Here is a 144,179-nt window from a genome sequence, read left to right on the forward strand (position 1 = left end):
TAAACTCTCTGCCATAAATGTGACCTGTAAATATTTAAACTAATGCAAACAAAAGAACTCGGTTTTATAATTTTGATATGTAGCATGTCTCTCTCCCACCACCCCTTTGTCTGGTGTTATCAGAAATACAGTTTGATAACATGAATCCAGCTAATAACATTAGCTTATGACTGATTACCTGTCCAGTTTGGCCTGATGCAAAAATTCTTTGTAATTAATTTTAATCTTACAATAACACTGGTGGGACTGTAGACCATTTCCCTTAATTTAAATACATAATTTCCAACTTTAATACATCTGCAATAATGAAAAGTCAAAATCGTTTACTCTGAAAAGAGCATAACTACAAATACTACAACTAAAATTTTATATAAATAACATTAACTTTTTAAATTAATTGTATTGCCCCTTTTGAATTAAGAAAAAGAATGCAATGATTCTTTAATTTTCAACTCATATTATTCTTAATGTCTCTAAATGGGTATTTCCAAAAAGCTGCATTGTTTAAGGCTAATTGAAGATTCTGCAAAAGATACATTATGAAACTCATTTAAGATAACTAAAAATTTTAAGCAGTACAAATACATATAAGGTAATATATAAAATCTACTTCAATCACCCCTTACCTCCCAATCCTACTCCCCTGAGGTAACCAATCTTAAGTGTTTGGTATCAGTCTTTTTAGACATTTTCTATAATATTAAAAACTTATGTGTATTTACATATATGTGTAGGGGCCAAAGGCTCTTGGAAGATTCTCTGAAAAATCAGCTCAGAAAAGAGAGATTTATAGAAGAAAAGGCATACAAATTTATTTAACATGTATACATGGGAGCTTTCAGAAGACTCAAGGATACAGAAGAAATTGTCCATGTTTATTTTTACATTATGGATAGTCATGTAGAAACATGATTGGACAAAAAGGGCAAGATGTAATGATAACGGGCTAAGTGGGGAAACTGGCTGTCTAGATTCTTCTGAGCATGCATTCCTTCCTTTGTGTGAGGAAGAGCCCTCTCTAGAATGGGGGTCTCATGATCTACAGTCAAACAAGGTGTGTCAGATAATTTCTTTATGGCCAGTTTTTACACAGAAAGGCCAGGGAAAATTAGAATAATATTATGAGGTTTTATGACTGGCTTTGGAGAAAGGGGGCTCTGGTTTCTGTGACCTGCCTTGGGGAAGAGGGTTTCTAGTTTTTATGGCTATCCTCCAGGGAGAACAGGAGTGAGAGACAGGGGAACAGGAAAAGGTCAGGAAAAAACTGCTCTGAGGCTGCTGTGGAGGTCTTCATTTTAAGATACTCTTTTCTGAGCCCCATCATATGCAAACATATGCATTTTTAAATTAGAGTATACTATATTTATTGTCTGAAATATTTCTCGAATCTTTTCCTCTAACAAAGTCATTTTCATACAATGTAACTCTACATTAATGATTGCTTTATTGGCTATATAGAAATCTCATGACTTGAAATATAATGATGTAACTATTTTCCTATTAATAGTCACTTAATATTTAATTATTTTATAATTGTTATAATTTATCACATTCTATAATTTTATTTATTAATTTTTACATTTTAGTATTAAAAACCATGCTACAATAAATGCTTTTGGTGATACAATTTTGCTCTAATTAAGCATTGTCTCTCTTAAATGGCTATTTCTAAATTTCCACTGATTGGTCTCCTTTTATAGCACTGCTCTTAAAGGGGAAATAACTCTAAGTTTGGTCCTCAATGAAAGGTTACACATCTTGATTTTAATTTGCATTTGTTAATCTAATTAAGTAAATAATTAAATTATTGTTAAATATTAGCTGAAGTATTCAGGACAACTTCAGCTCAAATAAGCAGCTTAAAAATAAGAAAAACACTAAGAAGGTGGATGTTATGTGTTCTCACCATAAATACAACTATATGAACTAATGCATTCACCAGCTAGATTTAACCATTTCACAATGTATGTATACTACAAATCGTGTTGTACACGGCAAATACGTATACTTTTATGAAAAAATAAATTTGAGAAAAAAGAAAGTTGATCGTGTAGTTTATCTATTTCAGCACAAAAACTGTAATATGGGAGTTTAAGCATGTCTACTTTCTGTGACAGTTTGGTATAATAAAAAACGTACCTTGTTTTTTTAAAAAATGAGTAGCAGTCATTTTAATTAATTGCAATGTGGCTTTTAAAAAGAGCTTGAGGCCTAATTAGTTAAAATCTTACATGTGTATTTTCAGTATGAATTCTATTAGAAGCTAAAAACCGGTTACTCATTTATTTTTCAACCATGCTCATCATTTTAGTATTCCCTGATGGTGGGGAAATCTAACATTCTTTTTCCAGCAAGTTGTCTTACTGCTGCTTACTAATAGGTACTGGCAGAGCCTGTAATCTGCTTGCCCACAAAGGTTAGAAATGAATTTTGAAAATCACAAGCATTCTTATACATCAGTAACAGACAAGCAGAGAGCCAAATCAGGAATGAACTTCCATTCACAATTGCTTCAAAGAGAATAAAATACCTAGGAATCCAACTTACAAGGGATGTAAAGGACCTCTTCAAGGAGGACTACAAACCACTGCTCAGTGAAATCAAAGAGGACACAAACAAATGGAAGAACATACCATGCTCATGGATAGGAAGAATCAATATCGTGAAAATGGCCATACTGCCCAAGGTTATTTATAGATTCAATGCCATCCCCATCAAGCTACCAATGAGTTTCTTCACAGAATTGGAAAAAACTGCTTTAAAGTTCATATGGAACCAAAAAAGAGCCCGCATTGCCAAGACAATCCTAAGTCAAAAGGACAAAGCTGGAGGCGTCACGCTACCTGACTTCAAACTATACTACAAGGCTACAGTAACCAAAACAGCATGGTACTGGTACCAAAACAGAGATATAGACCAATGGAACAGAACAGAGTCCTCAGAAATAATACCACACATCTACAGCCATCTGATCTTTGACAAACCTGAGAGAAACAAGAAATGGGGAAAGGAATCCCTATTTAATAAATGGTGCTGGGAAAATTGGCTAGCCATAAGTAGAAAGCTGAAACTGGATCCTTTCCTTACCCCTTATACGAAGATTAATTCAAGATGGATTAGAGACTTAAATGTTAGACCTAATACCATAAAAACCCTAGAAGAAAATCTAGGTAGTACCATTCAGGACATAGGCATGGGCAAGGACTTCATGTCTAAAACACCAAAAGCAACGGCAGCAAAAGCAAAAATTGACAAATGGGATCTAATTAAACTAAAGAGCTTTTGCACAGCAAAAGAAACTACCATCAGAGTGAACAGGCAACCTACAGAATGGGAGAAAATTTTTGCAACCTACTCATCTGACAAAGGGCTAATATCCAGAATCTACAAAGAACTCAACCAAATATACAAGAAAAAAACAAACAACCCCATCAAAAAGTGGGGAAAGGATATGAACAGACATTTCTCAAAAGAAGACATTCATACAGCCAACAGACACATGAAAAAATGCTCATCATCACTCGCCATCAGAGAAATGCAAATCAAAACCACAATGAGATACCATCTCACACCAGTTAGAATGGCAATCATTAAGAAGTCAGGAAACAACAGGTGTTGGAGAGGATGTGGAGAAATAGGAACACTTTTACACTCTTGGTGGGATTGTAAACTAGTTCAACCATTATGGAAAACAGTATGGCAATTCCTCAAGGATCTAGAACTAGATGTACCATATGACCCAGCCATCCCACTACTGGGTATATACCCAAAGGATTATAAATTATTCTACTACAAAGACACATGCACATGTATGTTTATTGCGGCACTATTCACAATAGCAAAGACTTGGAATCAACCCAAATGTCCATCAGTGACAGTCTGGATTAAGAAAATGTGGCACATATACACCATGGAATACTATGCAGCCATAAAAAAGGATGAGTTTGCGTCCTTTGTAGGGACATGGATGCAGCTGGAAACCATCATTCTTAGCAAACTATCACAAGAACAGAAAACCAAACACCGCATGTTCTCACTCATAGGTGGGAACTGAACAATGAGATCACTTGGACTCGGGAAGGGGAACATCACACACTGGGGCCTATCATGGGGAGGGGGGAGGAGGGAGGGATTGCATTGGGGAGTTATACCTGATATGAATGATGAATTGATGGGTGCTGACGAGTTGATGGGTGCAGCACACCAACATGGCATAAGTATACATATGTAACAAACCTGCATGTTATGCACATGTACCCTAGAACTTAAAGTATAATAAAAAAAAAAAAAAAGAAATGAATTTTGGCATTTTGGTGGAATTTTGGCATTTCCATTTGGTTACCCACTTGGAAGACAATAATAGTGCTCAAAACAATGAGATATATAAATTTCCTCTTAATTGTCTGATAGTGGTTGGAAGATAAGTCACCTAAGCAGTGCTGACAGGCATTACTCTGAGATCTCTGTTCTCTCATCTGAGAAGAAAAAAACAAATTCCTTGGCACCCTCTCCCTTTCTAGTGCAAATCTAAGATTGGAAGCTTTTTTTGAGCATATTATGCATCAGGACTTGATCATTAACTGGAAACTACCTTCTGTCCTCTCTAGCCCATTGCCCCTCTTGAATCTAGAAAAATCCCACCCTTGCTCTACACACAGAGCAAGGCAGACAGCCCAGTGACGACCCTCAAAGTGGGCAAATTAGGTTTTGTTCTGGTAATACAAAATTCCATTTCCTCTAGTTATTTTTTTATGGAAATAAAAATAAAACAAAAGTATATTTTTCAAAATATTTGCCTGTAATTTATGTAAGTTTCTTTGTGAAAGTACCCACATGTTACACCAAACTCTATTGTTGACTTGTGATATTTTCTTGGATTGAACCAGCCGGTCTCCTTCAAGTCTTCTGTGTAGGCCACTATTAGAAATGAGTGGTCAAAATATATTTGTCTGTAATGTTTAATTTATTCCATCTGTAATGCTGCAGCCGGAGTATTTTATGGCATTAAACTGGAAATGGCTTGACTCCTTGATATGGGGAGATAGATCTCAGGTCAAAACCCAAGAAATAATTGACTATTTTCACAAGAAGAGGGTTGAAAAATTATATCCTCACCCTCCTACAGTCCTCAGAAAATATTAGCCAGCAATGAGAATGCATCATCAGAGAATGCTGATGTAATAGGCAGACAGATTAGGGGCATGAAGTATCACGCAGTCACCATCTCCATTAACATAGGAGGAAGCATCAAAGTTGTCCACAAAAAATAATTGACAGGTCTTGGTGCCTAAAGATACAACTGTAGGCCATGAAATAAGCAAGCCCTAACAATTTCCCTTCATTTAGTAATCGGAGTCCTCAACTAAGAAAGGAACCTCTTAGCTCGGGTAGCATTAAAACAAAACAGTAAAGAAAGTACAGATGATTATCTTGAGATCTTAGAAGAAGAAACCAAACTAAACCCTAACAATATCACTTGACCATGTTAACAAGGATTATAACCAATTCGTTGGTGAGGAAGAATAAAGTTTGATAATAGAATCTACTTTATATACATTGCATCTATATCTTTGTCTGATCTATCATCACCTGTATATCTAATCTATCATCACCTATATATCATCTATCTATGGAATTAGAAAATAAATTTGGATAATTCTCACTATAATGTGTATGTCGGTTAAGTTTTATTATTGTTCTCAAGCTCATAGTGCCTCAAATCAAAGACTAGATATAGTCATGTACAGATATATAGTTGAGAGAAACCCACTTACTTCAGACAAAATTATGGTGTCAAGAAGAAGCATATTTAAGAAAACATTATTCCTTAAAAAGACTTTATTTTCTGTCAGGGTGTGCTACATATTGACTTATTATTTCTCAGCAACAGTGGAAAAGGTATAATCTTAAAATATTTGAAAGTGCTAGCTATCTTCACAGTTTGACTTTTCCATGTTCAGTGTATACGGGAAGTAAAAAATGTTTTCTGCCCAACCTAATACTACTCAGAAAAATTTTAATCTCAGACGAATTCAGAAAGTCACCGAATCTTCGAAGGAAAGTAGTATCTTTTACAAGCACAATGAGAATTTTTAACTGCTCTCAGACAAGTGGCTATAATTATTGGAGATTATCAGGTATAACTAAGACTCTAGGCTCATAGGAAAAACTGATATCATGTTAATTATGAAGAATTTTTTGAAAAATGTCACGTTTGCCTTAAATATTTAATACGTTCTCTTATCAAAATGAGTTACCTAGGAACTGAGGATGTAGCACCATCTGCAGGCAAAATAAGCTAATTTCACCTGGCAGTAGAAACAATTTTACGGAAGTTTAAAACAGGTTAAAATTCTTTCAACAATGGTGTGTAAGTCTGTCCTTACAATAAAAAAACAAATTGGAATGCTAACTGCTTTGTCCTCCCTTTCTTTTATTCTCTCAAAGCATCTGCGGTGGCCATTGATAAAGTACTGTAGTCTCTGAACTGGTACGCATAAGACTACAATACTCTTGCCAGGAAGAGCCCCATTTTGGTCAGTGAGGGAGGTACATCAGCTATGGCCCACGGTATTTTTAGAGACCCACAAAAATGTTTCCTGTCTTTTAAAATCAGTATTAAAAAACTTTTAGGTCAAATAAACTATTTTAATATATGATATTAACATATTCATCTTTAAATCAGCCCAGTTATAAAATATACTTTTTGATATTTTTAAATGGAAAGAGGGATCTGTGAAGACAAAAGTGCCTAGGGCCCACTAAGGTCAAAAGGGGTTTTTTTGGAGGCTGATTGCTAGAGTCTAAAGAACTACACAGGTGAATATGGAGGGTAATCAACTTAACCCTGATAAACTACTTAGAACACAGGTTGGTACACATTCAACTCTCAATTTTAGTCATTATATGCCAGCTGTCTTTAGCCTTCTTAGTCTGGTTCTTACTACTTATATGCCAGAGTTGATTTAAAGTTTATGTTTGCATATTTTATTTTGTTTTTAATCTCACATCTTGTTTAATTAGTGCTTTTTAAAGTTAATCAGTGAACAAAATTACCAATATATAGTAATCATTGGAAAACTCTAAAATCCAAACAGAGGAGTCTTCCTGTCATTTCTTCAGCTGGTATGACTGATTCATTTTTAGCAACAACAAAAAATAATAAAACACATGTGTTAGGGATTTAGATAACAACCATTGTGAAAAATTATTTACAATTGTATTAGTCCATTTTCACACCACTCTAAAGAACTACCTGAGATGCTAATTTATAAAGAAAAGAGGTTTAATTGACTCACAGTTCCATATGGCTGGGAGGCCTCAGGAAACTTACAATCATGATGAAAGGCGGAGGAAAAGCAAGCACGTTCTCCACAAGGCAGCAGGAGAGGGTGGGGTGGGGGGAAGTACCACACTTTTAAACCATTAGATCTCGTGAGAACTCACTCACTATCACGAGAACATCATGGGGGAAACCACCTTCATGATCCAAGCACCCCCTACCAAGTCCCTCCCTCGACACATGGGGATTATAATTTGAGATGAGATTTGGGTAGGGACACACACAGAGCCACAGCATATCAATAATAATCTCATTTTAAATTTAAAATTACACAGTATTCTTATGACATAAATATTTTTATCCCTATTTTACAAATGAGGGAATTCATGTATAGAAGGTGGTAAAGTTCTCTGTGCAAGTCCACAACTGTGGTGAGGTAGAGCCAAGATTTGGGATTTAATTAAAGTCCAGGTGCACCTGACTCTGAAGCCTCAGAGCAATGTGTCCTGCTGCTCTTCCGCCTCCAGTTCTGTTTCTACATGGTGCTCTTAGCAGACACCTCTCCACAGACAAATGTATATCCACAGCTAGAACAAAACGAACTGGTAATTCACAAATTCTTCTTGAAGTGTATTTTTTTCAAAATATTTTTGTCCAATAAATTAATAAATACCTCATTTTAACAGTCATATTTTTATCAATCCATAATGTGAATTGAAATGTGGAAATATCTTTAATAAATTATCAAGTGATCTTGAGTCATTAAACATTCTTGGCTTTTCCTAAAAATAGATGATATTATGTAGTTAATAGGACTTGGTGTCAGATATGCATTCAAATACAATCACGGCAAAGTGTAAGCAGCAGGGTATTTAAGAAACAATTGGAGTTCTCTAGGCTTTGGTGTTGTCATTTGTAAAATAGAGAGAAATCTTTTCTCTCAAAAACTTGAGTGTCTGAAAGATTAATATTAATTAAAATCCCTAGCATCATGCTCAATACATTTTGGTTTTCTTTCTTCTAATTATCCCCACTTAATTTATTTAATTGATAATCACATAATTGGTCTACTTCCACTCAGGAAAGCATTTCTGATTTTTATGGTGTGCTATTGAATAATTAAGAAAATAAAGTGGATGGTGAGTGAAGAGGTTATCATACCTAGCAGTCTTTTGACAGAAATATTTGTCCACAGTAGTTTTAGTTTACCTGCCTTCGATAAATAAAATAAAGCAAAAATTGAAAATCTTTGACAACCAAGCTCTGAGAACTTTCTGAATTTATAACTGCTGCCTGCCCAATTCAGAACATGAATGATATGGTTTGGCTGTGTCCCCACCCAAATCTCATCTTGAATTGTAGCTCCCATAATTCCTTTGTGTTGTGGGAGGGACCCAGTGGGAGATAACTGAATCATGGGGACTGTTTCCCCATACTGTTCTCGTGGTAGTGAATAAATCTCAAGAGATCTGGTGGTTTTATAAGGGGAAACCCCTTTCACTTGGCTCTCATGCTCTTGTCTCCCACCATGTGAGACACCTTCTGTCATGATTGTGAGATCTACTCAGCCACGTGGAACTGAGTCCATTAAACCTCTTTCTTTTGTAAATTGCCCAGTCACAGGTGTGTCTTTATCAGCTGGGTGAAAATGAACTAATACAATGAACTTCCCCACAACTTAGCAAACAACCAATTCCATCTTCCATGACTCTGCTGGCCCTGATCTGGGCTGATTACCTAGGGATGGTCACTGGTTCACGCCCATCCAGTGCTACCAATTTCTCTGAGATTTTTCTCATTCAAGACTTTTGAACTAAATGACATATTTTCTAGTCAATAGGTGGCAGTAATTGGAACAGAAAGATCATCACATTGATCTGGTGGCCACATTGAATCCTGAGGAAAATCAATAAAGAACAGCAATGGGCAAAGAAAATTAAAGATTTACAGGGAAGCCAACAAGAGACAATCCATGCAGCTCCAGAAGAGAAAAGAATGAGTCTTTTGATTGCTTCCTGGCTCCCATGAAACCCAGCCTCACTTCTTGTCTTGAATGCTGTATCTTTTTAATAAACTACCATGTTTATTGAGTTGAATCAAAGAAAAAAAAACCTTAACTCGATGGCTCCCACCTGGAAAAGGGAAGGCAGTTTCCATTAAAGTGGGGCTGTTAGGAAAAAGATAGAAAATTAGGAAAACTGAGGGTAGTTTCCTACTCTTCATTGCCAGGGATAGGTAGCAATCCAACATATCTGTCTGCTGCAAACTTGTCCTGGCCATTACAAGAATGACCGTTTAAAGGAAACAGAGTGTCAAGGATGCTGCCCATAGTTTTCAACATCATCAAAGGTTTAAGTGTTACGTGATAAGGTCCTTGTGAGGCAAATTGAAAACTGGAGGAAATAAACTTGACAAGAATTGTCAACAGGTCAGTTTGTGCAGCCTGTTTTCTGAAATTAAGGGCTGAGTTAGGTGAAAAATATAAGTCACCTGGGAATAAGTCCTCTTATTCAACATTAAATATTAGTGATTTTAGCACACTTGCTTTACTGCTGTTTACAAATATCTACTTCATCAGAGAAGAAAAATGTATTAAGACTTAAGCAATTTTTTTAAGAGATGGGGTCCACGTTGCCCAGGCTAGAATGCAGTAGCGATTCACAGTATTCACAGACTCAAGTGATCCTCTTGCCTCAGCCTCCCAAGTAGCTGAGATTACAGGTACAGAAAACTGCAACCACCTGACTTATGCAATCTTTAGGAATTTTGCCAGACTTTTTTTTCTACAAACAAGAATTGAGTTGATATTTTCAGTATCTTTTGCAAACGGTGATCGAGGAAGCATCAGCGGCAGTGCTACCCAATATCCACTATATAAACATCGATTAACAAGCTCCACTTAGATTCCCTACTTTGCTTTCTGTGAACAAATAGCCATTCTCCTCTTTTTAAAAAAACAGAATCTTATAATGTTGTTTATTATTTACTTCTTATTTATAGTTAATAACATTTTAGATATGCAGTACAGTATATCTTCTTTCAGGTTTTCTGTATTGTATTTCTCCCCCTATTTAACATGTAGTTTAATATTTAGGCCACTGCAGCTCATTTTAGAAGTAACTGGTATGCATATTATAAGTCATAAACAAATTATTAAGTGGTATAAAGGCAAAATACTATATTAATTTGATGAATATAAATATGCTTGGTTTAAACTCCAGCATGTAAGTCCATCAAAAATTACATAATTGTGATGGATTTTTTATAAAATTGAAAAAATATATACAATATATCTATGTTGTCATTACGAGTTCCAAATATCCCCAAATAGTTTTAACCTGAAATTTTAAATTTTATCATGTATTTCATTTCAATGTTATCAAGAATAAGCACAAAACAGTCAAACATATTAACTAAGCAAAGTCTATAGTCTGAATTCTTTATAAGAATTCAGCATGAATAAACACTACACTCTAGCCCGGGCAACATAGCAAGACCTATTCCTAATAAATAAATAAAATTATAAGATAAATATTGAAAGTTACGTATTTTCAATTACTTTTGCTTAATTTTTAAACACTCACTATTTTCAAAGTATTTTCCAAATAAACTGTGAATAAAATACGTTGAAATTAATTGATGCAAAATATCATCAAGATATAAGCCAAAAATTAAATCTCTTGCGATAAATTTATCAAATTTCTTGCTTTTCTAAACTCGCATTATATTCTAAACATTACTTTCATTTCCATGAGTCATTAGCTTTCATAAGGATGATTTTACATAAAATTTGTAAACCACAGCATTTCCTCATTATTAACATAAGCAGGTCCATTAAATCTATTATAAATGGATGGTGTATTGATTAATATTTTAATTTTATTGAGATTCTTGATGTAGATCTAAACAATGTTTATGAAAAATGTAATGTACATTCACGCGTCACTTAATGAAGGGTATATGTTCTGAGAAATGCATGATTAGGTAATTCTGTCTTTATACTAACACCATAGAATGTACTTACACAAACTTAGGTGGTTTAGCCTACTACACACACGCTCTATGGGATAGCCTACTGCTCCTAGGCTACAAATCTTTACAACATGTTATTGTATTTGAATACTGTAGGTTATTGTAGCGCAATGGTAAGTATTTGTAGATCTAAACATAGAAAAGGTACAGAAAAATATGGTAATACAGTCTCAGGGGACCACCATCACATATACATTCTGTGATTAGCTGAAACGTCGTTCATTATGTGGTGCATGACTGCATTAGTTTAGGTATCTCAGAATAAGTCTTTAAGCAATTATAACTTTTAAACCATAAAAAGTTTACCTTGAAAATCAATTTAATAAGACTATTGATAAAATTGCTATGTGGTTGTGACATTGTGAAATATATATTTGATCTTCATCCCATTCCTGATATATAGCTCCTAAAATCCTTATAATCTCCAAAGTGATAAGTATCTTTTTGTATGCTAATGAGTTGACTGATAGCTGGGGACTCCTGGATAGCCAGGTCATATGAGGCTGGTCATAGGAAAGACCAAGACACCTTTAGGCATTTCAGCCCAGCCCTCCAGGGAGGGGAGAGAGGCTGAAGGTTAAGTCAATCACCAATGGACAATGGTTCAATCACTCATGCCTATGTAATGAAGTCACCATAAAAGTCCAAGGACAAAGTTCAGATGAGCTTTCAGATAGCTGAATACACAGAGGTTCCTGGAGGAGCCCAGAGAGGGCGTGGAAGCTCTGCACCCCTTCCTACATGCTTTGCCCAACACATCTCTTCACCTGTGTCCTTTGTAACATCCTTTATAATAAAGCAGTAAATGTGTTTCACTGTGTTCTGTGAGCCATTCTAGCAAACTAATCAAACCTGAGAGGAGGAGATTGTGGGAACTCTATAACTGGCAGTCAGAAGCACAGGTAAAACAACCTCGGGCATGTGACTGGCATCTGAAGGTAGGAAGTCTGAGGAATTGGGGACGGAGCCCTCAACCTGTGGCATCTGATGCTACTACAGGTAGATAGCGTCAGAATTGCATTGAATTAAGAGGACATCCAGCTGGTGTCTGCTGCAGAATTGGTTAATTATTGGGGAGAACTCCCCCACAAACTTCTTGCTGACCAGCGGTCACAGAAGCCTTCTGTGTTGATTGTTGTGTTGTGAGAGTACACTAGGAAGAAACTGAATTTGTTTTCTACTCATACAATTATATCCTGAGCAAAGTTGTCAAATTGATATAAAAATGTATCTATTTTCATAGTATTTTAATTCCAATTACTAAATTTAAAAAGCATTCACTTTTATCTACAATACTCCTATTTTCACAAAAGCTGAAGAATATTAGTACCATACTCTTATTTTCACAAAAGCTGAAGAATTAACACTAAGTGTTAACATTTATTTTGCATTTGTATTTCTGAATTTCTGGTAATATAAAACATAGTGAAGTATGTTATTGTTGATGAAAAGAATCAAACTGTGTAAAATATTTGAAGACATTTATTCAGAGCAAAATATGAGTCATCATGGCCTGTGACATGGCCCCAGGAGATGCTGAGAACATGTGCCCAAGGAGGTCAGGCTACAGCTGGGTTTTATATATTTTAGGGACACATAATAGGTGGATTCAAGAATTTTCTGATTGACAATTGGTTGAAAGAGTTTATCTAAAGATCCAGAATCAACAGAAGGGGGTGTCTGGGTTAAAATAAGGGGTTGTGGAGACCAAGGGGTTCTTGTTATGCAGATGAGGCTTCCAGGTAGGAGGCTTCAGAGAGATGAGATTGCAAATGGTTGTTATCAGGCTTAAAAAGGTGTCAAACTCTTAGTTTATTCTCTTCTGGATCAAGAAAAAAACTCAGAAAGGGGTGGGATTCTCTATAGAATGTAGATTTTCCCCAAAAGAGATAGCTTTTCAGGGACATTTCAAAATATGTCAAAAAATACATTTTAGGGTAAAATACTTTATTTCAGGGCCTGTTATCTGTCATGTTGGTATCTTATTGCTACAAAAAGTCTGCTTTGTGACTTTTAAGGTCTCTGTTTTGATGTTAACGCTGGTGGGTTGTGCCTGAATTCCAAAGGGATGAGGGTATAATGAGGCACGTCTGACCATCCATTCCCATGACGTCCTGAACCAATGTTTCAGGTTTACTTTGGAATTCCATTACTTGAGAAGAGTTCTTTCCACTGGTTGGGAGGCTTTGAATTTTATTTTTGGTTTATATTATGGTCCCCTAAGCAATCTATTAAAACTGCCTTTTAGTAAATACAAAATGATAAATTAAAAACTCTTTAATTCTGACATTGGATGTTAATACTTAAAGGGTCCTTAGCAAATGTAGCAGTACTTTTATTCTGATCATGTCTTACTTTATCTTACAGGTTAGATATGGCTTAGGAATGCTCAAACTTTCTACTTAAAAGAAAAGAAAAATGAGCCTTTGTAAATGTATATGATTTAAGATGGTCATGTTCAAATTAAAATAACATGTTTTCTGAAAGTCAAATGAATGTTTGAGGTAAAATATGAGATAGCAGGAAAAAGGAAACTTTATAACCCCAGGTAACTTGCAATTATTTGCATCTCTGAGGCAAATCCTTTAATTATATGTGTATTCCCTGTTGTTGTTACCCACTTCCCCAACTATTCATGTATTGTAATTTAACTTTGCTTTTATTAAGCATCCACATACACTTTTCTTGTGATATCTGTAGAAGGATTTGGTTTTGTGATCATCTCTCTCGATTCATATACCAAAATGGATCATGCTACAGAAAAAAATTGAAAGATGAAAGAGCAATCAGATGCAAGACACCTTTTAGCATGTCTGGTGTCTTGTTTTCTCACTTTTGGGCCCAGGACAACACTGCCACTTTTTTGTAAGGCTGGGAATTACATTTTTCAGAATCCATTTATCCGTGTGGTTCTGGGTCAGAGTTTGCCAATGAGAAAAATTTGCTGGAGAGTAGGAAGATGGAAATGAAGAGGAAGTTGTTAGTCTTTTCAGAGGTGTTTGCAGCTTGATGCTTGGAAAGATGAAATTCACAGTGGCTTTCTAGCAAAAATTTGAGAATAATCTACTTTGCCTAAGACAGTTGGTGGTAGTTTTTAAAGATTCTCAAGTATTGTAGCAGCTCCAGGAAAGTCTCTGAAAAGAACCTGCTTGGAGCTTTGGGCTAACGTCTTCATTATTACCCACTCTGATCAGCGGTGGCTTTCCTAATCTCTAGCTCCCAACCCTCATTCCCCATCCTTCAAATAGTCCTGTGAGCCCCTTGTTCTGAATTAAATATCGTCTATCAGGATGATATCAAGTGGTTTCCATTAGGTTGACTGACTACTAATGATGCAGACATAGTCACAGTTAGGGCTGAGAAAATACTCAGTTTATTAAATATTGTGAATGGATGGAATATCAGATACATCATCTCAATATGTAAATATCCTATCCCATCTCAACATCAAATTTAGATTACCTGGATTTCTTCTTTCCTTTTCTCTAATGATTACAACTAAGATCATTATGTATTTTATTAGTTTCTTCAGTCTTTAAGATATTTTTTGAATGATGTTCAAATAAACTTCAAGTTATCTCCAACTTTTTCTGAACAAAACATTTCCATTCTTAAGATACAGGCTTGTAATTCATATACTTGATGCTACTCAATGGTGTCTTATCTGTAGTAGGAAGAAGGAAATTGTGTTTCAATGAATAGTATAAAATCATTTAACCCATACTCATTATTTGTTGCCTCCTTCCCTCTGACATGATACATAAAGCTCTTTTGGTTCTGTTTGCCACTAGGCTCAATACTGTTTTCATAAAATTGAAATCTAATCAAGATTATATTTAAGGTCCAAGCAGTCATAATCAAATGGAGCTTGCATACTAGGTGACTCCACCTTGGCAAAATGTTACACTTTAGAAACATCCATGCCCAATAAAACAAATTAATGTTTTAATATTCCTCGGGAAAAAACCACTGATACTCATAATGCATTGCCCATCCTTTTCCTTCTCCACTTCTTTCTATTCCTCTATTCGATGTAATTAGTTACAAACTCTTACATAGTGCTTGTTATGTCCCAGGTGCCATTCTAAGTATTTCACATATATTAACATATTTAATCCTTACAATAAGCCTATTATTAGGTGCTACTATTAATGCCATACTGCAGATGAGAAAACTGAGACTCAGGGGATTAAACTTGACTGAAATCACAGAGCAAATTAAGTGGTAGGGTCAGAGTGAGTGCACTGAGCCACAAGCAGGAGGTTATGATGCTTCCCAAAGCCTTTTATCAACCCACCCTCTTTAGCACCTTTTTCTTCCTTTGCTTATTTTCCCTTTCTCTGTGTTTCTTGTCTCTAGCCAGTAATTCTTTTTCATTGAAATTCTAGCAATCCTATCAGTAAGCTCCATTTCTTTTTTTTTATCCACTATCTCAGGTTGCCTGAGGAAGAGCCAGGAGGTAGTTAGCCAGCCGGAACCCTCCTTTGGGGAAGGTAGGGAAGACGGGAGCAAAGGATGGAGTTGGAGGTTCTGTGGATACCCGTGGATGGTGGTTGCTTTTTTCCCACTAAAGAGAAATTTATGTTTTAACCTATGTGTGGGAGCCAAAGAAATATCGAGAGCAAGTGAAAAAAAAGAATGACACCAGTGATCAACAGAATAAAGCCAGAATGAGATTGAAGTTAGAAGCTTGGGAGAGCAGGTTACAGTAGAAACCTGCTCATGCTTAGCCTTTTCTCCTCTTTTCCTTCCCCATGGCCTTCTGGCATTTTTCCCCCTTAGTGTGATTTCAAATGTATTCTCAGAAGCAACATTAATGGGGATAAAGATGATTCGCTATTGATCATATAAGGAAGGATTCAGATGGCAAATACATACATAAAATAGAATATAGAGCAGCCACTAGTTTAGTACTGTCAAAGTGGAGTTAAAAAGCTTTAGAGGTCCTAGGGTTTTCTGTGCCATAAAAATCTCACATCAGATCAAATCAAATAATATATATTTAGGCTGCCTTCAAAACCAAGGAAGCTGAGGCTTTTATTTTTATTTTTCTCAAACAATATTTAATCAAATAAGTACTCAATAACTTTTGCTTTCCAGTTTTCAGACCATAGCCCTGTTATGAGCTGGTTATTTTCATAATGGGAGCCAATCCTACAGGATGACACCAGTGCTCGGAGAAAACTATACATATATCCATATTGTCTCCAAGCCAGATTGATCCATATCAAGCTTCAAGAAGAAAATTTCTAATCAGTTGTCAAATTGTAGTACTCCAGCATACTTTTATATTCATGACCCTGGGGCATTTTGAAGTACTAAATAGCATATAATGACTTTTTGAATTACAACTCCTACAGATTAACTTTAAGACATTTTTGAGAGATTTGCTGCATTTGTGTGTCTGTGTGTTTGTATGAGAGGGAGAGAGATTATTAGAGCTACCCTTGTGTGTATAGGAATTAGGACTGAAATAATATTTCGGCTGTTGATATTTGGAAATCTAAGATTAGAGACCAAACAAAATGCAGTTTAATCCTCTGTGAAGAAATAGGATCGCAGAAACTTTTTAAATATATGTTTTATAGCAATGGCTCTACAAATAAGTGTCTTGAATCTATTTTGTGGAATATTTGCTGTCTCAACTACAGTGTCATGAAATACTGCATTACATTGGACAGTTGTATCTATACATTGAAATTCCTTAAAAACACATCAAAGTTTTATATAATAACTCTACCATAACACAAAAATGATATAATTTTTAATTTTAGAGGCAAATAAATGCTTTTATTTTTTATTTTGAAAATAAGAGAAAATAAAACATTGATTAGTAGCAATTTCTAAGTAGAAGAGATATGCAAATGTCAATGTCTAAAATTTATTTTTTCTTTAAACTTTGAAATACCTGTATTTTCTTCTCACATGTGACTCCCGAGTATTCAGTGCGGCAGGAACACACATTGGGAAATATGCATCTGCCCCCATAAAGACATTTTGGATTGCAAATTGCTGCAATACACAAATTTTTAGAATGATCATCTTTTAACATGAAATGTTTGTGACATATTCTATCCTAGTGGTCTGAGGCTATATGGTGATTGGACACTAATGCAATCATAAGAATCTATTAATGAACCATCAATGAATGGATCTGTTCTGTGCACTCCCATCTTTCAGAGCACACGTACACATCAAAAACAAAGCACCCAAAACTCAAACAACACTTTTGGAATTCTATAAAGATATTATTAAAAGAAACAAAAATTTCATTGACTACATTTTAAAATATTTGAAATATATCTTTTTTTTTTTCTAGAGGAGCTCAAGTCATTAACAGAAGATAGCATCTATAATTTGTTTTTTAACATTAAGCAAAAATTTAAAAGAGACAATCCAGTACCGGGTAGTGTATGGAAAATTTGACAATTTTTATACTATCATTGGAAGTTTAATGTGAAATAACTCGTCTGAAAATTTCTGAAAGATACTCATACTGTCTATATCATACATTTCTTCTTTGAAGTCTTTCCCAAGGCAATTGAAAATACCTACATCTATCTCAATTATCTCAATATCTCAATCTAGTTATCATCTACCGGTAGAAAGAAAATACTTATAATACTTAATAATAACTTGTAAATAACTAAAATGTTAAACATAAGGGGGGAGGTAAAAGGAATTTTTCTAGTATTTAAATTATGGAACTTAATATATTGCTTCAAATTTTGTTTTTAAACGACATAAATTCTTTCAAGTAATATTGAGTGAAAATGAGCATACCATAAAATTGTAAATAATAGTTATTTTTATAGGAGAAATACTGCTTCAATATCACATACTTGAAGCTTACACATTCAAGAATAATATGTCCTTTAAGATAAATGCAACATTGACAGGGTATCTTTTCATCAGGACTGCTGTATACAATTGGGCAGGTTGTATAATCCATGAGGGCTCCACAGCTAAGAAAACAGCATTCACATGATAGATATCATAGATTTGAATTTTTATTACAACAATTTTCCAACAGATGGTACTAACATATTTTGTTTAAGAAATATCAATATATTAAGACAGTTTCTCAATAGTTTGAAATAAAGAATTTGAAGTAGGATGACTTTTAAATTCACATAAAAATGCTGCAGGATGCAGAAACAGAGTGCACAGCTTCAGGCTGTGCTCAGACAATCTCAATCTGCAACCACTGAAGCGTATTTCCTCATTAATGTGCTTTTAACATCTTCTCATCCTTCTCTCTTATGGTCCATATAGAGCTGACTCCAGAACAAGCAGCCCAAGTCAGGGTTGCTAACTCTTTTTTTCTAGCATTTTATCACATCTAAATTCCAATTGGAATTATCAATATTTGAGCATACATTTCTTTTGTAAATACCAGCACTTAATAGTACTTTGAGCTATTTTTCTAGGATAAGAAATGTATAAATTACAATAGCAATTACTAATAAAATAGGGTCTAAGAGTCACAAAAATTACATGCAAAATTTCTGGTGCATGGAAACAAGGGTGTGGTTCATAAGACACTGAAATGGAGGGTACGTTATTTCTAGGAAAAAGGCATATCATAATAAAACTGTGTAATTTCAGTTTACAATACACGTGGCCATCAATTTTTTAATTATATAATTATTAACCATTTGGAAATATTTTGGGGAATTTCAAGTTTTTCCCATTAAGTTAATAATTGGTAATATTTTAACATGTTATTGCAAGTTTCCACAAAAACTTTCAAAATTGCATAAAATTTGATCTTCCTCTATGTCTTAAGATTTCATCTAGGTAGAAATTCATGACTAATATTGGATGGAAATATGCTAAAACTCTAAAAAAGAAACCGAAAGTAATTCTGGATGGTGAAATTTAGAGTGATTTTTTAAAAATTATTATTTATTAATTTATTTATTTTTGAGACAGAGTCTCGCTCTGTTGCCCAGGCTGGAGTGCAGTGGCGCAATCTCAGCTCACTGCCAGCTCCGCCTCCTGGGTTCACGCCATTCTCCTGCCTCAGCCTCCCGAGTAGCTGGGACTACAGGCGCCCGCCACCATGCCTGGCTAATTTTTGCCTGGCTAATTTTTTGTATTTTTAGTAGAGATGGGGTTTCACCGTGTTAGCCAGGATGGTCTCAATCTCCTGACCTCGTGATCTGCCTGCCTCGGCCTCCCAAAATGTTGGGATTACAGGTATGAGCCACCGCGCCTGGCCTAGAGTGATTAATTTTTAATACATTTCCATATTTTCTAAGGTATCTATGATAAATATGTATTTATCTTATAATATGAAATAATATTTAAACTTCTATATATCAACGCCTTCTTTGACCCACCTGGGGAAACTATTGGTAACGCACAGACCACAATTTGAAATTATCTCTGCCACACAAACTATTAATATGTCATACTACACTTTTTTCTTTTAAATGGATATAAAATTTAGTAAGTTTTTGTTTTATTTCTAAAATCATTTTTTAAAAAGGATCAGCATGTTGGAGTTTTTTTCCCCCTACGGATTTGTCCTATGGCTATACTTTAATTATTATAACAGATTCCAATCCAGAACATACAGTAGGAAAAACATCCTGTGGGCTTACGTATTTGACACTGCACTCCTTCCCAGGAGGAAGGACAATGGCATATGCTGGGAGCAATGCATTCACCACCGTTTTTACATTTCTGCAAGCAGATAGCTGCCAATCGAAATATAAACAAGTTAAAATTTTAAATGACTAGTCAAATCCTATCCATAACCCACGAAACTTTTCATTAGAGGAAAAAAAAAAAAGAAACAGTTACAAGTAAGTGATTAAAGAATTTTTTTCCCTAATATTTTATCAAGAACACTTTTGAATGTCACTACATATTCTTGGAAAATGTGACCTTAACAATTGCAAAATGTTCCACTGTTTCAATGTGTCGTGATTTAACTTTTCTCCAATTGCTGGACATCTATGTTGCTTCTCATTTTTTCACTTTGATCGAAACACTCTAGTAGTGGCTAATTTAAAATAATTTATACAAAGGAAAAAAATGAAACATTTGAATAAAGACAGCCACCCTCAGGAGCTAACCAGTCTGAATGGCACTGTTACCTCCTCTTGGAAAATTCAGAACTGGATGGTTTGAGGTGGGGCCAAGAAGTCAGTAATTTTTTAAAACCTTTCCCTGACCCCGACTTCAGGACTTAAGGACTTGTTATTTACCTTGGCAAGTGCAGTAGAAAAACTGAAAAATACAATATATCCTCTTCTGCTAACCTGAAAGAATGAGTTCAGAAGAGTAAAAACTCTTTCTGTTTCAAAAAGGTATCTCCTAAAGCAGGAATAAATATGCAAAAATTTTAAAAAGACCAAGCAAGCAAAAGTGAAAAAAAAATGCTCTTTGTTTTAAATTCTATTTTACATTCCCACGAAGGACGAAAGTTTCAACGTTTTAAGAGTATTCCTCTTACGTGTGTTGCATCGTTTCCCACTCCAACCAGAAGGACAAGAGCAAGTGTTCGGTCCCACACATTTTCCTCCATTCATGCACATAGGATCACAGATGCCTTAAGGTAAAAGCATGAAAAATCAGCCCTTAAATTCAATAGTTTTGTCTTTGCTTTACCTGTAGTTGACAAATATATTTAATGATGTCTTACTTTTTTGGCATCTCCTACCAGTGTATCCTTTACGACAGATGCACACATTATTTCTCATGCAGTGGCCACCATTCTTACAGGGAGGGTGACAGAAAGCTAAAAGAACACATGGCAGCAATCTGTGAATATTACATATTCCATTATTACATATGATACATTGCATCATGTGCTTTTCATCAATGTGGCCATAAGGCAGAGAAATGTGCTATTAAAATAAAAGATCACTCATTAAACCTGTCCTTTCTAAATCATGAAATGCAATGCTTATATCTATAAGCTGCTATTGGGTTAGCACAGTTTGAAATATATATAAGTGCTCATAACAAATTGAGTCTTTCATATAACAATGAATACATTATAAACTTTAACTTATGTTTCACTATACAACAAAGTAAAGCATGGAATGATCTGGACAAAACCCAGAAAATAAGTCAAAACTTAGCTCAAAATAAGAATGTGCCTGTTCTTGTGGAAAATAGACAAATCTCAACACTTTTCCACACACTGAGAAAGCACTTTTAAACTAACTTTTGAGTATTTACTGAGATTATGAAGGCAGAGCTTTATATGTGACTTATTCCTGTGAATGCTTGGTAAAAGTCTTTTTAACAATAAATCCTTGGCTTTATTCAGAATATTTGTTAGATAATTTTGAATATATCTTACTGGTAGCTCCTATGTGTTCAATTCTGTTTTATGAAATGCAGAGGTTAATATGTATTAATTTTATGAGAGGGTTATGATTACTTCATGTTTCTTCCAGGTATGAAAATTAAAGGCAGGCATTTCTTTTAAGTAATACACAGGAAAACCTGTCTAGAAAATTTAAAATTTAATTTCTTCCTAAACAATAAGTAAATAAATGTTAGTTTGTATTTTAAAAATAAATTTCATATTAACTGGTATTAATAAGACTAGTGTGGACTGACTCCCAGTTTGAATTAATAGTTGCTTTCTTTATTTTCAAAAACTGTAAGAAAAATTCTACTGTTTTCAAATAGATTTTTGAATGGAAATAATATAGAACTTCATAGTAACAATATAAATGCAAGTTTTTAGCAAACAGTTTCCAGTATTTTAGGTTGAACTTTTTTTTGGCTCATGTTTGAGTCTACTGTTATTTCTCTGACATTTTATTGATACTTTTTATTGGTGGAGAAATGTTCTTACATTTTCCGCACCCTATCCTTCACACAATTTAAGATTATTATTTATTAGAAAACGTATATTCTTTCTACTATGAAAACTCCATAGGAAATGCCTGTGGTTAGGAATTTAAAAGTTAAAAAAGCTCCACAAATTGTTTATGATGGGTAATCTTGCTATAAGTAATTATCCACAAAAACTTGAGTGTAGAAATACATTATTTATGCAAAAAAGCATATATAATTAAAATAATATATACAAAGGGCATACAATTTAAGCTTGGCCATGTCTACCCATAATCCCACATTAGGAAAAGGAGGTTTATGAGAAAATCCACCCTCCACATATATTTATGAGATCTATAGGCCTCATTCTGTCACCAAACCCTAAAGTGGGCTAAGTAATTGGATTCACTCGCCATGTGAAATCCAAGAGGTGAAGCAAATTGGAAGGTGTATTTAAACATCTCTCCGGCCATACATCCTAAGCCTTGCTTACTAGTTTAGTAGTTTAACTGTTTTGTGATGTTTCTAGCTCATTTTTTATCTTCCTTTTTAAAAATTCTACAGTGCACACAGTATATGTTTTTTATATGACTTTATATTCCACCTAATTTTATTCAATCACTTTCAATGTGTGTGCCATCTTCCCTTCCCACCATTTAGGCTCACAAGAAGATGAGATCTAATAAGAATCACATGTCATAGCAACTGTCTAGATCATACTTGAAAGCCAGGAAGTCTGAGGCATGGAGCCTTTAAGTAAATTTCCATACCAGCAAGAAAGTTGTGGAGGCAAGCTAATTGTAAAACCTACTCTCTTCCCACAATGATAATCTGTTTTCTGGCCCTTATATCATGGAATATGTTCAACAGATAATTTTTAATTCAGTTTAATAATTGAGAGATTTCTTCTTTTATCCACTTATACAACTGGCATATACATTTTAGACAACTTTTCTTACTATAGCTTACATCTACTTCAAGTAGCATGAAAGATGTAACTTTTTCATTTCTTTCCTTACATTCTCCATTCAAAACTACATATATAACTCTTTAGCATGGATTTAGCCATAGTCTTCTAGTTTTCAAGATTTCCCTTAACTTAATCTTCACTTCTTTCTGTTTCTCCAACTGCTTCTTCAAAGGAATATGAATTACAGGAACTCATTTGCTACGCCCGTATATCCTGTGTTAGCGTGATGGCTTCTTTTCTGCTTTATTTCCATCCTAAGAATCCTAGCCAACATCCAAAATAAAATAAATAGAATTGCAAATCAAAGTGCATTGTGGCAAGGAAAATCTGAATTTTAGGAATTACATTATGGAAATACTCTGACATGTTCTATAGTAAAAATCTACTCTACATTTTTTATAAACGCAAAAATATGAAGATGCAGAAAATATATGTTACATATTATTGGTTGACATTAATTCATACCCTAAAAACATCCCCATTATTCTGAAAATAACCTGTAACATTATCTATATGAGGGAAAGTGTTAAAATAATAAGTCGTGAAAGAGAAAAACAATGCATTTTTATGTCTCTGTATCTTCTTGCATAGTGCTGTGCACAGGTGATTCTTCATAAATGTTTAATGAAACTAAGGTGAAAAGAGATTATGGGATAATAGTGGACAGTAGATTGACCATAAATCAAACATTTTTGCTGTGTCACAGAAATGACACAATTTCATTATAATAGACTACAAGAGAAGTTTGCTTATTTGTTTCACACCTTGGTCCTACAAAACTGCACAGAGAGGTGCCAAGGTATGAGCTTCAATATATGGAGTAAATATAACCATTTTACATAATAACTTTGATATATTTTTGTAAGCTAGTAATTTGGTGGGCATACTTGAAACATTACAAGAAATCTGGGGGAAAATTGCATCTTTCCCTTTGAAACTTGTCTCATGTTTACTCAGAGCTCTGTTGATGTCTAACTTTCCATTTGCCCTTTTTACATACAAAGAAAGATTAATTACCATTCTGACACTGTTCACCAAAGAATCCATTTGGACAGAGGCAAGTGTTTGGCTTATTACACGAACCACCATTGAGGCAAACAGGGTCACACAAAGCTAATAAACAGCAAGAGGAAAAGAGACCATAAAAGTTTTATTATTTATAAAATGAAAGCTGCACAGAAGTACAAAATGGTGCATAATGAAATATTTTATTTTTACTGCAAGTAAAACCCATAATGTATAATTAATTAGACTTTGCCAAACATAAGAGGAATGAAATTACTGGATAATCGCTTTGAAAGTATGTTCATTAAGTTTACAAATAACACTAAGCTTAGAAAAGCTCGAAAGGGAGCTGGAATTTAAAGTGTCGGTGTTTGTCCAAGATGACAGTGCTCCTGCTCTATCAAGAATGTAGAGGCTATGATTAGAATTCAGAATGCCATCAGCAAGCTAGAAGAAATGATTGCAAGTTAAGAGAGGACAATTCAACAGTGTTAACAGTTTGTAATGGTTTGTAATCTGCTCAAATACATGTAGCCATGCACACCTCTTTATCGCCTTCCCAATTAAAATGGGGACACGGCACTCAAGTCCTAGCACACTCAAAAACATTCTTTGTTTTGCTTTGAAAGACATCCCCAATTTTATTTTTCACACTAGATCCTACCCATTCACCAGCATCTACTGTAAATACTATTTTCTTCCTCACTCCACTTGCCAAAATTAATTTCTTCCTTCTCTGCTTCTAAGGAACTGTGTTTCAATAACATTACTTATCATAACTCAACTTGTATCATAGTTTTTTTCATAATTGTATCCCACGTCTCTGTCACTAACAGTATGTGACTTGATATCAGGGCAAAAATCGAATGGATGCTTGTTTCCATTTGAATCATGCTTCACAGATAATTGCCCAGCTATAAACATTGAATTACACTTTCATTGAGAAAAAGTCATTAGATTATAATGAATTAGATCAAACATAGGTAATTGCAAACATTGCTGCCAAAGAAACAAGCTTAGGCTGGGCACAGTGGCTCACGCCTATAATCCCAGTACTTTGGGAGGCTGAGGTGGGCGGATCACAAAGTCAGGAGTTCGAGACCAGCCTGACCAACATGGTGAAACCCCATCTCTACTAAAATTACGAAAATTAGCTAGGCATGGTGGCACACTCCTGTAATACCAGCTACTCGGGAGATTGAGGCAGGAGAATCGCTTGAACCTGGGAGGCAGAGGTTACAGTGAGCCAAGATCACACCACTGCACTCCAGCCTGGGTGACAGAGCAAGACTCTGTCTCAAAAAAAAAAACAAGTCTGATACTGTGATACATAAATAGAATAACATGAAAGGTATGCACTTAATTCAGAATTGCTTAGATATTTAATGAAATAGGATGTTTGTATTGTGATGAAAAACTTAAAAGAGATCTAGATGGTTCAACATGTTTCTCTTCACCACAAGGTAGGCGAATGAGGGAAATACAAAAGCAAAAACAGTATTGGTTGGATAAGATAACAGTAAAGCTGTGAGACACCACATGGTTCAACACAAAAACAAAGGGAATGAAGATGAAAGAGTTTTAAAAATCTGTCTGAAATAGCAACTTCATTCTTGTCTTGTCAGGTCAGTTTTACGTTTCTTAGGTGCATGTCTTCAGGACACTGGCATATTTTAACTTTTAATTGACATGTTCATTGAAAATATTTCCCATTTTACCTGTACTACAGGTGGGTCCATACCAGCCAGGTTTGCACTGGCAAATATCTGGTGTAAGACACTGGCCTCCATTTTCACAGTGCCTGTTACAAACCACTGAGATCACAGAATAAAAGAAAAGAAAGATTAGGCTTGGAGTAGTCATATTGTTGGTTTTTATCTAGCTAGCTCTTAACTGCCAATCACATCTGCTAATTAATAAGATCACAGAGAAAGATAAAATATAATTTATATTTGGGTTTAAAATGCTTTCTGATTCTCACATTCAGTTATTTTATTTTATTTCATTTTTGGTTAATAGAGATGGAAAAAATAGAAAACCATTGAGCCAAGTGGTAAACAAGACTTGGCTATTTGGGAAAAGTATTAGTTATTGATGAAAGCAATCATAGACATAAATTTAAAAAGAAATTTACATGCAATTTAACAAATTTGAGTTCCTGTTTTCTCAAAGAAAGGTCATGAAGAGCATCAGAGTGACGTTACTTCCCAAAACAAACTTATTTATCTTAGTAATGGCCACTGTGGTTGATCCCAGTGCTATGCAGGATGGTATCTGTTGTCATCAATCATCAATGTGTGTTCTTTACTTAGAATTTGGGTTCATTTCATGTAGCATTAAGGCCACCAACTATTCAAAGAAGCAGTTTCATTATATCAGACAGCAGGAGAGTTTTGCTTACTTGTTTCACACCTTGGTCCTACAAAACCATAAGGACAAGTGCAGAGATTCCCAGCCAAGCATGTGCCACCATGTTGACAAGGTGGGTTACAATGTTCTGCAGAAATGGATTATGTTATTAAGTCAGTTCTTAATTTTTAAAAAGTCAGTTTATATTTATAAAGCACTGTCACAATAAAATCTTGCTGTAAGAGCAATTTATAATACATTAAGTCCTCTTTTACTACAAAATTTAGTTCTGTGGGACTGGCCATATTAATTCATACTGGAAACACTTACAAATCAGCAGCATGCTTTGATTAATAAAAATTTGTGTTAACTGGAAGGAAATACAGGACCTTAGCCTTCTTCTGAAAAGTGAGAGAACTTACGTATTCCTGCCTTACAAATAGAGCTTTCCTATAGTTCTATAGTTATTTTCGTATGCTATTTATATTGACTGTTTCTGTTATTTCACCCTAAATTTACTTTAATTTGTTAATTTGTAGCTTGCCTTGCCATAAAAACATTTAACATGGCTCTCAGCTTCTTCATAATTATATGCACCATCTACCAAACTATTTTTTCACATATTATTTTAAAATAAACAACTTATTTCTTTAAAGTATCATCCACTTTAGGAATGCTATTTCATACATTTTCCACTTAAGATTTAAACCAAAGCAATGCAATTATATGACTATAGATGCATTTTTAAAAATTCACATTTTAGATTTCTTCTTACTACTTTACATTTTCTAGTTGTTTGGCATTTAACACTTTCTTTGAACCATATTTGGTAGGTCACTCCACAGCTGTCTTTTGCTTGAAGCTAAAATATTTGTAGATATATAGTACCTTATAACTAAACCTCAAATCGTTTCAGAGGATAATTTTACCAATCACAAATAAGCTATTGCTCCTTCAATCTCTGATTTAAGAAATTTAATTCTTTAGAATCTTTGAATAAATTATGTTTAATAAATATTTTAAAATGTAGAGTCCTATACCAGCTTTGATAAGAATATTTTAGTATATACACAGTAAAACTGAATTGTCTTGTAAAATGATTTTTAAAGAAAATTATGCTATATTTTAGGCTTATATTTGATTTTTAATTTGAATTATCACCTTCATCACAGGTTGCTCCACCATGTCCTGGAAGACACTGACAAATGTTAGGCTTAATACATTTTCCATGATTTTTGCAATCAGGGTCACAAAGAGCTGTATAAAATAAAGCCCAGGTTTTAGACATATCAATTACCAAATAAAATTTATCATGCAAACTAATGAATGATGTTACCTACCAGTTTGGCAGTTAGAACCAATGTAACCAGGTTTACATTTGCAGATGTTTGGGGCAACACACTCCCTACTTTTTCCACATGGATATCTACAAATGGCTAAAAAAAATCAAAGCAGAAAAGGTTGATTACTAAAACAGGACATACATGTTGCCACAGACTTAGTTATAATAGAAGCAAAAGTCTCTGAAATTTGAATAGTTAACTAATAGTCCCTCTAGATAATACTGAGAACACAAGAACACAAGAACACAATAACTCTCTTGCTTAAGTTTAGTCTCAAACAAGCCAAAACACAAAGAAAAACAATAACACACGACAGCTTTTATGTTGTCAAACCCAAAAAGTTGATTTTCATCAGAGAAAGCAATGTTAATAATTGTGAGAAGATAGAAACAATGCCTTTAAAATTAAAGTGATATATGACTTGCTGTAATCTCAAAAGAGCTGGAAAGATTACAGAGAAAACTAGTTCATGCAAATAAGCAAATATACCAGAATTAGAATTTGAAGTGCTAAATGCCCACTGTGAGCTGAAAAGAACACAGACCACAGTGTTAATCAGATCTATATTAACATCTTTTATCTGTTTAGCTGGTTAATGCTGGGAAATTCAGTGGGCACTCCAAAGCTCTGTTTCCTCATCTGTGTAATGGGAAAAATAATACCCAATATGTGGGTTCATGTGGATTACATGACACAGTTGATACAAAATGTTTCCACAGACCCTGGAACACAGGAAGTACTCCAATATATTTGTAATATATATTATATAGTTGTAATACTCTATAATATTAACATGATTTTAATAAATAACTCAGAAAACCCAGCTTTGTTCTTTCAAAATGTGGTAAGAATACAGTATAAATGATTAATAAATAAAATAAATGGAAACAAATGAACAAAGCGGAATAAATAGAAATTAGTAAATAGAAAAGCATATCTTTGTAATAACTTAAACTTGAATTAGATACTTTTCTTTGCATCTTCTGAAGAGTTTCATACTACCTCTGCAATTGACACCGTCTCCATAATACCCAAAGGGGCAGCGTCCACATTTGAAGAGACCATCTGAGCTTGGCACACAGGAAACACCAAGAAAACAAGGCGAGTCAGCACAAGGTGATATTTTGGTTGATCCAAACTTTTCTGGCAAAATAGTGATTGCTTTTGTAATAGATGACACAAACTCATCTTCATACTGTGTGTAATCTTGGGAAGACCTGCTAATTTGAGAGTTATACCCTCCCATCTCTGTTTGGATGTTGTTCTGGATATCGTCCTTCACTTTGCCATGGGTGCTGTTTGGGTTCATGCTTAAAAAGCTGCTTTTCCTCATAGAAACTTCCAACTCACCCAGACTGAGATTTGTACTAAGACTACGATCCACATGCTCAAAATCTGATATCTGATGGGAAATGGCCTTTACTGAATTATCCATTTGGGCTGTAATTAATTTTAGTGATGAGCGGGAGATGTTGTTAGTCGTGCTCAATAACTTCTTGATAGTAGCGGGAGTGGGAGTAAATCTTGTACCAATTAGTGAATATTCTGTTGATGGTGGCTGAAAATTTATACCTACACAACCAAAAAATTAAAAACTGTGAGTCAATAGCATTTATAAATAGTCTTTGCTACATGAAATATTTTACATTAATTAATTCATTCATTCATTTAGTATCTACACTGTTGAACACTGTAGTAGGAGCTGTGTACTAATAAGAAATCATGACACTGTTTCTGCCTTCAAGGAGCTTATAATCTTTTGGGGTACACAAAATAACCCAGCATGTTAAATAGTATAAAAGTCAAAGTACGATAATTTATTTTATTAAGATTTTGAAATGGCTAACAAACACCTGTTTGATCACCTCATACACATGAGCCTCAAAATAAAAGAAAGTACAGCCCCTATCCCTGAGCAATTTAGAATTCACTACGAAACAATCATTGAGAACTACTACAGGAGTGACAAAAATAAAATGAAACCTACAGAAACACAGAATAGTAAGTAATTTTGCCTGTAAATAAGACAGGAGCTAAATGTATAAGTAAAAAATGGAAATTTATATAAATGCTATTATATATGAGAGGCAAAGAACCACGGTTCTAATAATGTTCCCAATGTGATAAAATGAGATTTTATGCCCCCATTTTTCTCGATTGCTCAACTAGAAATTAAAACATTTTTACAGGTCCTTTTTGGGGGGGGGGGGGGCGGTGTCATTGTTTATTTCTCCCTGCTAAAATACTTCATTTCCTTATAACGCATTTTTACTTATTTGGTATGGAAAAATCTAATGAGTTTTAGAGTAAGGACACATTTTAAGCAGTGATTAGATATGTTTTTCTAGTTAAACTTTCTACTGCAAATTTAGGGTTTGATTTTGCACTGTTTTCACAAAAAGCAATTCTCAAAAGTGTTAAAATATAAAAACAGAGAAAGCCAAGCCAAATCAAATCAAAATCAGAAAAAGATAGAAGAAAATGAACCAAAAACAACAAAAATAATCCTTAACATAGTTGGCAACAAGTGCAATGAAAGATTTTTGAAAAATGTGAGGACTTCCTGAAACATAAAAAGTATGTAGGTTCAGACTAATAGAAACAGGAGTGCACCAAATATAGCCCCAAAAATAAATAAGGGCAATAAGGTAAGCACAATTAAGTGTCAAAAAAAAAAAAAAAAAAAATACAGAAAAGGTCCTGGACTAGCACTCCCCAGAAGACCTGCTTTAAATGACTGGGCCAAGTCAGTGTCCCCTTCCCTCAGCCTCTGTACACAGAAGGGACTCCTTCTAGAACCAAATTGCTTCATGTAAACCTTCTCCTTAGGTGAGCTTTTATTGTCTGTTTATTGTGAGAATTGGACAAAGAAGCAGAGAAGAATTGAAACTCCAGATTGCGAAAATTATCATTGAAGAAAGTAAGAAAAGAGCATATGTTAGCAAATGCCTGTTAGTAAAGCACACTTTTTCTTTTGAAATGTAATGATTTGATGTTCTTATGAAGGTACATATCAGAGAGAGAAAAAAAATTACAGAATACAGAATCATAAGAAGATATTGGCCTTACAGATATTAAAACATAGTATAAAGCCACACTAATCAAAACAATGTATTATTGTCATAGAAAAAGACTATTAGAAAATAACTATAGAAAACTCAGAAATACATCTCAACATATAAGGGACTTTAAATAAAAATATGATATTTAAATTCAATGTGGCTTATTTTATAAATGGTACTACATAATTGTTATTCGCCTGGAAGAAAAAAAAGTATTGGACCTCTACTTCATATCATAAAGTAACAAATTTCAAATGAATTAAAAACTAAATGTAAAATATAAAATAATAAATGCTCTAAAAGATAATTTAAGAGTTCATATTTATAACTTAAACTTTGAGAGATCCTTAATATATTTGTGACATCATATAAAAAATTTAAATGAAATACCAGCAAATCAAAAGTAGCAGTACATTTATGGAAAAATATATCAGAATTAGACTTGTATCTATTTAAAAAGCTATAAATAAAATATTTAAAAATATATTTACTTGATTACATAAAATTTAATGCTTTCATGAAAAACAGAACACAGATAAAGGCAAACCACAGAGATAAACACAATAATTTCAAGTACAGATTATGTATGGGATCTGAATATATGAGGTGGCCAGGATATATGAAGTAACCCTACAAATCAATAAAAAAGGAGAGTAAAAGGATAGCAATCAGCAGAAAGTCAAATCTAAATGATTATTTGAAAAAATTAATCCCAATTAAATAGATAACGTTTGGCAACTTCTGTCTAGGAAAAATCAAAAACCGTAACAGTGGAAAAATATAACTAAACAACTTTGGAGATGAGGAAAGTGAAAAAGCTACATATAAGAAGACAATTTTAATTATACAAGAATACTACATGTAATTGTATACAAGAATTTGAAATCTAAATGTGACAAATGATTTTCTGGCAAAATATAAGTGATTAAATTGACTAAAGAGGAGGTACAAACACTGATGGAAATAGAAAAACAATCTAAACTTACTACCCAAAATGATGCTAAGACAGATAATCTAATGAAAAAATTTTACCAAATAACTAAGGAAACAGTGTTTTCAAAACTGCTGCAATGCACAAAAAGAGATGAAAAGTTTTATAAACACTTTATTAAAGTGGCATAATCATATAGTCAATATATTTGTGACATTATATAAAAAATTTAAATGAAATATTAGCAAATCAAAGTAGCAGTACATTTATGGGAAAATATATCAGGATTACACTTGTATCTATTAACATAATTATATGATATAATTGCATAAAGACAATATGGAAAATACATAATGATGTTGAAATGTAATACGTATTAATTATTGGTTTTAAATATTGTGAGAAAATTAGTCTAAGGAAACTTTGTTAACTGCAATTATAGCAAGTAATAAATGATGCTGAAAAAGCATTTGATAATATTTAAAACCCACTCCTGATTTAAAACTAGGAATTCTGGAAAAGCAACTAATAAAAGGAAAATTCATTAACTGGACAAAGGGTATCTAGCAGAAACTACAGTGATATCATAGTCAATAGTGAAACAAGAGAAGAATTCCCATACCATTAACAAAGCCCTCCCTTCCCTACAGGCTTTGTACTAGAGGTGCACTACACTGCAAGGAGAGTGTAAGTTTGAGACCCTGGTCTCTTCAGTTAGATTGCTCAGGCTCAATTCTCTTCTGTAGTTTAAAACTCTATAATCTGAACACATTACTTAACCCTTCTATGTTTCTGTTTAATCATCTGTAAAACAGAAGTAATAACAGTTACTGTAAATAGCTATTACGAGGATTTAATGAGGTAAGATACAAAAAATGTCTGCCTAGTGCTGGCACATTATAAGTATAAATTAAATCTCACTATTGAGACTAGAAAGTAAATAAGAATAGCAGACAAAACTCCCTATTTGCAAAAAACAATTATTGTCTGTCAATAAAATCAAGAAAGATAATCCACTATAAACCACAGTGTACATCAGAGTATTCAGTAACGTGACAACACAGGAATAATATGAAAATCAAGACACATTTCCTAGGTTCCAGGAATCAAAAATATCTTGAGAGATAGTCCATTCACAATAACATTTGATAATACAGAATGCTAAGGTGTAAAGAAAGTCAATGTGAAATATACAAGAACTTTATGAAGACAATCACAGAATGATTGAACCAAATGAGGGCTATTAAGAAAGCACTATGACACAAGTAAGGCCTTGTGAAATAGTGAACTTCTTATCACTTTTAGGGTTTGAGCAGATACTGGATGACCAATTTCTAGGGATTTATAAAATATAAGTTTGAAATAGTCACTTCCAACTATTAGCTTCTCCGAAATCACTTTAAATGATGCTTTGTCCATTAGAGGACATAAATGCATTTTTTTCTAAAATATAACCCAGATGATTGAATAGATTAGCAAGAGAAAGAATAAATTTTAAACCGCATTATATAACCTTTAGGTGATCTTTCTAAAAATAAAAATACCTGAGGAATAAATATGTTGATCTTCTAGAAAACAAACAAGAGGAATTACTTGTCATTAGACTTTAACTATGATCATTACTTACTAAGGGCATTTCTGTTTGTTGGCTTAACATGCCTCTTCCTCCCTTGAGCATCTTTATCATCCTCTTCCTTATTTATACTTTTATCAGATCTTGTGAGAACCACAGCGTGTGTAGTAAATTTATTTAAAAACTGTGTTTCAACTGTAAATGAGAACAAGAAAAACAGATGAGACTTAAACTATTATACAACCAAAGCACCACAAATAAGAACATACAATACTAATGCCACTTGGATGGAACTCTGCAAATTAGATTAAATAACTAGCTTAAATGTCATCTCTTCTGCCCACTTTTCTGGTATGGACTGAATTGTGTCCCCCCAAAATTCATATGTTAAATCCCTACTCCTAAATGTGAACGTGTTTGGAGACAGGGTCTTTAAGGGGGTAAAAGATTAAATGAGATCGTAAGAGTGGCACCCTAATCCTGGTGTCCTTACAAAAAGAGGAAGAGATACCACACATGCAGGAAAGACCTGGTAAGAACGTAGCCAGTCTGCAAACCAGAGATATCTCACCACAAATCAACCCTACTCGCACCTTAATCTTGAACTTTCAACATTCAGAAATGTGAGAAAATAAATTTCTGTTGTTTAAGCCCCCAAGTCTGTTATGGCAGCCCAAGCTAATGTACTTTCCTTCAGTTGCATTCACCCAGTCAATCAATTTTGCCCATTTGGGTTCTCCCACAGAACTTTGCCCTTCACACTACTGATTCTTATGTGCCCCACTAGTTAGCAATAACCTCAAGAATAACTGTGCTATATTCATGTTGATATTCATTGACTGTGGTGCCTATTATAAAACTAAGAAAACACAACCAACAACCAAAAATCCCTTTGTATTAATAAGCCCCTTCCTACAATATACAAATGACACTGACAATGTTAAGAAACATATTTAGTCACTCATGTGTAAGGGGATTTGGTTCAACTTGTTTTTCTCTTAAATGCCATTGAATGAAGTTTTTATTGAAGAAATGGGCTTGTCTGGGAAAGAATACTGCTAGATCACTTATTAGAGTGGAAGGTGTGAATATTAGGGATGGGATATTCAGGAGTAAATGTGAGAAGCAGAAGTAGAGAATTCCCCTTACCATCCTATACTGTGTTGTTCATATCTGTGGGGCTAGGCAGGCTCAGCCCAATTTGAAGCACAAGATGCTGCTACTTCCTTAGTACATAATGTCATCAAAGAGCGTCCCATTCACTTAATTAAACCCAAGGTATGGATCTTCAACACTGTCTTCTGTAACTTAGTTTTTTCTCTTTTAATCTTTTAAAATGTTGATGTCCACCAATTTTTTTTTGTCCACTTTCCTCTAAATCTAAGGGTTTTCCCTGAACAATTCTATGACATAGCTGATGATTCTAAGAATCATATTTTCAACTTAATCTTCTTTTCTGAGCTCACATGGATATTCCATAGTAACCCTAGTTTCTGTGCATCCAAACTGAATTCATTATAATTCCCCTCCAAAACAACTTGTTCTTCCAATACATTGCTTGCGTGTCTTAGTCAGATTGAGCTGCCATAACAAAATACCACAGACTGGGAGGCTTAAACAACAGAAATTATCTTGCCATTCTGGAGGTTCAATGATCCAAGATCAAAGTGATCAGACTGGCTGGTTGAGTTTTTGGTGAAGGCTCTCTTCCTGGCTTGAAGATGGCTGCTTTCTGGATCTGTCCATATATCACAAGCTCTCTGGTGTCTCTTCATATAAGGATACTAATTCTATAGGATCAGGGCTCCACCCTTATAACCACATTTAACCTTAATTACTTCCTTTCTCCAAATATAGCCACACTGGGAGTTAGGGCTTCAACACATAAATTTTGGGGGGACGCAGTTTCATCCATAGCAATGCAAATGCAAATTGTACACACCCATTCACTAAAATCAAACACTTAAAACTTAATGAATCTCTTTCTCTCATCATACTAATCCGTCACTGACCAAGTACAATCAACTTGCTTCTTTAGTATCCCTTTCATCATTACCTCATCTTAGGTTAGTATATCTTCATCTTTTTCCTATATATTTGAAATATTTTCTTAACTCTTCTTCCCACCTTCAGATTTGCACAGTTCCTTACCCACAAGTGGTCCATCCTACACACTACTTCTTAAACTATCTCACATGGTAAACTGTATCGTGTTTCTCTCCTACTTCAAAATTTTAAGGGAGTCCCCATGGTTTTTATGTGGTCTTGCTACTGCTTACCTCTCTAGCTCTAACTCTTGTAGCAGCCCCCCTTTCTTCCTATATTCCAGGCACACTGAACTATTCACAATGGTTGCCCAAAGAGTGCTGTGATGTTACCTGCTTCTGTCCCTTTGCTGCTGCTGTTGCTTTTGGCTGGAATGCCTTTCTCTCTCTCGATCTATCAGATTCAGTTCTCATGTGTCTAGTATAGTCTAGTCACTTCCTTTTTTAAAAGTTTTCACTATTTCTCCAGGTAGATAAGATTCCCTTTGTAATATTCCTACTAGCCCTTTTGTGATTTCTATCAAAAGACACAGAACACTTTATTGTACTGTGTAATTACTAGTCATATTCCCTGCTGTTACACTTTACTTATTAAATCAGAGGCCATGTCTTACATATTTTTGCAACTTTTGTATCTAGTTCAATGCATGACACTTAATACATTTACACTGAATAAATACATGAGTCAAAAACAGAAACTATGCTATTAAAAAATAAATGCAGCAAAAAAAGAAATCTTATAGCAGAAAATAGGAACTTTTACCATGGCATATTTTTCCATCCCCATAAAATCCTTTTGGACATGAACCACAATGATAGGAACCAAAGGTATTCAGGCATTCTACTCCCTCAAAGCAAGGCTTGGAGTCACACTCATCAACATCTTCCTGGCAGTTTTTGCCTGTACAAAATATAGGTCAAGAGCTCAAATTATTTAATTTGAAAAACATTGTATGTCCAATTGGCTAATTATATAACTTCTACTTTTCATGTCTGTCCTTCTAACCCCAAAAGAGCTGCTATGCATTATGAGGAGAGAAGTATGCTATTTTTAAAACTTACTGTATAATCAAATATAAAGTCACTAATTATATTCAATTTAATATTAAACTAGACCTTTCAAGTACATACGATTTTTTTTTTTGTAAATAAGATGAGTTAAGATTTCCATTAATATTTGAGGCAAAAAGTTTTATATTACAACAATAATTTGAACTTTGTTTAAAAAGTCAGTAATTTTTAAAAGTTATTTAGGATGGTTGGTTAGCTTTAAGGACAAATTGTTTAGTTACAAAAATTGTTTATGTTAGGAAAGTCAGTGTGTCCTTAGTAAAAGTTTTTGAGTTGATGTGGTACTCTGAAATGCTTAACAACTCATCTGAATGAATAAATTCAGTCATATATGGATGGTAGCCCTTATTATACTAAAATTTATGAGGCAATCAACATTTGAATTCTTTCAAATATGGTCTACAGTGGAGTAGAAAAGAGATCTACATTCATAGTTCCAAATGATAAAATTTTTGTTTTAAAATGCTGAAGAGGTGGGGCGTGGCAGCTCACACCTGTAATCCCAGAACTTTGGGACGCTGAGATGAGCAGATCACGAGGTCAGGAGATTGAGACCATCCTGGCCTACATGGTGAAAGCCCATCTCTACTAAAAATACAAAAAATTAGCCAGGCATGGTGGCAGGTGCCTGTAGTCCCAGGTATTCGGGAGGCTGAGGCAGGAGAATGGCGTGAACCCGGGAGGCAGAGCTTGCAGTGAGTTGAGACCATGCCACTGCACTCCAGCCTGGGCGACAGAGCGAGACTCCATCTCAAAAAAAAAAAAAAAAAAGGTGCTGAAGAAAATTAGAAGACACATAAATCTTCTGCTCAGTTCTACTGTATTGTTAAAATAGGTGTCTTCAAGAAAAATATCAGCTCATTAACTATATATTTACTTACTTAATATTTACATCTATTGAATGTAAGGAAAGTATTCATATGAGTTTTTAAGAATCCATGGAAAATTAAAGGTTGGCAGTCATATATTTCTGTAATCACACATTTTAGGACAATTAATGAGTTAGTAAATATGCTAACATTTCATTTGATTTCAACTTTTTACCATGATATTTCTAAGTCAATGAATTATCGGTAAAATCTCTCTTAAGTGATAACTTTTGTATTTTCTCTGGCATAACTCCTTTATTTTTCCATATTATATCTTAATAGTAATACATTTTAATACACTTCTCCCTACCAAATATAGGTAGGAATGTTTAGAAACCTGCAGAACAGGTTCCTACATTGCTATAACAGTTATAAAAATGAGCAAAATTATAATAGTGTATGGAATTTACAATTTACAAGAACAAGGGATATGGATAGTAATTATATTTGTAATAACTTTTATTAAAATTGTAAAGATGTGTACTAAAATCTTTAGGACCACACATTTGCTTGAGTAACCTGTAGATGTGTGTTTCAATGAGCTTTTCTTTCTAATTTGTTATGAGGAGCAAAATCTTACCTTTGAGCTCAGGTGGACAATCACAGGAATAATTGTGAAAACCACTAATACAGCTGCCAAGACCACAAGGGTTGGATTGGCACCCACTAGTGTTGACTTCGCAAAGGCTACCATGGAAGCCAGGCAAGCAGACACACAGGTACACTCCACTCCCTGGAGGAAAGTTCCTATCAGACACACATGATCCACCATTCAGGCAATCACAAGACTTCACAGTCACCTGAAAAAGAAAATAAAAAAAGGAAATGTCTTATTTTTCAATAAAATTATCTTCAGTTTATGCCCCGGAAATCATGACAGGCATGTGTGTTTATGTACAAGTATGACCAAATCACTTATATTTGATATATATACACACATAGACACAAATGTAATATAAAATTGTATTAAAAATAGTTTAATAAGGCAATTACGCCCACTCCCAGGTGCAAAACCACAATAAAATACTAAGGATAACTTGTCTTAAAAAAAAAGTTACAAGATGATCAATTTCTGTCACGCAAGTAGAACAACGTAAAAAAAATCACTAAAGTGGACAGCAGTTAATCACCTGGGTTATTCACAAACCTAGAGAGCAAATGATCTCCTGAATTACTGGGTTAATATGGCATAGAACACAGCTGCTCTTCACAATATTACTTCAGTGTAAAAGTGTGTTCCAAGTTTCAAAAGAACAATGGACACATAAAGGGTTTGGAAGTATTAAGTGCTCATGACTGACATAATGAAAAGAAAAGTCAATAAAGAAAGGAATTACAGTTGCCAATTAGTTATCTCAAGTCGTATTTATAATCTTGATTTCTAATTCAACATCTCAGGCCCTTTCACTTGATGGAAGAGGGTATAATTATCAATCTTAGATTAATCACACATCTTTCATGAAGGTGGAGCTGAAGGAGTTTATCCGTGTTACAGGGAAGTGCAAAGTAAAACAGTAAAGAAATTATTAATTTATATCTGTGCTTCTGGGCTTGAGACTCTCTCTAAGGTTTTAAATTCTTACAAACAATAATAAAAAGTTTTGGCAGTTTAATTTTCCATACAATGTTTAATAACTCTGTTGCTCTTTACAACTAGGAATATGGCTTGTATTTTAAATTCAAATAAAGTTGTTAAAATTGCAAAAGAATCCAGTGACACTTACGTAATTATAAAGATTACCTCAATCGTGACTCTAGTTTCAGCATCGCAGTCATCCTTAAGGCGTAGAGTAAATTGTTGAGGAGTTAGTAACTCTGTTTTCCACATAAAAAGCCCTGCAGAGGAAACACTTGCTCCTTCAGGACCAGAGTCCAACGTAAAGTGGATGTCAGAACCTTCCGGATCAAAGGCCACGAACTGATACTCAAAGTTTTCACCATAAAATGTCTGTAATTTGTCTTGCAATACTTGAATCACCGGGGGCTGATTGTCTGTAATAGAGAAAACACTTAACTTTATACCCGTGAGAAAAAGAAATGAAGTGTACTTCTGAGAGCTCCCACAGAGATATGCATTTTGATACAGACTGAACTCTGCTAAAAGGTCTATTAGCTGTTTTCATTTTTTTTTTTTTTTTTAACATTCTGAGTAAGTTCAATTCCATTCTTAGACATCTGAAAGTAATTGACAGGTGCAAGACCTCAGGCATTATTATGAAAGTATGAAAGCACTTTGGATATAGCACAGAATATATAAATACACATGCACTGTCCACACTGGATGTTGCACCTCTTCTGTCTCAACTTACTTCTTGGTGTTGACTGCCTCACTACTCTCTCTCTCTCTGACTGAGGATCCTTTGCACTCTGTTTCTTTCAGCCTCACTTTCTCCCTCTACTCCCTTTCTCTATTTCTCCCTCACTGCCCATGACTGCTCCGTTTCTTTGGCTCCTCTGAATGTTTCTTGCTGTACTTGCCTCCCCAGCTATAACACGTGGAAGCCATTAGTCATACTCATCTTCTGCTACTCAGATATTCTTCCAGTGGCTGAGTGCACACACTAAAAAAAGAAGCTATTTCAGGATGGGCATGGTGGCTCACACCTGTAATCCCAGCACTTTGGGAGGCCAAGGCAGGTGGATCACCTGAAATCAGGAGTTCCAGACCAGCCTGACCAACATGGTGAAATCCTACCTCTACTAGAAATAAAAATTAGTAGGCATGGTGGTGGGTACCTGTAATCCCAGCCACTCCAGAGACTGAGGCAGAATAATTGCTCGAACCGGGGATGTGGAGGTTGCAGTGACCTGAGATTTTGCCACTGTGCTCCAGCCTGGGAGACAGAATGAGATTCTGTCTTAAAAAAAAAAAAGTGGCTATTTTAGAGGACAGGCAGAATTCCCTTTACACTCATGAAACAACTGAAAACCTCTTTTTATATTGTGTTATATTAAAAAATGTCTACCTTTTCAGCCTACTGGCTTAACAGTTGGAACAAATAGCCCCATTACATTCTATTGTTCACAAACACTCTGCTTGCATCCACAAAGCACTAATGCCTCGAGATTGTAGCTCTGGCTCCTGTTCTGTCCCTGCATATCCTTACACAAGCAGCCTAATTTATTGATTTTAATTTCCTCATCCTCAGTATGAGAGATTTAAAAGACATGATATTTTCATGGCCCTTTATGACTTTGAACACTATGAGACTATAATGAATCTATCAGTCAAACAATAGCCATTGAAAAAACAGAGACACCAGTTCAGAAGTTGTATTGTATTTTTCATCTCTTGTACTATATTTTTCCTCAAATTTCCATTGTCTTTCCACAGTGTTCCATGAGTCTTAAACCTAAACAGTGAATCATCTAGTAAATGTAATGAAACACAGTAATGAATATGTGCATACAGTTATAATGATATTACAAAGCATAGTATAAATATAAAGTTGTATGACTCCCTTAAATAAAATTACATGGGGCCAGGAAATAATTGTGTCCTATTGTCTCTAATAATGTCTGATCTCCCCATGAGGAAAGAGAACTTGGACACCTATATGGAACCAACATAACTCTGTTTATGAAAGTGAGGAAGTTATATGGTACGTGACTACAGTTTGGGGTATTATTTGAAACAAAGTATCTCAAAATTATCTGTACCCAATATTATACTCATCACATCACACAACAGTAGTGCTGGAAGGCACTTCATAGATTACTGAGTCCAGATACCTTGTTTAACAGGCGCTGAATCCATGGCCTTTGAGCTTAAATGGTTAATAACATCACAAAACTGAACAGAGGTAAAGCTAAGCATAGGAAATTGTGTGTAACTGAGTTAATAATTCCCATTTCTTCCATTAATAAATCACATATGCTTTCCTAATCAAATATTAAAATCTATTCTATATCCTCAAAGTAAATTTTGCAGTTAGGAGAGATGCTAAATTAAACACAGAGGTCATTCATTTTAAACACATTTATGTAACTTCTGACTGAAAACCACTTTTAAAATGTCTCATATAGGAAATATTTGGATTAATAAAGAATAACTTACTTTCTAAAAATGACCAAGTAAATCTTGAAATTTGGGGTCTACAAATCAAACACGGGCTGGTTGGATTTTTGTCTCCTTCAACATAGCAGAGTCCATCAATAATGCAAACATTTTCCTAATGGAAAATTTTTAAAAAAGAAAACATCAATAAAAGTACACCTATAGTTAGCATACAGAAAAAACTGTACAAGGAAGGATGGCAGTACATGTATTGATGATTCCAAAGAAAGCACATACATCTATGTTGATACTCTGTAAGCATAAGTGAATATAAGAAAACAAATTACCTGAATATGTAAATGTCTATAAAACTGATCAATTTGGAGGTAATGAAAGTATATATAACTTTTACCTTTACAAAGTTATAGCTTATAATTTATAAATAACATGGGAGAAAATCTCTCTTTTGGTATTTTTCACCACTGAACTCATTCTGGGAGTATTTTATTCATAAAGAAATAAAAGTAACTTCTTTTTTTTTCTCCACAGTTTATAAAATCACATTAGATTATAGTTATCTTCCATTTCCCTAGCAGCCCACTGTGGTCTGTGAACACAGTCAACTAGACCGGATCCTTGGCATAATTATCCACACTTGATAATGGATATCATTACACCAAACATGTGAAAGAGATGCTGATAAGCACAGAAAGAGCATTAAATGTAGCAAGTATTCTTGGGGAGAAGACTAAATTTTATTCAGGAGATATAAACTTAGCTCATTTTACAAAATCTCCTTTAATATCACTTGGAAAATTGCACAAAAGTTAGAGCAAAATAGCTCCAGGAGGAGAAAACAATCTTGAATAATATTTTCAAAGTACTTATGGATATATGGAAATGAAATATTTGGGAAAAAATAAAAATCAAACAATTTCTCAAAACCAGAGATTTGGTCTGATGACTAATCTCAAGAAAATACATTTTAAACTTAGAAAAAATAATACTTTAAAATTTTCATGTACACAAATATTATTTGGATGCACCTCAGTTTTGAAGAGTCAAGAGATATTTTACCCATGGAGTCTGTTGAGTCAGCAGTTCACATGTGAGACAGCCCTTCTGATAAATACGGTAGGCTGGATATAGCTCGAAAAGAAGTTGCGATTGCAACTCAGCTCAGGCTGCGCTGCTGTTCTGTAATCCATCAAGTGGCAGGTATTTACATGCTCCAATAAACTTAGTTGCCAGGAAATACTCCCCATAAAAATATCAATTTTATACATTTTACAAATTTTAACCAAATGTACATCATTTGATGCAAAGAAGACTAGGTAACAACATGAGATCTCTTATTGGAAAGTCATTATTACTACTGAAAAAACAATGTAGGTACGAGTGAAGTAGTAAATAATTTAGTCTGGACTTCCTCTTATAATTTTTTAGAAGTAATCTGACATTTCAAAATATTAAAGGTAGGAACCTCTTCCTAGCAGGCAGAGTAACAATTTCAGTTACCCTTATATAAACTTGAGGAAGGCTTTTCTCTATTAGTTTTTCTGGTATGAAAGTGAAAAAACTACAATTAATGTGACAAGAGCATAGGAAAAGAAAATACCTATGATGTAAATGTGAAAATAAATGAAAAAAATACATACCTTTATAGTACATGAGTCATTTTTATAGAGACCACAAATTTGACAAGCACCATCATATATGACCATTATTTTGGGATTACTGAATTTATAACCATCATTAGATACCTGTAACATAATAGTTCCATAATGAGATGATTTGTTCTAAATGTTCTAAATTCATTATGAAATGTTATATATAAGTATTTACTTTGTTTATAAATATGAAGATGTCTTTTTTATTTTTTACCTTCAACTGCCACTTCCCAGTTGGTTTCCCACCCACCAGATCCATGGTATCAAACTGCTGAACATCAGTGGGCAGCTGACAATCAACAGCTCTGCTATTTTGGAAAACAGTCTGTGTATAGATGGGTTCTCCAGGCATCCATTCACTGCTATTATACTGAGGACATAGTGAGAAAGCAATTAACTTCTGTTAAATTATGGAAATATTTTATTAGTAAATTACATATAATCAAAACATAAATTTAAGATACATGCCTAGTATAATGTAATATATAACAGAGAAACTAAAGTCATATTGGGAGTGAGTTTTATTCAGAATGATGGAAAACATATATATGATAATATGATGCAAATTGCTCCCAATGAATCACGCATTTCTTGGCAGTTCAAATCAAAGAAGTTACCAATATTGGTCATCTACAATGGATCACTATGTGATGACTTTTGTAGCAAGAGGAAACACTTGATACATAGATGATACACAGTGGATTGATTTTCTGCCCAGAAATTCCTTCATTTCTCCTGCAAAAGCTTCCACCACCTCATCTACTTGAAACTGTCCTTTCTGCCCCCTACACAGCTCCCAGGGTCCCTCATATTCCTATATGACCAATCTCCCTGACTATGCCTGACTGGTGCAGGGGCGGACCTAAGCTAGGCCAATATTTCAACTACTCATGATATTTTAACTTTGTGCCAATGGCGATGTCATGTCAGTTGGCCTCTGATGGCTTGAGTTGCAGGACACAAAACTATGGAGTGGTTGGTGGCCATTTTTTCACTATGGAGAGAAAGCCCGTATATAGTGAAATGGGAAAATGAAGCCCACAAACAAAAGCTGAATTGAGACACACACACACACACACAAATGCACATATACTGAGTCTTCATGGTGTTCAAGATTTTTCTTGAGAATTCAGCTACTTTCTTGTTCTTGATTCGCTAAGAAATATACCATCCTCATAATAAATATTTTTGCTCATTAGTTTATTAGTAATTTGAAACTAAATAAACTCTAGTTCACCCTACTTAATAACTCAGTGAAATATCATGCTTAAGCTACACTTTTAGTATTATTTTTCAGTATTGAAAATGTGTTGGTGCCAAAAGAGGAGAAGCCAGAATAATGTTCCAGGTACTGGTAACTGCGTAGGAAACCAAAAGCTGTATTTTGCTGTCAAAATTTAGATTTAGATTTTTCTTTGAAATTTATTATTGTAAAATGTTTTCAACCACTCAGAATTTGTCATAGAGCATGCTGATGCTTCAATATTGTGGGTCAGCAGGAAAAGGAAAGGAAAACATGATCACTCTAATCTGCCGCTAATAGAAATTACACTTTTGAAGATTTGATGATTGAAAGAGTGAGTTGCAAATCTTCATATTTAAGGGAGTGTGCAGAGTCTAGCCTAGCAGATCTATCAGTGGTTTCCCTCTTGTAGAGAAAGAATGGCAATGATTTCTCAGAGTAGTCATGATTATCTACACTTAGGTGAATGTAGGGTCTTGGTTTCTTGTGTGGAAAGAAGACTGCAGCCAATGGCTGGCAATATAGAGATTATTTCCAACTTTCTGTTTTGAGGGGCCTAACCAAAATGAGGAATATACAGTGTTCTATTTCCTTTTCATTCATCAACATTTTGTGAGTATATATCATGTGCTGAAAATATCTCAGTGCAAAAAGATCACAAAGAAAATGACAGACAACATAAAATTTTATGATTGCATTAAAAAAGACTCAAATAGGGCATAATACAAATGGAGTTATTAAGTCTAACTAACTAGCACAGTCAAAGAAGGCTTCAAAAAAGCAAATACTTCTCTTCCTGAAAATAAAAAAGGAGACTGCTATTTGGACACTGGGAGCAGAGGTGGAGAGAGTGCAATTCACATGAATGGAGAGAATAGTATATGAAAAAGACAGGGATGTACAGAGTAGCATAAACAAGAAGTTCAAGCCTACAAATGTCGACACAAGAGCTAAATCATAATGTGCCATCCATTTCTTGGATAACATCTTGCATTTAATCCTATAAATTAGCAACTTTAAAATAGGATGTTGTAGAGTCTTGACTGCTTTAGGAGAGGAAGTAAAAGAAATGCTTAAGTGGTTGAATCTCTAGTTGCCTAAAACTACTAATACAAAAGTAGAAAAAAGCATGTAAAACATGTTACACTTTGTATATAAAAAAGAGTTATCTATCCATTTTTTGTACCAAAGAAATATAGTAAGGATTAACCAGAAAATAATGACAGTAGAAACATACTTTAATGAAAAGAAGGAGTGATGGAAAGCAGGTGGCAGGGATGACAAGAAAGTAACAATTCTATGTGTATGCCTTTGTATAGCTTCGACTCTTGGAACTATGATAATATTTCATATTCCCTCCAAATAATTAAATAACTAAAATCAACCAGAGTGTGGAAGAAACTCAAAATGGAAGACAAATATTTTTAAAACCCAATTGTATTATAAATAAAACAGATAACCACTCTAAGCAGAGTGGAAAATAGTTAATCTAACTCACTTTAGAAACTAGTATTTGCCTTTATATTGTGACCTTGTTTCATGAATTTGTTTTTCACGGAGGAAAGGGTTAGAATTTCTGAAAATGACTTACATATACACTTAGATTGAGAAACCAGGTAAATATATTGTGGATGAAGAGAGCCAGTTTTCACTCGTAAAGAAAAGAGTTACAAATAAAGAAAGGAGAAGGCTAGAATGAACCTTTTGGCACTGCATTGAAATTAGGAGTATCAGTATCAACTCATAGAGATGATAGACAAATAGATAAACAGACAGATAGGTAGTTATGTGTGTGTATAAGTGTCCATACATAAATTTTCTAACTGTACCCTTTAAAAGGGCCAAGAAGCAATAACTACCCTGTAACAAGAAGCACACCTTGCACCCAAGTCTTGGATTTTAAATGACCCTTTTTGATAAATGGAACTACAGTCTTTAGAGAAATGGTTGATTCTAGAGTTGGGATAGGAAAAATATGAGTCTGGAAAATCATATGATGCCAGAACGTGATAAATTGTTCAAAAAATTATGGGAGCAAGTTAAAAGGACATGAGAATCAATCTGTAATAGCTCCCAATGGTCAAAGCTGCAATAATTTAAACAGTCAAATAAAGAATGATAGCACTGAGTTACAATTCATGAAATAAGTTTCCATTAGTCTATACTGGCATGAGTAAATAAATGAATAAATAAATTGGAAACAAGGAACAGCTCTTCTTTTCAGTAGAATTCCAAATAATATGTGTAGAAGAAATGATGGAAATAGAAAATCACCAGTGGTAAATACCACAGTAATAATTGCTACAAGCAAAAATTACAGTTAGATGCTAAAATTAGGAGAAAAGAACATTTGAGGAGCTATCCTATATTTCCATAATCTAAAAGTTCCTCCCCACAACACGTTTATTAGTTACAATGGGAAAAACAGGAAGCTTACAGTCAAGACACGTGGCAAAAAACCCCTTAAGTAAGTGATCAAAATTTACATTGCCCATGATTAGATATATCACATCATGAAAGGATGCACTAAGAATTGTACAACATGGCATGACTTCAGTCTAACCATAAAAAAGGAACATTCCACAAAATAAATGGCCAGTGCTCTTCGAAAGAACCAAGTGTGCAAAAGATGAAGAAAGATGGAGCACAGTCACAATATTCAAAAGAACCAAGTGTGCAAAAGATAAAGAAAGATGGACCACTGTCACAATGTGAAAGAGACTGAAGAAACATGACAAAAAGCAATACAAAATCTTAGACTGGATCCTGAATCAGAAAAAGGACCATTATTAGTGGGACAACTGGTAGAATTGAACAAGGTCTGTAAATTCATTAATAGTATTGTGTCGAGGTGAACTTTCTGGTTTGAACAATTGTTTTATGGATATGGTTTATATATAAGATATTAACTTTAGGAGAAACTGGGTGAAGAATTATTGGAAACTGCATTATTTTTACAATTTTTCTGTGAGTCTTAAGTTATTCCAAAATAAAAGTTTTTAAAAATTACTTCATAAAATGGGAAGTCATTAAAGATTTTGCATGATCTGATTTCCAAAACGCTAGATTTTCAAGAGGAACCCAATCTTCGAAGGGAACTGAAATTTGAACTAAAAAAGTGAGCAGGAATCGATTCATGTTGACTGAACATGTAACAAGGGAGCTGGGAGAAGATATTAGCTTAGTGGCAGCGCAAGCACATTCCATACAAAGTGAATGCAAGGCTTTGAGCAGGGCCCATGTTGGTAGGGTTGGGGATCCTAAAATAGTGGCACATTAAACAGCCTTGACTGGAGGTATGAATGAAAGGTTAGAAAAGCCTTTAAAACCCAGCACTGGGCAAGACTGGGGCTAGGAGAGACAGACTTAACTTCAGCATAATGTAAAATACACAGATATGCATTCTAACTTTAGTTTGGGCAAGTGAACATCTTTCTTTCCCTAGTTCTTGATTCGGTTTGGCTCTGCGTCTCCATCCAAATTTCATCTCGAATTGTAATCCCCAAGGATCGAGGGAGAGACACAGTGGGAGTTGACTGGATCATGAGGGCAGTTTCTCCCATGCTGCTCTCGTGAGAGTAAGGAAATTCTCATGAGATCTTGATGGTTTAAAAGTGGCAGCTTCCCTCTTAACTCCCTCTCACCTGCCGCCTTGTGAAGAAGGTGCCTGCCTCTGCCTTCTGCCATGATTTTGTTTCCTGGGGTCTTTCCAGCCGTGTGGAACTGTGAGCCAATTAAACCTGTTTTCTTTATAAATTACCCAGTCTCAGGTAGTATCTTTATAGCACTGTGAAAATGGACTAATACAGTTCTGTATAGTGTGTTAGAGGATTCCAGATTTTACTCTGTATTATCAGAAGTTCGGAGGAAGTGGGAGGTAGTATGAGAGTAAATCACAACAAACAATGCATCTGAAGGTAAGTATGAAATGTGCTTTCCAACAGAATATAAATCTACAAATTTTTTTCCTGGCAAATCACTTAATCTTCATGTGATGTCATATGATTTATTTTGCCAAGACTAATATAATGTCTAGTCATTTAAGTGATATTAAAATTACTGACATGTACCTTTCTATTTTGTATTATTACTTCATTGGGATTAAAATATTTCATGGCTTATTTAGAAAGGCTCTACCCATAAAATCCTGAAGTTAGCATACTTGTGTTTAATTACTTGATAAAGACACATACAAACCTATTACCTTCTGTAAATTCTCAATCTCAGAGTCACATTTGGCTTCATCAATTTAGAGAAAAAGTAAGAAGAATGTTATAATGTGTTTTGCTGTCTTAAGTTTTCAGCTTATCCACATATACTTTTGAAATTCATAGAATTATCGTTAAAATAAAATTTCCATTTGAACAAAGACAAGGAAGATCATTTAAATAATCATCGAAAATAAGGTATAATTTGATATACTAATGTTCATACTGATCATGTCTGTTTCTGTGGCCTTCAGAAAGATAAATACTAATTTTTTAGAGGTAGGCATTTTCTGTGTAAAATCCATAGTAAGGAAAATATAAAGAATAAATGCTATTAGTCCTCATTTTTTGGTTTGTAAAAGGGAAATGTTCATATCCAGTTTATGCAAGATGTCTTGGCTAAAACCAATGTCTCTTCTTTATGTTTTTACATGTCAAGAAATACAGAGGCTTACATAAATCAAGCTTGATATTCTTTTAGCTTTTTAATATAAGTGAAAATAGTGAGCTTATACTTCAATAAAAAGTTTATAAGATATTTTAATAAAGTTAACAAAGAAGCGTCAACATTATGTAACTTAATCATTTTCCTGTTAAGCTCTCTAGATGTAACATCGTTTGGATTTATGCTGCTAATTGATAGACCAAATTAATCCAAGATAATATTAATCTGAGTATCTCATACACTCTATTGTTTCTCAACTCTATAATTAACATACCTGTAGCTTAGTAACTTCACATTTAATTGAAGGTAATTCTTTGAAGCCTTTGCCAAAAACTCTCACCATCATACAATTAGACTTTTGAACATCACAGAATCCAGCATTCCCAAGCTCTGTAATTTCAGGAGCTTTGTCTTTGGAAAAAAATATAACAAATACTACATAATTTCTTTAATTTCAGAAAAAAAAACTATTTCCAAGCCCCAAATTAAAAGCATATGGAAAATAATATTTTAAAGTATACCTAAAATGCTACTTACAACACTAATTAAGCCATTAAATGTTGAGTAATCTGGTATTAGAAGAGGTATCTACCATTAAACCAATAATAATATTACAGACACTACCAGTCCTAAAAACACAGGTTTCACTAATGTTTAATATTATTTTATATCAATTAAGGACAAATATTAAGAAATTACCACTATAATAAAGTACATTTTGGTTTTGCCATTTTGGCTTGTGTCACATAGCTGGGTTATAGAAAAAAATACTTCCATAATAAAATACAGTAGTTAGTAATGCAATGTATTAAAATTTCAAAATGTCATCTGTATCAGTAACATCTGGTTGTCAAAATGGATAAATGCAGTGCGTAAAAGTTATTAAACCCTTTGCCTATGTACTGGGAAAACCTAAGTGAATACAACTCTACTAGCGGTAGGTAGAAAATCATGTGTATTCAGAACCCTAAAAATCTTGATGAAATTTTTTTTTAAAGCCTGGGTTACTTCAGTCCATACTTTCACAAATTCAACAAATGTTTAGTAATTTTTATTTATCTGTTATTATTCTAGGTACTGGGGATGTAGTAATGAACAAAACAAAAGTTTCTGCCTTCATGCAATTTACATTCTAGATGGAGATGGGAGGATAAAAAAAAAAACTAATAAAAAGATAAACATAAATTATATTACATAATTGTTTTCAGGAAGATAGAAAAATAATTATATTAACTATATTAAAGGAGATTAAGACCATAGAATTATGTAAGAAAAACAAGTTTGTTTTGAATGACTACAGAGGATTTTTTGATAATAAGACATTTGAACAGAGAAGTAGAGAACGTAAATCATAAAGATCTGTGGTGGGAGAATCCTCCGGTGAGAGGGAGCAGTGAGTGCAAAGATCCTGAGGTGGGAGCAGGCCTGGCTCCTTTGAGGAGCAGCAAAGCTGCCCGTGTGGCTGAAGAACAGTGAGCTAGGGGAGGAATGCTAGATGAATTCAGTGAGAGAGGAACCTCAGACTTCCTAGGGTCTTCTACACCATGGGAGGGATTGTGGACTTTACTCTGAAGGAGATGGAGAGCCATTCGGGCTATATAAACACAGGAGCAACATGATCTCACTCACATTTCAGTGGGGTCACTTTAGTTGCTACTGTACAGAAAATTAGTTTTGGGAGAATCCATGATAATCCGAGGGGGAAATAATGGTGGCTTGGACTATGGTTGTAGCAGGGAAAGAAATGAAATGCTTTGAAGCTGGAGCTGGATTTGCTGCTAATGAATTCAACTTGAGGCATGAAGGAAAAGGACAGGCAAAAATGGTGCAAGTTTTTAATGTGAGCAAATAGGAATGAAGTTTGCATTTACTAAGAAGGAAAAGGCTGTAGGTGGAAAAGAGCAAGATGGTAATAATGGGAGGGAAATCAGGAGTTACTGGTTTACTTATTAAAGGAAACAAAACTTTTTACAGTTTCTTTGTCTAAAATATTAAGACAAAATAGTTTCTACTGTATAGATAGATGCGTTAGAGAAAATAGTTTTAAGTAAATTAGTATAATTAGAAAAACAATATAAACACAGTGCTTTAAAAATACTAAATTTGAGTTCTGGGAAAATAATGATTCTCTATAAGGTAGAGGGCCCAGTTGTGTGTAAAGGCCCTGAAGTTAAATGAACTTGGCATTTTCAAGGGACAGCTTAGAGACCAAAGGGGCTGGAGTGGAACGACAGGGTGACAGTAGTAGGGAATGAGTTTAGAGAGACACTGAATGACAGATCACACTGTGCCTTCTAGGCTGTTATAAGTTACTTTGGCTTTTACTCCAAATAAGATGAGATGCTGTTGGAAAATTAGTAATGTATTAATTATTATGATTTGGAGGTTTTCTCTATAAAATCTGAATAAACACTGTTAGAATACTGAGGGTGAAATAAAGATCAAATACATTTTTTATAATGAAATATCATATGCAGTATCAAACTTTGAGAGTATTTACTTACCATAGGAATCACTGCAATCATAGGAAGTAAAGCTTGGGGAACATGCACACCCCCATTCCATACACTGCCCATTGCCGCTGCATAAATTGGGACATTTTAATACTAAGAGAATGTCTTCAACTGATGTTCCATACTCTTCTGTGTTATATTTCCCCTCCTCCACAATCCTCTTTTCACATTCATTTTCTAAAAGGGCCACACCTGCTTCTGCCCAGCTAAGATCATCTTTTAACAGAACATCCTTCACACACATATCTATAACACTGTCTATTCTCTTGCCAAGAAAAGCAAGACAGAGCCTTCCTATGCTGGAGTTGGCTAGAGTCTGCTGACAGAGGGTCAAAGTGCTGTACTCAGTGAGGCCAGAGGGTGTGGGCCAAGAGGGGACAAACTCTTGCTGTACATCCTCAGCATGGTCCTCTGGGAAAAAATAAGTAAGTTCCTCCAGATCCGTTTGGCTGAGACTCGGGAAAGCAAACAAAGGAAGGAACTCATAAAAGTTTTGCCGTTTCCGTCTGTTTTGTCGATTGTACCTCGTTTCTTGGCTGGGGCTTTCCTGGCCTTGTGCATGTTTCTTAGTGTCCAAATATTTTAGTGCATCTTCTTTCTCATTTCCAGGATGTTTTTGTACATTTAAGCCTAGTTTAGTCAGGTTTATGTGGTTGTTGTCTTGTGGAAAGAAATTTAGATTATATTCTTCTTGAGATGTATGCTTGTTTATCTCTCTGACAAGAGTGTCTGAATTAATATATTCAGAAGTGACATCTAGTTCTGGTATCAAAGAAGGTAAGCTGACATGACTGAGATCTTTGCAATCCGAGACAATTTCTGATTGAGAAACACTGCCCAGATCATTGGAAGACGGATACGCTACAGTGTCCACTGAACAGCTACAATAGGATGGCTTTCCAGGTGACGTCAAAGAAATTGGCAGTGTGTCAAACATGCTTTTTCCTGGTAAAATCCTTCCAGATGGAAAATAGGAAAGAATAGTAATTTCTACATAGACATTTTTTCCTAATATGTGTTGCAAAAAAGCAGAGTGTTGAGCCACCACTCGTTTTAAGTCTAATATTAATACAATCGCAAGTGGAAAAACAGTGTCTTACCTCCATTCATTAATAAAAGCAACATAATTGTTAAAATTTTGATCAATTTGGATCCCATTTTTGTCATGGAAATCATTCTCTGGATTTTCATCAAAGGTTCCACAAAGTCCCAGAGTGTTTCTGTAATCTACACCAGGGGCTCTGATCGTTAGACTCATGCCCCATTCACCAACATCAGCACGGATGAAAGCCCCAGAAGCAAACCAGATCTCAAAAACAGAAATAAACAATACAGAAATAAAAGATGTTGAAGCAATATTCCATCTGGATTAAGAAAAATCTATGATTTAAAAAGTAAGAAATAGTTATTCCCTCAATATAAAAAGAGAATAAAATACTGATTTTCTTGACTACAACTTTCCTCTTAACATTCTAAGTCAAAATAGGGGTTTTTGCATATTGCTGACCTGAAATTTGAGGACCATACTGATCTTTTTATTGAAATATATTGCTTGCAACTTCTTTCTTTAAATAATTTAAACTAAAATGAGATAATTTATACAATTAATACATTACAAATATTGAGGAAGATGTTTACCAAGTAATGTTTCTGATAATTATTTAATACAGAATTAGATTGACAAGTAATTAATTTACACAGATGACTATAATTTTAGAGGAGTACATGTTCCTACAGCTAATTAGCATTCTCTAGCTGCCAGTAGACAAACAGAATCAGAAGCTAAATTATAACTAGAAGGTAGTTTGAGGAGTTGGCAATCTGAGCAAGGAGAGTTTGCTGAATGACCCTAGTAGCCTGTGAAATCTAACTGTGAACCACCTCTCCCATCACAGGAATATCACCTCTTCCAGACCGGCCACTTTGATGTACTGTATACGTGGAGAAGCTATCTCTTCTAAAATCACTGAAGATACACCACTGTGTGTGCTCTTCTGGTTGTTTTTCCCCTTTTAATTTTCTTAAAATTTAAAAATAGCTCTTTTTTCTCTTTCTACAAAAATGGTCTGTGCTAGTTACATTAAATTATTTAAAAAACACAAATTTTACATTCCAAACCAACTTAAGGTAGCTAATATTAAGATTTTGGTGCAAATTCTTCAAAAGCCTCTTTTATATTTTGGGCATATCTTTGCCTGTCAATAAACCCACTCACCTACTCCATCATTTTCATGACCACAAAGTGTTCTACTATATGACATCACTATATTTAGAGTTTTAGTTAAACCTGTTTATTGATCACTACTTAACCATAACTTTTTCCTCTTATAAGGAAAGATACAATAAACATCACTGGGGGTATGCACATCCTTAACTATTTTTTTACAATAAATTTCCAGGGTAAAATTTCTTGGCAGAATAGCACACATAGGTGCAGGTTATATATGATATATATGTTCCCTGGAAAGACTGTTACTAAATGTACTATCTCTACTCTTCCTGATATTGTATGAGAGATGTTCAATCTTTATTTATTTATTCATCTATTTGACTACTAATAAGGTTAAATTTTTTGTATTTTTATTGGTTTTTGTACTTTTGAACATATCAGTTTTATTTCTTTTGTGGAAAGGTTTTTTATATTTGCTCATTTTAATCGGAATGCTGATTATACATTAGTGATGCATGAGTTTTTTCTATCTGACCTATGTTTTATATGTAGCAAATATTTTCCCAATTTTTGAATTGCATTTTGGTTTTCAGTGGTGGAATTCAAATACATAATGTATTTTCAAAAATGATTTTTCACTTCAGTAAATATTATACAAACATAAACTTAAATTTTTAATACTTTTATTTAAATTTAAATTTTACTGACTTGGAATTACTTGTTTGAAAGATGAGTGGAAGGTGGCTATGACCTGAAAATACAAATAGTTTACTCACAGATATGAAGTATAATCTTTAAAAAAATATTAGCTTGCCAGGAGTAAAGGAAAAAGAATTAAAAATATTAGTGAATATATAAGCTTAGGTTTGTTTCCTGACTTCATATTCTATTACACTTATCTACCAGCCCATTCCTTAGGTAGTACCACACAATATTCATTTCAAAAACTGGTTAATTATTCCTAAATATTCATTCTTAATTATGTCTGTCATCTCTGTCTAATATACTACTTATTACACATTGTCAAAAATAATTTTATTGAATAATCCACCAAGTTGTCATACTAAAATCTTAAATATGGCAGTTTAAATTTTACATGGTTTTAACTATGTTGTGTCTATTTGTGTGTGGTAAGTGAAAAAACAAAGTATTCCCTCTAAGATGATGGTTAATATAAATGCTATTTTGTTAAACAAACTAATGTTGAGAAATGATAGCTCCTAATTTAATAGAGATGTTTATCTGAAAGGAGAGAAAGGAAAAATACTTTTAATGTTAAAGAATCATACATACTGTGACTTTTCTTCCTAAGTAAGATTCACTTATCTTGATATTCCTGGTTACATCTTGACTTTTTACAAATAAATATGGTTGTGATTCACGTAGCTGACCACTGCACATATCAAAAGTGACTATATCACCTCCTTCGTGGGCAACAAACCCACAATTACATGACACTGGATAATGAAGACTTCCGCAGTCCCACTGACGTACATGGACTTCAAAATCACGTGACATACTCTTATAAAGCACAAATGTTCCAGTCTTGAAATTATCATATACCCTATCATTAACAAAAGGCAATTGCGTTAAAAAATCAGTGTAAAATATCACAGTAGTATGTTACTGATTTGCAATAGCTTTACGTATCATGAGCATTTTGTTGTGTGCACTGAAGGAAACAAAGTAGCTATAAACGCCTCAATCTCTCCCACTACTCCTTTCTTCCCTTTCACCACTCCAGTCAAGCTGCTCTCCTTGAGCAGGGCAGGCTGGCTCAATGGTCTTCTCGCCATATGTGTACCCATGTGGCTATCTCCCTTATCTTTGAATACTTGTTAAATGTCACCCTCACCAAATGGCTTTTCATAACCACTCTATTGTAATATAAATTGCAACCCCTCTTTTCAGCCTTCCCTTTCCACCCAATTTCGTTTTCTTCATAGCAAGTATCTTCCTCAGACACACTTTGTATTTTACTTTTTAAATGTGTTTCTACCTCTCTTCACCTTTGCAAAGGCCAGCTCCATGAGGATAGAGAATGTTCGTTTTGTTCAATAATCCCAGTCCTTAGAACTTGGCTTTTCACCTACTTGGTGCATAATTAATCTTGTTGAATTGTCAGAATAAATTCATCACTACTACGCTTTCTTGAGGTTTTTCCACTAAAATGTCTAAGCCTTTACTTATAGCCATAAAGGATTCTTGCCTGTGAGATCAGTTCCTTCAGGTTCTTAACATCTGTTGACACCATTGGAGAACAATTTTTTTATAGAATAGTTTCTACATATTGAATAATTTTACTGACAATGATCATATTACACTTTTTTAGACAAACCACAAGCCATCTTGCATCATGAAAAAAATATTGATGCAACGCTAAGACATTCTTATCATTTTCCTTACAGACATCTCAGAATCATGAATCTCCCAGAAGAATATAACTGAGTTTAAATCTTTCTATGCAGATATTAATAACAAAATAGTTTAGATTACTTTTTGGTCTTTTGCCCATTTTACTTTAAATTCCAGAGGCAAATATCCAGGTATCTATAATATTTATAATAGTTTTTTTCCTGAATATTCTTGTCAAGGCTTAGGAGTAATTAGTTTTAAAAATAATTTTAATATGTTTAATCATTTTGCCTAAACTTAAAAAACATTGTTTTAATATCATATGGAAATGTTCTGAACATCTTTAGAGCAAATAATTTAATCATTATTAAAAATTTAAAAAGCGTCTAGCAAAAAAGATTCTCTGCATTTGTAATAATATTTACTTTTACAAGTTCAGCCTTGCAAGTAATGGATGTCTTTTACTAAGAATTAGATTTTAAGGCAAAAAAATCTACATAAACTAGTATCTTGAAACAAGTCAGTAATGCCTTTCTGTCTAATTTCCATGACTAGAACTAAAAAATTATAAAACAATATGCTGTTTAAAATAAAACAACAAAATCAAAGCAAACAAAACTACTAAAAGAAGAAACTTTCAGGAAATTACCTGCCATCAAATGTAATTATATGTGGGTCAGTAAATGAATAGCAGTAAGCAGTTGGGACATCCTTTACTTTGATCTTAAAAGCAAAGATATTTTTGGTAAATATTATCATTAATTATATTTAATGATACATAAAAAATTGCTTAGCAATCTCAACAAATTTTTAAGTATTGTTTTTATCAAAATTATTAAAATTGAATCATTTAAAAACTAATTTACCAAAAAATGTTTTACATAAAAAGTTTATAAGACATAATGATAAAATGCACATTTCTTCTTAAAGCTTCAATTGCAATAATAGTTTTGTAATTTGTAAACCTGGATGCTGTCTGGAATGTAGTTGTTCCACAGGAAATCCTCATTAACTATTGGTTGCACTACAATGTTTGTAACTCTATCTCCATCTCGAGAAAAATCTGTGACAGCAGTGTAGTACACAAAAGTATGGCTACAGGTTCCATTAGCACAGGAAGATGTCTGGTGAAGGTCCACATGACAGGAGGACAGTGCCAAATTTAAGCCTAGGTGCTCTCTACCTATATAATGAAAAAATAGGTTTAAAAATTTCCAAGAGAATATACTAACCAAAGCATGTAATAAATTAACATGAAACATTGAATTGAAAGATTATTCTCAAATTATTTTCTCTTTCTTAAAGCATATTCCAAATTTTGTCTAAATTAAGCCAAAGCTATTGAACCTACCTGATTTTTACAAAGAATTAATCAACTATAATGTATACATATGTACACATAAATACATATTATGATTTTCAATTAGGTTATAAACCTGTATGCAACTGAAGGAAATTCAAAAAGAATAAATAACATTTATTCTTTTACATATTACATATATTACAATATTATATATACTAATATGATTTTTTCTGTCTAAGATTTGCACCTTGGGCCCAGATACTTCTGCAATATTTCTTAGCATATGTGTTCATGTTCCATCCATTGTTGAATAGTAGCAATGGCTTTTAATTGTTGATAAAGGGCTTATCATCTCAAAAAATAGAAAAATCAAAACAAATGAAGATGATCTCGTAATGATAACAAGCTGTCTTCTTTCACCTCCCAAATGTCCCAATATATTCGCAAGCTTGAGATGCTCCCTCACTTCGATAATCAAGAATAAAAGATAATTTGGAAAGGAAATTGTAGCAAAAAAAAAGAGAAAAGAACTGCAGGAATTTGTATAACTAAACAAAAAGAACAGATTTGCCTCCAAAATTGGCCATAGAGGAATTATACTATCATATCCAATTAATGATTCCAAAGTCCTCCTAAGAATCAAAAAAGAAAAAAGTTATTAAAAAATGTTCTATCTTCTTTTCTTCCATACAGACTTTTAAGGTATGAAATTATGTTAATCAGATATAAGCACACTGAACTATATTTTAGAAATATCTACCTTCCCCATGCACATAAAAAATAACAGAAACATTCAAACTCTTAACCAACTCTCTAAGGTGAATACAGAATATTTCTAGCTTAGATATAGCCCATAACATCAATTCCCCAAGTCAATACATGAGGGGTTGTTCTCTTTAAGCCTGTGAATAGCAGCATAGTCTGTTTAGAAATACACTCAGACACCAACTGGTTCCCTGTGAAAGTAAAGATTTAATGCTACTGTACTTAAAGAGGACAAAATGAGGAGTATCCAGAATGAAATCCAGAATTTTTTCTTCAGAAAACAAAAGCCATTTTTAATTCTCAGAGAAAAAGAACATGCACGCAAACTTCTAAAATGTAGAAATATATTTAGGCTATTATTATATTATTTTAGCAATGCATGCCTTATTGAAAGAATTGAAAGCATGAAAATATATTTTAAAGTATACCTGTAACTGAAGGAAATCTTTGACTGACATGATTTTGGAAAACATCAATTAACATCATCCTCTTTCTGTTCTCTCCATAAACTGTAGTAATATTTGCATAATATGCTTTTCAGAGCTAACTTGAAGTAGAATTGTGTCAAATAGTCCAAGAGAGAGGGTATAATTTAATATGTCTGGGCTGTAATTAAAAATATAGTGTTGCTCGTGGTGCTTCTGAAACCTGAGTGAGTCAGGGGGTATTATCTGAGCCTGTTTACTGCCAACAATCCTAAGATGACCGCTCTTAATTCCTCTATCTCTTTAGCCATCTCTTTTCTTGAGTGCATCATTCCAAATGATTCTCTCTCTCTCTCCTGGCATTTTTTAATCCTCTTGTTTCTCTGATTTAATTATTTATAATATAGACATGAAGGTCTATAGATACCTTGTGTTTGGTATATTTACTAAAGACAATGTATGTTCTATGGTGAAAATGTATGTGGTATGCTGATGAAATTGTAATGTCTCTTAAAGGTTACATTTTAATTTATGTATCTGCAACTTGCTTTGATCTCTACATCAGAGGCTCAGTGGGAAAAAGAACATAATCAAGCCAATCACAGCTATGCATGGTTTGTCCTCGCATATTCTATCTTGTTATGTGGGAGGATTTCCTCACTCTACCCATCGACACATACATGGCCATGTATCACAACATCCATGTAATTAGTAATTGAAATACAAGAATTTTAAGACACGAGATCCCAAACATAAATGTACATTAGGGAAAGAAGCTTGAAGGATGCATTATGAGATCTATATTTCATAAGCTTGAACTTTTAACATAACTTATCAAATGTCCCTCATTGGGGATTATTTGAAAAATCTTAAAGAGCAGTTTTCCCTCCATTTCTGTAAACTAAGCAAAGAGAAGAATAAACAGGAGACTGAGAAAAAAATAGGAGAAAAACAGAGGAGCGAGAGGAGAAAGATGATAATGAAGAGGAGATTATTAGCGATTCTTTTTCTTTTTTTTTTAAATGTATGCTTTCAGCCAAGAAGAAGAAATGCAAATTGCTTTGGCAATCATCAATTTGGCCCAGTATTAGTAATATGATTGGGCTAAAATTTGAGGTCAACATGCAACATGATTTATTATATGAGTACACTCCAGTGACTTTTCCTACAGGAAAAAAAGCATTATTGTTTGCAATCTAATAATAAGATTAAATAAAGTTAGTATATTACCTTGATCAATAGTTTGCAATTTTAATGAGATTTTGCATTCTTGATCAAGCTCACTAAATTCAGAACAAATAATAGGAATTGTGCTTTCTATCCTCAGGTAGTATTCTTTCCCATCCTCTGATATAGTGCTCAATTCAGGCTGTAGCTGGTATGAGAAAATACGTAGAAAAATTATGTTAAAATATATTATTTCTAAGGCACAATTTTGAAAGGGCATTTTTCTCAACAGCACATATTTTGCTAAATGAGCTGGTAATAACTTAAGCCCTAGAATATTTTAACTAAGCAAGACCATTAAAATCAAACCTACGAAAATACAAGCAGCACACACAGGAGTACATGGAGCTGCTGCACTACTCTGAGTTTGACTCACTTTGGTTCCCCAACACATTTGGCAAATCATATCCAAGCCTGTTTCAATGATTCTGGTTCTGTGGTGAGCACTGGAAAGTGAAGAGGAAAGAAATATTTCTGTTTTCTTCCATTTTATTGCTAATGTTTACTGACACACCAACAGAAGACTCAGTTTTTCCTTAAGGATTAATACTCACTATCTCAATTAGAAACTTAAGTACTTTTAATACATAAATCAAATTATTGTTGTCACTAGAAATATCTCAACACTTAGCCTATTTCTCAGCATCTGATTTCCAGAGTTGGACTTCCTGAGAACTGCTGCAATCCAGGATTGGCCCTATTCTCATTCACAGGCCAATCCTTTTTTGAGGCAGGAATATTTTCGTGCAGTCTGGAGTCTTTGCTAGCTCTCAAAACAGATGTTTCTTAGTACTGAATATTCTCCCTGTTAGCCTAATCAGAAACGGTACAAGGGTGGGGGTGCTGACCTTTGACCCCTGACACTGTGCTGAATGCTAACCAATGTAAACTAAAATGTTCCTGTATTCCCAAGGCTTGACCTCTGTTTCCCCTCACACTGTAGTTATGCAATTCTGACAATGTGGTCCACTCTTCTCACTTCTTTTCCTGGTTCCTACTGTGTGTACATGGACTTTATTCATAAACAGGGTTTATTCTTCTCCTGAGTCCTATTGTCACAATCTTATCATTTATCTCATCTTGTCGTTGAACTAGAAATGAATCTAGGTCAAACTGGAGTCCTGTGTGTGAGACCTTCCAGGTTCACAGTGCTTGCCTGCCTTTTGATATTGCCCACACATCTTCCACTGCTTATTAATTCCCTGTCACCTCTGCTCATCTGTTAGAATAGCTCTTCAGTTCTTGGGTCTGGTGCTACCAGCAACAACCAAATCTCCTTCTCTGTTTAGTTAGCTCAATCTTTGCAGTCCATAAAACTCATAGCTCTGGGTCAATTCTACTCCAGTCAGAGACTCTGCTACTTGGCCTGGGATCTGTCTTTCAAAATGCATGATAACTAAATATCACTAGGCTAACTTTAGTTACGTGATGGAATGAAATAGAAGACTAGACCTTTTGCTTTACTCTAATTTGAGATATTTCTTTAAAAATTGAAAGTACATCTCAACTTTAGTTAACAGGACCCCTCAAACTTTGTTGTGCATTAGAATTATTGGGGCTTTTCTTCAAATACAGGGACTCATGGGTCTCAACATTCTGATTCAGTCTGTGATGAGGTACAGAAACCAGCATGGACAGATTACAGTTTGGGAAACAGAGTTCCAGAGGAATAATCTTTCTGATGCATCCCCACTGATACGTACCTTAATGCCTGCAAAAAATTCTTGGCTTTCTATGGCTATACTTTGTACATGCGGATTCTCCAAGAAAAAGACAGAAGCGCTACAGAATATCTAGGGATATAATTAAGAAATAATCACTTAGCAATTCAATTTTGGAGAAAACGTGTAAATTATCATTTTTTAAATCCTAATTTTAATTCTTCATAGATAGTATATAGAGATAATAAAAGAATTAAATAATTTAAAAGCTTGATGTTTGAGAAAAATCTCATCATTACAAAATATTACTTATTCAAACCTCAACAAAAAGTATAGTAGGCTTTTTATTTAGGATGTTTTAAAAAGTACTTAAGGGCGGGTGCAGTGGCTCATGCCTGTAATCCCAGCACTTTGGGAGACCGAGGCATGCAGATCGCGAGGTCAAGAGATCAAGACCATCTGACCAACATAATGAAACCTCGTCTCTACTAAAAATACAAAAATTAGCCAGGCATTGTGGCACACGCCTGTAGTCCCAGCTACTCGGGAGGCTGAGGCTTAAACCCGGGAGGCAGAGGTTGCAGTGAATCGAGATCACGCCACTGCACTCCAGTCTGGTGACAGAGCAAGACTCTGTCTCAAAAAAAAAGAAAAGTACTTAAAAAGTGATATCATCATTTAAAAAATTAAAACATTTTTTCTAGAATAAATGTATATAATTTTAAAACCTGAGAGAGACATATATGTATAAGGATTAATCAATAATAATCAGCAAATTACTAAAATGATATATTCATATATAGTCACTAAGATCACTGATTCATCCAGTTGACACTAGAATTAGCAGAATTGCAAGGAAAAAAACAAAAAAAAAGTTAGTGCTTTATACTCTGGGGATAAAATCTACTTTTAAGATATGATGTTTAAAAATTGTGTTTGAAAATCAGTATATTCATGAAAATAAAATCCAACTGTTTTTTAACATACCCTGTCTCCAAGTCTGAGATTTATGCCATCAAGTTCTAAAAGAGAGCGTGCCTGAACTGTGGTCTCTTGTTTCAGCTCCTCTTTGACTTCTTGAGAAGAAATCCTAGACCAAGCTATGCGAAATCCCACTGAGTTGTTTGTAGCGGGAACATCAAAAGAACACCTACAGAAAAGCCTGGACTCAATCAACTCCACCAGAACCTCTGGCCTTCCTGCAGGTGGAGGTGGCAATGAGACAGTCAGCTGACCTGGGGAGAAAATGCGTAACTTGTAACTGGGAATCTTAGACAATGGAGACTGGCTTATGGAAAAAGCACTCAAAGACTGTAACTCTGGGATTTATCTTAAGAAAAAGCAAACTAAATTTAGAAAAATGATTATTTCTAACAATCCACAAAGTAATACACATTCATATTCTGACCCATAATCACACAAATATTGATAGCCAAGCAACTTAGGAGCTCAAGCTTATATTAATGCAGGTTGAATACCTGCCTTTGAAAAGTCTAGCTCTTGAAAAGAAATTTGTGTGATTTGAAGCAATTATCTTTTCTAACAGATGGAACAAACAAAATTAAGGTTCAGTACATTATAATTCCTTGTTATAATGAGAAATAGTCACAAGAATGTAAAATAAAATGACTTTCTCTTTTACTCTTATAGTTTTCTCTTATAACTCAACTCATCATTACTCTGGGCTGAAAGAGTTGTTCATTGCAGAGGTGATTATACTATCTCAGTGAAATATCTTAATGCTTTTATTTTTCTGAGGTTAAAGAAATTTGAAGTTTCCTCTAGGAACTCACAGAAAGATTTTATATAGTTTTGAAGAACTCTGGGCATTTGCAAAATCAAATCTGCAGATCTGAAAGTTTTCTGGATACGTTTTTAGTTTAGTTTTGCTCTGTTTTAGAAAGGAGAAAAATATCTGAGTGGTAAATTTGTAAAAGAAGATTTTAAAATGTTCTAAAATGTATAATTTTTCTATTTTATAAATATGCTAATTTTAGGACAATCACAAAATAATCTTTCAGCCTTGCCATGTAGATTTTGGAAAATTCTGGAAAGACCTTAAAATCTTTTCTGTGGAGAAAATGTACTTTTAGATATTTTACAGTGTTATTTTGTTATAGTCCCAATGACGAATTATTTTCAAATTAATCTAGTAAATGAATATTTTACTAAACATTTTAAACATTAGACCAAAGCAGTATATTCAAACTTGAAGGAAATAACAAATTACTTTTGAATATATATTTGATCTTTAAATATCATAAAGCTGAGTAAAAAGTTATCCTTAAATATAGTAGGAAAAGGACATTTATTTTAAAACAGGGAAAAGCTATCTATGGAAATGATTATTAAGAATAAGAGAAGACAAATGACTGAAAAAAATAATTTATGACAATTAAAATGTTTGAATCAACACTTTAAATAGAGAACTATCTGGGCAGATTGATCATTGCTTTCAACAGTATAGATCAAAGAAAATTTGTTATATTTAAAGAAAAAGGTTTAGAAACAACAGATAAATTATTTCTGCTTAGAAAATAAAAATTAGTATTCCTTTAATTCTAATATTAGTATGTATTAAATATATTAATACATTTTCCATTTTATCATGAAGCTTTATATATTGACTTTCCACTCAATACTTTTATTTAGTGTTACTTCCTCAAACTGTGTACAATTTATATAGCAGAGTTTTTTTAATTAATTGCATAAATGTTCTAAAGAGCATAATAAGTAGGTGAAATTTATTATTTATTCAAGAGAAAAATGTGATTTTGCTATAATACATATGTATTGTAAAGAGAATTTACATCTATTATGCAGAGTAGTCAAATAATTACATTTTATATTTAATGCTGCTATTATGAATATTGTTTTATTACTTTATGAACTCAAATCACAGGGCTTAATTAAACTGACCTTCACATACAATAATAGGTTGTCAAAATATACAGAAAAAAGGGGCTAGAAAAACCATTTGGAATAGGGCGTGAAATAGAGCATAAAAAAATCAATTCAGAGTGATAAATTTTGAGGATTATTATAAAACTCTTTTTAAAATACCAAGTATAATAATTTCTAGGCCTGATATTTGAACATCATATGATCTATCCTGATTTATTTTATGTATTTATGGCTTGTTCCACCATATAAAACACCTCTGTTAATTAAATTAATTATATATCAGCAGTCTCTCATGAATTTCAGATATCATATTTGGCTAACAGAAAATATGATAAGGCTAATAATCCCATAAAAGGTTAATATTTCAATAAATAATTTCAATTTCTGCCCATAATGTAGGTAGATGACATACATTTTATCACTTAGATAATCTACTTAATTTATCTTAAGGCATATTATAGTAAGAGGATTTCTTAATACCTGAAAAACCTTTAAAACATTTAAAAAGTAGAAAATAAAAGATATACATTGAAAGGAAGAGAAAAATTTTGATCACTATTAACATCATTGATGTTTATCTTTCAAGATTTGACACAAATACAATCGTTCCCTTAAAAAAAAAAGGGGGAGCTGTTGTATAATGTACTTCTATATTTTAATGATGTTTGCAAAATATTTTGTCAGTGTTTATGTATCAGAAATATTGAATCAATCAGCCAATCAGCAGTTACTGGATGTTTGCAGGTTTTTAAAAACATTATTAGACAAATTCTGTTACAAATATTGTGCTCGCACACTTCCCTAAATAGTTCTCTAAGACATATTTTTGAAAGTAGAATTATTAGGTACAAACACATAGGGAGTTTTAAGAATGTCGGTATGAACTGCCAAATTTTCTTATGAAAGATTCTACTAATACACACACATTTGCCTAACTCTCGGTACCTCTGCCAACTCGAGGACTATTTCTTAAAGGCACAATAAAGTTATTTTTATTTTTGATAGCTACCAGACTTTGGTTATGTCAAATATCAGTATAATTCAACATCCAAAGCTGCAGAATATAATTATATGTTGAAATAGTCTAGTTTCTAAAAACATTATTAAAAAGCAAAATATGATACTTACGAACACAATCACCTCCTATTTCAGTTTCATCAGAGCCACATGGGTGTAATTGTGCATCAGAAATAGCTGCCAAAGGTTAAGGTTTGTATAATTATTCAGCTGGGCATGAATATATAAATCTACATATATCCAAGATGACAATTTATTGGAGGGTGTTTTAATACAGACTAAGATTTTCTTAATTCTTCTCTTATTTCATAACATATTTTTTCCTTTTAAGGATGAGATCAAATGAAAGATAAGGAATCATATTTCAAAACAATCAAAGCTTTAATATCTTATTTTCTAAGTATGAACCTGCATTTTTAAATAATGAAACACTGACCGTATCAAATGCTGGCGAAGATGTGGAGCAGCATGTGCTGGTGAGAATGCAAAATGGTACAGCTATTTTGGAGAACAGTTTAGTGGTTTCTTACAAAACTAAACATATTTTTAGCATACGACACAGAAATCATGCTCCTCTATGTTTACCCAAAGGAGCTGAAAACTTATTTCTATACAAAAACCTGCATATGGAAGTTTATAGCAACTTTATTCATAATTGCCCAAACTTGGAAGCAACCATGATGTTCTTCAGTAGGTAGATGGATATGCTGTTGTACATATAGACAGCATGGACTATTAGTCAGCCTTACAAAGAATTGAGCTATCAAGCCACAAAAAGACATGTAGGAAACTTAAATGAATATTAAGTGAAAGAAGCCAATCTGAAAAGGCTACCTACTAAGTGATTCCAACTATTTGAAATCCAGGAAAAGACCACACTATGGAGACAGTAAAAAGACACGTGGTTGTCTGGGGTTGAGCAGAGGGAGGGATGAACAGGCAGAGCATAGGGAATTTTTAGAGTAGTGAAACTAGTCTGTATGTCACTATAATAGTGGATACATGTTATGAGAAATTTGTCCAAACCCATAGAATTTTTGTTTGTTTGTTTGTTTTTTGTTTTTGACATGGAGTCTCGCTCTATCACCCAGGCTGGAGTGCAGTGGCGCCATCTCAGCTCACTGCAAGCTCTGCCTCCCGGGTTCACGCCATTCTCCTGCCTCAGCCTCCCGAGTAGCTGGGACTACAGGCGCCCACCACCACACCCGGCTAATTTTTTTTTTTGTATTTTTAGTAGAGACGAGGTTTCACCTTGTTAGCTAGGATAGTCTCACTCTCCTGACCTCATGATCCACTCGCCTCGACCTCCCAAAGTGCTGGGATTACAGGTGTGAGCCACTGCACCCAGCCCAAACCTGTAGAATTTACAACACCAAGAGTAAACCTTAATGTAAACTATGGACTAGGTGATAATGTGTGTCAATGTAGGTCATCAATTATAACAAATGTAGCACTCTGGTGGGGGACGTCAACAATGGGGATGGAGGACTATGCATGTGGGGGATTTATAGGGTATATGTGAAATCTAAAATAATAGTGAAACACACTACAATCTCCAGAAACGTATACAACAGTTGGTTTTATGCCAGTTCCTTGGTAATTGATTCCCCTATACTCATTTACAGGATTACACCACCAATGAGCCAAGGACAGAGGTGGTAATACTTACAACCCAATGTACTGAATACAGTTAATTGATACAAGAGCAACTATCTAAACAAAGGTAGGTTCATCAGATTGCTTCTTGAAAGAATTTAGTATTTAAACTAAAAGACAAGGAGCTGGAAGCAGAGTCAAGTTAATGACGGAGCTCTATATGAATGTCTAGACTACTACTGTTGCTAATATCTGGAAGCTGATCTATTTCTCACACTGTCTGAGACTTTCCTACGTAACTCTTCTTCAGATCCAATGACATATCCTAAAACCCTTAGATGTGATTATCTTTTACATTATTTTCAGTTGTTTTTTGTTATGTGCAAGCCAAACAGATTTGAAATAACCTTGACTACTAGACATGTACATGTATATATAAAAGAATGCAGTATTCCTATGAAACATGGGGCCAAAATACACTATTTTCTTGCCCAAGGACTCCCAAGAACTGTGCCCCATCTGTGTTTGGGGGGTTTTCTTTTCTTCTTTCTTCTATTTGCTTTTCCCAGATTGCTTTCATAGAATACAGCCAGCACCCTGGCTGAAATATTTAGTATTAGGATTAGACAATTGAGAATCTCTAGAAACATTAGCAAGGAAGAAAATAAACCATTCTGCTTAAAACCTTCTGTTTCTTCCTGATTCAACCATATGCCAATAATTAAACTATAATAAAGTAATAGTTGTCAAGAAAGGAAGCAAACAAGTGGAAATCTAGTTTCAAAGCATGTAAAATGCGCAACATTTGATATCCTATGCACAGTAGTGGAACACTGTTGGGCTGCACAACTAACTTGGGTTAGCACAACGAACATTGTAAAGAAAAGAGATGCCTGACCTGCATCATGAAGCAGTAAAGATTTGTAAGAGGTCCAAGCAGAGGGAGAAACAAGTATCAGATATGGAGAAGAGGACGGAGCAGAAAACTGCAATGATGAGACATTAATAACAGGTTGTAGAATATCCTCGTTGAGCATGCAAGCGTCCTGAGATCAACCTAGCTTTACTGTCACTACCTGTGATGTTGGACAAGTGCCTGTTTTCTCTGAGCAATTCTTTTTGTCCATAGAATAGGGATATTTATTGCATGCATCCTATTCTGACACAATGGTCTCATCTACATCCTTCCAATATGCTAGAAAAACTCTTTCCTAGGGGTCTTTGCTCTTGCTCTACTCTGACATGATAGCTACGTGGCTTGCTTAACTTTGGGACTTTCCTTCTCTCTTTTTTAATAGCGTTATTGAGGTATAATTGATTGAATGTATTTAAAGTGTAATTAATGACGTTTTGACATATGAATATACCCACTAAAATCTAACAATAATCAAGATAACAGTATTTCCATCACCTCCAAAAGTTTCTCTGTCCTTTTGTAATCCTTCTGCCTGCCACTCCTCCACATTCATAGACAGCAACTTATCTGCTCTATTATACAGTTTAGATTATATTTTCTGGAACTTTATATAAATATAATTGTACACTATGGACTTTATGTCTAGAAAATTGCATTCCTCATATATGTTTGAGATTCATCTATGTTTTTGACTGTTCAATAGTTTCTTCTTTTTTTCTTACAGTGAAGCCATCCTACAAATATAGTTCTTTCCCTTTTATTGAAAAAGTAGTATTTCATTGTACAGGCTTATCATAATTTGATTATCTATTAACCCGTTGATGGATATTTGTGGGTTTTTTCCAGATTTTTTTGCTATTTTGAATATAGCTGCTTTGAACATTCATATAGAAAACTATTTGAAAACATTTGCATTCATTACTCTTGGCAAATATATAAGAATGGAATGGCTGTGTCATATGGAAGTATATGTTTACTCTTTAAGAAACTGCCAAATTATTTCCTAATGTTTGAATGTACCATTTTACACTCCCAGTAGCAGAATACAGCAATTCTGGTTGCTCCGTGGCCTTGCCATCTGTAGTATGGTCAATCTTTTTAAATTGTATATGTAATATAATGGTATCTCATTGTGGATATAAATCCATTTAACTAATGACCAATGATGTTAAGCATATTTTTATGTGCCCATTTTCCATTATTATGTCTTCTTTGGAGAAGTGTCTGCTCAAATCTTATTACAAAATTGTTTTCTTATTATTGGGTTTTGAGAGTTACTCATATATTTTGGATCCAATTCTTCATCAGATATATGAATTGCAAATATTTTTTCCCAAGCTATGGCTTCTCTCTGCATTTTCCTTCAGTGTCTTTCAATGAGCAGAAGAGTAGAAATTTACAATTTTGATCGAGTCCAATTTATATTTTCTAATGGATCACAATTTTAGTATTATATTTTTAAAATATTTGTCTAATCTAAGATCACAAATATTTTCACCTGAAAGTGAAAGTATTCTCTCAAGCTTTGTATTTTTAGCTTTTGTAATTGAGATTTGAGTCTTTGATGATTGTGAGGTGGGTTTTTCTTTTTACTGTATTTTGATGATATGAATCAAAGTTATTTTTGCATATGAATATTCAATTTACTAAAAACACAACTCTTTTTTCTATAAAATTGGATCTATTCTTGTGTTTACGATCAGTTTACTGTGTGTGTCGGTGTTTTCCTGGGCTCTCTATTCTTTTCCATTGACTTATTTATCTCTCCTCATGCAATTACCACATTATCTACATTATTGTAACTTTAGGGTAAGTTTGAAGTCAGATAATATAAATTCTCCAACTGTTTTCTTTATCAAAATAGTTTTAGGTATTATAGGTTCTTCATATTTCTATATGAATTTTAGAATGAGTTTGTAAATTTCTACATGAAAGCTTGTTGTGATATTCTTTAGGACAATTTTGGAACCATAGTCAATTGGAGGAGAAGTGATATCTTAATATCATGTCTTTTGACCACGAACAAGGTTTATCTGTCCATTTTCTCAGGTTTATATAATTTTTCTTAACAAAGTTTTGTAGTTTTCACTGTAAAGGTCTTACACATCCTTTGCCATACTTATTACTGAGTGTCTTATATTTTTGGTGCTATAATTGGTATTTTTAGATAAAATTTCTGATTGTTAATTGCTAGTATGAAAAAATACAAATGATTTTTAAACGTTGATCTTTTTCTCATTCAACATTGCTAAGCCCACTTAATAGCTCCAGTAGCTATTTTATAGATTCCATTAGGTTTGCAAAATAGGTGATCATGTCATCTGCATTTATTATTCATGAGGGATATTGTTATATAGTTTTCTTTTAATGTCTATGTCTAGTTATAGTGTTAAGAGTAATGCCGGCCCGACAGAAGTTTAGAAAAGAGTTTGTGTAAAATTGGCATTATTTCTACATTAAATGTTTGGAAAAATTCCCAACTGAAGCCATCTGGGCATGCGGTTTTCATTGTGAGATAGATTTTTAACTAGAAGTATAATTCCTTTAATAGATATAGGGCCACTGAAGTTATCTGTTTACTTTTGAGTGAACATTGGTTGACTGTGTATTTTATGTTATTTTTATATAATTAGAAGTTATAAGTGCAAGTTTTGTTATACGAATATGTGTAGTCTGTATATTTTAAGAAATTTGTCTATGTCATCAGTTTTCAACTATATTTGCATAGAGTTGTTTATAATAACTATTTTTTATTACATACAGAATCTGTGGTTGTATCACTGCTCTTATTCCTGATATTGGTAATGTCTGTCTTTTTTTTTCTTTTTTACTGATCGGACTGGCTAGAGAATTATTCATTTTATTGAATCTCTGAAATAACCAGTTTTTTATTCTACTGAATTTTCTCTGTTGTTTTTGTATATTCTATTGCATTTATTTTTACTCTGTTTCCTTTCATCTGCTTACTCTGAGTCTCATTTGTGCTTCTTTTTCTAATCAGTTAATGTACAAACTAGGGTCTTCAATTTGTGACTTTTCTTGTTGTTCAATATAGACACTTAGTGGGTTTTAATTTTAATGAACTTCGATTTTTTGTGATATTCTAATTTTCTTAATTTAGGGCCCAGAATATGGTTTTACATGGTAATATTTTCCTATGTACTTGAACATCTATGCTGCTATTTTGTGAAGTCTTTTCTGCATGTCATTTACATCAAACTGGTTGAAAGAGTATTATGGTCTCCTCCATTTTTGCTGTTTTAGTGTCTACATGCTTGATCAATTATTGACAGATGACGTGTTGATCTCCAGTAATAGTCGCAAATTTGTCTATTTCTCCTTGCAGGTCTCTCAGTTTTGTTTATGTATTTTGAATTTGTTATTAGGTGTTTCATCATTTGGAACTGTCATATTCTTTTACTGAACTGAACATTTTATTATTAGGAAATGACCCTTGTTTTTCCTAGGAATATGTTTTGCTTTTGAGTCTACTATGCTTAATATTAATATACCCACTCTACATTTCTTGTGATTAATGTTACCTAGGTATATCTTCTTCTATCCTTATACTTTTGAACTCATTTTCCTCACTTTTTAAATGAGTTTTCTAGGCAGCCTATAGTTGGGTCTTGCTTTTTTGCCCAATTTGGCAATTTCTGCTTTTCAGTTGGGGTGTTTATATCATATATACTATATATATTTATATATATTACTTTTGTACCAACCTAATATATATATAAATCATATATAAATATATATAGCAACATGGTGGACTTAAACCTTACAATATCCACAATTATTTAACAACATTGTGAGGTTTAAATCCACCATGCTGCTATCCGTGTTCTATTTATTCTATTAGTGCTTTGTTCCACTTTTTATTTTTATCTCCATTGAAAAATATGGAATATATTTTATGATTCCATTTTATACCCCTTGTTGGCTAATTAGTTATAATGTTTTGTTTTATTTTAGTGGAAGCTTTAGGGGATATTGTAAACATCTTTAACTTCTCATAGTCTACATAGGCTAACTTTAATTGATATGATGCCACTTCACATGTAGTATAAGGACCTAACTACCTTGCTAAGTGGAAATACAAAAAATATAACAAAGATGTATATTTTCATAGAGTCTTCTAAATAAATAATATTTCAAATATATAACCTTTTTAGAATGGCTTTGATTACAATTAACTGTAATTAATATTTTTTCTTATTTGACCTCTAGAAAGCTGTAGGGATAGATATATTGTGTGTATACACATACATATGAATTCTGTGAGGATCCAAACGTCTTCATGAGACTATGATATTAAAGTGAAATTTTACTCTCTACTCTTTGCTGTTTTGCTGATTTTAAAATTAAATATATTGACTCCTAGCTAGATAGGGGCTATTGGTCGTAGAGAGCAATACGTCCAAGTAAAAAAATGACGTTTAATAGACTGCCTTCGAAGATAGAGATGATCCTGGGAATTCTTCTAAAGTAGTTATGATAAGAAGGCTTTTTCCAAATAAGCTCCTTAAAGGGGAGTAAATTTCAGTTAGCAGAAGCTCTCTTTCACCTTTTGAACTTTCTCTTTTATCCTGTCTAAATGCAGATAAAGAAGCTAAAACTGGAGCTTCATTCTGTCACCATGAAGGAAAAGATTAGTGACTTTTCAGAGACCTCAGCCTGACATTGTAAAGTGCCCAAATCACCATCAGCAGAGAACACCTGCTCCAGATATTTGTTCAGCAAGAAAAAGAAACTCTTAAGTAGATTAAGCGACTGTCATTTTTGTTTGCTATCTATGCAGTCTAATTTAAGTTCTAAATGATATTCCAAGGCAAGCTTCTATCAGCAAATCAGGAAGAATAATTCATGCATATGTCTGGTTAACAGACATTAAGAGTAAAAAATAACAATTGTCTCCCAGAATTCCTTCTCCCTAAATACTTAGAGGACTTGAATGTGGAGATTATAAGGTACTTTTGAATGTTCTGAGTGTTCTGGGTTAGGAAATTGAGTGGATGGTAGTGACGTTAACAAAACAGAAAATGTTTTAAATTTGGAAGGGATATCATAAAATACAAATTTTTAATATTATGTTATTAAATTCAGTGTAAAAAATATTTCTGATGAAGTGATTATTTGTATTTTATGGTATTGCTTGGTGTGAAAGTTTTGTTTTCTTTTTTAATAGTTGTCAATGTTTCTTAAACTAATATAGATAAATCAATGGTTTTTCCATGAAACAGAGAATTTTCCACAAATATTTGGTAATACTATAGGAAGATTTATATACATTAAATATTTTTTATGACAAGAGTGCCAAAAAAAATTCTTAAGGTTTTTCAAAAACTCTTGTCTTGGCCACCCAATGAGATTGATTGATGCATCTCTCTGGATTTTGTCCTTCCTAATGAATGGAACTAGCTGTGCTAAACTGAGCAGATGCTGCCCTTTCTTAGTAAACAGACTGCCAGTTTTAGCTGGACAGCAGCTGTGTACGGAATGTGAAGGTTTACCAGCTCACTCCCTCAGGATAATTCTCCATAGGCTTCTCAATCACACAGAACAAAATGCAGAGCTCCCTAAATGATCAGGCCTTGCTGCCCTTTCAAACGTCCGTCTTGTTATGTTCTCCCTCACTCATTGAGATCTAATATTTCTGTCCAGCTTTCACTCTTCTGAGTACAACATACTCTTATTGCCTCAGGGCCTGTCGCTTGCTGCAGCTGCTGTTTGAGCTGTTCTTCCCCTTGCTTTCTGTCTGACCAAGGACAGTTTAACCTCCAGCTCTCAGCATCAGTGCCCTTTTGTTAGACGTTTTGCTGGTCGACGTTTCATGATATATTTTATCCTCTCTCACCTTCAGTATTCTCTTCTACAGCAATTTTTAATCTTTCCATTCATCAGTTGCAATTTATAATTGCATGAATACTCTGTGCCAGGAGGGCAGGGACCACATTTGTTTTGGTCACCCCTCTATACTAAGGAGATGCTGTGTTGGATAGAAAATAAGCATGACTCCAGCAGTATATATGCGTGAAATAATTAGTGTGTTATTATTATACTTGTGGAATACTGCCAACAAATACCTATTTGAATTAATACATTTTATAAGTTTATTATTTCGATCTTATTATAATAATAAACAATAATTTTGCCTTATTTCTTTTTTAAAGATAGAACTACTGCCTTGCAATTAATGATAAAGTAAATCTAAACAATTCAAATTTCCATAAATGTAGTATGTATTTCAGAACAGTGAAATAAAATTATATGTTGAGAACATTATCTTTCTTAGTTTCTATTATCATGTAAAGTAGACAATAATGCATTATTTGCTTAGAGATTATGGCCAATAACGATATATTTACATCAACTTTAGAGGTCATTTGGAAATAAAACATTAGTTAAAAACAGAATGTGAAACTGGAGTGTGTGTCATTGTTTTTAAGAAAAAAGACTGCATTACAAACTCATCAAAATATTAAATTTTTTATTTTAATATTTTCAACTCAAAGAAATAACCATAGGAGAAAACTTATTGTATTATTATTTTTGCTGACATTAAGGGACAGATTTCTGAGAATAAGAATGCCAGGGGGGCGGAGCAAGATGGCCGAATAGGAACAGCTCCAGTCTCCAACTCCCAGCGCGAGCGACACAGAAGACCGGTGATTTCTGCATTTTCAACTGAGGTACTGGGGTCATCTCACTAGGGAGTGCCGGATAATCGGTGCTGGTCAGCTGCTGCAGCCTGACCAGCGAGAGCTGAAGCGGGGCAAGGCATCGCCTCACCTGGAAGCGCAAGGGGGAAGGGGATCCGTTTTCCTAGCCAGGGGAACTGAGACACACAACACCTGGAAAATCGGGTAACTCCCACCCCAATACTGCGCTGTAAGCATACAGGCACACCAGGAGAATATATCCCACACCTGGCCGGGAGGGTCCCACGCCCGCGAAGCCTCCCTCACTGCTAACACAGCAGTCTGCGGAGATCTATCCGCAAGGCAGCAGCGAGGCTGGGGGAGGGGCGCCCGCCATTGCTGAGGCTTAAGTAGGTAAACAAAGCCGCTGGGAAGCTCGAACTGGGTGGAGCTCACAGCAGCTCCAGGAAGCCTGCCTGTCTCTGTAGTCTCCACCTCTGGGGACAGCGCACAGCTGAAGACCAACAGGGGAAGTAGCGGGAGCCGGTGCAGACGCGAACGACTCTGTCTGACAGCTTTGGGGAGAGCCGCGGATCTCCCAACGTGGAGGTTGAGATCTGAGAACGGACAGACTGCCTGCTCAGGTGTGTCCCTGACCCCTGAGTAGCCTAGCTGGGAGAAATCCCCCACTAGGGGCAGTCTGACACCCCACACCTCACAGGGTGGAGTACACACCTGAGAGGAAACTTCCAAAGGAAGAATCAGACAGGTACACTCGCTGTTCAGCAATATTCTATCTTCGGCAACCCCTGCTGCTGATACCCAGGCAAACAGGGTCTGGAGTGGACCTCAAGCAATCTCCAACAGACCAACAGACAGTCCTTCTGACTGTCAGAAGGAAAACTATCAAACAGGAAGGACACCTATACCAAAACCCCATCAGTACGTCACCACCATCAAAGACCAGAGACAGATAAAACCACAAAGATGGGGAAGAAGCAGGGCAGAAAAGCTGGAAATTCAAAAAATAAGAGCGCATCTCCCCCTGCAAAGGAGTGCAGCCCATCGCCAGCAACGGATCAAAGCTGGTCAGAGAATGACTTGGACGAGAGGAGAGAAGAAGGCTTCAGTCCATCAAACTTATCAGAGCTAAAGGAGGAATTACGTACCCAGTGCAAAGAAACTAAAAATCTTGAAAAAAGAGTGGAAGAATTGACAGCTAGACTAATTAATGCAGAGAAGATCATAAATGAAATGACAGAGATGAAAACCATGACACGAGAAATACGTGACAAATGCACAAGCTTCAGTAACCGACTCGATCAACTGGAAGAAAGAGTATCAGCGATTGAAGATCAAATGAATGAAATGAAGCGAGAAGAGAAACCAAAAGAAAAAAGAAGAAAAAGAAATGAGCAAAGCCTGCAAGAAGTATGGGATTATGTAAAAAGACCAAATCTACGTCTGATTGGGGTGCCTGAAAGTGAGAGGGAAAATGGAACCAAGTTGGAAAACACTCTTCAGGATATCATCCAGGAGAACTTCCCCAACCTAGTAGGGCAGGACAACATTCAAATTCAGGAAATACAGAGAACGCCACAAAGATACTCCTCCAGAAGAGCAACTCCAAGACACATAATTGCCAGATTCACCAAAGTTGAAATGAAGGAAAAAATCTTAAGGGCAGCCAGAGAGAAAGGTCGGGTTACCCACAAAGGGAAGCCCATCAGACTAACAGCAGATCTCTCGGCAGAAACTCTACAAGCCAGAAGAGAGTGGGGGCCAATATTCAACGTTCTTAAAGAAAAGAATTTTAAACCCAGAATTTCATATCCAGCCAAACTAAATTTCATAAGTGAAGGAGAAATAAAATCCTTTACAGATAAGCAAATGCTTAGAGATTTTGTCACCACCAGGCCTGCCTTACAAGAGACCCTGAAGGAAGCCCTAAACATGGAAAGGAACAACCGGTACCAGCCATTGCAAAAACATGCCAAAATGTAAAGACCATCGAGGCTAGGAAGAAACTGCATCAACTAACGAGCAAAATAACCAGTTAATATCATAATGGCAGGATCAAGTTCACACATAACAATATTAACCTTAAATGTTAATGGACTAAATGCTCCAATTAAAAGACACAGACTGGCAAACTGGATAAAGAGTCAAGACCCATCAGTCTGCTGTATTCAGGAGACCCATCTCACATGCAGAGACATACATAGGCTCAAAATAAAGGGATGGAGGAAGATCTACCAAGCAAATGGAGAACAAAAAAAGTCAGGGGTTACAATCCTTGTCTCTGATAAAACAGACTTTAAACCATCAAAGATCAAAAGAGACAAAGAAGGCCATTACATAATGGTAAAGGGATCAATTCAACAGGAAGAGCTAACTCTCCTAAATATATATGCACCCAATACAGGAGCACCCAGATTCATAAAGCAAGTCCTTAGAGACATACAAAGAGACTTAGACTCCCATACAATAATAATGGGAGACTTCAACACTCCGCTGTCAACATTAGACAGATCAACGAGACAGAAAGTTAACAAGGATATCCAGGAATTGAACTCATCTCTGCACCAAGCGGACCTAATAGACATCTATAGAACTCTCCACCCCAAATCAACAGAATATACATTCTTCTCAGCGCCACATCGCACTTATTCCAAAATTGACCACATAATTGGAAGTAAAGCACTCCTCAGCAAATGTAAAAGAACAGAAATTATAACAAACTGTCTCTCAGACCACAGTGCAATCAAACTAGAACTCGGGACTAAGAAACTCAATCAAAACCGCTCAACTACATGGAAACTGAACAACCTGCTCCTGAATGACTACTGGGTACATAATGAAATGAAAGCGGAAATAAAGATGTTCTTTGAAACCAATGAGAGCAAAGATACAACATACCAGAATCTCTGGGACACATTTAAAGCAGTGTGTAGAGGGAAATTTATAGCACTAAATGCCCACAAGAGAAAGCTGGAAAGATCTAAAATTGACACTCTAACATCACAATTAAAAGAACTAGAGAGGCAAGAGCAAACACATTCAAAAGCTAGCAGAAGGCAAGAAATAACTAAGATCAGAGCCGAACTGAAGGAGATAGAGACACAAAAAACCCTCCAAAAAATCAATGAATCCAGGAGTTGGTTTTTTGAAAAGATCAACAAAATTGACAGACCACTAGCAAGGCTAATAAAGAAGAAAAGAGAGAGGAATCAAATAGATGCAATAAAAAATGATAAAGGGGATATCACCACTGACCCCACAGAAATACAAACTACCATCAGAGAATACTATAAACGCCTCTACGCAAATCAACTAGAAAATCTAGAAGAAATGGATAATTTCCTGGACACTTACACTCTCCCAAGACTAAACCAGGAAGAAGTTGAATCCCTGAATAGACCAATAGCAGGCTCTGAAATTGAGGCAACAATTAATAGCCTACCCACCAAAAAAAGTCCAGGACCACATGGATTCACAGCTGAATTCTACCAGAGGTACAAGGAGGAGCTGGTACCATTCCTTCTGAAACTATTCCAATCAATAGAAAAAGAGGGAATCCTCCCTAACTCATTTTATGAGGCCAACGTCATCCTGATACCAAAGCCTGGCAGAGACACAACAAAAAAAGAGAATTTTAGACCAATATCCCTGATGAACATTGATGCAAAAATTCTCAATAAAATACTGGCAAACCGGATTCAGCAGCACATCAAAAAGCTTATCCACCATGATCAAGTGGGCTTCATCCCTGTGATGCAAGGCTGGTTCAACATTCGCAAATCAATAAACGTAATCCAGCATATAAACAGAACCAAAGACAAGAACCACATGATTGTCTCAATAGATGCAGAAAAGGCTTTTGACAAAATTCAACAGCCCTTCATGCTAAAAACGCTCAATACATTCGGTATTGATGGAACGTACCTCAAAATAATAAGAGCTATTTATGACAAACCCACAGCTAATATCATACTGAATGGGCAAAAACTGGAAAAATTCCCTTTGAAAACTGGCACAAGACAGGGATGCCCTCTCTCACCACTCCTATTCAACATAGTGTTGGAAGTTCTGGCTAGGGCAATCAGGCAAGAGAAAGAAATCAAGGGTATCCAGTTAGGAAAAGAAGAAGTCAAATTGTCCCTGTTTGCAGATGACATGATTGTATATTTAGAAAACCCCATCGTCTCAGCCCAAAATCTCCTTAAGCTGATAAGCAACTTCAGCAAAGTCTCAGGATACAAAATTAATGTGCAAAAATCACAAGCATTCTTATACACCAGTAACAGACAAACAGAGAGCCAAATCAGGAATGAACTTCCATTCACAATTGCTTCAAAGAGAATAAAATACCTAGAAATCCAGCTTACAAGGGATGTAAAGGACCTCTTCAAGGAGAACTACAAACCACTGCTCAGTGAAATCAAAGAGGACACAAACAAATGGAAGAACATACCATGCTCATGGATAGGAAGAATCAATATCGTGAAAATGGCCATACTCCCCAAGGTTATTTATAGATTCAATGCCATCCCCATCAAGCTACCAATGAGTTTCTTCACAGAATTGGAAAAAACTGCTTTAAAGTTCATATGGAACCAAAAAAGAGCCCGCATTGCCAAGACAATCCTAAGTCAAAAGGACAAAGCTGGAGGCGTCACGCTACCTGACTTCAAACTATACTACAAGGCTACAGTAACCAAAACAGCATGGTACTGGTACCAAAACAGAGATATAGACCAATGGAACAGAACAGAGTCCTCAGAAATAATACCGCACATCTACAGCCATCTGATCTTTGACAAACCTGAGAGAAACAAGAAATGGGGAAAGGATTCCCTATTTAATAAATGGTGCTGGGAAAATTGGCTAGCCATAAGTAGAAAGCTGAAACTGGATCCTTTCCTTACCCCTTATACGAAGATTAATTCAAGATGGATTAGAGACTTAAATGTTAGACCTAATACCATAAAAACCCTAGAAGAAAATCTAGGTAGTACCATTCAGGACATAGGCATGGGCAAGGACTTCATGTCTAAAACACCAAAAGCAACGGCAGCAAAAGCAAAAATTGACAAATGGGATCTAATTAAACTAAAGAGCTTTTGCACAGCAAAAGAAACTACCATCAGAGTGAACAGGCAACCTACAGAATGGGAGAAAATTTTTGCAACCTACTCATCTGACAAAGGGCTAATATCCAGAATCTACAAAGAACTCAAACAAATATACGAGAAAAAAACAAACAACCCCATCAAAAAGTGGGGAAAGGATATGAACAGACATTTCTTAAAAGAAGATATTCATACAGCCAACAGACACATGAAAAAATGCTCATCATCACTCGCCATCAGAGAAATGCAAATCAAAACCACAATGAGATACCATCTCACACCAGTTAGAATGGCAATCATTAAGAAGTCAGGAAACAACAGGTGTTGGAGAGGATGTGGAGAAATAGGAACACTTTTACACTGTTGGTGGGATTGTAAACTAGTTCAACCATTATGGAAAACAGTATGGCAATTCCTCAAGGATCTAGAACTAGATGTATCATATGACCCAGCCATCCCACTACTGGGTATATACCCAAAGGATTATAAGTTATTCTACTACAAAGATACATGTACACGTATGTTTATTGCGGCACTATTCACAATAGCAAAGACTTGGAATCAACCCAAATGTCCATCTGTGACAGACTGGATTAAGAAAATGTGGCACATATACACCATGGAATACTATGCAGCCATAAAAAAGGATGAGTTTGCGTCCTTTGTAGGGACATGGATGCAGCTGGAAACCATCATTCTTAGCAAACTATCACAAGAACAGAAAACCAAACACCGCATGTTCTCACTCATAGGTGGGAACTGAGCAATGAGATCACTTGGACTCGGGAAGGGGAACATCACGCACTGGGGCCTATCATGGGGAGGGGGGAGGGGGGAGGAGGGAGGGATTGCATTGGGGAGTTATACATGATATAAATGATGAATTGATGGGTGCTGACGAGTTGATGGGTGCAGCACACCAACATGGCATAAGTATACATATGTAACAAACCTGCACATTATGCACATGTACCCTAGAACTTAAAGTATAATAAAAAAAAAAAAAAAAGAATGCCAGAAACTTAAAGAAATCAATTTTTCTAATAATACTGGTTTCAATTCCAAAACTATGATGAGCAAAATAATTTTTGAGATTGGACATTTTATATATATGTATATATATGTGTTTATATAAATATTTATGTATATATATGTGTATATATACACACACACATTTATAAATATATTGAGTTATTTAAACCTAAAACTATGTTTCCTTTAAACTACTATAATAACCAACTAAGTGATTTTACTTGTTATGCTATAATTGTGTTATTTGGGGTTGGCTAGCTTGGGGAGTCTAACAACCTCAGTAGTAAAATGTTCACTGTTGCTGAATCAAGTGTTCGTCTGCTTTGATAACACTGTCTACAAGAGTGTCTCCCAGAACTTTCAGTGTTGTATATATGGCTGAACCTAGGCAACTAAATTGGGGTTCGTTTTACTCCTATAACTGGTTATACATGAGCACACTCACCTATCTATAGAATAAATCCCTCATTTATCAGCTTCACCATTGTCTAAACAGTCTAAGTAAAAATCGCCACTCTGTAGTTTCTTTCTGTTTAGAGCTTTTTGTATCTTAGGAATTGGGCCACTAGTTCCATTAAACATTACTAGTGTATATGCATTTGTTGAATCCCTGTTTTGTTCAGGACACTAGGTCATGAGACCCTGATGTAAAGGGCACTTTGTTTTCAAAGAGTTCATAGTCATAGTGGAGCACAGAGAAAAAGAAAAATATTTATTAGGTCCAACTATCTATGGTGAGCTCTAGAATGGTATGTTATGGGAGCTCTCAGCCAGGACTCTCATGTCACAACATCCTTAGTCAACACCACTAGTGTCAGGCTTATGAGTCTGAGATGTAGTGTATATCTGTGTCATGTCCCTTCTTAGATAACAGCCCAAAACAGAATTCTTGATTTCTCTCTCTTCCCAACCTGATGTGTTTGTACCCTAGTCTCTCCCTCTTTAGTTGCTGAAGCAAAAACCATAGATATTGTCCTTGATTTCTCTCTTTCCACCTTTCTCATATCCATTGCATGAGCTCTGTTTCCAAAGACATCTTAGCTTAATATCCTCTTCTTTGCCACTAGTCCGAGTCATTTCCACTCCTCCCTCCTTTAAGCCACTACCATCTCTCTATTGAATGAATGCAACAGCCTTCTGGAGTCTTGCTGCAGGGATAATGACCTTTCAAATACACTCCTTAGATCATATTATCATCTCTTTAAAAATCTTATAGGATTTTTAAAGACTGAAGCTAAGTTCTTACCAGGAACTTCAGACCCTACAGATGCTGACCTTTTCTTACTTCTCTAACCTCATCCCCCAAGATTTATTCATTTTCTCTGTTCCCACCACATTGTTTCTCCTTCAGCTCCTTGAACTGCCTTCTTCATATGTATTTAAGGACCTCTGCATTGTCTATTCTTCTGCTGGAGCTCTTTTTCCCCACATATTTTCATGACTGCCTCATTCTCCACATTCAGTGCTCAACTCAAATTTGTCACTTATTCAAAGAGAACTCCTCAGGTACCCTTTGTAAGACAGCATCCTTGTGCCAGTTCATTCCTATTGTATTGACCAATTTTCTTTAATTTGTGGTATATTAATTTCTCAAATATTAGCCTCTTAGTTTAGAATGATTTTAGATTCACATAAAGATTGCAAAAATAATACAGAATTTGCACTTATCCATCTTCCACAAATGTTAACATATTACAAAGCCATGATATATTTGTCAAAACTAGGAAGTTTACCTTAGGACTGCACTCTCAAATAAACTGAAAACTGTAGTCAGATTTTACTAATCTGAATTTTTCAGTTTTCCCAATCAGGATATCCCATTGAGTTATTCATCATTTTCTAATCTGTGACTGTTTTCTATTCTTTCCTGGTTCTTCATAATTTTGACGTTTTTGAAGAGTACTATTCAGGTATTTTTTTAGTGTGCTATTTAATTTGGGTTTATATAAACTTTTTCATGATTCGACTAGGATTATGCTTTTGGGGGAATAGTACTACAAAACAGAAGTGCTCTTATTATTACATGTTATCAGGAGACATGTGACGTCAACATGTGTTATCACTAGTAAAATTAACTGCAATCACTTAATTAATGTAATGTCTGCCAGGTTTCTCCACTGTAAAACTGGTAGATTTTTTTTTTCCTTGTCATACCCAATTATTTGGAAACAACTCAAATGCAGCCAACAATCAATATGAGGGAAGTTATTCAAAATCTTTTAGGTGAAGTAGTAGCAACAAATATTTGTAATTATTTAAAGAAGCTTTGTTTCCTTGCTTCTATTTAATTATCTACTCATATATTTATATAGTAAGGACTTAGGGATATTTACTTTAATCTTTAAATAATATTCTGTTTCTTTTTAGATATTATCTGAAGCATTCCGCTAGAATGCAAGTTTCATAAAGGCAGAGATCTCATTTATCTTGCTCATCACTGTAACTCTTGAGGCCTTAAATAATTTCTGGCACAGGATAAACATTCAATAAATATTGGTGAATGAAAGATGAAATAATATAAAATGTATATTTTTATGATAAATTTTACTCACCCTTCTTCATCCTTTAATTAAAAGAGGAATGGACTTGAAGAAACCAAAGAATTTTTAACACACTCGATCATTATGTCCAGGGAAAAAATGTGAGATGTCTGCTTTGATGCTTTCACATCAAATGTTTGGGGGTACTTTGCAATCTTGGCAAAGAATCCTAAAGAAATCTGACCAACGTAAACAGAAATTTAGCTTCAATCTAACAATAATGGTAGAACAAGTCTTACTGAGATTTGCACTGACTCCGTGCAACCTATCCAGAGAATGGTACAAATGGCAGGGTTCCATGAGTAACAGTCATGTGAATTACTGATGTTTTCTTACCTTCCGCACAATAGCCCATACATCCCTGAGTTGGCTGTAGTAAGTATACAAAAAAGTTCCCACAGTTTCTTACAGACACTGGGATTTGAAAGAGACAGCAGTCTTTTGTAGTGCTAAACAAAAACTGCCATGTTGCACAAGCTGTCAATTGCTTGATCTCCCCAGGAGATGGCAGTGTTTCTGAATCTCTCAGAGACAGCCAGATGGGGGCCTGAGTTCCACAGTGGTTCATCTTTTGCAGCACAGAAAACAAAAGTTGAAAATTCAATTTATTTTCATCCATTGTAGATATATCAACTTTGCATTTTCTTCTAAACAACCCTTAAAATATTATTAATCATTAAAAAATTGTAACTTGCACTTGTTCTATACAATAAAAAGTAGTTTTAAGGAATACTAAATTTAAGGGTAGAAATCTCATAGTTAATATACTCATTCACAAATTCATTGTAAATATTAATAAATTTATTCCATGCATTACATTTGTATTGTAAACAAGGGAAATTAAATCTCAGATACCTTACTAAAATAGCTGATAAATTCTAAAATAAGACAAGTCAATCTAAAGTTATCTTAACACATAACACAAAGATAAACTGATCTTGGAAAGTTCTTGCAAAATTGCTTGAAATAGTATGTCCAAGAAGTGAATGCATAGTTCAGGAGGCAATAAAATCAGCGAGAAGGAAGGTATTACTCAAAATCTGGTGATGGAAAATTGTTTAGTAATTTAGAAATAACAAAGTTTGGCAGGGAGCAGTGGCTCACACCTGTAATCCCAGCACTTTGGGAGGTCCAGGTCGGCAGACTGCCTGAGGTCAGGAGATCGTGACCATCCTGGCTAGCATGGTGAAACCCCATCTCTACCCAAAATACAAAAAAATTAGCCCGGTGTGGTGAAGTGCACCTGTAACCCCAGCTACTCGGGAGGCTGAGGCAGGGGAATTGCTTAAACCAGGGAGATGGAGTCTACAGTGAGCCAAGATCGCAGCACTGCACTCCAGCCTGGGTGACAGAGTGAGACTCCATCTCAAAAATAAATAAATAAATAAATAAATAAATAAATAATAACGTTTCAACCTCACTTGAAGTCATCAAAATCATTTTTCAGATGAAAAATAGAATTAAATAGCAAAATAACCCAGGAAAAATAAGAAGAAACTATGTATGACTCAGGAAGAACCAGGACCCTTACTAAATGCATGATCTTGGACAAGGCACTCAACATCCTTCTCTTTTATATTAGGTGGAAGTAGTACCCACCTCAAAGTATCATAGTGAGGTATGGATAAAGTAATGTATATAATACAACTTCTACATAGCAATGGCTCAAAAATCGTTAGCCAGGTTATAATTCTTATTATTATTTCTATGCTTAAAAGCAAAGGAAAAACATAAAGGAAATATTGATATATATGAATGAATTATAATTTTAAAAATATAAGATTAAAGTTAAATAATAAAATTATGTGTAAGTAGTACCATATTTTGTTATGTTTATTTATAATCATACTATATTTGCTATTTTATTTTAACATTGTAATATTATCCATTTAAAACTCTAAGACTACAAATGGACAAAATGTACAAATAGGTAATTCACAAAAGAAACACAAATGCCTAATACATACATGAGAATATTCAGTATTGCAAAAGGTATTTTTATGTACTGCTATTGGAACTAAAAATTATCACTATGTTTTAAGTGAACAATTATATGTATCAAAAGCCTCAAAAACACTTTAACCATTACTAATTTAACTTATAAAAATCAATCTTACTAAAGACACTAAAATTAAAATAATTACATGTACATTTGCTAATTGCAGAATTACTTATTATAGCAAAATCCTGAACGTCCACACATATGGTGATGGTTTAAATAAATATGATACATGTATGACATAATATTATTTTCAAAAATTATAAAATTAATTTATAATAACAGGAAAATGATCATGCTATAACTTTAACTGAAGAAGAATAGCATGTTTTTCAATTGAACATATAACATGAACATTACAAAACAATATAAATAAGATAAAACAATAGCAAAATGTTAATAACGGTAGTTATGACTGTGTGGATAGATTATGAAGAAATGTTGTTCCACTCCTGTGCTTTATTTCCTAAGCTTTATGTAATGCACATTCATTATTTAAAACATTACAAATAGTAATTTATGTAAGTCGACATGTATTAACCTGTAGAGAAAAAAAAATCATTGAGTTTCCGGTTGAATGCTTTAAAGTCTTAGCACAAAAAGGGAATGAGAGGGTGGGGATAGAGAGCACTTCCTGGTGGAGCACAGCCTGCTCAGTTTAACTGATCTCCAGGAAAACAGCCAGGGAAACTGGTTCACTTTTACATTTGTGTGAGGTTCTAGAAACAATTGTAGCTAAATCAGCCTTAAGAGAAAAACACAAATATTTTTAAATGTGGTGAAGTTCCTCCAATTTTCTCAAACTTTACTTTTAAATTCTAATTGTTTTTTAGTTCCTTACAAATGAAGTGTCACAAAAGCAACTAATGAGCAAATAAACAAAAAAGGGATAATGAGACTTAGCCACAATGCCACACTTTAAAATTAAACATTGTTAAAATTTCAATGTCTTTCCAGAGATCTTTTTACATTAGTGCTTAAAAAGGAAAATGATTCCTGCTTCTGCAGTATTTATAAAATGTGAATAACAATAAGGAAAACAAGCCTTTTGCTAAGACATAATCTTATGTGATGCGATCTCCCTCCAGGGGCCAATAGTCGCTGCATGACCTCTAAGTTAAAAGAAAGTCAACTTTAAGAATGAAATCACACCCAATAAGTGTATAATTATATAGGGTAAAATTGTGAGTGATGATGTAATTATGTAATTTGGGAAGCATTACACAGACATATGTCTTCAATAATATCATGCCTTTATTAGCTACCTATCACAACTGAACACCTATTTATGCAGAATTCACTTGGGAAACCAGTCAGCTGAGAAAGACTGTGATAAGGGAGAAGATCAGGTACATGACTTTTGGTCATGTGATTCATGCTTAGTGTCTGTGATCACATCTTTATAATGAGGTAACAATAGCTACCTCAAAGCATCACTGAGAGAACTAGTGAGTTTACATATGCAATAATGTCCACAAGTGCAGGGAATTTATAAGTTGCAAAATAAATGTCAGATTAAAACCCTTCTTCCACTTTGATCATATAAGTTGGATGCTGAGTTAATGGCCTTAGTGTTTTGGCAGATTTAGACTTAGTCTCATTCCTTAGATCCTGTGGATAAAAATGTGGTCGCAATAATAAGAGTTGAACTGAAAGGATAACTAGTCAGAGTATGATAAGTAGAAATAATGTCTATTTCACGACAGTATCATCAGATGAATGGGGACTACAAATGAATTAGGGGAACTTGCATTTGAAAATCATGCTAACGATAAGTACAATTGTCAATAGAATTTCAGAATGGCCTGGATAAGTAATACAAGTTAGCTGAGGGATTACCCAAGAAATCACACTTTATGTTTATTCTTCTGCTTATTTTTTGAAGCATTTTGGAAGAAAATGTATTTGTCAAATGAAATAAGAATGAAAGAAGTCACCTGGGCTAGACAAGTCAATACTACGCAATGCTATACAGGACAATGCTATGATCAGAATTATATCATGTTGTAAAAAGAGTAAAGTTTATGAAAAGTTAAGTTGCAAATAAAACACATCCGATGTGAGTTCATGTATAAAACCTTTTTAATTTTGTCCATTTAAACCTGATGTGTTTGAAAGACATACGCTTACATGTTCACAACTATAAAGAAAAAAAGGGTATGTTGGCTGCACAAATTTTGGGTTTGAGGAGGGAGCTTAAGTGAGATAAGGCCATATGCCTCCAGAGTATTGAATGTGCTACAGGTACACTGTCTTCCAACTGTGATCAGGAAATACCTGGAGATTTCACTGCCAGACTGAGTTCTTCTTAGTCTTAGAATAGGAGGTGCCGAGCCTGTAAGTTTTACTCCATCAGTTAAGAAAGGCAGTGAGAGGCAACAACTGACAAAACTGAAGCACTTTAGATAAACAGTATTTTACTGTTTGCAGGTAATACACCTGAGCCCTAGAGAACAACTGCCTGTATTCAAAACTCAGCTTTTTGACCTGCTAGCTGTGACTGTAAGAGCACTATACCTAAGAATATATGTTTTCTGCACTGTTTGATGGAAATAATGATGATATATTGTATTCTAGAGTTGTATACTCATACAAGATAATGTTGGTAAAAGTGTTTCTGGACTGCATGGAACATAACGTTAACTATTACTATTATTACTAGACTAGGTAATGTGGGAATAGTCTTTCAGATTAACTCAATCTTATACAAAATTAAAACAATATTTTTAGCATGAGAAATAAGCTGGCTGTAAGAAGATACAAATCTCATATGAAAAACACATAAGGAAAATCATATGTAGTACTTAGGGAGTTGACCTACCTCAACACATTTGGTTGGCATCTCAGCAGGTCTGTCAAAGATGAGAAATCTATACCATCCAGGGGAGAGGGAATGGTCACATATTAGGTCTTGAACAGCTGACTGCTGGAGGTGCCACGAGTCAAAATGGACACTTCTATAAGGACTCTGAAGAAACTGATGTCCCCCAGGAGAGCACTCCTGAGCTAGTATGGAAAGACAGGTGTTCTTATGTAATGCATTTTGTTTGTTGACGTAGTTTAGTCCTCAATTAAAATTGATTCCCATAACAAAAAATAAAGCAAATTAACTTACTATTGCACATAAAGACCCTCTGAAATGTCAGGGTCTGTTAGTAAGTCATAAGTGACTTAACTAATTTGCATGTTTCATAAATGCAATAAACAAATCAACAAAACTCTTTAGAATGTACTTTTGAAATATTCAAGCTTTAAAACCTTCATTTTCATTTAATTCAAACAACCAATAGAGTTGCTTGCTCTTGAGTTAGGATGTCAAGTCACAGGACCTACAAGGATTTCTCTTGAGCCTGGTACTCTGGATTTGAATATCACTATTGTTTCTCTACAACCAGTTTCTCCCAAAGTAGCCACATGCCTCAAAAATTCTATTTCTGCCAAATGCTCGAATGCAACAAACTGAACTAATCTTTTAATGCTAACTCAATATGTGTAAAGTGCTTTCAAACTAAAGGTTCCTGCATTCTTGAATGCAGAAAAACATTAAAAATTTTTAAAGTTGTTTTCCAAAATTTTGGAAGTACCTTTTTGCCTACTAAGCACAGAAAAACAAATGGGATGGAGGGGAGCAGGTTTGAAGGGGAAACAAGAAAAGCCCATGGCGAAAGGGAGAATTCTTTAGTCTTTTTTAGGAAACCTTTTATATGAGTAGTCTTTGGCCTGGAATATACTTATTCCATGAAATCCACAGAGGCCAAACAAAAAGCTCCACTTTCCAGCACTAAAAGTGGAGAGAAGAGCAGGCAGTGAAACAGTTATCCTAAAATGCAACTCTTGTTTGAGGCTCCTGTGTTCCCAAATTACTGAAATAATAAGCACCACAAGGAACTGTCTGTATTTGAAAACTAGAGTATCTTGTTGGCACAGTTGATAGAAAATCTTCAAATATTATATATTATATTTATTGATGGAAAACCTGTAATAAAGATGGCATCTATGAAATTAGAAAGGTGAAAGAAACAATTCAGTCACTACTAAAAATAGCTCATTGTGGAAAAAGCTTATCTAACTAAAAAAATTATCAAATACTTATTATATAATTTTAAATTACAGAAGTGTTTATAAAACAAAATCAATTTCTCAACTTTAATAAGGAGAACAAAAAATCAGAGATACTAATTTACAAGCGGATCTCACAAGTGTAGCCTATGAAAAATAAGTCATTATAATTAGAATTATGTTTCTGCTTTGTATTTTGTTTGTAGTTATGGCAATTAAACTATACAAAGACATTATTTTCCAAATGATCTCTCTACATAATTTTTTTTAGTACAAGATATTGGAAGTCAACACAAAAGGCTCCTCTTTCTTTTGTCTATAAATCCTCCATAGTTGTTAATTTCCCAGAAGGCTCCAATGTCAACATGAAATAAGTATTTTATAAAATATGTATAGATAGAAATCAAGGAATGTGCTATCATTTCATCTAATTTTGAAATATCTCTAATACCCTTCAAAACAAGGACATTGCACCAGGTTACAATCTTTTAAAAAAGAGATTTTGAAAGAGATTCCTAGTAAGGTGTGCATAAACTATTAAAATGTTTTCTCTGATCTCTTTTCTACAATAGAATTTTGTCTCGGGAAAAAATCAATAACTCCATCTTTATTTTGTGTAGTATTCCTCCTTACTCAGCACCTTTGTAGTTCTTGTATTTCTTCTGGTTTAGCTGCTTTGTTTCCTAATACAAAGCCGAAAATATAAGATGTATAAAAGAAATCACTGCTTGACATCAATAACACTAGAGAATTGTGTAATATTTAACTCAAAATTTTATTTATTTACTTTTATTCAATATTTATCTTATAGGATAATTTTAAATTCATATATTTTATATCTATTATTTCATAACTTTTTTCTAAAAATCTACTTATCTTATTTACACTGTTCAAGGACTATATAGAAAGTTTAGAAATCTTATTAGCAATAATCAAGCCACATTTTCAAAGCTTGATTCCAAACTTAGCTCTAGAATGCATGATATAGTTGAGTGAGGATTATATTGATGGCTTGGGCTCTCATTTGTGCATCTGAGGACTCTGCTCAACAAATACTAAAAGAATAGCTCTACAAGCCCATCTCTTTCATCAGTCAAGTTCATGGCATGATATACAGAGCTTTCTGACAAACTGACAATATAACTTTTCCCCTAAAAAAAAAAAGTAGATATAAAGTATACATTAAATTTATACTTCTATTCATCCTGACTACTTCCTGATATGATTTAAGAAATTTGGGTAATATATAATAGAATTTACAGTACTTGAATTTCAAGTATTTTGGAAGAATGTGTCAAATTATAAATAATAGAGCCATAGTGATAGCATATGCAAATAATTTCCTTTTTTTGTTTCTACATACGAGGTAACCTGTATTAGATTATTTTCCAGTTTAATGTAATGACCAAGACTAGAATTCTACAAAATTCAGAACTGGTTGATACACAATATATTCAGAAGCCAAATAAATCATTTTATTTTTAAGAGATAAACATGCATAACCCTTGGTGACAGGTACTTCATAATAACTGAATTTGTAGTTATAAAATCTTCTGTATATTATCCTACAGGAATTCCTACAGGAATTTCAAGTATTTTGAAAATTTCAAGTCTTCAAAATCTTATAACATCTTCAAAGATTTGAGAAAGGGAAAAGCCACGTTTGATGCCCAAACATAATGAGAAATAAAAAATAATTTAGTTTCTGACATTCAAAATAGAATTTTGTTGGAAAATCATTCCCATGGTTTAGAAGAATCCAATGTCTGCCGGATGCAGTAGCTCACATCTGTAATTCCAGCACTTTGGGAGGTCAAGAGGCCAAGGCAGGTGGATCACCTGAGGCCAGGAATTGGAAACCAGCCTGACCAACATGGAGAAAGCCATCTCTACTAAAAATATATACCTATATATTTTGTGTATATATATAGTATGTGTATATATATACACAAAAATATATATATAGTATGTATATATATATACACAAAATATATAGTGTATATATATATATATATAGTGTGTATATATATATATACACTGTATATATAAATACAAAAATACAAAATTAGCCAGGCATAGTGGTGCATGCCTGTAATTCCAGCTACTCGGGAGGCTGAGGCAGGAGAATCACTTGAATCCGGGAGGTGGAGGTTGCAGTTAGCCAAGATCACGCCACTGCACTCCAGCCTGGGCAACAAGAGTGAAACTCCGTCTCAAAAAAAAAAAAAGAATCAATGTCATAAAAATGGCCATACTACCCTAAACAATCTAAAGAGTCAAGACTATTTCTATGAAACTACCAATGTTGTTTTTTACAAAATTAGAAAAAAGCTACTCTAAAATTCATATGGAGCCAAAAAAAAGTGTCCCAATAGCAAAAGCAATCTGCAGCAAAAAGAATAAAGTCTGAGGCATTGCATTACCCGACTTCATACAATATTATAAGGCTACAGTAACCAAACATCATAGCAGTCATTCAAAAACAGACACACAGACCAATGGAACAGAATAGAGAACCCACAAATAAAGCCACACACCTACAGCCATCTGATCTTTGACAAAGTCAACAAAAATAACCAATGGAAAAAGGACTCCCTATTCAATAAATGGTCCTTGGATAACTGGCTAGCCATAGGAAGAATAATGAAACTGGACCCCTACTTTTCACCATATGCAAAAATTAACTTAAGATGGGTTAAAGATTTAAATATAAGACCTCAAACTGTAAAAAGTCCTAGAAAAATCCCTAGGAAATACCTTTCTGCACATGGGCCTTGGCAAAGAACTTATGACTAAGTCTTCAAAAGCAACTGCAAAAAAAACCCTAAAATTAACAAGTTGGACCTCATTAAAGAGTTTCTCCACTATCAATAGAGTAAACAGACAACCTACAGAATGGGAAAAAATATTCACAAACTATGCATCTGAAAAAGGTCTAATATCCAGAATCTATAAGGATTTTAAATAATTCAACAAGCAAAAAACAACCCCATGGAAAAGTGGGCAAAAGACATGAAAAGATGCTTCTCCAAAGATGCCATACAAATGGCCAACAAACACATGAAAAAATGCTCAATATCACTAATCATCAAAGAAACGCAAATCAAAACCACAATGAGATATTATCTTATATCAGTCAGAATTACTATTATTAAAAAGTCAATAAACAACAGATGTCAGTGAGGCTGTGGGGAAAGGGAACATTTATACACTGTTGGTGGGAATGTAAATCAAATCAGTCACTATGATAAGCCGTCAAAGAAATGAAAAAAGAACTAATCTCAAAGAATGGAAAAAAGAACTATCATTCAACCCAGCAATCCCATTATGGGTATACACCCACGGAAAATAAATTATTCTACCAAAAAGAAGACACATGTACTGGTATGTTCATCCCAGCACATTCACAGTAGCAAAGACATGGAATCAGCCATGGTGCCCATCAACAGTGAATCGGATAAAGAAAATGTAGTATACCTGAAACTGGTCCAATAGTCCCACAGAACTGATGTTTATGGTTTCTTTTGAATAAACATAGAAATTGACCCTCCCAGTCTTAAAACTTCAGACAGTTTCAACTGTCTTATCTGAGTTCCTTTCTCAGGAAACCAACCATCAGGCCTAGCAACTGAAACTTACCAGATTACCACATCTGGAAAATGAGATTCCAGAGCCCTACCCATCATGATCGCTTAACTGACCATCAGCTTCCTGTTGACCAACTCATCTCCCTTATTCCTCCCTAATTCCTGTATTCTTACATGTAGCTATAGCTCTTCTCTGCTATATAAATCCAATTTTAATCAGTCAGAGAGATAGATTTGAGACTGATCTTCCATCTCCTCAGCTGGAGCACCCTATTAAAGCCCTCTTCCCTAGCAATACTCATTGTCTCAGTGATTGGCTTTTTGTGCAGGATTATGCCTATAGTATAGGAGAAAAAGATATGATTGGCTTTTTTCTGAACTCCTGATATTTCAGTAATACATATACAACATGCAACACCATGCAGCCATAAAAAAGACTAAAATCATGTCCTTGGCAGCAACATGGATGCAAATAGAGGCCATTATCCTAAACAAACTAATGCAGAAACAGAAAACCAAATACTGCATGTTCTCACTTATAAGGGCAAGCTGAACACTGGGTACCCACAGACATAAAGATGGGAAAAATAGACACTAGGGACAGGGACTACTGAAGGGGGAAGGAAAGAAGAGGGTAAGGATTGAAAAACTACCTATTGGGTACCATGCTCACTATCTGGGTGACAATATCATTTGTACCTCAAACCTGAGCATCGTGCGATGTACCTTTGTAACAAACCTGCACATGTATTCCTTGAATCTAAAATAAAAGTTGAGATTTTTTTTTTAAATAGAATTGTAGGTTCTTCAACAACGCAGATGGTTAAAAAGCAAGAGAAAATAGAGTGGCTAGTTTGCTAAATCACTTTACATTGGCCTTCTTTACATATCAAAAGACAAACTGAGGGCCTCTTCTGAATACAATTAGATTGAAAGTAAAAGGATAGAAAATAATATATCCTACAAGTAGCAACCAAAAGAAAGGTGGTATGGTTGTACTACTATCAAACAAAGAAGAACTTAAAACATAAAAGTCTTACCAGAGATGAGGGACACTTTATAATGATAAAAGGGTCAATCCATGAGGAAGATAAAGCAATTGTAACATAATTGAACCTAATAACAGAGCACTGAAATATATGAAGCAAAATCCAGCAGAAACTGAGGGGAAAAAATACATATTTTAACAATAACAATTGGAGTCTTTAATATCCCACTTTCAATATCAATTTTAAAAACAGGCAGCATAATAAATAAATAAAAATCAGAACAACCATATAAACCAACTTGACCTAGCAGACATCTATAAACACTATTCCTAAAAATATTAGAATATAATTTTTCTCCAAGTACACATGGAATATTCACCAAAATAGACAATCTACTAGACCATAAAACAAACCTTGATAAATTTAAACAGAAAGCTGGGCATGGTGGTACGTTCCTATAAACCCAGCTACTTGGGAGGTTCAGGTGGGAGAATTGCTTCAGTCCAGGAGTTCAAATCCAGCCTAGGCAACATAGTAAGAGCCTACTTCTAAAAATAAAATAATATAAAATTAAAACAAAATTCAAAAAGATGAAATTCATACAAAGTATGTTCTCTGATCACAATGGAATGAAATTAGAACTCTATAACAATGAAATTTAAGAAAACCTTACAAATATGTGGAAATTAAACAACCAAAATAATCACTGAGTTAAAGAATAAAAGAAAAAGAAAACTAAAAAATACTTGGAGAAATGTTAAAATGAAAATACAACATACCAAAATGTATGGAATGCTGCTACAGTAATGCGTGGAAGGACATGTATAGACAGGAATACGCCTATAGTATAGGAGAAAAAGATATGAACATAACAAGTTAACCTTGCACCTTAAGACACTGGAAAAATAAGAGCATACTAAACCTAAAGGAAGAAGAAGGAAGGAAATTTTAAAGACTGGAAGGAAAACTGATGAAACTGAGTATAGAAAAACAATAGAGAAAAATCAGTGAAACCAAAAGCTGGTTCTTTGAAAGAATCAACAAAACTGACAGATCTCTAACTAGATTTATTGAGAAAAAAAGAGAGAAAGATTCAAATTACTATAAGCAGGAATGAAATAGGGGACACCACTGCAAACCTTATTAAGGGATACTATGACTGTTATACACCAATAATTAGATAACTTAGATGAGATTGGCAAATTCCTAAAAAGACACAAACTACAGAAAGAACTCAAGAAGAAAAATAAAATCCAAATAGATTTATAACAAGTAAAAAGATCAAATCAGTCAAAAAACTATCCACAAATAAAAGACCTGGCTCACATGGCATAATGCTAAATTCTACCAAACATTTGAAAAAGAATTACCCCCGATTCCTCTGAAACACTTTCAAAAAAAATAGAAGAAGATGGAACACTTTCCACCTCATTGTATGAGCCCAGTATCATAGCCCATTATTATGGTTACCCTGACACCAAAGCCAGAAAAATATATAACAAGAAAAGATGACTACAAACCAACATATCTCTGGAATATGGATGAAAAAATCTTCAGCAAACTGAATCCAGAAACATAAAATATACATGCATAAAAATTATAACCAAGTGAAATTTATTCCAGGAACACAAGGTTGGTTTAATATCTAAAATTGAATTGCTATAATATACCATATAGATAGCATAGAAGTAAAAATCCACATGTTCATCTCAATAGACACAGAAAAAGCATTTTAAAAAAATTCAACACCTCTTCACGATAAAAACTCTCAACAAACTAGGAATAGAAGGAAGTTTCCTCAACTTGATAAAGGATATATACAAAACACCCACAACTTACGTTTTATGTGATAAAGAAAGACTTGGTGATTTCCTGTAAAATCAGGAACAAGACAAGGATATCTACTCTCACCATATCAATTCCACATTGTACTTTAGAATAGCTAATTCTACCCAGAGGGGCTAGCCAAGATAAATAAATAGAAGATATCCAGATTGGAAAGGAATAAGTAATACTATCTCCATATAGAAAACTCTAAGGAATCAACTTAAAAAACTACAGTATAGTATTCCCTCAATATCCACAGGAGATTATTTCCAGGACCCATAGAATGTGAGAAAATAATTGCAAATCACATATCCAATAAGAGAATTATATCTGGAATATGCAAATAACTTACACAACTCAATAAGAAAAAGGTCAACTACCCATTTTTTTTAAATGGCAAAGGATCTAAGTAATTATTTCTCTGAAGAGGATAAGCTAAATGTCTAATAAGAACATTAAAATGCTTGATACCGTTAGCCATTAGGAAAATGACAATCAAGCTACAATGAAATACCACTTTACAACCATGAGGATGGGTAGAATCCAAATGTCAGTTAATAAAAAGTATTGATGGAAACATGAAGAAGTTAGAAACTTCATACACTGTTGCAGAAACACAAAACAGCACAGCTACTTTGGAAAACATCCTGGCTGTTCCTTAAGTAGTTAATCATAGAATTACCCTATGACCCGGTATTTCCACTCCTAGGCATATATCTCAGAGAAATGAAAACACATATCCAAACAAAACTTGTACCTCGGTGTTTATAGCAGCATTATTTATAATAGCCAAAAGGTGGAAACAACCCAAATGTTCATCTTCTAATTCATCAACTAATGAATGTACATACCAAATGTAGTATATCCACACAATGGAACTATATTCTATCTTAAAAAGAAATGAAGTACTGGCACATGCTACAAGATGAATGAACATTGAAAACGTTGTGCTAGGTGAAGTAGGCAAGTCACAAAAGACAACCTATTATATGATTCAATTTGTATAAAATATCCAGAATAGGTAAATGCAATGAGACAGAAAGTAGATTAGTAATTCCTTATAGCTGGGGAGGAAGGGAGGGTGATAGAGGGTATGGGGCATGATAACCAAAGGTACAGTATTTCTTCTTGAATTGATAAAAATGTTCTAAAATTGACTGTGGTCATGGTTGCATATACCTGTAAATATACTCTGAATATACACATATCTGTGAAAATGAAAAACCATAGAGTCACACACTTTAAGTGAGTGATTTGTATGGTATATGAACATCTTAATAAAGCTATTTGAAAAAAGAAGTCTCAATAAATGTATTTTCCATTCACCTCGTCTTCTAGTTTTACTCTATTAAATATAAAGAACTTATAAATGTTACCAATGTTATGAACTTAAAACCTGGTAATGGGTAATATTTGTCTTCAGTAGAGAGATTACAAAGCTATTATACAGAGGCAGAAAGGTGTTATGTGGTGTATAGTAAACATGAAATCATTTTCCTTTATAAACAGTCGGTCATTTTTTTCCTGGAAATATTTATCTAACTGTAATGAATAGAAGTATGGTTTTACAAGTATTTTTTAAAGTTGTTCATAAAGATTTAGTAAATCTGTAAGCAAACTGAAGAAGGACCAGAAAAAATATCATTCAGAAAATAATACATTTGATTTTAGCATTTTATTTTTAAGTTTTGCATGGGATAGTGTTTGTATTACCCTTTTCCAAAGCAAACTTACATCGGCAAAATGGGTTAAGACTTAAAAAATGATAAGACAAAACTATACCCTTGACTGTTACAAATGTAGGTAATTTTTTTTCAAACTGCAGATAGCTGAACACATATCAGACTTATTTCTGAAAAACGTAAGGAAACTTGCAATATAAGAACAAGTCCCCCTTCGTTAATATTCCTATCTGTACCAACACAAAAAACAAGCAGGAAGGGCTAGTGAAAGTTTTAGTTTAACTTCACTGTATTTTAAACTAAGTGTTCTTGATCATGGATTAAAGAAGTAGGAGGGGAGTATTCGCTCCACAGAGATGTCTTCTGCAGTGGCAAAACTGATTCTAACATATATATACAAAAACCATAATACAGTGTAATACGGATATGCCAAACTTAAGTTGGTGATTTATTGTAGGGATAAAATGTTCACCAATGAATTATTTCCGAGGGTCGGGTTAGAGGTGGAATTCGTGCAGTTTGGAATTCAACTCTGTTTCGAGAATTCGGGTCTACTAGCGGCTAGGATACCTGGCAGATCCGGCCAAAGTTTCTCACAGTAAATTAAAAATCAAAGAGCAGAATATCAACAGGAAACAACCAAAAACAGAACCGAGGGTCGTAGAGTAAGAGGAGGCAACAACAGCATGTGCGCAAAAGAAAACTGAAGCGTAATAGGCTAGAAATTGACCACTTCAAGGACAGCGGAGGGACAGAGCGGAGGCGGGTGAGGAACAAACATCGCATGCGGCCTTAAAACGCACAGGGACGCTCCCCATGTCAGGGGAGAAGTCTGGCCCAGTCCTTCCACCGCCCAGGCGGCGCCCCTGCGCGCCCACCGCCGCGAGCCCTACCTCGCCGTCCTTCCCCCGGGGCCAGGAGCATCAGCGCGGTCGCCAGCACCCAGGCTCCGCCAGGCATCGCTGCTTCCGCGGGTGGGGCGAAGGGCGTCGCAGAGCCTGGGCCGCGAGTGACAGGAGGATGGGGCCACCGCAGCCCCTCGGTCTTCCTTTCTTGGATTTTCTCAGTCTGTTCCTGCTTGGAACAGGGAAGCTCCGCGTCCTGGTTCTGTGGCGCAGCCAGTCCTTTCGTTGGTAGAGCCTTCGCGCAGTCCCTCTAGGACTCCTCCCTTCCCATTTTGGCGGCCGGCGGACCTGAAAGCCACGCCCAACCTGTCCCCATAGCCCAGCGAGTCCTGGCAGTGGTTCCGTCGCCTTGGATGTCATCGTGCAGTCGCACAGCCAGGAGTCAAACTACCGGGATGTAGCTCTCGGTGTGCTGCGTCTTGCTGTTCTAACAGAGGCTGTATGAAAACTTGGTAATCCTAGAAACTGCTCAGATGGACCTCCCGTAAAAGAAGCCCCACAAGGTTCCGTTGAAAGAGGCAGTTTCCCATGATTGTATCTTCAGACGGATTCCTAACTGCGCAATTGGCGTTGCTGGTTTGCACCGGAAGGCGAAGGCGCTGAAGATGCTCCTGTCACCTTAGATCTCAGTGATGAACGACACTAGGAGGGAGTAGACACTAACGTTGCAACAGTAGATGCCCTTTCTTCTGCCCTGTGACAGTTTTTCAGAAGTAGAAAGGACTGCGTTTAGACACTAGCCAAACCATGAGGTTTGTCATCCGTATTTGCCGGTGATTCCCAGAGCTCTTACAGTTGTCCAGTGATGACCCAGGACCCTTTAGCACGTGGCCACACGGCTCCCAAGGTTGACCTGGGAGTTATTAGATCAGAGAGCTCTAATGTCTTCCCCCAACCCTCGTCTTTACGTTTTGTTTTGTTTTGTTTTGTTCGAGACAGGGTCTCACTCTGTCACCCAGGCTGGAGTGCAGTCTCACAATCACAGCTCTCTGGAGCTTTGAACTCCTGGCGTCAAGCAATCCTCCCCCTCAGCCTCCCAAAATGTTGGGATTACAGGCGTGAGCCACCGTGCCAGGTCTAAGCTTTTCAGAAGTATTGTTGCCTCTGCAGAGGAACAGGGTCCTTTTTTCAACAGATTCTACATCTTTTTATGCCTGGAAATGAAACCTCACTCTCCTAGTTTTTCCCTGACTGTCTCATTCCTTGAGTCTCCCATTCATCACCTTGCACTTGGTTCTCACAGAGCCTTTACCTGAGAGGAAAGGGGACACTGGTCAGAAGAGGGTAGTTTGGGGGTCCAAGTGGGCACCAAGTTTCCATCCACAAATTTGGAGGCTCAAGGTTGGCTTAGGCATGGTGGTGGAAACAGGAGGTGTCCGAATGCATAAAGAAGTTTTTTTTTTAATTATATATAAATTTTTATTTTTAATTTGAAAGGTAAATTAATATTTAAAATTTTTAAACATCATCTCCAAAGTAAAAATATTAACCCATATTGGAAAATAATTTCTTTTTGGTACACAATACTTGTGTATAGCCTTCTTTCAAATGCTGAAAGGGCGCCCAATTTTCTGGATTAAAAATAAAATATTACTTTTTGGTGGAGGGTAGGCAGGTGATTTTTATCTTAAGGCCTAAATATGGAAGGGCAATATAATGTAGGCACAATGCAAACCCAGAGATTTGTTAGTGTACAGTATGTCTTTTGTTTCTGCTTATAAAACTCTAATAAAACAGAGATAAGAAATTAAATGTCAGTTTTCTCAATCTATATGTGAAATCACCAGGAACAAAGTAATTTGATGAGAATCAAATTATAGCAGGTCTTCTGTGAATTTATTTTCTAGCAGTATCTATATAAATGTAGTAAACTTTTATACTTTCTTGGAGGACAACATTACTAATCTGACTTCCATCAAAATACAATTTTAGGTATTGTATTCCTTATTTTTTTCTTCAGTTTTTGATTGTTTATGAGTTTATGAGTTTACAATAGACTTGGACCAAAACACAACTTCCCTCCATGTAAGATGGAAAAAAATAAAAGCAACTTAAGAATTTTTTTTTTCAAGTCTCAGTGGAAAATGTATCTAACCTGGCCTGGATCTGCAGGAATGTATTGATTAAATGTTAGTTATATCATGCCCGTAATCCCAGCACTTTGGGAGGCCGAGGTGGGTGGATCACGTGAGGTCAGGAGTTCAAGACCAGCCTGGCCAACATGGTGAAACCCTATCTGTACTAAAAATATAAAAAATTAGACAGGCATGGTGGCATTTGCCTGTAGTCCCATCTACTTGGGAGACTGAGGCGGGAAAATCATTTGAGCCCAGGAGGCGGAGGTTGCAGTGAGCCAAGATAGCTCCTCTGCACTCCAGCCTGGGCAACAGAGCAAAACTTCATCTCAAAAAAAAAAAAAAAAAAATTTGTTATAGAACTGTGTGAAAAACAAAAAGTAATAAAAATGATGTTTTAATCTATGTCTCATGAAGTTAATCAAAAATTGGTATAAGATTCTTTTTTATATTTTTATATTTTTTAAAATTAAAAACAATGGATACATGGTACCCCAATTATAGAGAGTGACAGCACTTGTAAAATGCAGTAAATATCACTGAGAAGAATAATAAGAATGTCATAGGGAAGATGAAATGAAGCCAAGTGCTAATAAGTACAATATAGCTTAAATTAAAAGAAAAGATTAACAGGAGAAAAATTTCAAATGATAATTTTCTAGGAAAAGGAAATAACTCAGTTCTTGTCAGATTAATTTAAAAAATGATGAGCTTCAATGGAAAAAAAAAAAAAAAACAAATTCAGGGGGCAGAAAAGCCCAGTGATTAAGTTCACAAATCCTAAGTTAAAAATACCTGGGCTGTAATTCTAGATCCGCTACCTATTTAACAGAATTGTAGGCTTGAACAGCACACTCAACTCCTCTTAACCTCATTTTTTCTGTCCTATATAAATGATAATAATAGTACCCCATAGAGTTGAAGACTCAAAAGTGTGTGTGCATGCCTTTGTCTGGGTGTTAGGGTGGAAGAGGGTCTGGAGAAAGAGCACTCAGAATAGCGTTTGGTCCAGAGTAGCTATTATGATTGAATGTAACAGTTTACTGTTATTAGAACAGGGGTAAAATTCTACATAATTATACTTTTTCATATCTTATTATGTAAAGGTGCATCATTTCTCGGCACTACTCTATTACAGTGTCTACATAGTTTGGAGTAAACTTCCTGGAAAATACATATTTATGTAACATATGAATTCCTCATCCCATGTTTTACTAAATGAGTGAGCCCGTTTCCAGAAATGTAAAATTGGTAGGATTGCTTTGGGGTTTGTTTGAGCTGAACACAAGTACACTCAGAAGCAGAGACTAAAACATACAGCATCTCCTTGGTCATTACGTTTAACGTCACTTTGTTATAACATTGATGGAAAAAATCGATTTCTAGCAGGGGCCAATGTCGAGGTGGAATTGGCACGTTCTTTCCATGTCTGTGTGGGTCTTTTCTGGGTACTCCCATTTGCCTCCACTTCTCAATGCTCTCTGTGTTGGGTGAATTGGCGTGTCGTGTCTACATAGGCCCTGTCTGAGTGATTGTGGTTGGGTGTGTGAGTGTGCCCTGTAGTGGGATGGCTTCCCATAGAAAGCTGATTTACATCTCATGCCCTGAGCGGCTGGGATGGCCACCTGTGACACTGAACTGGAGTAAGGAGGTAAATAATTATCTTGTTTTCATTAATCTTGATTCAATATAAGTATAGTTTATTTAAACGTTTAATATTAGAAGTATTTTGGTCTTTTTTTAGAAGTTGGCGATGTTTTTGTAACCAGAAATATGGTATGGTAATTTAACTCATGTTGATATCAATTCGTCTGTAGTAAAACTGGTTTCATTGTATGTTGTTTCACTTTACATCACAGTTTTCAATAACCTGTGGACAACGTTGAGGACTCAACTGTACGTGACTGTAAGTGTGGACAAGTAATGAAAACTGATCAGCTGAGGGAGGAAAAAGATAAAAGTGGATGACCAAAATGAAGGTGAGGTGAGAAACATGTGAAAATAATAGAGAAACAGAGAAAAGCACCCATATGCGTGCACACACACACACACAAAGAGACAGAGACAGAGACAGACAGAGAGACAGAAAGAAAGATACGCTAATTCCTGATGACTTTCCATTCAACAGCTCCAGAATCTTTTGAGGACTGCCTATGTTTCCTGTGTTGGAGTTCCCTGAAATACCCCCAATACACTGCCTGTAAGTTAAGGTTAAGTTACTTTGAATTTGTTTCGCTGTTGTTGTTTACAACCAAAAAATACTGTCTAAAACTGTTTGAAAATATAAACTGTATAAATTATTAAATATTTGGTTGTGCTTATGCATTTGCCAGAAGAAATAGAAAAATGCACTTGAGATTTGTATTGAGACATTACAGTGGTTTATTTAGGAGGAAATGGACTCGTCATTTGACCATGATAGAAGCTATCCAATCAAAAAGTTTCAGGGAAGAGTATGGTGTGTTCATTGCAGAATGAAAGAAAATCAGCAGTTAAGCTGATTTTGTTATGATAAGCTCAATACATTTCACAAGAAGATGATTCAGTGCTAGAAAGTCTGGAATACCATTGGCTTTTCTTTCCAAGTAGCCATGACCACCTATAAATGATTAATAATTTCATTGTAGACAGTTACAGAGATTGTAACTGAAAATAGCTACAAAAAAGACAAAGATTCAGTGGTACTGAAGCCCAGTAATATTTGCCAAATGCACCCCATCTCTAATTCTCATTCATAGGCTGAACTTCCTCTCTTATAGCTTCTTTTCCTTTCTCTGCATTTAAAATTTCCTTCTTTTTAAAAGTTGAAAATGAATAAGAAAAAGCTGAATAGGAATGAAGAGAGAACCAATTTTGTTTCATTAAACATAGTAATAAAGAAAAACAGTTGATAGTTGAAAAGCGGATGCCCTAAAATCTGCATTATAAAAATGTTTTACCTGAAAAATGATCTGCTTCATACAGATCAAGAATTAGGGGGAAAAAAATGTAATTTTTAAAGGAAAGGAATTAAAGCAAATCACTTATTTAGTTGTCCCTAGAAAGCCCCTTTAAACTTGGTTCCTCTTTTAGTCTTCCCTGTTTGGGAAAATGACACTATTGAGTATCCCTCATCACCAGCTAGGAAAAAGGCATGAGGCTCCTCCCTTCTCTCTCATTCATGACTCCTCCTTTGTATTCAATCCATGAATAAGGAGTCCAAAGAAATCTCACACTCACCTGTTGCTCTGTGTCTTCTCTGCTACTCTGCTGGTCAAGCCTCCCCCATAACTTACGTGGATTACTGCAGAAAATACCATATTTTTTCTCTGAACTTCACTCAGGCCCCATCCAATCTACATCTCTGCCATATAATACCAGGATAAGCTTTCAAGTTGTAAATCACACCATGTCCCTGCCCTAAAACCTTTCACTGGGCTCCCAAAGATAATGGGTAAAAATACCAGAAGACTGTGCAACAGCTAGCCCCTGCCTACCTGTTCAAACTCAAATGCATTGCTTTTCTCCCACTCCCACTCTCCCTCCTCAGCTCTCACATGTGCTATACTTCAACTCACTAGCCTTGTGAACATTCCTAAAAGTTCCTAAAAGAAGGCAACCATTGCCCCTGGCAGGATTGATTGTTTATCCTACAGGTCTCAGCTGAATTTCACCTCCCAAACACCCTGTTTAAATTGGCTTCTTACCCCAGGTCATTCTCTAGTGTTACACTATTTGTTTCCATTTTAGAACTTAAACTAAATATTTAATCTGTATCTTTGCTTATTATCTGTTCATCGTCGTCGTTGTTGTTGTTGTTTTTGTTTTTACTAGAATATAAGGTCCATACAGATAGTGGTCATGGTTCTTTTACTCACCTTGCAGCATCCCTGACATGAACGAATCTAAGATTAGTATTTTTAAGGACAGAGTTCTAACAACGTCCACATTAAAAGAAGAAATGAAACTCTGACTCTAATTTTACTGTACTTTAAATTAAATATCAATTCAACAGAAACACCCCAATTGACTTGGTGAAAAAATAAGTATTCAGGCTACATTTACTATCTTAGATGGTGGTTCTCAGTCCTTCAAACACTATGTTAGATTCTGATTGCCATTTTAACTAATTACCACAAATTTTGTAGCTTCGAACAACACTATTTTTCACTTGTTTATTTTATCATATTACCTTATATGTCTGGAAGTCAGAAGTATGAAATGGGTTTCTTCTTTCTTTATTTTATTGATTATTTGTTATTTATTTTCTGTTTTATTATTTCCTACTTTTATTATTTCTCAGCATTGAGGTGTAATTGATGAATAAAAATTGTTTATATTTATGTTGTTTGTTTGACTAATATCTCCTCATTTGTACAACGTGACATTTCTATAAACATGTACATTGTGAAATGACTACAGAATCAAATTAATTAACATATCCATTACCTCACATAGTGAACCTTTGTGTGGGATGGCAACACTTAAGATCTACTTTCTGGCCGGGCGCGGTGGCTCAAGCCTGTAATCCCAGCACTTTGGGAGGCCGAGACAGGCGGATCACAAGGTCAGGAGATCGAGACCATCCTGGCTAACACGGTGAAACCCCGTCTCTACTAAAAAATACAAAAAACTAGCCGGGCGAGGTGGCGGGCGCCTGTAGTCCCAGCTACTCGGGAGGCTGAGGCTGGAGAATGGCGTAAACCCGGGAGGCGGAGCTTGCAGTGAGCGGAGATCTGGCCACTGCACTCCAGCCCGGGCGACAGAGCGAGACTCCGTCTCAAAAAAAAAAAAAAAAAAAAAAAAAAAAGATCTACTTTCTTAGCAAATTGTAAGTATACAATATAGTATGTTAGTATATTATAGTATATTAACTATAGTCACTATGCTCCCCGGAATTTATTCATCCTGTGTAACTGAAGCTTTGTACCCTTTGACTAACAGATTAGCATTTCCTCCACCCCAAAACCCCTAGCAACGATTATTCTACACTCTGCTTCTGAGTTTAACTGATGTTTTTATATTCTACATATAAGTGAGATCATGCAGTGTATTTTTTTCTCTGCCTGACTTATTTCACTTAGCATAATGTCTTCTGGGTTCATTCATGTTGTCACGAATAATAGGATTTCCTTCTTTGTTAAGGCTGAATAATATTTCACTGTATATATATATGTATATGTAAATATATATGTATATACACATCATATTTTTTAAATTTATTCCTCTGTTGATGGATACAGGTTAATTCTGTATCTTCACTATTCTGAATAATGCTGCAAATAACAGGGGAGTACAAATATCTCTTTAAGATACTGATTTCATTTCTTTTGGTTATATACCCAGTAGTGAGATTGCTGGATCATGTATTTTTAATTTTTTGAGGAAACTCCATGCTGTTTTTTATAATGACTGCACCAATTTAAATTCCAATCAATAGTATACAAGGGCTTTCTTTTCTCTGCATTCTTGCCAACACGTTTTATATTTTGTCTTTTTGATGACAGTCTTTCTAACTGATGTGAGGGCAAATCTTATTGTGAATTGGATTTGCCTTTCCCTCATGATTACTGATGTTGGGCATTTTTTCATATATATATTGGCCATTTGGATGTCATCATTTGAGAAATGTCTATCCAGATCCTTTGCCCATTTATTTAATTGGGTTATTTCTTGTATTGCTATTGAATTCCTTATGTTTAATATATTTTAGATATTAACCCCTTATCAGATGAGTGCTTGAAAATATTTTCTCTTTTTTTTAGGTTGATTCTTTGACAATTGTTTCCTTTGCTGTACAGAAGCTTTTTAGTTCAATGAAATCTCATTTGTCTGTTTTTGCTTTTTATGCCTTTGCAAAAATGAGCAAATTACTTCTTGAAGTCATAGGCAAAATATTGTTGCTCAGACCAAGTGAAATAAGCCAGACACAAAAAGAAAAATACTGCATGCTCTCACTTATATGTCATATCTTAAAAAAATAAAGAGATAGAGAATAAAAACAGTTGTTATTAGAGGCAGAGGAGAGGGAAGCATAAGGAGATGTGCAGATCAAAGAATACAAAGTTGCAGATATGTAGGATGAACAAGTGTATGGATCTAATGTACAACATAAGTACTGTTGTTAATAATACTGTTGTTATAGTATTATAACACTATAGTATTATATAGTATATAGTATATAGTATTATAACACATTATAATACTATAGTATTATAGTATTATACTGTTAATAATACTGTTGTTAATAATACTGATGGCTTCAGGATTTTTGTTAAAAGAGTAGATTTTAAGTGCCCTTGCCAAAATAAAATAAAATAAAATAAAAATAAAAAGCTAACCTTGGGCCGGGCACGGTGGCTCATGTCTGTAATCCCAGCACTTTGGGAGGCTGAGGTGGGTGGATCATGAGGTCAGGAGATCAAAACCATCCTAGCTAACATGGTGAAACCCCGTCTTTACTAAAAATACAAAAATTAGCTGCACATGGTGGCAGGCACCTGTAATCCCAGCTACTAGGGAGGCTGAGGCAGGAGAATCACTTGAACCTGGGAGGCAGACGTTGCAGTAAGCAGAGACTGTACCACTGCACTCCAGCCTGGGAGACAGAGTGAGACTCTGTCCCAAAAAAAAGTAACCTTCTGAGATGATGAATGTGTTAAATTGCTTAATTATAGTAACCATTTCACTATGTATATGCATATATAAACATTGTGTTGCACACCTTAAATATATACAATAAGAAAGAAACTTTTCCTCTATGTTTTCTTCTATTAGTTTAAGGTCTTAAATCTTTAATTCATTTTGAGTTGATTTTGTGTATAGTGTGAGACAAGGGTCCAATTTCATTCTTCTTCATGTGGATATTCAGTTTTCCCAACATCATTTATTAAGGCACTATACCTTCCCATTGTGTATTCTTGAGACCTTTGTCAAAGATGAAGTGACTGTAAATGGATTTATTTCTGGGTGGTCTATTCTGTTCCAATGGTCTATATGTCTGTTTCTATGCTAATAGCATACTGTTTTGAATACTATAGCTTTATAATGTATTTTGAAAGTAAGCAGTGTGATGCTTCCAGTTTTGTTCTTCTTGCTCAAGATTCCTTTGGCTATTGGGAGTTTTTTGTGGTTCCATATAAATTTTAGAATTGCTTTTTTTCTATTTCTGTGAAAAATACAATTGGAATTTTGATAGGGATTGCATTGAATCTGTAGATTGCTTTGGGTATTATGAATATTTTTTAAATATTAATTTTTCTAATTCATGAACATGGTATATCTTCACATTTATTTCTGTCTTCTTTAATTTCTTTCATCAATATTTTATAGTTCTAAGCATACAAATATTTCACATCCTTGATTAAATTTATTTCTAAGTATTTTATTTTTTGATGCTATTGTAAATGGGATTTTTAAATTTTTTTCATACTTTGTTGATGAATAGAAACACAACTGATTTTTGTATGTTAATTTTATATCTTGCAATTTTATGGAATTCATTTATTAGTTCTAACAGTTTAGTAGAGGCTTTGGGTTTTTTTATATAAAATGTGTCATCTGCAAACAGATAATTTTACTTCTTCCTTTTTTATTTGGATGCATTTTATTTCTTTTTCTTAATTGTTTTGGCTATCAATACAATATTGAATATAAATGATTGAAGTCAGTTTCACTGGGCTAAAATCAAGGTGTTAACATGCCTGCATTTCTTCTGAAGGTTCCAGGGAACAAATTCCTTTCTTTGTCTTTTCCAGCTTCTAGAGGCCTCCTGCTTTCCTTGGTTCATAGCCCCTTTCTTCATCTTTAAAATCAGCTACATAGTGTTTTCTCTCCTCCCTGACCTCTGTTTTATTCCTTAAATCACTCTTGGATTCTGATCCTCCTTTCTCTCTCTTATAAGGAAACTTGGGTTTATACTGTGCTCATTTGGATAACCCAGGATAATCTTCCCATCTCACGTCGGCAAAGTTCCTTTACCATGTAAAATAATGTATTCACAAACTCCTGGAATTTACACCTTGACATATTGGGGGCTAGGAGGTTGTTATTTGGTCTACCACAGCTGGGATTTCAACACCTTAGCTATCTACCACAAACACATTAAGGTACTAGTATTTAGCTAGCCCAAAAAGTAGAAACGTAAGTTTTATTTATCAGGAAAAAAATTAATAGAAATCTTTAATGCATTGTTTTCACATCAGCAAAAGAAGAGAATTGTACTATATTATTGCAATCGGCTCTTATTATTATAAAATTGGAGTATTTGAATGTGGAAAAATAAACCCGATGATACCAAATGTTTTGCAGAACACTAAAAAATTACTTTTCAGATGTTTTGTTTTTGACATTTTTATTTAATAAAAGCAATTTTTAAATGGCTATCTTAAAGAAATTAACTTATTTCAACTTAGTATTTTCCACATTGTGATTTTAAAATGAGATTGGAATACTAAAGTTCCTTTGAATGTTGATGGAAAAGATGTATATTTCGCTTTCAACAGCCATGTCTATATATACTAGAAAGTAACACAGTTTGCATCTGAAGTATATATTAGAAAATGCCTTTGAAATCAAAGTTTCTGGCTAGTAAGTGTCATGGCTTTATTTGAATGTTATTTACTCTTCTACAAGCCTTAAATAAAACATTGCAGCAGGTGGCAAAGCTATGTGACATTTCTGTTTTGTTTATATTATTTAGGTAATCATCACTTTCTAAATCACAAAGCATTTTGAATCTCATAATTATAACTTGTAATATAATGGATAGTTTGCAACTAGAAATGGATAGTTATAGTTCCAAAACAATCTCATAAATATGAGCATATTTAATTTTGTCCTGCTGACCCAAAAACCCACCCTAATTCAGTTTGAAATGAGCCAGACATTTCAGAATATACAATCTCATTTTTTAAAAGTTCTGTTGAGATGTAGTTTACATAAAATAAAATTTACCTGTTTTTGGTGTATTACTCAATGAATTTTAGTATACTTACAGAGCTGACCACACATGACCAGAGTTTAATTTTAGAACATTTTTGGCTGGGCCTGGTGGCTCACGCCTGTAATCCTAGCACTTTGGGAGACAGAGGTGGGCATATCGCTTGAGCCCAAGAGTTCGAGATCAGCCTGGGCAACATGACAAAACTCTGCTTCTACAAAAAATACAAAAATTAGCGGGCATGGTGCCATGTGTCTATAGTCCCAGCTGCTTGGGAGGCTGAGGTTACAGCAAGCCCACATTGTTCCACTGCACTCAAGCCCAGGCAACAAAGCAAGAGCCTGTCTCAAAAGAAAAAAAAAAAAAAAAAAAAAAGAACATTTCCAGCACTAAAAATAAACCTCATGCCAACTTGTAATTACTCTCCATTCTAACCTCCAATCCTAGGCAACAAATAATCTTTCTCTATATATTGGCCTTTTTTTTTTGGACATTCCTTATAGATGGAATCATACATGTTCTTTTGTGTCTGACTTCGTTCACTTTTTGAGTTTATCTATGATTTCTTAGTGCTTTATTCCTTTTTATTGGTAAGTAATATTTTGCTGTATGGTTAGATCACATTTTGTTTATTCATTCATTAGTCAATGAAAATGTTGGGTTCTTTCTACTTTTTGGTCATTATGAATAATGCTTGTTTGGGTTAGGGAGAACGGAAAAAATGGAGGAAGGTGAACAAGATGGAGCAGTACCTGTTGTTTCCAGGTTCTTCATCACCAACTTACCCGCGCACGGGAAAATGCAGCCTGTGCAGGGGAAAATGCAGATCAACTGAGCATGCGCCGCATGACCTCAATCTGAGGAAACTGAAACTTACCCGGCCATGCCTATGGGGACACCCCTATCATGCCCTTATCCGGCCCACTGCCCTCCCCCTTCCAGTACCAATGCATAAAAGTCCGCTGCCAGAAGGAGCTGGCGTGATTTCTTCCGACCCCGCATTCGTGGACCGAAGGACCTCACCCAAGAGTGCCGGCTTGACTTCCCTAGCCCCATACCTGAGGACCGGGAAACCTCGCCCGAGAGTGTGTGCATATTTGCAATAAAGGGCTGCCACTTTCTTATGTACTTTGGCCTCATGTTTAATTACTTAGCTCTCCTAAATTAAGTTACATTAAATTAAATTAAGACAGGTGGTGCCGAACCCGGGAGGAGACCCCTCCTTAGGGCCCCCCCAAGGTCCAAGGAGCCGCCTCCTTCCATGCCATGGACGGACCAGGACCTAGACATTGCTTTCCACACCTCCAAGTCTCCTAGGGGTGAGTACCTCTTGCCTCCCTCTCATACTCCTTGGCCAGAAGTCCTGCGCAGGCCCAAGGCTTTTTGGTCACCAGGTGACCCACAGGAGAGTTCCCAAAGGTAGAGACGTCTGCCCAAAGGAACTCCATTCCAGTCCATGTGAGACCCGTCCAGGACAGAGACGTCCGCCTGGAGGTAATCTCCATTCCGGCTCCAGGAGCCATCCGGTCTCTAGTGGCTCCAAAGGACGCTTTGTAGCCAGATAGAGTTCGGTTTCCGCCTACCACGAGAGAAAGGCAATGGGAAATCCCCAATCCAAAATACCAAGAGAGACCCCTTTAGGGTGTCTTCTGGCCAATCTCAAAACTTTACAATTAGAACAAGATCTTAAACGAAAGCGACTAATTTTCCTCTCCAAGGTGGCATGGCCGCAATACAAGTTAGATAATCAGTCTCAATGGCCACCAGAAGGAACCCTTGACTATAATATTTTACTTGATTTGTCTAATTCCTGCCAAAGGCTAGGAAAGTGGTCAGAAATCAATTATGTCCAAGCCTTTTAGGACTTGTGCTGTTGCCCGGACCTGTGCGCCCAATGTTCAATGGCCCAGGTCTTGTTAGCAAAAACCCGGCCCTCAGCCCCCACCTCAGCAACTGAGGAGGACTCCACCTCCATTTCAGATGGGGACGATGGCGGGAGACCTCCCTCCCAACCTTCCAACCCCACCCCCATGGACCTCCCACCACCCGTCCCGACGCCCCTCCCTCAGCCACTCCCTTTACCCCTCCCTATGCACTTCCCACCGCCCCTCTCAACACTCCTCCCTCAGCATCCACTCCTCTCACCTCTCCCATTGCAGCCCATACCCGTTCAAAGACTACTATACCAAACCTTACAAATCAGCCTTCCACTAACCAACCTAACCCTGCCTCCCCTACCAATCTACTGGCTCCCCTCCGAGAGGTCGCCAGAGCCGAAGGGCTAATTAGAGTCCATGTCCCTTTTTCCTTGGCTGATCTCTCCAAAATTGAACAACGACTTGGTGATTTCTCAGCCAACCCCATGCAACGTTCCAAAAAATGTAGGTACCTTTGTCAGGCATATGATCCAACCTGGCATGACTTACAGGTCATTTTGTCCTCCTCCCTTAACCAAGAGGAAAGACAGTGCATTCTCGCAGCCGCCAGGCAACATGCAGATCAATGGCATTTAACCAATGCCACCGTCCCGTTAGGAGAGACGGCTGTCCTGTCCATAGAACCAGATTGGGACTACCAACCACAGCAGCCTGGCTGCCATAGGAGGGACATTATGATTCAATGTCTCTTGGCCGGTATGCAGGCAGCCTCTAACAAAGTGGTAAATTTTGATAAATTAAGGGAAATTATCCAGCACCCAGATGAGAACCCGGCTTCCTTCCTAAATCGCCTTACAGAGGCACTGGCCCAATTTACCCAGCTAGACCCCACTTCCCCAGCCGGGGCAGCTGTCCTAGCCTCCTATTTTATTTCCCAGACAGCCTCAGATATTCGAAAAAAGCTAAAAAAGGTTGAAGATGGGCCTCAGACTCCCATACAGGACCTAGTAAAAATTAGCCTTCAAAGTTTTTAACTCCAGAGAAGCAGCAGCTGAGGCCGCAGAGCTAGACAAGGAGAAAAGAAGGGCTGTGCTTCACGCACAAGCTTTAATGGCTGCCCTCCAACCAGCGTTGCCCACTCTGCCAGCAGGGAAGACACAGGGCAAGTCTCCTAAGAGCTCCTGCTATAAATGCGGAGACCCAGGACACTAGGCAAACCAGTGTCCCCAGGCCAAGCCGGCCACTCCATCTCATCCATGCTTTAAGTGTGGCACAACCGGGCATTAGGCAAAACAGTGTCCAAATCCTCGCCTGCCTACCACGCCGTGCCCAACTTGCCAACAGGAAGGACACTGGAAGTCTGATTGCCCCGCCAGCAGGGCAGGCATTGCGCCTCAACGTGGTGCCTCTCCTCGAGGGTCGGAAGGCTCCTTCCAGCTCCTACACCTGGACAACGACTGACAGTGTCCACACTCGGAGACCCCGGTCACCCTTGCTGAGCCCAGGGTGACGCTACAAGTAGCAGGTAAGCCAATTTCTTTTCTCCTCATTACAGAGGCTACCTACTCAGTTTTGCCATCCTATAGTGGACCCAGCCAACTCTCCACTATTTCAGTAGTAGAAGTAGACAGTAAGCCATCTATGACCTCAATGTTACACTGTTGCCTAGACTCAATGTTAAACTGTTGCCTGGACTATGCATGTTTTGCCCACTCTTTCCTCATCATGCCCTCATGTCCCACCTCCCTCTTAGGACGAGACATCTTAACCAAACTCTCCATAGAGACACGTCAATCGTGGGTTACCCTACTTTCCCTTGCCCTTACCAGACTATAGGCGACACCTAGAAGCCCTACAGGCCTTAGCCCATTTGAACTAGTTTATGGGCGCCCTCTTGCATTACGAGAACTTCCTACCCTCCCCACGCTGTTAGCACCCTACCTTCCATACCTTTCTCTTTTAAGACAATTACTTAGCGAACACACCGAAAGATCACTTCCCCCACCTACATCAGGAAATCCAGACACCCCCTCGGCCCTTTCTCCAGGTGACCAGGTTCTACTCAAGGATCTACATGCAAAGGGCTTTATTCCTAAGTGGAAGAGTCCATATACAGTAATTTTTACCACTTCTACAGCAGCCAAGCTTTTAGGTCACAGTTCCTGGGTCCATTTTACCCAGTTGAAGAGAGCCTAGCCCCCTCAGGCTAAGTGGCAGTCCACCCAACTGTTGCCCACCCGTCTAAAAATAACCAAGATAGAAACAAGCTAGATGAGCCACATCCTCCTCAAATTTTCCTGTTTCCTCACTATTTTTCATCTTAACAGACTTTTCCCTCACAAACCCCATAGATACCTTCCTCCCCGACCCATCCCCCAACTAGTGGGTCTCCTGACTTTTTACCCTCATAGAAGACCTAGCTTGGCAGGGTGCCCTTTGTGATTTCAGCAATGTTGAACTTACTCTCTACACTTTTATCACCATTATTATGGTTCACCCTAATCCCCCTAGTTACTCCTACTGATCCTAACTTTGTATCTAAATTTTCTATAACTGAAACCTGGTCTACAGGCAACCAGGTACACTCAGTCATGAAGGGCACTGCAGAATGTCCCCCCCAGGGCTGTCAATCTGCCCTCTCCCTAAACTTTTCCCTAAGTTGCATCACTGGAGGCCTCCCGGCCATATATTTCTTATGACCAAACAGAATATAATTGTAAGAACTACTGGCAAGAAACCAACCTTGGGTGTCCATACAATTACTGCAAAATCCATCCTTTGTATGACTTCTCTGCACAATCCCAACATAAAAATATGTTTCAAAGCCCTTCGCCAGGAACATATAGTCTTATTATTAATGATCCCTGGGACCCTCGGTAGGCCCAGGGAGTAAAAGGTGGACTATATGCATCATCTTCTTCCTCATATCCCACTGCAACCATCCAGGTAAAGAGAATATATGTTCAGCAAGTACAACTCCCTAACGGTGTACAGGCCCTACAAAATTTAACCTCAGTTGTAAAATTTCATGAACAGAAAATACAGAAGCTGTTAAGCCCCCCAAACCCCCTTATAATGAGAACCCATTCTCATGGCTAACACTTATTCGCCAGGGACTTAACTTAACCCAGGCTGCTGGAGTAAGGAACCTCTCCCACTGCTTCCTTTGCGCTGCACTCGGAAAAGCTCCCTTAGTGGCAGTCCCGCTACCAACCGCTTTCAATATCACCACCGACTCTACCAGCTCCTCTCAAGCAACATCCTTGCCTCAAGTCCTACTATACCGTAATCCACAGAGTCAAACCCTTCCTTTTTGCTACTCTACTCCCAACTCTTCATGGTGTAATCACACCCAAGCTCCCAAGGGAATCCAGACGGCCCCCGTTGGCAGCTACTTCTGGTGTAACCAAACTTTATCTAAAACTCTTAACCCCACCTCCATCACCCAATCCCTTTGCGTTCCGGTGTCTTTAGTGCCTAGCTTAACCCTATATAGCGAAGGGGAATTGTCCGAACTAGCTTCCCAGCTTACCACTCCCAGCAATAAAATCCAAAAGTAGGCCGTTTTTCTTCCCTTAGTCATCGGGGTTTCCCTAGCATCGTCCCTAATAGCCTCAGGACTTAGGACAGGGGCACTCGCCCACTCAATTCAGTCCACACGGGCTCTCTCCACTCAGGTCCAGGTAGCCATAGAGGCTTCAGCTGAAAGCCTGGCCTCTTTACAGCATCAGATTACCTCAGTGGCCCAGGTAGCAGGACAAAATAGGCGAGCATTAGATCTTCTTACTGCCAAAAAAGGAAGAACATGCCTCTTCCTAGGAGAAGAGTGTTGCTATTATATAAACGAATCAGGCCTGGTTGACACCAACGTCCAAACATTAAACAAAATCAAAAAGGAGCTTCAACAATTTAATGCCCCCTTAACCCCCGGACCACCAGTATGGCTGCTGCCTGTAGTACAGCAGATGCTTCCATTCCTAATTCCCATACTAATCCTCTGTCTTATGTCTTGCTCCCATTCTAATAAAATTTCTCCGAGCCAGGGTCCAAGAAATCACCCAAGTCACCTTCAATCAAATGCTCCTGCATCCCTACACCCAACTGCCAACCTCAGACCCTAACTACGCCCCTTAACAGCAGGAAGCAGCCAGCCAGACAACGGCACCCCAAATTCTTATAATCAATAAGAGGTTGGACTGCTTGGGTGAGGGAGAAGGGACAAAATGGAGGAAGGTGAACAAGATGGAGCAGTACCTGTTGCTTCCGGGTTCTTCATCACCAACTCACCCATGCGTGGGAAAATGCAGCCCATGCAGGGGAAAATGCAGATCAACTGAGCATGTGCTGCATGACCTCAATCTGAGGAAACTGAAACTTACCCGGCCATGCCTATGGAGACACCCCTATCACGCCCTTATCCAGCCCACTGCCCTCCCCCTTCCAGTACCAATGCATAAAAGTCCGCTGCTGGCAGGAGCCGGCATGACTTCTTCGGCCCCCCACATTTGTGGACCGAAGAACCTCACCGGAGAGTGCCGGCGCGACTTCCCTAGCCCCATACCTGAGGACCGGGGAACCTCGCCCAAGAGTGTGTGCATATTTGCAATAAAGGGCTGCTGCTTTCTTATGTACTTTGGCCTCATGTTTAATTACTTAGCTCTCCTAAATTAAGTTATATTAAATTAAATTAAGACAATGCTGGCATGAATGTAAGTCTTTGTGTGAACCTATATGTTTATTATTTTGGGTAGATTTCTAGAAGTGAAGTGGTGGTGTCATATGAAAATCTTTGCTTGATTGTTTAAGAAACTTCCAGCCAGGTGTGGTGGCTCATGCCTGTTATCTCATCACTTTGGGAGGCCTAGGCAGGCAGATCACTTGAGGTCAGCAGCTTGAGACCAGTCTGGCCAACATGGTGAAACCCTGTCTCTACTAAAAGTATAAAAATTAGCCAGGCATGATGGCACATGCCTGTAGTTCCAGCTACTTGGGAGGTTGAGGCAGGAGAATCACTTGAACCTGAGTGATGGAGGTTGCAGTGAGCCCAGATCACACCACTGCACTCCAGCCTGGGTGACAGAGCAAGACTCCATCTCAAAAAAACAAAAACAAAAACAAAAACAGAAAACTTCCATACTGTACTGCAAACAAACTTGTTTTAATACAGAAAAATTTTTTGCATATCATACATTTGTTCTCAGGTTGTAAGTATTCTTTTCCAAAATAAAATTCTTCAGAAATGGTTTTATTAAAACATTAGGTAGTTTTTTCCCCCATGATTTAATTTTGAAACTGTGTTAGCCACAATGTTATATTAAGTTTTTGTGTTTTTTGTTTTTTTTAAGACGGAGTCTCTTTCTGTCACCCAGGCTGGAGTCCAGTGGCATGATATCGCCACTCACTGCAAGCTCCGCCTCCCAGGTTCATGCCATTCTCCTGCCTCAGCCTCCCAAGTCGCTGGGACTACAGGCGCCCGCCACCACGCCCAGCTAATTTTTTTGTATTTTTAGTAGAGACGGGGTTTCACCACGTTAGCCAGGATGGTCTCGATCTCCTGACCTCGTGATCTGCCTCCCTCGGCCTCCCAAACTGCTGGAATTACAGGCGTGAGCCACTGCGCCTAGGCTATATTAAGTATTTTTTTAAAAAACTGATTACCTCAAAAATATCAATGCACTCCATTTGATGTTTTTTGTTTTCTTTTTTTTTAATTGTTTGATACATAATAGATGTATATATTTGGAGTACATATGATATTTTGACATGTCATATAATGTATAATAAATCAGGGTAATTAGGGTATCCATTACTTTAAATATATATCTGTCTTTTTGCTGGGAATATACTGGTATTATTCTCTACTAGCTATTTTGAGTAGGTTATTGTTAACTATAATCACTCTATTTAATTTGTCAAACACTAGATACACTCTTCTCTCTGCCTGCGTGGTTCGTTTTTGTTTTTGTTTTTGTTTTTGTTTTTTCCAGACAGAATCTCCCTCTGTCACCCAGGTTGAAGTGAAGTGGCACAAATTCAGCTCACTGCAGCCTCTGCCTCCCAGGTTCAAGCAATTATCCTGTCTCAGTCTCCTGAGTAGCTGGGATTACACTGTCTGCCTGCATTTTTGTATCCATTAATCAACCCCTCTTTATTCACTCCCCTCCTCTAACCTTTCTCAGCCTCCGGTAACCACCAAAATATCCTCTATCTTCATGAGATCCACTTTCTTAGCTCTCAGGTATTAGTGAGAAAATACGATAGTTGTCTTTACGTTATTTCATTTGACATAATGACCTCCAGTTCTATCCATGTTGCTACAACTGACAAGATTTTATTCTTTTTCTGGCTGAATAGTACTCCATCATGTATATATACCACATTTTCTTTATTTATTCATCCAGTGATGGGTAATTTAGGTCGATTCCAAATATTAGCTGTTGTGAATTTTTGGCTACAATAAACATGAGAGTAAAAATATCTCTTCAATATGTAAATTTCCTTTCTTTGGCATGTATATCCAGTAGTGGGCTTGCTGAATCATATGGAAGTTCTGCTTTTAGCTTTCTGAGGAATTTGTATCCTGTTTCCCATAGTGATTGTACTAATTTACATTTCCACCAACAGTATATGAGTTCTCCTTTTATCTCCATTCTTGCCGGTATTTCTTATTTTTTGTCTCTTTGATAGTAGCCGTTCTTACCGAGGTGAGATGATATCTCAATTTTTTAAATTTACATTTCTTTGATGATTAGCATTGTTGAGCATTTTTTCATATTCCTGTGGGCCATCTGTATGTCTTGAGAATGTCTACTCAGAGTTTTTTTTCTATTTTTTAATCAGACTTTGGCATTTTTTTGATGTTGAGTTCCTTACATTTTCTGGTTATTAACCTTTTGTCAGATGGATAGTTTGCAAATATTTTCTCTCATTCTGTAGGTTTCTTCTTCACTTTGTTGTTTCCTTTGCTATGCAGAAGATTTTTAGCTTGATGCAATCAAGCATTTTTTCTATTTTTCTATTTTTCCTTAGCTTGCCTGGGCTTTTGAGGTCTTACTTCTATTTTTCTCTTTCCTTAGCTTGCCTGGACTTTTGAGGTCTTACTTAAAAAATATTTACCCAGAGCATTGTCCTTAAGTATCTTATCAATGTTTTCTGCTAGTAGTTTTATAGTTTCAAGTCTTAGATTTAAGTATTTAATCCATTTTTATTTCATTTTTGTATATGGTAGGAGATAAGGGTCTAGTTTCATTCTTCTGCATATGGCTATTCAGTTTTCCCAATACCATTTATCGAAGAGATTATCCTCTCCCCAATGCATGCTCTTGGTGCCTTTGTCAAAAATGAGTGGAATATAATGTAAATGTATGGATTTTTTTCTGGGTTCTCCATTCTGTTTCATTGGTTTATGTATCTGTTTTAATGCCAGTATCATACTGTTTTTGTTACTATAGCTTTGTAGTATCTTTTGAAGTCAGATAGTGTGATGTCTCCCACTTTGTTCTTTATGTTCAGGATTGCTTTGGCTATCTGGGGTCTTCTGTGGTTCCATTTGATATTACATGAAATAAAGTTAAGTAAAATATCTTAAAGATTTCTGTTTGTGTAAAATTTGAATGATGTATTTTGAAGTTAATCTCTGAAATATTCTAAAACTCTTATCATAAATATTCCACCTGAATATCTTGCCAAAATTGCTGAAATTTCTGTTTTTCTATATGAATGACTTGCCTATTAGCAACTCTTTTCAGACTTCTCATACTGCTTATAACACTAAATGGGAAACCAAAGACTTTAGTATATTTAATTAAATTCCTGGATTTCCTAATATTTTATGCATATATGTGAATTCTCATGAGATGAAAAAAAATTATTGGACTGGCAAACCTGAATTCAAGATTGGGATCTAGTACTTTAAAATCTAGATAACTTTAGGTAAGTTATTTAACAACTCATAAAATTTACTTCTTGATTAGTAAAGTAAGGCTCATAACCAGTTAATACCAAAATAGAGAAGTGTTCAAGATTATCTAATTGATGGCAATACTCACCTCTGTAACAATATTTTGAATCTAATATTGTGAATCTGTTGACCCTGCATGATGCACAGGAAGGGATTTGGCATTAAAATTCTACCCAATGACAGGCTTTAAGACAGATACTGATTCTCTGAACCCAATATGTCCTCACATTTGGAGGATTTGAAATCTCAACATGAAAAGTCACCTTCCAGGACCCCATTGACCCCAGGACACAATGTGAGGAAGTTCAGTGCAGTGGTTACAGTCATGAGTCCTGAAATCAGATTGTTTTGTTTTGATAGTTGGCTCTGTCACTTTTCACCCAGGTAACTCTAGACAAGATACTTGATTTACATTTGACTTCTTTATTTATGTGTAAAGTAGTTAATAACAGTATTTGTCTAATAAATGTATGTTGTGTATTAAACCAAACAATACACATGAAGTTGTAGCGTGTACAGTATGAGGAACTTGTAGAATACATGGCTGAAGCTTTTGTTATTGTCTATCATGTACCTATCAATGAAAACCCATTAACTCAGTATATATTTTCATTGTAGCCTGAAGAAAATGAAATTATAAGAAACTTTCACGAAACTTAGAGATGGCATATGGCCTTTACAAATTCTCTCACTCTTTCTTCTCTCACTCTCGCTGTCATTCTCTGTTTTTTTCTCTCTCTGTCTCTGTTTCTGTCTCTCCTGTTTTCTCCTACTCACCTCTTATAATTTAGCCAATACATCACCTTATGCTCTCTACCTTGTTACATTGATGCCCAGGTGTAAATGTGACATTAAACATGATATGAAAGTTATTAATATCTGAAAAATGAAAATATACTGGTACCTATGATTGGTGTGGTGTAAAAATTAAATACAATTATAAATACATACAACATATATTTATGTATAATATTTAGCATAATGCCTGTCAAATACTGAATGGTTGACAGAGATACTTTCTGTGTGTCTCTGTATTATTTACAAGCGCAGTGACTGAAACATCCTGTTCAGTTGTTTGTGACAGAGCAAATATACCAACTAGAATATGAGATCTAAATGGTCATAATCACCATGCTAGTCATCATTTAGCCCTAGCAAGTCTAAACACTTAGTGCTCAACAGAGCCAGAGCCATTGATCTATGAGTATTGCCCAACTTTTTCTCTATGTTTGGCAAACTTTTTCTCCAAAGGACCAGATAGTAAATATTGTAAGCTCTGTAGTCTCTGTTGGGACTATTTTACTCTGTCATTGTACAAGAAACACAATCATAGCCAATACATAAATGACTGGGTATGGCTGTTACAACAAAACTATTCTCAAAAACAGACAGCAGTCAATTTGACCATAGTTTGCAGATCCTGCATGGATCCCTAAAAGATTACATGTATTGTTATCTACTTGCCTTCCATAGCAAATTTTCTTCCTTAATTTCCAAATATATTTTTTTAATTGAAACTCATTTCAAACCTAGCTAATATTGCGTTTTCTAATCTGCCTAATAAAAATAGAAAAAAATCTGTATCTGAATCCAAGTTACCTATTTTAGAGCTCGAAAAGTCATCTAGATTAATTTTAAGATTAGGAATAATCTACGTAAAGAAAAGTGTATGTATCAAAGGCATTGCCAGCTCTGCAGAAACAAGTTTGAAAAATGGCTGGAGGGTAGGATGGATATTTAGATGTCCTCAGAGGCAAGTTGGGAGACAATTGTGTGGCAATGGTTTGGTGCAAAGCAGCTGGGAGAGGTGGGGACTATGGCATGAAGAATGCATTGGCCATGTAAAGGGAACAGCTGCTACCACCTGCTGATTGTTGTACTGACAAAATTTGGGTTTATTTTGCCAGATAATCTTTTTTTATAAAAGCCAAAACATTTTTTCTTTTTGAATTTTAATGTTTCACATTTGTGAAAAACTCCAATTGTGAATTAGTTCAAAACAAAGAAAAAAGAAATGTTCAGACCTAAGAAGCAACTCTAGGGAGCAGCTGCCAATTAGCAACCTCTGCTCAAGATCAAAGTCCTCATGTTATTGGTAAGAGATGAAAGAACACAAATTGTCATTTATTTCTGCTGTTGTTATTGTTGTTTTCTATTTCAATAGGTTTTTGAGTAACAGATGGTGTTTGGTTACATGAATAAATTATCTAGTGGTGATTTCTGAGATGTTGGTGCACCCATCACCTGAGGAGTGTACACTGTAACCAATGTGTAGTGTTTTTTCTCTCATTCCCTCCCACCCTTTCCCCCAAGTCCCCAAAAATCCATTGTATCATTCTTATACCATTGTATCCTCATGGCTTAGCTCCCACTTATGAGTGAGAACATGCAATGTTTGGTTTTCCATTCCTGAGTTACTTCACTTAAAATAATGGTCTCCAAATAAATTGTCATTTCTTGAGTAAGGCTGCGATTTGATCTCTGACCCCACTGTCGAAATGCACTGTCACTAGCACATTGTCTTTGATTTTGGAAGAAAACTGGGCTAATTATGTAGCAATTATGGGTGCTGACTTTGCGTTGGGCAGACCTCATCTGGAAATGTCAACTCCGAACCCTGTTATGTCTCAGCTTCCTCACTTGTAACATAAGAGAAATGAATGCAAACCTCATAGGGCAGTGGTAAGGATTAAATGGAATAGTGAAGGAAAAGCATTTAGCCCAGTTCCTGGCATAAGGTAATCACCTGATAAATAGAGCTACTGTTAAATTTTAGTTTGGAATTAAATGTTGATATGAGGTAGGGAGAAAAATGCAGGTCTAATTAGCTTCAATGGGTAAGTGTGACTATGCACATATATGTATTTTGTCTTTCTAAGTCTATAAAATAAATATCTCCAAAATTTTTTACATAAATCAGAACTGTTTCTAAAATTTTTTAGCTTGCAATCAAGAAAAAATAACAATATGAGTTTCTGTAGAAGTGTCCAAGGACAAGATTGTAGCTCTCCATGTGAAATCAAATCATATAGGAGTGCCTCTCTGCCAGGTAAGCATGAAACATTGTGTATCTCAGTTTCACCTTTAATATTCTGACACAACCTGGATGAGGAAGAAACTATAACTCAAAATAAGCAAAGAGACAAACATAATTTACTATAAAATGAAACCAAACAAAATTGTCATGTTGAGGAAACATGCAGGTTCTTGTAAATTGTCATGTTGAACAACAGCTTTAATGATAGACTTCAAATAAAATGAAGCCTTTGAAAAGACCTCTTTCTTCTCTTTTGACTACCAAAGAAAATTCCTAGTCTTGCACTAGGGAACTGAGTTTCCTGTTCATTATATTTTCAGAACCAGAAATTGTTTCTATTGAATAATAGTTTCAACTCCAGGCTGCCATGAAAAAGCATATGTCACTAACACACTATAATAAAAAGATTTTGTAGATGATAGAGGATATTATCTGAATTAAATGAAGAAAGGTTTCAAAAGAATATAAATTATTATGTTCAGGTTTCATTTCTTAAAATCAAATGTATAGCACACTATATAGAGACAGGATATGAACAAGAAGATTCCTGGCAGTACTAGCAGAAAAAAAAAATCTTTTTACTAGTTCTCTTTAAACCTCAATTTCAAACAGTGATCATTTCTTATAAATCAGTATGACCTATTTCTAATGATAATCTCTAAAAGCAATAGAGTAGGTGCCAAATTGGACACACAAATTTTTACCCCTCTTAATTGCATTAAAATTTCAAATAAATTGAAATTTTTTTATATTTTATTTAAATACTTATGCAGGCCATGATTTGTTCAGTACTGTAACTGAGACAGAGATGATAATGTATGAGTCACTCAAAAATAGTGAGAAAGCTGTGTTAGTCAAAGTTCTTGCAGGAAACAAACACTGTGATATTATAAGTAGAAAGGGATTTAATAGAATGATTGGATGATCATGAAGTTATTGCAAAGGCTAAGAAACATAATGTAGTCTGGGTCCCAGGCATTTCAGAGCACAAAGATCTGACCTGATATGAGAGCTACTACCTCTGCCCTTGTCAGGAATGTGGCTCACACAGTTCTCAGTGGCTGCAACATTGGTGAATGGAAAATGGAACAGAATCTGGCCACCACCCTTACTAAAATGCCCCTAGACATACATGAGACTGAAGAAGGGGCACTGGAATGGAGCACTGCTACAGAAAACCTACTTTTCTGTAGTCTTTTCTGTGTGGAGACATAAATGAAGCAACAAGATGAACGTGGCTTCACATGTGCCTCTCAAATTCCACACGAGTAAGTCAAATGGTAGGAATCCAGTTTGCACCTGGAATACTACCTAGAACAGGTAGTAGACGCAAAGCATTTTATTGTTTCAGCTGCTGTGGTACAAGAAAGGAGAATAACAGGAAGTGGGAATGAAAGTTGAATACCATCTGACAATATCCAAGACAAAGTTAAGGAGCCAGCTAATCCCAAGAACAAAATATTAGCCATACCCAATAATCCTTCAGTTGCCCCCACCTTATTTCATTTGTCTCTTTGTTCCTTCTGATAATTAATCCTTTTTTTTCCTCAGCAATGTTTTCTGTGTCCTCAGTAACCCCATATTATAACAGAGGTCATTTACCCTCAAATTCTTCATTGAATCCTTACTCTACCTTCTTGTCTTGTCTCTGTATGGCCACACTGCTTATGAGGAAAGCGCTCTGTGTTGCAGTTCTAAGGAAAGCATTAATTAGTCCAAGTTTGAAAAGTTACAGTGTCAGCATTCTCTTGAATTTTCAATGTCTCTCTCATTCCATTTTTCCTTTAAAATATCCTGATTCCCAACTCTGATGATAATGAGATCTAAACACACGTTTTACCCCGTCTCATTACTGACCTTCTGCCTACTTACATTTGTTGAGGACTTCAGCATCTGGACCATAGGTTTCTATCCTGGAATCTGAAATATCTCTGAGTTATTTACATAGATTGTGCATGACATTTCTTATGTTGCTGAATTCATCATCTTTTCATTCTCCAACTTTAGTGACTCACCACCACTCTATTTCAACACATTCCAATATCAAATTTCTTCTTGATGAGTTGACATTTTAATCAATACATAATATCTTTCTTTGTAGCTTGTAACATATTTTTGTTTTATAACCATTTTGTCTGATAGTGATACGGCTCCATTGTCTGGGGAAACACTCAGGGTCCTTGGTTTCACACCAAGAAAATTAGCAATATGAATACACGTGGAGTGGATTAAGGAGTAGAAAGTTTAATAGGCAAGAAAGAAGAGAACAGCTCCCCTGTACAGAGGGAGGAGGGCTCTGAATGGAATAACCCTGCCTGCCAGCAAAAAGCTGGTGGTTTTATTGGGAGGCTCGAGAAGGTGGTGTCTGATTTGCATAGGGCCCAGGGGATTGATTTGACCAGGTGTGTCATTCACATAGCCAGCAAAAAAACTGACCCTCCCACTCTAACCTTTTAATATGTAAATGTGGCTACCTGGCTGGTCGCCATGATACCCATACACGTGGCCTCTACTTGGCTGACCACCATGATGTCCGCACCCTTGACAACAAAGAAAAAGTAGCGGAACCACCACATTGGATGGACCTGGCTCTTAGCCACTTGCATTTACCTGTTTTTCCAGGCTGTTTTCTGTTAGAAAAGAATTGTTTTGGGGACTGATGTTTTTATTAAAAGAAAAAACCTTACAGACCTTACAGAGGACTCTTTTTACCCTTTCTAGCTGCCTAAAATAATTTCTTAGTATTCCTGTAATAATAGGATACCCACTCCAGATCTCTTTTGGTTACTAATTGCATGAAACATCTTTTTAACATACTTTCACTTTCAACCTATTTGTTTCTTTGAATGTAAAAATGAGTCACGTGTAGATAGCATAAAATTACTACCATTTTAAAATTCACTCCATCAATCTCTGCTTTTAATAACAGAGTTTAATCTTTTTACATTTAAAGTAATTACTGATAAGGAGAAACTTAATTATGATATTTTGCTATTTGTTTTCCATTTATTTAATATGATAAATTCCCCCATTACCACCTACTTGTTGTATTTAACTGCTTTTTTTTTTTTTTTAGCATACTGTTGTGACTTTCTTGCTAATTTTTTATATATTTGAAATTATGTTCTTAGTGACTACCCTGGAAATTACAATTAAATTCCTAAACTTATAAAAATCTATTCTTAATTAATACCAACTAAGTTTCAATAGTACACAAAATTCTGCCTCTATACAGTCCATTTCTCCTCTTTTGTGTAGTTGTTACAATTACACTTTTATAGATTGTCTGCCAATTTGCAAATGTATAATTATTATTTTATGCGTTTTAAAACATACAAAAAGAAGGGAGTTACAAACCAAAATTACAAAACATTATCTTTGGTATTTATCTATATAGTTACCTTTACTAGTGTTTTTTATTTCTTTGTGTTGCTTTTTTACTGTCTGGTATTCTTCCATTTCCACTGAAAGGACTCCCTTTAGTGTTTTTTATAGGGTAAATCTACTACTGACATACTCCAACTTTTGTTTATTTGGCAATGACTGAATTTTCCATCATTTTTGAAAGGTATTTTGCCAGATGTAGGATCATTGGTTATTATTTTTTTTCTTTCAGCACTTTGAATAAGTATTCCATTGCCACTGCCTATGGCCTCCATAATTTCTGCTGACAAATTCGCTATTAACCTTATTGAGGATCCCTTGTACATGATGAATTGCTTCTGTCTTGCTGCTTTCAAGATTGTTTACCTGTGTCTTTGGGCAATTTAATTACAATATGTTGTAGTTTAGATCTCTGTGTTCATCCTTCTTGGAGTTGATTGAGCCTCTTGGATGTATAGATTCGTATCTGTCATCAAATTTGGAAAGTTTGGCCAATATTTTTTCAAATATTATTTTTGCCTCTTTCTCTCCCCTCTCTTTCTGATACTCCCATCATTTTTATGTTGGTGCATTCAATGGTATCCCAAAAGTATCTTAGGCTCAACAGTTTTTCTTCATTTTACATCTATTTCTAATGCTATATAATTTTAATTTGCCTATCTTCAAGTCTACTGATTATTTGTTCTCCCTACTGACATCTGTAATTCAAACTCTGTAGTGAACTTTTTTATTTCAGTTATTTTATTTTAATCCCAGAATGTCTCTTTGGTCCTTCTTCAGAAATTTTGGTCTCCTTATTAATATTCTCATTTTCTTTATAAATTATTTTTCTAATTTTTTTATTATAATTTAAGTTCTAGGGTACATGTGCACAACATGCAGATTTGTTACATATGTTGTGTTGGATTGCTGCACCCATCAACTAGTCATTTACATTAGGTATTTCTCCTAATGCTATACCTTCCCCAGCCCCCCAGCCCCAACAGGTCCTGGTGTGTGATATTCCCCGCCCTGTGTCCAAGTGTCCTCATTGTTCAGTTCCCACCTATGAGTGAGAACATGCAGTGTTTGGTCTTCTGTCCTTGCGATAGTTTGCTCAGCATGATGGTTTCCAGCTTCATCCACGTCCCTGCAAAGGACATGAACTCATTCTTTTTTATGACTGCATAGTATTCCATGGTGTATATGTGCCACATTTTCTTAATCTGGTCTATCATTGATGGACACCTGGGTTGGTTCCAAGTCTTTGCTATTGTGAATAGTGCCGCAATAAACATATGTGTGCATGTGTCTTTATAGTAGCATGATTTATAATCCTTTGGGTACACACCCTATAATGGGATCGCTGAGTCAAATGGTATTTCTAGTTCTAGATCCTTGAGGAATCACCACACTGTCTTCCACAATGGTTGAATTAATTTACACTCCCACCAACAATGTAAAAGTGTTCCTATTTTTCCACAACTTCACCAGCATCTGTTGTTTCCTAACTTTTTAATGACTGCCATTCTAATTGGTGTGAGATGGTATCTCATTGTGGTTTTGATTTGCATTTCTCTGATGACCAGTGATGATGAGCATTTTTACATATGTCTGTTGCCTGCATAAATGTCTTCTTTTGAGAAGTGTCTGTTCATATCGTTTACCCACTTTTTAATGGAGTTGTTTGTTTCTTGTAAATTTGTTTGAGTTCTTTGTAGATTCTGGATAGTAGCCCTTTGTGAGATGGATAGATTGCAAAGATTTTCTCCCATTCTATAGGTCACCTGTTCACTCTGATGGTAGTTTCTTTTGCCGTGCAGAAGCTCTTTGGTTTAATTAGATCCTGTGTGCCTATTCTGGCTTTTGTTACCATTGCTTTTGGTATTTTAGTCATGAAGTCCTTGCCCATGCCTATATCCTGAATAGTATTGCCTAGGTTTTCTTCTAGGGTTTTTGTGGGTTTCGGTCTAACATTTAAGTCTTTCATCTATCTTGAATTAATTTTTGTATAAGGTGTTAGGAAGGAATCCAGTTTCAGCTTTCTACATATGGCTAGCCAGTTTACCCAGTACCATTTATTAAACAGGGAATCCTTTCCCCACTTCTTGTTTTTGTCAGGTTTGTCAAAGATCAGATGGTTGTACATGTGTGGTGTTATTTCTGAGGCTTCTGTTTTGTTCCATTGGTCTATTTATCTGTTTTGGTACCAGTACCATGCTATTTTGGTTACTGTAGCCTTGTAGCATAGTTTTTTTATTTGGTTTTTGTTTTTTGTTTTTTGAGATGGAGTCTTGCTCTGTCACCCAGGCTGGAGTGCAGTGGTGTGATCGTGGCTCACTGCAAGCTCCGCCTCCCAGGTTGACGCCATTCTCCTGCCTCAGCCTCCCGAGTAGCTGGGACCACAGGCGCTTGCCACCATGCCCAGCTAATTTTTTGTATTTTTAGTAGAGATGGAGTTTCACCATGTTAGCCAGGATGGTCTCAATCTCCTGACCTTGTGATCTGCCCGCCTCGGCCTCCCAAAGTGCTGGGATTACAGGCATGAGCCACCAAGCCCAACCACCTGGTATTATAGTTTGAAGTCAGGTAGTGTGATGCCTCCAGCTTTGTTCTTTTGGCTTAGGATTGTCTTGGCAATGTGGGTTCCTTTTTGGTTCCATATGAACTTTAGTTTTTTCCAATTCTGTGAAGAAAGTCTTTCTCCTGCCTGATTGCCCTGGCCAGAACTTCAAACACTATGTTGAATAGCAGTGGTGAGAGACGGGCATCCTTGTCTTGTGCTGGTTTTCAAAGGGAATGCATGCAATTTTTGCCCCATTCAGTATGATATTGTCTGTGGGTTTGTCGTAAATAGCTCTTATTATTTTGAGATACGTTCCATCAATACCGAATTCATTGAGAGTTTTTAGCATGAAGGGCTGTTGAATTTTGTCAAAGGCCTTTTCTGCATCATGTGGTTTTTGTCATTGGTTCTGTTTGTGTGATGGATTACGTTTACTGATTTGCATATGTTGAACCAGCCTTGCATCCCAGGGATGAAGCCGACTTGATCATGATAGATAAACTTTTTGATGTGCTGCTGGATTCGCTTTGCCAGTATTTTATTGAGGATTTTTGCATCGATGTTCATCAGAGATATTGGTCTAAAATTCTCTTTTTTGTTGTTGTATCTCTGCCAGGCTTGGTATCAGGATGATGCTGGCCTCATAAGATGAGTTAGGAAGGATTCCCTCTTTTTCTATTGATTGGAATAGTTTCAGAAGGAATGGTACCAGCTCCGCTTTGTATCTCTGATACAATTCAGCTGTGAATCTATCTGGTCTTGGACTTTTTTTGGTTGGTAGGCTATTAATTATTGCCTCAATTTCAGAGCCTGTTATTGGTCTATTCAGAGATTCAACTTCTTCCTGGTTTAGTCTTAGGAGGGTGCATGTGTCCAGGAATTGATCCATTTCTTCTAGATTTTCTAGTTTATTTGTGTAGAGGTGTTTATAGTATTCTCTGATGGTAGTTTGTACTTCTATGGGATCAGTGGTGATATCCCCTTTATCATTTTTTATTATGTCTACTTGATTCTTATGTCTTCTGCTTCTTTATTAGTCTGGCTAGTGGTCTATCTATTTTGTTGATCTTTTCAAAAAACTAGCTCCTGGATTCATTGATTTTTGAAGGGTTTTTTTGTGTCTCTATCTCCTTCAGTTTTACTCTGATCTTAGTTATTTCTTGCCTTCTGCTAGCTTTTGAATTTGTTTGCTCTTGCTTTTCTGGTTCTTTTAATTGTGATGTTAGGGTGTCGATTTTAGATTTTTTCCTGCTTTCTTTTGTGGGAATTTAGTGCTATAAATTTCCCTCTACACACTGTTGTAAAAGTGTCCCAGAGATTCTGGTATGTTGTATCTTTATTCTCATTGGTTTCAAAGAACATCTTTATTTCTGCCTTCATTTCATTATGCACCCAGTAGTCATTTAGGAGCAGGTTGTTCAGTTTCCATGTAGTTATGCAGTTTTGAGGGAGTTTTTTAATCCTGAGTTCTAATTTGATTGCACTGTAGTCTGAGAGACAGTTTGTTGTGATTTCTGTTCTTTTACATTTGCTGAGGAGTACTTTACTTCCAATTATGTGGTCAATCTCAGAATAAGAGCAATGAGGCACTGAGAGGAACATGCATTTTGTTGATTTGGGGTAGAGAGTTCTGTAGATGTCTGTTGGGTCAGCTTGGTGCAGAGCTGAGTTCAAGTCCTGGATATCCTCGTTAACCTTCTGTCTCATTGATCTGTCTAATAATGACAGTGGGGTGTTAAAGTCTCCCATTACTATTGTGTGGGAATCTAAGTGTCTTTGTAGGTCTCTAAGGACTTGCTTTATGAATCTGAGTGCTCCAGTATTGGGTGCATACATATTTAGGATAGTTAGCTCTTCTTGTTGAATTGATCCCTTTACCATTATGTAATGGCCTGCTTTGTCTCTTTTGATCTTTGTTGGTTTAAAGTCTGTTTTATCAGAGACTAGAATTGCAACCCCTGCTTTTTTTTTTTTTTTTTTTTTTTTTTTTTTTGCTTTCCATTCACTTGGTAGATCTTCCTCAGTCCCTTTATTTTGAGCCTATATGTGTCTGTACATGAGCTGGGTCTCCTGAATACAGCACATTGATGGGTCTTGATTCTTTATCCAATTTGCCAGTCTGTGTCTTTTAATTAGGCCATTTAGCCCATTTACATTTAAGGTTAATATAGCTATGTGTGAATTTGATCCTGTCATGATGATGTTCACCAGGTATTTTGCCCATTGACTGATGCAGTTTCTTCATAGCATCGATGGTCTTTACAATTTGGCATGTTTTTGCAGTGGCTGGTACTGATTGTTCCTTTCCATGTTTAGTACCTCCTTCAGGAGTTCATGTAAGGCAGGCCTGGTGGTGACAAAATCTCTTAGCATTTGCTTGTCTGTAAAGGATTTTATTTCTCCTTCACTTATGAAGCTTACTTTGGCTAGATAGGAAATTCTGGGTTGAAAATTCTTTTCTTTAAGAAGGTTGAATATTGGCCCCCACTGTCTTCTGGCTTGTAGGGTTTTTGCAGAGAGATCTGCTGTTAGTCTGATGAGCTTCCCTTTGTGGGTAACCTGATCTTTCTCTCTGGCTGCCCTTAACATTTTTTCCTTCATTTCAAGCTTGGTGAATCTAACAATTATGTGTCTTGGGGTTGCTCTTTTTGAGGAGTATCTTTGTGGTGTTCTCTGTATTTCCTGAATTTGAATGTTGTCCTGTCTTACTAGGTTGGGGAAGTTCTCCTGGATAATATCCTGAAGAGTGTTTTCCAACTTGGTTCCACTCTCCCAGTCACTTTCAGGTACACAAATCAAACATAGATTTAGTCTTTTCACATAGTCCCATATTTCTTGGAGGCTTTGTTCATTTCTTTTCACACTTTTTCCTCTAATTTTGTCTTCTCACTTTATTTCATTAATTTGATCTTCCATCACAGATACCCTTTCTTCCACTTGATCAAATCAGCTATTGAAGCTTGTGCATGCATCATGAAGTTCTCATGCCATGGTTTTCAGCTCCATCAGGTCATTTAAGGTCTTCTCTACACTGTTTATTCTAGTTAGCCATTCATCTAACCTTTTTTCAAGGTTTTAACTTTATTGTGATGGGTTAGAACATGCTCCTTTAGCTCGGAGAAGTTTGTTATTACCAACCTTCTGAAGCCTGCTTCTGTCAACTGGTCAAAGTCATTCTCTGTCCAGCTTTGCTCTGTTGCTGGTGAGGAGGTGCAATCCTTTGGAGGAGAAGAGGCACTCCGGTTTTTAGACTTTTCACAGCTTTTCTCCTCATGTTTCTCCCCATCTTTGTGGATTTATCTACCTTTGGTCTTTGATGTTGGTGACCTACAGATGGGGTTTTGGTGTGGATGTCCTTTTTGTTGATGTTGGTGCTATTCCTTTCTGTTTGTTAGTTTTCCTTCTAACACATTCCCTTAGCTGCAGGTGTGTTGGAGTTTACTGGAGGTCCACTCCAGACCCTGTTTGCCTGGGTACCACCAGTGGAGGCTGCAGAACAGCAAATATTGCAGAACAGCAATATTGCTGCCTGATTCTTCCTCTGGAAGCTTCATCCCAGAGGGGCCCTGACCTGTATGAGGTGTCTGTTGGCTCCTAATGGGAGGTGTCTCCCAGTTAGGCTACACAGGGGTCAGGGACCCACTTGAGCAGGTAATCTGTCCATTCTCAGTGCTCAAATGCTCTTCTGGGAGAACCACTGCTCTCTTCAGAGCTGTCAAACAGGGACATTTAAATCTGCAGAAGTTTCTGCTGCCTTTTGTTCAGTTGTGCCCTGCCCATAGTTGTGGAGTCTATAAAGGCAGTAGGCCTTGCTGAATTGTGGTGGGCTCCGCCCATTTTGAGCTTCCTGACCCCTTTGTTTACTTACTCAGGCCTCAGCAATGGCGGACGCCCCTCCCCCAGCCAGGCTGCAGCCTCGCAGTTTGATCCTACACTGCTGTGCTAACAATGAGCAAGGCTCTGTGGGTGTGGGACTTGGTAAGACAGGCACGGGAGAGAAAATCCTGGTCTGCTGCTTGCTAAGACCACGGTAAAAGTGCAACATTTGGGCAGAAGTGTCCCATTTTTCCAGGTACAGTCTACCATGGCTTCTCTTGGCTAAGAAAGGGACATCCCCCTACCATTTGTGATTCCCAGGTGAGGTGACACCCTGCCCTGCTTTGGCTCACTCTCTGTGGGCTGCACCCACTGTCCAACCAGTCCCAGTGAGATGAACCAGGTAATGCAGTTGGAAATGCAGAAATCACCTGTCTTCTATGTTGAACATGCTGGGAGCTGCAGACCGGAGCAGTTCCTATTTGGCCACCTTGGAACAGAACCCTGATTTCTTTATATATGGTTTTCTTTAGCAATTTTAGCACATTTAAGAGAGTTTATTTAAATTTTTTGTCAAGTAAGTCCAATGTCTGTGCTTCATCAGGGATAGAAATTAGATTCTTTCTAATTTCTCCAATTAGTGGGCCATATATTCTTATTTCTTTGTCTTCTTTATAAATTTTTGTGGAAAACTAGACATTTTGAATATTACAATGTGTTAATTATAGAAATCAGTTTCTTTCTATTCCTCATGTTGGATATGTAGTTTTCTGAGAGTTGTGATTATTCATCTAGTGACTTTTCTGTACTGTTTTTGTACAGTTTATATTCTTTGTTATGTATGGTTTCAGGAATCTCTGTTCCTTTTGCCTGTGGTTAGCTAGTGTTTTTAAGACATTTTCCTGAAATCCTAGAATTAAAAAAGAAGAGGAAGAAGAAGAAGAAGAAGAAGAAGAAGAAGAAGAAGAAGAAGAAGAAGAAGAAGTAGTAGTAGTAGTAGTAGTAGTAGTAGTAGTAGTAGTAGTAGTAGTAGTAGTAGAGGGACAAAACAAGATAAAAGGAAGAAAGAAAATGAAGGAAAAAAATTCTTCCAGGCTTTATAGATTGGCTCTGTGTTGGGGCAATGCTTTAGTGGTTGGCCAGGCCTTCACAATGCTTCCTTATCTTTTACTTCTTGCTTGCTCTGAGACTAAATTTCAGCCAGAGGTGAAGGTCTTCTCGGGTCTCTTCTGAGTATCCTTTTTCCTTGGGAATGTATGTAGCTTTATAAACTCCACAGTATACTGCCACTTTTCAATGCCCTAATTTTCTCCAAATAACTCTTTCCACATTTTCCCCCCAAGCTTTTAGAGTCTCTATTATTTGTGTCAACTGAACTCTCTCACCCCAGATGGCATGAAGTTTTTTCATTTGATTTATAATGTTTTTGAGAAATGTACTCTGCTCAGCCATTTTTCTGCCCTAATAAGAGAGTTCTGAGTTGCACAAAACAAAGGTGAGTACCTTGAGTCTGTTCTCCAGGAAGCTACATGACAGGTCAAAACTACCAACCAAAGTAATAATATTTATGTTTAAGAATAAGTTGTATTATTCTCCCCTTTCCAGAACCAGGAACCAGGGTCTTTTATTGAGAATGCAGGCTGCTGGCTTCAAAACTGCTATTGAGTTGGGGTAGGTGGGAGGCAAGGGCAAGTAAAAATAATGCAAAGCTTTTGTGCTTTTTTTAAGTTGGTTTTTTCTAGAATCAGCATTTGCTAGGTTGCTGTAAAACAAGAAACCATATGTTTTAATACACTTTTTTAAAGAGTTCTGTGACACAGTTATAATAATTAAGAAGTGCAACTCAGTTTCCTTAGTTTCTCCTAATTTTCCTTTACCTAAACTTTGTCTTTATATTATCGTATGTTCCATTCACTCTCAAATGTATCTATTATTCATATCCACCGGCTCATACGTATGTGTCTTCTCCAGTCCTGACCTTTTTCCTGAGCTTCATATTCACACCATCAACAAATGAACCCAAAATGACCAAGATTCAACTCATAGCATACCACCTGTAATCTACACACCTGGCCATTATCTGGGCTGTGTCTAAGCTGTAGCCTCCACTCCTAATACTTCCTGCTTTACACATCTGCATCATGAAATCTAAACTTTACTCTTGTCTCAATACATTTGTTATTTCATCATGCTGAAATTTTATCTGTTTATCTCATCCAATATACTATAAGCCATTCATATGTGATTACCCAGTACCTAACTCAATATTCAATATTGATAATAAATTGATGAACTGTATTAACTACTGAAAATTGTAATACTCCAGTCATATCCATAGGTGGCAGTAAGTCCTTAAAATTATGAGGAAAGTGGTCTGTGTCTAGACATAATTAATCACAGAAGTTAAAATGTTAAAATGACCTGTTCTAATTTATATTTTGGTCTTTTCATGCATAGTAACTGCATAAGGTTTCACTTTTCAGAAATATTAAGCAAGGAGAAGAGAATACAATCCATTAAACTAGGAGCTCTTTGAAATGTTTTTCTACCTTAATTTCTCAGTTTTCAGACTCACCTACAACACTACCTCACTCTTTTCAGCCTTCTCATTTTGGTATCAACTCAGTGTCAATTTTATCTAGAAGAAACTGATATAAAGAGTTTTCAACCAACATTTACAGCAAAATACAAGTTCAGTTTAAATAATTTGAATTTCTGTTTTTCCCAATTCTTTGTATATTCTATAAAAAGTATACAAAGCAATATGGGATTTTTAAAGATAACCTTGTTTTGATAATGAACAAGTTATTTTAATGTAAACACAGCAGTTTCCTCAGGAATCCATTTTGCTACAAAATTACAAGTATGCCTATATAGATATACCCTGTAAGTAACAACTAGTTTATAAAATGAAATGTCATATCACCAAATCTGAGACTGTATTTTTCCACTTAAATTATCAAATAACAATATGGCATCCATATTCCATCTGGGTTTACTAATTTATCAAGGCCTACTGAAAATTTCCATTTCTGAAAAAAATCTTCCTATAGACTTTAAAACTAATATTCTTTGGACCTCAAAATTATTTTCCATAGAGTGGGCTTCGTTATCCACTCACAGATACACTCTGAGATTAGTGTATCTGTTGAAGATGATTTTTCTCATAAACGATTTTATGTATAGGTTCTGGATGTGGTTTCTATATATTTGGTAGTTCATGAGCAAATCTGTGAGGTTGGTTTAATATATTTTTGGTATCTTAGCTCTTTATGTTGACAAGGGAAACTCTGCCTACCCCTTATGTGTTATAGGGCTTTTCCTTAAGTATGCCTTAATTAATTTCTAAGAAGTTATTTATTATACCACTAATGTATCATATCATAATCAAGAATAATTTAAAATTAATAACAAAAATGAACACAAGATTTCTATCTCTCTTGTTTCCCATGTGTATTAGTCTGTTTTCACACTGCTATAAAAAACTATCTGAAACTGGGTACTTCATAAAGAAAAAAAGGAGCTGGTACAGTGGCTCATGCCTGTAATCCCAACACTTTGAGAGGCCGAGGCGGGTGGATCACCTGGGGTTAGGAGTTCAAGACCAGCCTGGCCAACATAAATCCCATCTCTACCAAAAATACAAAAAAATTAGCGGGGCACAGTGGCAGACACCTGTAATCTCAGCTACTTGGGAGGCTGAGGCAGGAGAATTGCTTGGACCAGGGAGGTGGAGGTTGCAGTAAGCTGAGATCGCACCATTGCACTGCAGCCTGGGCAACAGGAGCGAAACTCCATCTCAAAAAAAAAAATAGTTTAATTGACTCACAGATGCACATGGCTGGGGAGGCCTCAGGAAACTAACAATCGTGGTGGAAGGTGAAAGGAAAGCAAGGCATGTCTTACATGGTGGCAGGAGAAAGAGAGAGTGAAGGGGGGAACTGCCAAACACTTTTGGCACTCACTATCACGAGAACAGCAAGGGGAAAACTGCCTCCATGAGCCAATAACCTCCCACCAGGTCCCTCCCTTGACATGTGGAGATTACAATTCAAGATGAGATTTGGGTGGGGACACAGAGCCAAACCATATCACCAGGTAACCAATTATTGCCGCATGATATAATTTGCCTTCTATTCTCAGATGCTGATTTGCCAAGGAAGGTGATCACACTTCCCAAAACACTCTCCTGTCACCTTAGGCCTCAGGGAAGAAAGATAGGAGAAGGAAATAAATATTTATGTTGCAACAATAGGATCTCTTTTCCTCTGCCTCTATGACAGGTTTCAGAAATGGAAGACAGAGAAGAACACTTTATAAAAACACATGTGGTTAATAATCATCTATATACGGGTGATTGCAAAAGCTTGTTCAGTGCTAACCACTACCCTGAGTCAAGACCTATAAATCCAAATGCTCACTGGGCAGCTGCCCCATAAACCTCAGGAAACCAATGTGTTCCATCAGGACTTCTACACCATTCACACACCCACTTCAACATTTCTCTTCATGATTTTGTATTTGAGAGATCATTCCTTTATCTCCACTGAAACAGGAGCCTGGAAGACATCTTCTGCCCTCTCTACTTCACCCCTGTAGCCATTCAGCTTTTGAAAGGTGTCCTTTTCCCTAATATCACTCCAATCTATTCACTTGTTTGCCTTCTCTGATAATACATTATCGTATATCACTATTACATCTCACCAGGTTGATGAGGACACTAACTCGCCTTCTTCTCTTCATTTGTGCTCTCACACCTCTTTAAGCTCTTTCAGTGGCTCCACAGATAACCTACAGGAGTCTACAGCATTGGCTACTCTTTAACCTTATTTCTCTTTAAGTCTCCTACTCCAGTACAGCCCTCCAGTCACAATAAACAATGTGAGATTATGGACACTGACCAATCCCTCCTGCATTTCCTCACAGTATTGGATCTCTGGTCTCAAGTATTTCTCTTCTTCACCTTTACCTGGCTTTCTCCTACCTAAGCTTAAGCCTCAGCTGTAACATCTTGTTCTCCTCAGAATTTTCTTGACCCACTAAGAAGGATTTTCACAGCATCTATCCTTAACATTCTCACAGCTCTTTTACCCACTGCATTAAAAATCTCCCTTTCCCTGTCTAATCCCCAAGCTGCGAGGTCTGTGAAGATGACTGTTTCTGAGTCAACGTTATCCCCAGGGTTGGCTGAGTGCCTGAGACACCACTGATACTCGACACAAACTTGCCTGATTTAATTGAATCTAGCAAAACTGTGAATTTTACTGATGTGGAATGATAGGTCCGTGTCTTCAGTGGACGAAATTATTCAGCAGATTCAAAAGAGAGCTAGGAATAAAATCCAGGCCAGAGCTCCAGCAGTCAGAGCTGCCTGTGGGGCACCAGCTGCGAGACCTGGCTTCAGATGCATGAGGGCGCCAAACTGCCTGCTAAAAAGCGGAACTGCTTTGTCCTCTCAGTTAAATTGTTCCTTTCAAATACTTACTAAACAAAGAGAAAATCTAGTTAATACATATGATCTTTCCAAATTGGCTCTAATTGCCTCTAGGCACTGTTAGGCACAGAAAATTTTCTATAGTTAAATGCATTTTCAAGAGTGGTTGTTTCAAGTCACGGTGTAGTCTATTCCAGACTACATTTTCTCAGCATTGCACTATTTCAGTAATACCACCTGGGCATGTAAAACTTCAATTATGGTTTCAGTAGCAGTGGAAAAATTAATTATATTAAAATACTTAGATGATCTAATTCTGAAGGGTTCTGTTAGAGCTTAAGTATACATGAATACATGAAGAAGAGTTGAAGTAAATATCAAGGTATGATGTTTTGTGGGAATAAAGCAACATTTTAAAGTCACTTTCCTATAATCTATAAAATTTGTGCTAATTAAATCTTAACAAGTTTGCTATGGTGTGGGTGGGGTGTACTGAACATGCTAGATGGTTAAATATATCAAAAATATGAAAGAAATTTTTCAAAATAATGGAGGGCAGCTATTCCCATGAGCTTACAAATTATATTATAAAGCAATAATTACTTTAAAATTAGGTGTAAATAACCTTAAATACATAGGGGAATTTGGAAAGCAAGAAATAAAGCTTCTCAAATAATTGGAAATATAAATTATCTCATAAACTATATCAGGATAAATGGCTTAACATTTGAGAAGAAAATAATGCTGAATTTCTAATTTATTTCTTACACAAAATAGAGCAAGATCAAAACCTCAAATATAAAAAAGTAAAATAACAAAAATAACACAAAGAAATTTTTTTTAATTCTTAAATTCAGAAGATGTTTCCAAGTCAAAAATTAAGCCCGAGCCAGGCACAGTTGGTCACACATGTAATCCCAAAACTTTGGGAGGCAGAGATGGGAGGCTTGCTTGAGGCCAGGAGTTCCAAGACCACCCTAGGCAACACAGTGAAACTTCATCTCTTCAAAAAGCAAAGCAAAACAAAAAATTAGCCAGGTGTGATGGTGCACACTTGTAGTTGCAGCTATTTAGGAGGGTGAGGTAGGAGGATGGCTTGAGCCTGGGAAGTTAAGGCTGCAGTGAGCTGAGATTGTGCCACTGCACTTCAAACTGCACATCAGAATGAGATCCTGTCTAAAACATAAAGAAATAAAATAAAGTCCAAAGTTCAAAAGAGAATATTGTCACTGCAAAATTTGGAAACATTTAAATATCAAACAATATCATAAATAATATTACAAAGGCCACAAACAAAAAACAAAGAAACAAATGCTTTCAAAATGTCTATTCCCCAAAATTTACCTATGAATTTAGAGCTAATCTAATAAAAATACTAGTAAGTTCAACTGAGGATGTATTTATAGTTTTTTTGCTTGTTTGTTATTTTTGTGTGTGTTGTGTATTGTTCTGAAACCAATCAATATTGAGGTAAATATGAAGTTACTTTAATAGATTGCTTATTGCAATTCATGGCATATAGAAACTGTTTCTAATGTTTTAGTTGTCTCCACCTGGTCATGTAAAACTTCAATTATGGTTTAAACAGTAGTGGGTTTATTAAATTAAATAAATTTAATAATTAAATTTATTAATTAAATTAAAATACAACACTTACATGATTTAATTCTAATAAGTTCCAGGAATTAATATTATATATTTAAAAATTAGATTAAAACTATCTATATTTTGGAAAGTATTTTAGGAATTAAAATAATATAAAATTTCAAATGCACCATCAAGTAACACATTTAACTAAAAGACATGAATCAGAATTATTTTAAAGAGAAACACATCAGATGTCCTGTTCTACCTGTGGATGTTCAGAGGTTTGCTGCTTTAAACATAAATCAGGCCGGGCGCGGTGGCTCAAGCCTGTAATCCCAGCACTTTGGGAGGCCGAGGCGGGTGGATCACGAGGTCAGGAGATCGAGACCATCCTGGCTAACACGGTGAAACCCCATCTCTACTAAAAAAACCCGGGAGGCGGAGCTTGCAGTGAGCTGAGATCTGGCCACTGCACTCCAGCCTGGGCGGCAGAGCGAGACTCCGTCTCAAAATAAATAAATAAATAAATAAACATAAATCAAACCTGCACATCTCCCTGTATCCCTGAGGATACTCACCCCTCCTACTGCCTTGGGGTTTTGAGGATCCAGGGGATGCCTAGACCCTCTAGGGCCACTGCCCTGGGCTGCATACTGAACAGTAGGCTCTAAGAGGTCACCTACAAAAAGCTGGATTTCGCGGGAGGCTGAGGCAGGAGAATGGCGTAAACCTGGGAGACGGAGCTTGCAGTGAGCTGAGATCTGGCCACTGCACTCCAGCCTGGGCGACAGAGCGAGACTCCGTCTCAAAAAAAAAAAAAAAAAAAAAAAAAAAAAAAAAAAAAAAAAAAAACCTGGATTTCAGACTCTAACTCAGCCATTTTTACTTATTGTGATCATTTGATTTTCTTAGATCATTGAGCTTTCTCTCAGTTGACGGAGTTTCCAATCAACTCTCTTGGGCTATTTTTTCAGCTTTGATGAAGGAAATGGTGTTTTCCTATTGTTTCTCCAAGTCTTTGGCCGTCATTCTGCAGAAGTCAATGTTTAGATATTTGCATATACCTCGGGGCGTTTCTATTTCTAAGCAGTTAATTCCCTTCTCTATTGATTTTCTGCAAAGTTGCATTTCGTGTTCTTGATGTGGTTCAAGCAGTGTCTGGTGTTTTAGCTAAAGCTTTTGAATCTAGTTTTCAAACTGTGCACTGTCACACTGTGTTTACTCTGCTTAGAGAATTTTGACTTGAACTACAAGTGCTTCCTACATTTGATTTTATTCACATAACCTTTTAAATATTCTTTTTTTCTCTCAAGTTTCTTTTAAACGAAACATTTAACAGTATTGATGAGTTTCTTCATATTAACTTGAGACTGATACTCTTGTTCTTCATTTTATGACTTACTGTTTTAGTCTGGTTCCTTTTGTCTCATTTATATAATCTTCTCTTCACACTTTGGCACAGTTTAGACAGAGGTTTTAAGTAGCTCTATTTATCATTTACAACCTGTTCTCTTATGTGCTAAAGTTTGCAAGCATTTCTTTCTGCTCCTTCAGTTCTTACACTCTTTCTTGTTATTCACATGCAGGGAATAAGCCCCTTTATATGCTTTCCTAAAACTGTTCATTTTCATCAAAGTTATTAGTTACACCCCTCTGATGTTGTTCTACATACAAGCTTCAGAGATGCATATATTGTTGGCCTCAATCATGGGACTGGGGAATTTTGATGTCTCCTTGAGTGACTATATCTGTCCTTGAAAATGAGCCATCATCACTCTATTAAATGACATTTTAGAGACCTTTCCTGCCTGTTCTTTGTCAAGGTCTACTGTATCTTCCAGTGAAAATGTGGACCTGTTCACATCTTTAATAAAGCAGTTAATAAGTGCTGACAAACACAAAATTTCAAAAGTTCAGAGGACTGGTCTCCATTGCAGGTGACTTGAGGGCTTCAAAGGCATGTATATTCAGTCTAATCTTTAAGCTAACATGACTGTATTCTGCAACATGGGCAGAAAATCTTTTAGCTAGCTTGTATTCCCTCAGTGTACATCAGCAATATACTATAAAAACATCCAAAGTTGCACGTACCAAGATTTCCAAGGGAAGATTAATCCAGACAACATCATCAGAACACTGCAGATGCTCCAGGACTAGCCAGAAAGACATTGTTATGGTGACGGTAGGTCCTCCATGGCTCTGTGTGGGCACTGCAGTTCTGCCTCTGACCAACAACTGGTGAACTATAACTGCCTGTCTGGAATATTGTGAGCATTCTACCTCAACCCAAGCCAAGTACCTGGCACCAGTGCTGACCATCAGTGGAGCTGAAATTAAAAAGAAGCTTGTGGTATAAACTAGTGCTCATGAATTTTGGTCCAGTTACTGCCAAAATAGAAAGGGTTATTATTTGTATAGTACATTGTGTGGATGGAAAGAGCTGAATACAGCTAGAACAGATTGAACAGATTAGCCCATGAGCTGTGACCAGAGGCTACACCTGATCCTACAGAACCCAAGGGATCCAATCAACAATGTCACAGCCCATGCTCCATACATGAGCTTTTCAAGGTATAATTGTAGGGCAGCCTGCAGTAGTAGATTCATGTGCCCATGTCGCTGGGTAAGGCTCTTTCTCCTCTGGATTTGAAAGTTCCTTCTACAAGATGTAGATGGCTTATCCATCTTGTTTACTAAGATCATAGCAATTTCCCTCCTCTGGGAGGAATCACCTTCCTTCCTTTGTGTTTTGTCAGACACTGAGGAATTAAAGCCTTCAGCAAAAGTATTACTTTGCTTGGGTTTCAATTGTAAGAATTTGGGAGAAATCAGCCAGCCCTGAAATGTCTTCACATTTCATGGATTTCCAGTGTTGCAGCGTGTCTCAGTATAATCCAGCAGTTCAGAGTGCGGAAGACTCTTATGTTTGACCCAGTGACTCAAGCTCCTTCCATTTGAATCTATCATCTTCAGCAATGGCTGTGTAAATCTCAGAGTGACCTGGGGATAGTTTCCAAATCACCTAGCCATCTTCAGATTTGGGGCTGCCTTTGGGGAGGGAGCAATCTTATTTTCTTTCTTTCAGTCGCAGTCCCCAATTCCCTTTGGCCATCACTTGAGACTTTGGTATAAATAACTCCATTCATTTTTTTTGCCATGAACAACTCCATTCTGCTTTTTTTCTTGAAAAACAAAAACAAACAAACAAACAAAAAACAGGCTCTTCTTTTGTTTTTCTTCTTTTGTTTTTCCTCTTTTGTTTTTCCTTTTTTTGTAATAGGTTTTATATTTTAAAGCCATAACTATTTTTAAAAATTAAAGAACAAAAACATTGTTCAGGCCAAGGAAACAGCACTATAAGACAACTGCCAGTCAGCAACTTCTGCTGAAGAGATTCTAGATGGGGGAATGGTGGATCAGAAATCTTCATGACTTTGGTAAGTCTGGCATAGGTTCTGTGACTTCAGTGTCCAAATGATAGTTCAATAATACAATGATTTCTGATTTGAGATGTCTGATCTGATTGTGTGAAAATTCAGAGCTTAGACTTTATGACTGGGAGGACCTTTCCGGAGTCCTAGTTGTGGGTCCCATTGTGTCTCTGCTCCCTTATTTCTAACATAAGGGTATAAATATGTATGTCCTAGGGTTATGGTGAGGGTGAAATGGGATTGCAAAAGAAAACCACTATCCCCATTCCTGCATGTAGTAATCACTTGATAAACTGAGCTATTACTAAATTTTAGACAGGAATTAAAACTTAAATGTGAGCTAGTGGGAAAAGAAAGTACAGGCCTAATCAGCTTCATTGGATAAGCATGATTAGGCACTACATGCTTTTCTTTTCTCCATGGGCCTAAAGAAGAAACCTCTCCAGTTTTATGGCATGAATCAGAAATATGTGCTTCGGCATTATTTTGCAATAAACACAAATAAACAAACAAGCCCATGGATTTATACAGATCTTTCAAAAGAGCGGTAGGATAAGACTGTAGCTCACCCCATTGTTAACACTGAGCATCCAAGTGCACAAAGTCATACAGGAGAGTGTCTTTGTCAGTCGACAAGTGAAACATTACACATCTCGGTTTACCCAAAAAGTCTGATGTTTGCCTCATGTAGAACAGGAAGAAACTGCAGTTCAAAATCAGAAAACAAATGAATGTAATATACTACAGGAGTAAACAAAACAATGTACACATTAAGGAAACAAGGACTTTTTACAAATGATCTCATGTTAAGCAGGATTTTAATGGCTTTCAATAGAATTAAGCTTTTCAGTGGCTAAATTATCAAAGACCAAAGTTGTTTTTCACTAAAGGTATCATATGATAACATGATATCCAAATTTTATCTGGGTTTCCTAATTTTGAAGGTTTACTGAAAGTACCTATTTTTTGCCAAAATCTTCTTACACGGTTTAAAAGTAATTTTTTCAAAATTATTATTTACCAAACAAAATTTGTTGTCACCCTGATAACATATAAGCTTTATGAATTACTGTGTCATAGGCAGAGCATTTCTCCTTATAAAAAGCTGTATGTACAGATTCTTGTACTGGACTCTGCATATGGTGACCCCTGAGCAAAATTGTAAAGTTTGGTTAAATATTATTTTTGGTAACTAATCTCCTACCCTTGACAACAAAGCCTCCCTCTCTGGCTAGCCCTGAAGGATTTATCATCCATTCCAAATGGGTTTTCCTAAAGTATTCATCAATTAGTTTCTGATAAGATATAAATTATCTCCTCTAAAGTGTCATAATACAGAAAGTCTTGAAAAATAACTACTGCTGTGAATGCGGGCCTCATTTCAATGCACTTTTCTTCTCTCTGGGATCTTTGTCCTTCAAATACAGTTTGCCTAGTTGTACTATGATGCCTCAAACAGCTATTGATTTTGGTTTTTATTGTTGTTCTGAGAAGAAATTGTAGTTTAATATAAGCTATTTCATATAGCCAAAGAGAAAAGTCAAGAGCATTCTTAATAACAGACTTCCAAAATACATAGAAAGATAGAGATTTATATATCTAGCTAAATAAATAGCTATCGATATAGGTATAGGTATAGATAGATACATACATTTATTTTTGCAGGAATGAAGAAAGAAGTGATCTAGCATCAGCAGCCCATTATCTAATCTCCTATTCCTTTTAATGAAGGCACAGCATGATTATGATCCAGGTGCTCTTTTTGATGTTGATTGTTGAAAACGCAGTATTACTATGCCCTGCTGAGCCATGCTTTTGTTTGTACTGGGAACCCATAGCAATTCATTTGTTCAAAGAGAAATGCAATGTTTTGCCAGGTGTTGTGATTCATGTCCATAATCCCAGCTACTCAGGAGGCTGAGGTGGGAGGATAGTTTGAGCCTAGGAGTTCATGATCACCTGTGAGA

The 144,179-nt window shown here is 35.7% G+C and overlaps 1 protein-coding gene across 1 annotated transcript; it reads right to left on the reverse strand.

Moving 5' to 3' along the window:
- Positions 1 to 14,664: 14,664 nt before the first annotated feature.
- Positions 14,665 to 98,165, reverse strand: VWDE (von Willebrand factor D and EGF domains). Its single transcript, XM_030932029.1, has 29 exons — positions 98,135 to 98,165; positions 87,919 to 88,103; positions 83,435 to 83,666; positions 65,353 to 65,418; positions 62,308 to 62,555; positions 61,363 to 61,452; positions 59,663 to 59,807; positions 56,905 to 57,122; positions 56,589 to 56,662; positions 54,878 to 55,148; positions 52,515 to 52,723; positions 51,406 to 52,370; positions 49,176 to 49,312; positions 43,220 to 43,375; positions 42,994 to 43,098; positions 41,396 to 41,510; positions 39,080 to 39,330; positions 37,919 to 38,138; positions 33,408 to 33,548; positions 27,785 to 27,880; positions 27,606 to 27,701; positions 26,497 to 26,592; positions 25,814 to 25,909; positions 24,108 to 24,203; positions 20,970 to 21,065; positions 20,781 to 20,876; positions 19,924 to 20,019; positions 17,223 to 17,326; positions 14,665 to 14,978 (listed from the first exon to the last, which is right to left on the reverse strand). The coding sequence occupies exons 1-29, from the start codon at positions 98,163 to 98,165 to the stop codon at positions 14,964 to 14,966; spliced, it is 4,746 nt and encodes a 1,581-aa protein (XP_030787889.1). The 3' UTR covers positions 14,665 to 14,963.
- Positions 98,166 to 144,179: the final 46,014 nt, after the last annotated feature.

This window comes from Rhinopithecus roxellana, chromosome 6 (assembly GCF_007565055.1).
Source record: "Rhinopithecus roxellana isolate Shanxi Qingling chromosome 6, ASM756505v1, whole genome shotgun sequence".
NCBI lineage: Eukaryota > Metazoa > Chordata > Mammalia > Primates > Cercopithecidae > Rhinopithecus > Rhinopithecus roxellana.

What these genes read in the sequence shown, in the direction of transcription:
- VWDE (XM_030932029.1), bottom strand. Translation starts at nt 98,165, where the DNA reads ATGCTCCTGGCCCCGGGGGAAGGACGGCGAG. An exon ending in ATCTCAGACTTGGAGACAGG is followed by an intron (nt 61,453 to 62,307) that starts GTATGTTAAAAA and finishes TTATATCCCTAG; the next exon opens with ATATTCTGTAGCGCTTCTGT. An exon ending in GCTTTTATTAATGAATGGAG is followed by an intron (nt 52,371 to 52,514) that starts GTAAGACACTGT and finishes TCCATCTGGAAG; the next exon opens with GATTTTACCAGGAAAAAGCA.